This window comes from Geotrypetes seraphini, chromosome 2 (genome assembly GCF_902459505.1).
Source record: "Geotrypetes seraphini chromosome 2, aGeoSer1.1, whole genome shotgun sequence".
NCBI classification, from domain to species: domain Eukaryota; kingdom Metazoa; phylum Chordata; class Amphibia; order Gymnophiona; family Dermophiidae; genus Geotrypetes; species Geotrypetes seraphini.
The window spans coordinates 88,835,706-88,957,601 of record NC_047085.1 but is presented as its reverse complement, the minus strand read 5'-3'; the positions used below and the strand labels follow the sequence as shown (position 1 = coordinate 88,957,601).

Genomic DNA, 121,896 nt, shown 5'->3' with positions numbered 1-121,896 from the left:
CCCCGCAGGAACCCCGCGACCCTAGGGGGGCATCCCCACGGGATCCCCGTGACCCAAAGGGGGAACCCGCGGGATTCCCCTCATCCCCGTTCCCGTGCAGCTCTCTAATTCAAGACAAAGTTAGACAAAGTTCTCGCTGAACCAGAAAGTATGCAGGTAAGGCTAGTCTCAGTTAGGGCACTGGTCTTTGACCTAAGGGCCACCGTGTGAGCGGACTGCTGGGCACAATGGACCACTGGTCTGACCCAGCAGTAGCAATTCTTATGTTTGTACTCCCCCCCCCCACCCTTTCCTCTTTAGATGATCAATTGTTATGTTGGTTTTTCTGCCCTGAACTGTGGAAAGAAGTTTTATCTGCTGAAAGCTGGTCAGGAAATGTATTAGTAAGTCCAATAAAAACTTATCACCTTATTTGGTTTTTTTGTGAAGTTTTATTCTGTATATTCAGGTGGACTAACAGAGCAACCATAAATCTTTAATGACAGAATACCGGTAACAGTGGGATCTGGATAGTCCCTGCTGTCACCCATACATACACCCACTCTTTCACTGACTCGACCTACTAATAAAACAACACACAGTATTATGGAACGTAGCCGCAGCTCTTTATTAATCCACAATAACAAATAAATTAACTTTGTATATATTAACATAATTAACACATTGAACCTCAATTGAACCACATCAGCAAGCTCCTCCCGAGCTACCCCAGTGTAAACATCAACATATTGCCCCCGACCCCGCCACAAACAGCAAGAGTCTGAGGGGTGACATGACCTCATGCCCCTTTAACCCGAGTCACCTGACCCCAAGGCATCCAACCACCCAAGGGTGGGTGGGTGGGAGAAAAAACTGCTTTGGAGGACCCTAGAAAAAACGAGTCCTCCAAAGTCCCTTTTATATAAACCAACCTGTCAATCATCCCGCCAGCCCAATCCTTTACACGCCTTTTGACACAAACCACTCCCTCTCTATTTATTCCCTAACTCTCCCCTCCAACTGTCCCGCCCCCCCCCCCCCCCCACATGTCTCGCGGGCGACACAGGGGCCTCCCAGCCCCATGTTACAATACGCCTGTCGAGACAAGCTCGGGCTACTCTTAACTAGAATGTTAATGTATATTTGCCAAGCTACCACTAGATGGTGATGTGGACATATATCAAACATCAGTTCCAGTGACAGTTGTATTAATAATTTCCCTTATTACCAGACACACAGTTCTATGCAATAGGATCTTAGTAGCATGCAGTGACAATTGCAATGGGATTCAGTAAATATGTCAAACAACAAGAGGAGCTCAATGCAGGGCTGGAATTAGATACATTGGGGCTCTGGCCAGAAATTTGGAAAGGGGCCCCCAAAGCCTGCCAGTGGTTATCATCTTCAGCTTTGAACAGGCTTAGAGCCCCCTATGGCATGGGAGCCCAGGGCAATTGTCCAGTTTGCACCTCTCTAACATTGTCCCTGGCTCAATAGCATCAGCTAAGCATGTCCCACCTCTACAAAAGCAACAACTGGGACTAAACAGACCCTACACAGTATAATAGTGGTTTGAAAAGTATGGTCAAAAAGCAAGTTAAACAACATAGTCTCCATCGAGATGTGTAAAAACCCCTAGTGGTGCAATTATATTACAATTTAATTATTGTGATGGGGATCAATAATGTATTTACCTCAGTAGGAAAAGAAAAGTTTTCAAAAAAATGTTGTTTTAATTTTTGGGATAGAGAGGGAAGCTTCTAAGTGCCTCGATACAATGTAATTTACGTAAACTATAATCCACTTAGGTTTAAACAGAATAGAAATGTTAAAAATTAAATAAATATATTCCCCTGATAGCTCTAAACATTTCATCCACTTTTCCTGTACTGACTTTAACCCCTTTGAAAATAATTCTTCTGTTTGACGTTATCTTAGGCTTCCATGGCTGGCGCCTGATTGTAGCAGGTGTTCTGGGTCTTGCCGTGTTTGTGTAGAAAGAACCAACGTTTCAGCCATCAAGCTGTGGCTTTTTTCAGGGTATGCTGGTCTGACCCAGCAGCGGCATATCTTATGTTCTTATACTGTATAATAAAATGGCAATTAGTATAGATAAAAGTATTGTGCTGCTAGATTCAGTTGTTCCTCCATAAACAAATAACCTTCAAACAACTTCCTCTAAGCTATATTAACAATGAACTTAGCTGTTCGGTTGTTGAATTAAAGGAGCCAGCCCTTCTATTGGTTATAATTCAGTAGCAGACTCTAAAAAACTAGCAGTCTTATTGGTCACTGAGTACAAAATTCAGCTTATCCCATTCCTTATCATATTGCCATTGTTGAAAGGCAAGTTGATTCTAATTGGCTATCACCTAAAGACTCTAGATCAAGGAACCGTCTTGGCTTCTATTTTTTGCCTCCTAGCAACATACTGTTTGTGTTTGTTTCTGTATCTTAAGCAGGAAACATTGTTCAAGGCAGATTGTGAACTCATTTTATTCATGAGGTATGTTCTTAACTATTTAAACTGTTAAAATACATCTTACATACTAATGTGTTTAACTGTAACAGATGTATAACTGTATTTAAACTGTTTTCCCCTCTTTCTATTATATATTTTACTGAAGCATGGTTTATAATAACAACAAGGCCTCCACCCCCAACCCCTATACCTTTGCCATCCCCATTAGCAGTTCCTCTCTTTCATTTTCTATTCCGCTCTTTATTGTCTTTTTATCTTTCCAAAGATGCCAAGGAGGATATTTCAAGCTAGCTTTTATGTGACCTTGACTTTGGAAGGAATGGGATTTATTAGTCTGAAGTGATTTTAATTGACATTTTGAAGACACTAGTCACAAACATGCTACTAACTTGTTGGGTGCCTTATCTTCACTTTAGCTCCACAAATTAACTCTCCCAGGTTATACTTTAGACTTACTGAGTGTATCTTTCCCATGTAACTGAGGTTGTGCCATTAGGGCATGTCAATTGTAGGGGTAGATTTTGAAAAATATAAAACTTTACAATTTAATAGTTACCAAATTAAGCAGTTTTGCATGTTGAATCTAAAGCTATCTTCAGAAACTGCTTAAAGCATGTCTTACCTACATCAAATCACATAGAAACATAATGGCAGATAAAGGCCAAATTGCCCATCCACAGTAACCATTATCTCTTTCTCTCTCCGATAAAAATATAGAAACATGATGGCAGATAAAGGCAGTTGAAGTATGTAGAAATTATGTAATATTTATTTGAATGCACAAATAGTCTGAAGTACACCTGTAGCTACATAATTATCTTTAAAATGTCATTTATGTAGTTAATTTAATAGAAACATAAAAACATGATGGCAGATAAATGCCAAATGGCCTAGTCTGTCCATCCACAATAATCATTATCTCTTCCTCTCTCTAAGAGATTCCATTTTCTTATTCCACATGTTCTTGGATTCAGACACAGTCTCTGTCTCCACCACCACATCTGGGAGACCATTCCATGCATCCACCACCCTTTCTATAAAAAAAGTATTTCTTTAGGTTACTCATTCCAGAGCTTCGTTTCAAATGAAAGAGACTTGACTCATGCGCATTTACGCCTTATAGATATTTAAATGTCTCTATCATATCTCCCCTTTCCCACCTTTCCTCTAAAGCAATATCTCTCAAACTGTTTGCCACGGCACAATGGTGTGCCCTGAAGAGATTCTGGGTGTCCCACGAGAGATTTCAGAATTTTACTTTATTTTTAAAAATTCCCTTCATAAGTTTACACTAGAATAGATGACATGTATGTCACCTACTCAAGAGTCTGTCAATGTTATGAGCATCTGTGTGCATAAGGATACAACCATCCAGGCAAGCATCATTCTTTGATGTGATTGGTCCTTGAAAACAAAGGTCAAATAATTTTATTTTTATTTTATATAAAATAGTTATCCTAATTTGAGCAACAAAGCAATCAAGGCTTTGTTACCATTTGGATCTTCTTATCTTTGCAAACTTTGATTTTCAACTCTGACCGAAATTAAATAAAAAAAAAAAAAGATGGTAGATGATGAAATGCATGTTTGCTTGTTTACTATTGAGCCATGTTTTGAGTTAATTTCCACTCAAAACAAGCTTATCTATCGCATTGATTAGCAATTCTATTCTATCTACTTTACACTGTTGTTACAAATACCCATACATAGTTAACTTTAAATAACTCTCAGATTTTTTTTTTGTTGAACATCTCTTATAATAAAACCCTAAGTGGCGCATGCGCACTCTTATTGGCGTGCTTCCATGAGCCGTAGGTGCGTGGCCGGCAAGAGTGCACTTACTACGGCCCCACGCGTGGCAGAGAAATTTTAAAACGCGGCACTCCCTGCTCTCCAGCAATGGCATTTTCTGCACGGCGGTTTCCCAAGATTAAAAAAGAGACTATGGTGGTGGAGATAATAGGGGAAGCTGAAGAACCCAGCTGTTTGCAACGGCCCCGCACTCACGATCTGGCTGGCTCCCTTGCTGGAGTTTTTTGTGGTGGCAGCTCCTCTTGCGTCCGGCCCTGTGTCCGGGCTTGAGGCTGCCGCAGCGGCTTTGGACAGAGGGGCAGCATTTTCGTGAGAGCCGGCCTTCGGAGAGGCTTGCGACGGGACAGATGCGGGAGGGGCTGCTGCCGTGAAGGGTTTTGGTGGAGGAGCCAGCCAGACCGCGCACTCACAGTCTGGCTGTCGGTAGCGGCTCCTCAATATCGGCTCTGCAGTCGGGAGGCGGGGAAGGCAGCTGCTGCTCCTGGAATCCACTGTTGTTACCGTTGCCGCCACCACCTCCTCCCCGGCCTGGGTACGCAGCGTGGGGAGCGGGGCCCGGCGACGGATGCAGCAGTAATGGCGGCTCAGGGGGGTGGTGATGGCGGCGATTTCCCCCCCCCCCCCGCACGGGGAGTCTCCGGGTAGGTTCAGGGTTGCGCGGGTATGCTCGCTAATCACCCATACCCCTAAACTCACACGCAGCCGACCAGCACGGAAGCCCCGCCCCGCTCCTCCAGGCCGACAATGCTCACAGGCCTAAGTCGGCCGGCTAAAGCAACGGATCCGATGCAGCAAAAATGGCCAATCCCCTAGCAAGTAGCCTGCATGCCGCTCCCGAAGCTGTAACTCAGGTTATTTCGGTGAAAGTGTGAAGGAGAAAAGGTGGAGAGAGGAAGGGAGAGATAGAAAACAGAGAAGCTACAGAAATCTCTCTCTATCAATTTCTCTATCATTAAACAACTTTCAAGATAGAAAGCAGGAAAGCTGCATAATTTTATGACTTTTAGTATGATTTAAAAATCCTGAACTTTACTTAAGTCCTTTCTTTGCAGTTTCCAAGTATCTGATCATTTTAACTGGATTATTTTAAAGTTTCCTTTTCAGTAGCGAAAGGGGGCCAGGGAGTGAACTTGCTTTGCTTTGGGGGGAGGGGTGTGCTGGGGGCAGGGAGCAATCTTTATTTGCTTTGGATGAGATTTTTGTTACCGACATGCATCACTTTACACTTTTGTTCTGCTCTGACATATGCTGGGAGGGTAAATAATTAAGATAAATTGACAAAACTGTTAAAAACTTAAGTTTTGAGATATTGTGGACTGCCTCCTCATTTGTCTGATTTAATGTTCATATTTCTTTTTAATCAATAATCCTTTTATTTATATAGCTATTTAAAACACTTTCGTACTCGTCTTAATAGATTGCTCGGGACTCTAACATGAATTCACGTTTCTCTAGTCGCTGTGTCAAGGAGCTTCCCCTACAAAGTTAATAAGATAAATTCCTATGTAATTATCTTTCTCAGCTTCAATATAGAATAATTTACATATCACATAATAAAAGGGTTATTGATTGAAAAGAAATATGAATATTGAGGTCTCCTTTTACGAAGGTGCGCTAGCATTTTTAGCGCATGCACCAGATTAGCGGCAATGCTAGCTGAAAAACTACTGCCTGCTCAAGAGGAGGCGGTAGCGGCTATTCCGCGCATTAAGGCCCTAACGCACCTTCGTAAAAGGAGCCCTGAATCAGACCAATGAGGAGGCAGTCTACAATATCTCAAATCTTAAGTTTTAACAGTTTTTGAGTGTAACCAGTGAGGTCTTACTAAATAACCTTCATGCTTAAGTGGTATAAGATTCATTGTAAGATTTTTTTTTAATTACAGTCATTTGGTATTCAATAAACATGTCCCTTCTATGAATAACTGGCTTTAATTTTTCATTATAAAGTCATTAGTATTCGCTTAGATTAAGAAAGAGTCTCTGAAGGGTGATTGAGATTCAGAAGTACAATTTAAACCTTAAAATAGAAGGTCTGTTATAGGTTAAACAACACAGGAAAACAGATATATGTTCTGAAAATCAGAAGCTATGAACACACAAAAATACTTGTGTCTCTCCTGTTTTTCTTTTGTCCAGTATGAAGAGCATCACTGTCCGCTCAGTGATTGACAACCATTGGTCATGCACTGCATATTTTCTTTTAGTGTAATAATTCCATGATTACCTCAGCCAAAGAGTATTTAGAAATATGCATTTGGTGGGCAAATAGAGAAGAATCAGCACAAATCAATGTAAATTCTTACCTATTGTCCATTTGGCACAGAGTTTCTCTCTTCTAAGCAGGAGTGAAACCCTTGGAAAAAAACTGATTAGATTGCTTTGCTCAAATTCCATGCAGACAGCAGCAGTGGATGGCAAAATCTGAATGCAACTTTATGGTGGTTTAATTTGTCTATTGGTTCTGCCTGATAGGCCATTCTTTCTACAGTTCCTACTCTTTGATCAACATCTGCTGGGAAATTCCTTGAAGGTAATTTAACTGTAGATCTGCCACAATGATTGATCAGTTCCTAGGGTCCTGGAAATTGGTCGACAGTGAAAATTTTGATGAGTTCATGAAGAGCTTAGGTAAGCCATCAATGTGGGTTTTTTCCTTTCTTACCATAGCAATTCATAGTAACATAATAGCAGAGCAGACAGCAGCCGAAATAGACCATTTGGTCTGTCCAATTAGCCAGTTGTTCCTGTCCACATTACAAGGGTATATTCCAGCTGCTAGCCATGGAGCATGACCCCCTTCTAAGATGTCACTCTTTATTCAGTACAGAGTTCACCATCTTCCTTCTTTCTGCTCCTCCATTTTGGACAGATAAGCATATCATAATTCTATAGGCAATTCTATAAGTAGGCACTCCAGGTTACCAGATGTGTGGGAAAACCTGGTCATGTCCTCATTTTCAAGTATTGTCCGGGTGCTCAGACGGTATTTTTTTTAAATGGGGGAGTCTGTCCAGGTTTAGCCGGCTCTCCCGACTCCCCCACCTACCTTGTCCCTGGGCCCAGCTGCTTACCAGATGTGTGGGAAAACCTGGTCATGTCCTCATTTTCAAGTATTGTCCAGGTGCTCAGACGGTATTTTTTTTAAATGGGGGAGTCTGTCCAGGTTTAGCCGGCTCTCCCGACTCCTCCACCTACCTTGTCCCTGGGCCCAGCTGCTGTAATTGAATCTTCAGGCAACTGGCAGCAGCAATGAGTTAAGCCTGCTACCGCTGGCCTGCCCCGGAAGTCACCTCTCTACAGCGACTTCCTATTCCCATGTAAGCAAGGTTTACAGAGAGGCAGCTTCCATGGAAGGCTGACAGCAGCAGGCTTAGCTCAGTGCTTCTGCTGGCTGCCTGAAGATTCAGTTACAGCGGCCGGCCCCAGAGAAGAGGTGGGTGGATGAGTCGGGAGCTAGAGAGGTCGTGAGAGGAAGCAGCATCAGAAGAGAGGGGCTGGAGAAATAGCATGGAGGGGTTTGGAGAAACAACAAGAAGGAAGGGAGAGAGGGAGGGCTGGAAAAACAGCATAGAGGAAGGGAGATGGGCTAGAGAAGCATTATGGAAAGGAGAGAGTGCTGGAGAAAAGAGCATGGAGTAGGGTAGTGCTGAATGGGAGGGGAGAGACAGAAAGAGCAGGAGAGGAGGTTGGAAGGAGAGAAAGGGGCATCTGTGGTGGTGGGGGGGAGGGTTGGGGGTAAGAAAGGAAGAAGCACCTACAGCAGGAGAGAAGGGTTGGAAGGAGAGAGAGAAATAAACACCCATGGTGGAGGAATGGAGAGAGAGAGAAAAACTAAAAGGGTACAGAGGATGGGAAAGGGGACTGAGGAAATGGGAGTGTGGGTGGGGCTGTGGGTAGAGTATGGGTGGGGCTATGGGTGGCGTGTGAATGGAGTGTGGGTATGGTCATGTGTCCCTCTTTTTTGTTTTCACAAATATGGTAACCCTACTTTTTAGGTACCATGGTGTTATATAGGGAGAACCTATTCTATAACAGCTTCTGAGCATCTGGATTCCTTTTCAGAATATTGTCATAACCTGGCATTGGTGTGCCTACATACAGATCTATACACATACATTTCAGGCACTATAATTCTCATACAATTTTCTTAAGGTCTATATCAACACACTGTTTAAATCACAGTACCTTAAGTGAAACACTCTTAGACCTTGGCGGTGGTGCTATGCATATTTCATTTTCATACACAGATTACATGCAACAAAATCGTCATCGGTCTTACAGTTATCAATATATTTTTAAATTTTTAACAATAAATTATTTAAATTAATACTCATCTTAGTATCAATGCAGCTAGGGGATCATATTCTGACATTGGATAGGACTATGTTTTGCCAAAGCAGTTTCAAGGAAATTCTCCTTAATCTGCTGGTTCCATTATTCCCGTGTCTCAGTATCAAATCAGGAGAGAGTGATGCCAGACCAATGGAAAGGAGGGAGGGAGGGAAATGAAGGAGAGGAAATGTCAGAGTATGAAGGGGGAGGGAGAGGGAGAGATGGAACGGAAGGGGAGGAGAGGAGAAAGATGCCAAGGCATGAGGGGAGGGGAGGGATGGGAAGGAGACAAATAACAGACCATGGGGTGAGGGTAGGCAGGAGGAAAGGGAAGAGAGACAGGGTGCGACGGAAGGAAGAGAGACACTGAACTGGGAATTGGAGCTGGAGGAGGAGGAGAATCATTAGGAGGGTGCTGCACCTGCAGACAGAAGGAGAGAGAAGGGAAGGAAAGGTACAGAGATGGAAGATGAATGGTGAGCATCGAGAAAGAAGAAAATGTCAAATGGGCAGTAGACCCTGGTGAACAAGTTAACAGAAGACAAACAGAAATCAGAGCCAAGGACCAACATGATTTGAATAATAAAATGACCAGACAACAAAAGATGGAAAAAAATAATTTTATTTTCTATTTTATGATTACAATATATCAGATTTGAAATGTGTACCCTACCAGAGCTTGTGTGAGCATGAGCTAGGACCTAACCGTGTTTGTTTTGTTTACACATGGCAGCACTGGTGTGGGGCTGGAAAGGGCAGAGGGGTAGGTGTGGGTGAAGAGGCTGCAAAATAAACCCGCCAGTTAATTCTAAAGCTATGTCATAGAAATCATATCGAATCAAAAAATTGATTCAATTGGCAAAATCAAATTGAATAAAAAAATTTTTTTTTTCCTGAATCGGACAGCTCTACCTTGAGCTCATGAAAAGAAATGTAACTTGAGTAATTTATGCAACCTCTTCAAGGTGCCTGTCCTTTGTTTCCTGTGTTTGTGTTTTTTGTGTATTGAGGTGATCCCTCAGCTTACCACCATCTTGCTTCTGACACTGGGATGGCTGGGTCTTCCAAACAGACCCAATTCTGAGCATTAAAGTGTCAAAAAGGGTTGTTTTTAGGGTTCTCTGAAAATAACAGGAAGTGTTCAGTAATCTCAGGGATTAATAATTTTAAGGGATAATAATTTTAAGAGAAATTCCTTATGTTCTCTCTGACCATATTCTTCTGTATTGATCCAGGATGCTTGTTTCTTAAGGACTCTAGCACCCAGCCTCTATATGCAAATTGCTCTAGGTTGTTATTTGGCAGAGGAGAAAGAGTTCTAAGTACTTGCAAGGAGATGCAGTGAAATAGTTGTTCAATACTCCTCTTTACAAACTGGTATGGGTGAGTGAGAGAGCCAAATTTATAAAAGTGCAAGGCTAGACGCATAAGCTTATCAAAATCTGAATTTTTTCTCTTATACTTTCCTAAACCCCAGTGCATCAGGATATCAGTCTACTAGCAGTGGCATTCCCAGGGTCAGATTTATTTAATATCCAAGAACCCTTTACTCTAGATATGCCAGCACACTAATACCAACAAGCACATTCAACCAGAATCACATACACTTTATAAGCAAAATCAAATTATCTAAAAACCCTGGGAATTCAATCTAAACCCATTGGGGAGGGAACCCTCAAGCTGCTGTAGAAAAGGTAGCCATTTTCTTAATGGATGTAGTCTACTACGGACAAAAAAGAGCAGTTCCATAAATCGGCATCTTGGTGCCAAGATTCTGTTATAGAATACTTGTGTACGGTTGGCATTGGCATGCTCTGGTATAATTGCATCCTATTATACCATCTCAATGGCAGGTGTAAGTTGGAACTCCCAGGTGTACCAAGTGATGGACATAGTTTATAGTATTAGTATAGTAAATTATACACGTAACTGGGAGACATGCCCATGTGCACATCCCCCTTACAGTTTAGTGCAATGGCTACCGTATAGAATAACACCTAGTGCACATAAGTGCCTGTCAATTTGATGGTGCCTTTGATGCATGTGAGTGGCGCCTACTTCTAGGCTCCATTTTATAGAATTGCTCCCAAACTGTCTGTGAAAGTTTATCAATCTGGCAATCACCATTAATTTGAGACATATGAAAAAACAGCTGATAGTCAGCTTATACTTCTGCCATCCTTAAAGTCTTACTTGATTACCATGTTTTTCCCATAATATGTAATATAGACAGATTTTTTTTTGGTGACTGAATGCAGGGGTCAGCTCGTCAGTAAGGATAGTGGGGAATGTGCTGAAACCCACTCTGATCCTAACAAAGAGAGGGGATTATTACACCATGAGGACAGAGACTACCTTCAAAACTACAGAAATCTTATTCAAGTTAGGAATAGAATTTGATGAAACGACAGCAGATGAAAGGAAAGCTAAGGTGAGGGCAATCAAGCACTTTTTATATTCTATGAACGTGTTGGCATTTAACGCATGCTAAATTGGCTAGTGCGCCTTAATAAAAGGACCCCTTAGATAATTAAGGTTAAATTTTGGCTTGAATTTTGCACATTATTTAGATAAACAAATGTAAAAATATTTCCAGTTGAAATATACCCACAAGAAGTCTGAGTTTTATCCCTCCTTTTGATTATTAAATCAAATCAAATATTTTGCCATTATTTCTTGCTTTTATTCGTATTTGTGTGCAATAGATTTCTCATGACCTGGGTACAATTTTATGCATTCTTGTGTATTATTGTCACTGAGATTTGATTTTCTTTCTCTATGTAGACACTAATAATTTTTGAGGATAATGCACTGATTCAGACACAGAAGTGGGATGACAAGGAAATAATTATAAAAAGAGAATTGGTAGATGAACAAATGGTGGTGGTAAGTATTCTATTCCAGACATGAAACTTCTGAATCTGTCCTGTTTAATTGGCCTCAAACATATATTTGCAGCAGTGGACCTCAACTTTACTCTGATCCATAGGGGATTACTTCTGTTCAAAGCACTCTTGCAGAAGAAGGAAAGATAGGTGACATCCTTTGCGTGCTTAGGTAAGTCCACCTTTGCTATAAATAGCATCGGTGGCCAAGAGGGGACTGTAGAAGGCCTGGATAGCGCAAATAGTGCAGAAGAAATAGCAGGGTGTGGCAGAGACCTTTCTAAGTTTTGATCAGAGGGTCTTACATGCAAGCAGACACATTTAAAACTTTGAAAAGTCAGGATAATTAACAAAAGACCAGGAAACCAATGTATAGCATAGGAAAATGGGAATTCAGTATTTATGGGAATTGCTAGGTAAAGCAAGACCATAAGGAAAATTAGGTATACAAAGAGGTATAAAACTGCATCCATTTTCTTTCTGTCTTTGTGTCTTTTTCTTTGTCTAAAATACTGAAGGTTTCTCCGCTTAAAAAAGGCCTGGGTTTCTAGTGTTCTTTGTGTGGACTACCATACCCAGGGAGATCGGAGAAACCTCAGGACTTGAGTGATAACACATATTCCTGGCATTCCATTGCTGAGTAGAAAAGAATACCTTTCTTAAATATGCTCTAAAGCAGTATTGAATATGACTGAAAAATGACGTGTTGCTGTGAGTGACTGCATGGGATCCCATATGTGTGTGAATTTTGGGTGTGTTCTTACATATAAAATGTGCATTTAAAATTATTATAAAATTTAAGGTTTTGGAAGTTCCAGAGGCGACATATTGAAATGGTTAAGTAAAGCCAGGGACACAGTTACCATGGAAACCCTCTAGAGGCCCAGTTACCTCTAGCATAGGAATCTTCATTAAGGGGGGTTGTCTCAGTTTTTCTTGTGTGTGTTCCAGTGAAACTTGAAGCTGTCAGTTTCTCCAAAACAGGAGTTTCCCGCGGACACAGAGGACTGGTTTGATTTAAACTTTTAAAGAATTACTGAAAGAGAAAGTGTTTACAAAAATATAATTTGTAAAACCTTTCTTTGAGCTTGGTAACTATGTGAAAAGGAATGTCTGTTCAAATACATAAGACCATCCTCTGTTGGCCTCTGGGTGAACCTTGCCAGGGGCAATGACAAATGCCTGTATCTTGGTGTTGTGTACAGACCTCCAAAACAACAAGACAACATAGACAAAGAACTAATCGAAGACATCGAGACCATCACTCTGCGTGGAGACACTGTGTTGTTGGGGGACTTCAATATGCCTGATGTGGACTGGAACAAACCTACCGCTATGACCAGTGGCAGCAGAAGGTTACTAGTCTCCATACAGGGAGCATGTCTCAAACAGATGATATTGGAGCCTACCAGAGATCAGGCGATTCTGGACCTGTTACTCACCAATGGAGACAGTGTCACAAAGGTTTCGGTAGGTGAGGCTTTGGCCTCCAGTGACCAGAACATGGTGTGGTTTCACCTCAGGAAGGGAGTCACAAGGACAAATACATCGAGAAAGGTCCTTAAATTTAAAGGAGCTAACTTCCAAAGCATGGAAAATAATCTTCAGACCAGTATATTAAATGTAATATTGAAGCTTGAACACTGGAATATTCTTTTTGGTCATTCGTAAATTCCCATTAGATTCTGGATGTTGATAGCAGTGTACTGTAGTCTTTTATATGCCTCTGCTTGCTGCTCTCAGAAGAGAGAATTCTCTTTGTGTCTATTCTTCCTTTTGTAATAAATATGAAAAATTATTGTTAAGGAAGGCTTTTTCACTAGCCATAACCAATGAGGATATCTCGTTGTACAACTCTGTTCTGTCTTCTGCTCTGGCATACCAAACTTCAACCTTGTCTCACTCCCAATATCTGTTACTTACATTCTTGAATCTGCTGTGTCGAGTGACTTTGGCTCAAATCTCGCCCACATGCTGACTTTCTTCATTTTAAATTTATGCTGACCTCCTTTAATTCTGCACTTACATGGGTCAAGCAAGACTACTACATCCAACTAATTTCCTTTCTTCCAACCCCCCTCAACTCTTTGCCATGCTGAACTCCTTCCTAAAAGCATCCCCACTTCTAACCCCTCCTTCTGTCTCTCTCCAGACTATGGATGATTACTTCCATGACAAGGTCCACAAGATTGCCCTTGAATTCACTACAAAGTCACATCCTTCTCCCCTACCCACCATCCACTCTCCTGAACTTCAAACTCACACCACTCCTGCATCCTTCACCCAAACAACTCAGAAAGCTCCTCATACCTGGTCCCACCCTCTCATCCCTCCGTCAGCTACCGCTGACTTTTCTTCCTTTTCTGAAATCACAGAGGAAGAAACTGCACAACTTCTGTCTTCAGCTAAGCCTACTACATGCCCCTCTGACCCTATTCCCACACCTCTACTAAACTCTATCTCACATACTATTATCCCTCCCATCTGCCATATTCTCAACCTATCCATTTCCATTGGAACTGTTGCCATTGCCTTCAAACATGCAGTAGTTAAGCCGCTTCTCAAAAACCCTTGCTGGACCGCCACCTGCCCGTCCAACTATTGTCCTGTTTCCGTTCTTTCATTCCTATCCAAGCTACTTGAGTGTGCTGTTTTCCATTGCTGCCTGGATTTCCTTTCAACTCGACAGATTCTTGATCCTCTACAATCTGGCTTTCTCCCCCACCATTCCAAAGAGACTGTCCTCACCAAAGTCTGCAGTGACTTGTTCATAGCCAGATCTAAGGGCCTTTACTTGATCCTCATCCTTCTTGACCTATCTGCTGCCTTTGATACTGTTAATCACAGCTTACTCCTTGGTACACTGTCCTCGCTTGGATTCCGCAAATCTGTCCTCTCCTGGTTTGCCTCCTACCTCTCCTGTCGCACCTTTAGTGTATGTGTTTGTGGGTTCTTTTCTGATGCTACCCCGCTAGCAGTTGGTGTACCCCAGGATTCTGTTTTAGGACCTCTTCTTTCTCTACACCTCTTCTCTCAGTGCCATGATCTCTTCCCTTGGCTTCCAATATCACCTATATGCTGATGACTCCTAGATCTACCTCTCTACACCCAAAATTTCACCTAAAGTCCAAGAAAAAGTCTCTGCCTGTTTGACTGACATTGCTGCCTGGATGTCCTGCTGTCATCTGAAACTAAACCTTGTCCAAGACTGAGCTGCTCCTTTTTCCTCCTAAACCTCCTCCTCCTCCTCCTCCGTTCTCCATCTCGGTAAATAATATTGTCATAGTTCCAGTCTCCTCTGCTCGCAACCTTTGAGTCGTCTTCGATTCCAACCTCTCATTTTCTATGCACATCCAACAAGCTGCTAAGGCCTGTTTCTTCTATCTCTACAACATCACCATAATTTATCCCTTCCTCTCTGAGCACACTATCTGAACCATTATCCACATTCTCATAACCTCACACTTAGATTACTGCAATCTACTTCTAACTGGTCTCCCGCAGTGCTGCCTTTCTCACCTGCAATCTGTGCAAAATTCTGCTGCATGACTCATCTTCTACCAACCTCACTATACTCATGTCATCCCCCTCTCCTTAAATCACTTCACTGGCTCCCTATCCACCTTCGCATATAGTTCAAGCTCCTATTGCTGACCTACTTGTGTGTTCATTCTGCTGCCCCTCAATATCTCTCCTCTCTTCTCTCTCTTTATACATCTCCCAGAGAACTCCATTCCTCAGCTAAACTGCTCTTAGCAGTACCCTTCTCCACTGCCAATTCCAGACTTTGTTTCTTTCTTCTAGCTGTCCCCTATGCCTGGAATAAATTACCCGAGTTTGCCCGCCAAACCCCTTCCCTTGTTTAAAAGCAGACTGAAAACCCACCTTTTTGATATAGCCTTCAATCCATAACCCTACTTCCCACTAACCACCAACCTAGCCAGAATATTAACCATTCCCCTTAACTGTATCCATGACATCCCATTTGTCTGTCTGTTTAGATTGTAAGCTCTTTCAAACAGGGACTGTCTTCTTTGTGACTCTGTACAGTGCTGTGTACATATGGTAGTGCTATAGAAATAATTAATAGTAATAGTAGTAGTTTTTTACAATTCGGAGATCAACAGATCCTCCACTGACTATGCAATGATGAATTTCTTTGCATAATCTAATTGATTTAGTTTCACTCATTTTTATTATTATCATAGATTCAAAAACAGCCAACAATGCCTGAGAGATACCAAGATCAAGTATAGTAAATCATACAAATAATAGTTGTAACAGAACAAGCCTTCAATATACCCTCACCCAAGAGCAGCCCCACAATCCCCCGTTCCTATCCATGCCCCCCTCACCAACCCCACCCACCCAACCAAATCTATATAGCTCAAACTAAGGGCAGAGAAGATTATACCGAATTCTCCATGAATAAGTAAAACAAAAGTGCTTCCATATGACACTCAAACTTCTTTGGGAAGCGCATGTGGTGTGCGGTTGTTTACAGAAGTTCTCAACAGGGAATATTTTTCCTGGCCAATGGAAATTATCTTTTAATGTGTGTTATGCAAATCTCCTGCCACATAGAATTAGAGGTATAGCAATAAATTCTTGGAATATTCTTACTGTAATTCATGATTTGCATTAATTGACATAGGATCCTGTACCCCAGGGATGAATCACAGGCTACTACAAAAAAGGGGGGTGACAGATAAGGAAAGAGGGGTGGGAGAATGAGGATAGGATTAAGAGCATACACAATGGATAGTTGAGATTCCTGTTATAGGGTAGGGTATGAAACAGAAAACTCTACATACTGTGCTCTGTTTATGAATGTTTGTTCAAAAGTGTTATACATAAATGTAAATTAAATACATAGTTTGGTTACAGTTCACTCATTTATTTTAATATATCTAAATTTCCTTGCAAACATAGATACTTACAGTTTTCAAATATTATAAGATTGTGATCTATTGTAAATCAAAATAATGCTGTAGGCAAACAGCAGCACCTAAAATGTTTAAAATTGGCTGCTGTATACATATAAATGTTCCAGATGGTGGTATCTGAAAAAAATCTTGATCTGATTCTAGGGTAATAAATTCATTTTTCCAGATGGGGCATTAAAAACTGCTAGGAATCCCATTTCGTCTTCCCAATTGGCTTTTTTTGCTCAATATGTACAATTTGGAAAAGAAAAAATAGCAAACAATGCTACTCTTTGGAACAGCCTCCCACAAGAGATCCATGGAGAACTTAATTACAGAAAATGTAGATGTTTGCTGAAATCTTATCTGTTTAAAGAGTTTTTAGTCTTGGTTTGCGAGTGACGGTATAAGAATGTTTACCCTGTCTTTTTGGGGATTCCTCTGGATTGGAAGTTGTGTGAGAAAGTGAATGTGACTTTGAGACTGAATGCCTAGGTGTGAATAAGGAAAGCGGTATATCAAGCCATTTAAATAAACATAATACCTGGAATACTATTGGCACAATTAACCTGAAGGTGTAAGTCATAACGGCTCTAATTTAGGGCCAGATTCAGTAAAACGGTGCCCAAATTTAGGTGCCGGAAAGATCTCCACTAAACTCATATTCTTATAAAGGGCATTCCATGCCAAGCACCTCGTAGTGCTTAGTATTGATTCTCAAGCCCAACTTTGGGTGCGAGGACTTATGCCTACTGAAACCTGGTGTAGATCCCGACAAGCAAGTTGGGTGCACAAGCCTGCAGTTCTATAACACTGCACCTACATATTTGGAACACTCTTGCCTCAACTGTGCCCTCTTTTGGGTTGCACGTGAGACACTTTATAGAATAACTTGTAGGGAGATGTGCAGGTAAGTCCAAATTAGTGGCACTGATTAGTCAGCTGATTGTGTGGTGTAGTGGTTTGGGCGAGGTGGTGCAGTGCCAAGGTTTGGGGGGGTTCAATACCCACTGCTGGTGTTTGTGGTGACTGTATTTATTTGCCTGGGATAATCACGTGGGATCTCTTATAGAGAGGAAGAGATAATGGTTACCGCAGATAGGCAAACTAGATGGGTCATTTGGCCTTTATCTGCCATCTATGTTAATGCCAATAATTGGTATTAATTGTCTTGTTAACTAACTAATTTCTGCATAGATCTGCCCTGTGAGCCCAAATTTGTGTGTCTTATATCAGTGTTCTTCAACCACCGGTCCATGGACCAGTGTCGGTCCACAGAAATTTCCTGCCGGTCCACAGGGCCAGCAAGTGCATCAGGCCTAAAAGAGTGTTCTTCAACCGCCGGTCCACGGTGCATTCGATGCGGCGTTATCTTAGAGCCAGTTCCCTCTTCCTAACTGATTCAGTGCACAAAGCCACGGGCAGCGGCTCCTACGGGCGTCCTGCGCCTGAACCGGAAGCCTTCTCTCTGACATTGCAACGTCAGAGGGAAGGCTTCCAGATGAGGCACTGGACGTGCAAGGTGCAATTAGTACTATTATGGGGGCGGAGTCTGGGGGTGGAGATTGGGTAGAGATGGGCGGGGTCTGGCCCACGACTTAGCCCAGTGTTCTTCAACCGCTGATCCACGGACCGATGCCGGTCCACAGAATAATTCTTTTATTTCTGCCGGTCCATAGGTGTAAAAAGGTTGAAAAACACTGTCTTATATAATCTTGGATTTCTGCCTTCTTGCTGAAAATTTAAATGGATAGTCATCCAGAGAGAGGACTGAACATTAATCTGGTAGGGATGAGCATTCATAGGAAATGACATGGGAAATGTAGGCAACATTTTCCCATGTTTCATGTTGCTTTAAACTCAAAGATGTATTTTTCTCTACTTTTCCAAAAGTAACTATGAACCAGCCAATTAGTATTGATTCATGCCCCATCCAGCTTGATAATAAAATCAAAGTTCTAGGAGTTATTATTGACGAAGATCTCAATTTTCATAATCAAATCAGTAATGTTACTCAGAAGTGTTTTTACAAACTAAGACTCATCCGTTCTATTCTTTCTCTATTAGACTCCCCCACATCAAAATTCTGATTCACTCCTTTGTTATCTCCAACATTGACTACTGCAATGCCTTATATCAAGGCATTACACAAAAGGAAATTTGTCAGCTTCAACTATTGCATAACACTGTAGTCAAACTCATTTACAAAGCAAAAAAATTTGATCATGTCACCCCCCTCTTGTTCAAAGCACACTGGCTACCCGTTCTTCACCACATCATCTATAAAACACTTCTACTAACATTTAAAACCAAGCAGTCCAATTCACCAGCATTCATTGATAAACTTCTTATTCCATATGCTCCTACCCGGAATCTGCATTCCATTACTCAAAATCTGCTTTCAATCCCATCTATATGTGAATTATTTCTTGACACAACCTGCAAAAATATCCTCTCAGTCACTATCCCCACTCTATGTAACGCCCTTCCGTCTGACCTTAGACTAGAAACATCTCTCGAAAAGTTGACATCTAAACTAAAAACATTCTTCTTTAAAGATGTCTACACATTCTTACTTTTTTCATTTCAATAAGAGCCAATAAAGCTTCTATGCAGCCGGTAATACCGAATTGAAATGCTTCTTTTGAAGTGACCCCTACCCTAGTGTGTTAAGCTCCTCCCTCTTATGATTTTATTTTCTCATTGTATTTAATTTCTCACCATTTCCCATTTATTCCCGTTAGTACCAGTAAGTCAACATGTCTTGTCGCCCCCCCTCTACTTTTATTTTTAACTTTTATTTTAATATTTCATAATTGTAAACCATTTAGGTATGTTTTTGATAAACGGTATATCAAAGATTAAATAAACTTGGAAAAATGACAGGAACCCCCATCCCCATTTTTTTTCTGTTGTCAATAGTTCACACTATAGCTCAACAGAGCATACTGCTACTCAATAGTATGCCTAGCGACTCATAATCAAAAATAAATGTCTAAAAACCTGCCTAAATTGGTACTTGGATGATCTAAAAGACAAGTCGTCCAAGTGCCGATAATCAAAATGGGTTTTAGACATACCTAAAAACGACTTAGACCTTGTCAGTGCTGCTGTATGACCAGAGCTAAAAGGGGCGGTTTAGGAGGAGTGGTGAGGGCGGGATTTGGGCGGAACGTGGGCTGATCTAAACTTAGTCGTACTGCAAGTATAACCGAAACTTTAACGAGGCTGCCTGGGTGTAAAAACAGGTCTAAGCAGGGCAGGATTAATTCGTCGAAGGCTCCTAGGCACCCAAGTACACTGGGCCCCCCTGCCCCCCCTACACCACCATACGCCCAGGTGGAAACAGGAAGCTGCGTCAGAGGGAAGCTTTGGGCAAGCAGCACCACTTACACAATTACTGTTCCCGTTACCTTTCTTACCCGCTTTGCTTGCTTGTCTTACCTTTTGTCGATGGGGGGGGGGGGGGCGTTGGTGATCAATGCTGGAGGGCCCATCGCTGTTTGAAAAAAACAATGTTGATGCTCTCCTTCATCTGACCTCCCTGACCATTTCAGGCCCTAGGCACATGCCTACTTGGCCTATTGGTTAATCCTGCCCTGGGTCTAAGTGGCAAAAAGGTATCCAAAGTGATCAGATAAGCACTGCAGACACAAAGTACAGACCCCCACACAATGCCCCAGTGATCATTGCCCCCCCAACACCATAAAAATTGTAATAAAAACAAACATCTGCCTCCAGAACATCAGCACCTGGCAGCCTGGCATAGGAAAGCCTAGTAGAGCTGCATAGAGGTGGCTTAAGTGGGCTTGGGGGTGGGTTAGTGAACCATGGAGAGGAGGACCCAGGCCAGTCTAACCACTGCATTCATGGTGAAACGTGCACCCCTCAAACTCACCCTCCCCAAACCCTTTTATACTGCCATATAAGTGGCACCTGCAGCCATAAGGGCTATTGGGGTGGTAGACAGGTGGGTCTAGTAGGTTCTGGGGGTGTTTTGGGGGGCTCACCATGACCTATAAGGAAGTTGTGGTGAGATGTTTATGTGGCACCCTTATGTGAAGTTCATATCAGTGCCCTATAAGGTACCCCACTACTCTGGTGCAATGTTTGGTTGGCCAGTACATCACTTTACTGACCCCCACCCATGTCTAAAAGGTCTTGTTCTGGGCATTTTTGACTTGAATGAATTTTTGGACAAGAATGGGGTATAACAATAGATGACTTAGCGGTCTGGACGATCAAATGGCTGGTCATCTAACTAGACAATTTTTTTTTTTTTTTTGGGGGGGGGAAAATATTTTGGACGTATTATTCAGGAATGGACATTTTACTTAGCCGACTTTGGGCGACTAGCAACTTAGGCCAAAAACGGACTTAGACGTTTCTTTTGATTATGCCTAGTGTTCAATAGGATGCATTATTTGTAATAGTGCACACCACTGATGACATTGTCCTCAAAACACAAAAAAGAAAGAAAGAAATATATATAACGCTGACTAAAATGAAAAATATGAATGACACAGAAAACTGAACAAAATGACAGATTTTGGCCTACACACACTTCTATCTGGATAACTTTTGGGAACACTGACACTTCAGCTCTCACTATATTCCAATATGATCTGCATAGTGCCTCGACAGTCTGTGATGATTTCCAGTGGTACTATAAGGATAGTGTCACTGAAAATTAATGGATAGGTCCAGCCAGCAGCACATATCCCAATAACAAGCCCTGCTAGTGTTTTTAAACATCAGGGCCTTTGACTTTTGTAAAAGTAGGTTGTGTTTGGATTTAACAGATTAAGAATTTGAGTCCACCACTTGACAATGGGTATTCTCTCCTGCCTCAATATGTTGCATTGCATTAATAACTTTAGAAATATACAGTAATTTACATCCTTTTTTCCCCTTCTAGACATGCAGATTTGGTGATGTGAAATGTATCAGAACCTATGCAAGATTGTGAAGAATTCAGTCTGTTCTCCAGAATGGAATTTAGCTCACATTTGCTTAGAATGGAAAGGAGTATTTTAATGCACTGTTCTGGATTCTTCTTGTCAAATTTCTGAAGCCGAAAATTTGCTTGTGATGCTTTTTCAGGGAAAGGGAAATTTGTTCATTGCATGTGTACAAAATCAGGTGGATATAAAATCTTGCCATTTATTGATTTATTTTTATTTATTTATTTGGTTAGTTAGTTTTATATCCTCTCCTCCCCAACAAGCTCTGAACGGTTAACAAGTTTGACAAGCATAATGCATAGACAAGCAAATTATGAATTTACATGTGTACAGTAACCCTAAATATAGAGATTTATTACAAATCAAAAGGGTATATGTGATCTTAACTTTTTGGAGTAGAGAAAGAGAAGTGGGCTGAGAACTGGGGAAGTCAGGAAAGTGAGGTATAGTGGTTAGAGCTACAGCCTTAGCACCCCAAGGTTGTGGTTTCAAACCCCTTGCTGCTCCCTGTGACCCTGGGCAAGTCACTTAATCCTCTACTGCCCCAGGTACATTAGATAGATGGTGAGTCCACCGGGACAGAAAGGGAAAATGCTTGACGTACCTCTATGTAAACCGCTTTGAGTATGGTTGTATAACTACAAAAAGTCCCAGTCCCTTTCCTTAAATTCCACTGAAACTTAATATAATCTTAGGCAAGTCACTTAATCCTCCCTGACCTCAGGTTCAATCTTATTCAAAAATAAATATCCAGATAATGGCAGCTGTTATTTAGATGTTTACACGAGTGATTCCTGCCTGTGGATTTTCAGCAGGATTATCCAGATTGTGATGTTGGATATGCTGTCAGACCACCTCAGCACCATACATAGAGTGCTAGGGCAGAGTGTGGATAAAATACTGTGCTATTTGGAGAGCAAAATCTGGATAGTTGTCAAGACAATGAATTGAATACATTTAGGCCACAGAAAAGGTTATCCTTAATTTATCTCCAGAGCTATCCAGATAGTAGTCTCAGTATCGCTGCAATCATGCTAGCAGCAGTACTCACTGCTCTGTCTGGATATTTGATGCCTTTCCAGGCCAGATACTGGCAGTGAATATTATTCAGATTATCTATAAATGCTGTGTCTGGTGTTTAAAAAAAAGTGAATCTTGACCCATTAGATTGTAAACCAGGGTGGAATATCTGTCCCAGAGCTCAGCACAGGTATAAAGTTCTGAGCATGCCCCATTCTTTCAGTGTGCCATAGTCTCCCCATTTTTTCACATTGGATACAGAATGGATGTAGAGGCCGACCAAATTTCGGTTTCAGTTACAGTGCCCAAACTGGCCTAAAATCCTTTTTCTACCTGGTTTCAGTTTTAGCCAAAAAGCTAAGGCCATGGTTTCAGTTTTAGACAAAATTTACCTTTTTAATTTTTGGGGTGGAAGCTGAAAATTTGTCCTTTGTCTTATTTGTCTCTCACCTCCGAACAGGAGTTGCCTCTCCCCTTCCACAAATGCCATTATTTACTGAGCCTCTTCTCCCTCGAACAGAGGAGATTGAGAGGGGACATGATCGAAACATTCAAGGTACTGAAGGGGATAGACTTAGTAGATAAGGACAGGTTGTTCACCCTCTCCAAGGTAGGGAGAACGAGAGGGCACTCTTTAAAGTTGAAAGGGGATAGATTCCGTACGAACATAAGGAAGTTCTTCTTCACCCAGAGAGTGGTAGAAAACTGGAACGCTCTTCCAGAGGCTGTTATAGGGGAAAACACCCTCCAGGGATTCAAGACAAAGTTAGACAAGTTCCTGCTGAACAAGAAAGTATGCTGGTAGGGCTAGTCTCAGTTAGGGCGCTGGTCTTTAACCAAAAGGGCCGCCGCGTGAGCAGACTGCTGGGCACGATGGACCACTGCTCTGACCTAGCAGCGGCATCTCTTATGTTCTTACTGAAAAAGTTTGTGCAGAGCCCAGATGCAACATACATCAAAACTGATATAATCACTTATGTAGAATGGCATTTAGATGAAAAAATGGTGGTCTAGGGGTATAGTGAGGGAATGAGTAATCCCCAGTTGCTCTTGCCCATGCTGTCTCTGCTCTCAAAATAGCTGCTATGACCTCTAGTGGCAGTCTCACAGGACTGCTGCAAGAGGTCATGATAGCCATTTTGAGAGTAGAGCTGACATTGGCAAAATAAACCGGGGATCACCCCTGCCTTGAATATATCGCTTATAGCTAGGGATTGTAAGGTAGTTTGGGGAGGGAGGGAACTACTCTTTGCATTCTTCTTTTTTGTGTAATGTGATTGCAAGTAATGCGGTCATTGGGGTGGGCAGACTAGATGGGCCGTGGCCCTTATCTGCCGTCTATTTCTAGATTACATTACATTACATTTTGCTTAGAAATTTATATGGTAAATAGAGTGCTCCAAATAAATGCTTTTGATACAAAAGTTTAGTGATGTAAAATCTGGTAACCCTATGTATGTTGAGGAGGATACATACTTACATACTATATGTGTGATTCTAAAAAAATTTCCTGGTTCTGTTGGATATGATGAAAATGCAACATTTTAATTAATCTTGTGGTGTACAGAAGAAAGATTATGTGCAGTGATAGTTTTTAAGCACAAATACTGGTCAGCTTATAGTGTTAGTAGAAAGATATATTAAAATGAAATGAATTTTATCTAAAATAATTTGTGAAATACATTGCTCTTGATTGTAACTTTTCAGAGCATATAGTCCTTGCCTTCATTGACATCAATGTGCGTTTTAATTCTGGATTGTGCATCATGCTGATAAAATGTGATAAAAGTGTAGACCAGTATCTGGAATCCTTTACCCTGTTTTAGTAAAAATCTATATCATACTTGTTCTTAATCAGTTTTATAATGAAATACAAAATATAAAACATACTAATGCTACGTTCTCTTGTTATCTGTGCAGAGTTTGGGTATGCATAAAGACTCTGCTTCCATAAATGGCATTTAACTTGAAGGCACCGTTCAGCACAGTTGTCAATCATTAGCTAGATGCTAGTTATACAATTGTGCCTAACGTTACCTAAGCAGTTTTAAGCACCAGTAGGCATTGAATCCTTAGACACATTGCCATTTAGGTCAGGGCTTTCTTTGCCTAAATGAGTGTACCTAAGATAGGCGCCTAAGTCAAGTCACACCCAAAATGCACTTCAATCCTAACCACATCTACTTTCTGGTAGGTGCCTTGGTAAAACATCAAAAAGAATCCAACTGAGCTGCAGTAGATGTAGGACAACAAAGAAAGCAAAAAAAAAAAAAAAAAAAATACTACAGAACAGATGTATTTGATGCCAAATCTTTATTTGCAACAAAAATGTTGTATTAATGTGGTACACTTTTGTGAAGTGGAAGAGTCCCTGTTCAAGGTACCCAGGTACATTTCAAGGTACCTGAGTGAAGACATTTATCAAGAAGTTGTAGGTGAGTTATGCACCTAATTAATTTCTTTTTAATTGGTTTTTAATGATGCTGTTCTACTATCAGCGCTGATTAGGCCAATTAAAAAATTAAGTTAGGTACCTAGAGGACAGGCTACTAGGAACAGTAGCATGGAATGTTGCCACTTTTGGGGTTTTTGCCAGGTACTAGTGACCTGGATTGGCCTCTGTGAGGACGGAGCAAAATTTATTAGCAATTCCAACTCTGAATCATATCAACACTAGAAGAAACACTATCTTTTCAGTAGTTGCCCCAACACTCTGGAATTCAGCACCAGTTGCTTTAAGAGAGAAAACTAATCTTGAGAAATTTAAATCTTTTCTTAAGACATTCCTTTTTAAAGATGCCTTTCAAGTATAAATGTCCTTTTAAGGATTTTTTTTTAAATGTCTTTATTTTTTATGAGTCTTCTTGTATTGGACTTATTTGTTTTTAACCCCTTCCTTATGTTTATACCTTTATATCTTACTTTTCTTTAACCATTATAGTTCTACCCTTTTTTCCACACGTACCCTTTTGTCTACTATGTTATTGTTTTGTTGAGTATGTTTTTTTTTGTTAAAGTTATGTTAATTCGTATTATTTGTTTTTACCCTATTTTAAAATGTATAACCACCTTGAAATAAATAAGGTGGTATATCAAATTTTTAATAAACTTGAAACTTATTGGCTAGGCATGCCAATCTAGGCGCCTAACTTTAGGGCCAAAAGATGGTAATAATTTTTTTAAAATACATTCTGACAAAGTTCCCGTTTCATTGATTTGGGAACCTAAACTTGTTGAAGTCCTTGTTAAAAAAGCTCTCCTAGTTTGTCAGTCTATGCTTGCAGTTCCTGGGACTGGATGATAATAATCTCCTATGGCTTTAGCAGAGGGCTGCCAACTGCAAACTTTGATAATCCCTAGTGGGCCTCATTGGTTCACGTTCACACAACCAAACTTTAGTTTTTGTTTTTGGTTTCGGCTGAAACTAAGCAATAAGTTTCAGCTGCAGTTTCAGTTTTGGCTGAAAGCGTTGAGACAGTCCTGATAGCGGTTCCAGTTTCAGTTGAAAGTGGGAAAAACCAAACAATTTTGATTACCTCTAAGTGGAATAAGTGACTTCAGAGGGGGGTGGATTGGCAGACACAGAGAGTTGCTGTAAGGTCTCGTGATGACTGTGTCTGTTGGCTCTGCTCAAGGAAGAAGTAAGTGATGTCAGAGGGGGTGGACCGACAGATTCAGTCATCACGGGACCTTGCAGCAACTCCCCACATCTGCCGGTCCACACCCTCTGACGTCACTTACTTCTTTCCTGAGCAGAGCCGGCCCTTGCTTCATGGCATTGGTTAGTTTGGAGGGAGAGAGAGAAGAGCATAGAAGGGTGGTGGAGGGAGAGAAAGGGGGCGATGCTGATGGAAGTGGAGGGGGGAAGGGAGAAGAGAGAGTGAAATGCCAGACCATGGGGGTGTGGGAGAGGGATATAAAGGAGAGGAGAAAGATGCCAGACTATTGGAGGAGAGAAGGGAAGAAGATGGATGCCACACCAATGGGGGGGGGGGGGGGAGGGAGAGATGGAAGGGAGAGGCAGACAATTTCTGGAAAAGGCATAGAAAGAGAGAAGATGTCATATGGAAAAAGCAAAGAGAGAGAGAGAGCAGACAGTGGATAGAAGGAAAAGAATGATGAGGAAAGCAGAAACCAGACAACAAAGGTAGAAAAAAAAATATATTTGTTTTATTTATTTCTTTTTGCTTTAGGATAAAGTATTATTGTAGCTTTGTTGATAATTGTTTGTTAATAGAAAATGGAAATAAGGTGATCCTATTTATTGGACTAATTTTAATAGATTTTTGTACTAATTCAGAGACCATAACTCGTTTCCTCAGGTCAGGACAGGGATATTATAACAGTAGTATAGTTTACTGACCTGAAGAGGTTTTAACCTCTGAAAGCTAAGTGAGGAATGATAGGCACTAAATTTTCTTGCCCCATGCCTCCTACCCATATGCAAAATATAAATTGGTGGACTTCCAAAGCCCTGCAAGCTGAAGATCTCTTCTTCTAGGAAGGAAGGGGAAATTTGGTCAGAGATGTTTGGAAGCTGCATAGAAGAAAAACTGTACACTGGCACTGGTATAATAATCTTTGTTGTTTGTTTTGAATTTTAAAATAAAAGAAAAAAAAGAAATAAAGTGGAAATAAAGAAGTAAATAAGAAAATGGGTAAATAAATGGGGGCGGGGAGGGGGCAGTATACTTATTGGCTAGGGGCCCTTGACGAATTAATCCTGCCCTGATTGTGACAGGTAATATAGCAAGAATGAAATAAGCACAAAAAAATGTGATAAGCGAGTGGTCAAAACTAAAACAAAGCTGTTGCAAAGAAAGGCATAACCAGCAGAAGGAAGGAGGTTTTAATGCAGGCATTCTTAAGGCCTCACTTGGAGTACTATGTCTTGTTTTGGAGGCCATATCTAAAAACATGAGAATAGCATTACTGGGTCAGACTGTGGGGACGCTGAGGACACCATTCTGAAGCAGGGTGAGGTCAGCACACTGATTTCCTGGTCCCTGTGAAAGAAATGCTGAATCATTCCCTCTCTCCCTCTCACCTGTCACAAATTAACCCTTATCTTAATTTAATTAGTCCTTATTTGGAAAGGACATCAGCTGAAATTGCCTATGTGCAGAGTTGAGGGTGATACGATGTAAATGCATGTGACTTTGTTTCCAACAATCATTAGACATGTAATTGAGGGAGTTACTATGATGTCAATAGCATAGAAGCATAATAAAAGGGGTTCGGAGCGAGCCTCTGGCAACGCCTCCTTCCCGATTCGTATCCTGTGTGTGTGTTCCATCCTTACATCAGACCAATGGTCCATCAAGCCCAGTAGCTTGTATGCATGGTGGCCAATCCAGGTTACTAGTACCTGACCAAAACCGAAGGAGTAGCAATATCCAGGGCATATCTTTCTCAATAACAGACTATGGACTTTTCCTCCAGGAAATTGTCCAAATATTTCTTAAAACCAGCTATGCTATTTGCTCTTACTACAACCTCTGCCAATGCGTTACACAGCTTAACTATTCTCTGGGTGAAAACAAATTTCCTTCTATTGGTTTTTAAAGTATTTCCCTGTAACTTCATCAAGTATCCCCTAGTCTTTGTAATTTTTGATGACGTGAAAAATTGATCCACTTGTATCTGTTCTACTACACTCAGGATTTTGTAGACTTCAATCATATCTCCCTTCAGCCATCTCTTTTCTAAGCTGAAGAGCCCTAACCTTTTTAGTCTTTCCTCATGAGAGGAGTTCCATCCCCTTTATCATCTTGTTCGCTCTTTTTTGAACGTTTTCTAGAGCCACTATATCTTTCTTGAGATAAGGAGACCAGAATTGAACAAAGTACTCCAGGTGAGGTCACACCATGGAGCGATACAGGGGCATTATAACATTGTTAGTCTTGTTAACCATCCTTTTTTAAAATAATTCCTAGCATCCTGTTTGCTTTTTTGGCAGCAGTCACACATTGGACGGAAAGTTTCATAATATTGTCTACGATGACACCCAGATCCTTTTCTCGGGAGTTAATCCCCAAGGTGGACCTTAGCATCCAGTAACTGTGATTTGGGTTATTCTTCATAATATGCATCATTGCATTTGTCCACATTAAATTTCATCTGCCACTTGGATGCTTAGTCTTCCAATTTCCTAAGGTCTGCCTGCAATGTTTCACAATCCGCATGCGTTTTAACAACTGCAGTTTGTGGGTGCGGCCACGGCTGGTTCTCCAAGGCGTTCTTAAACCCTGCAGACGCCATGTTGCCTTTTTATTCGCAGCGTTGTTTGATTTGTACACGCTATTTATTTTCTTTGATTTCTAACTTTTGAACGACTAACTGAGAATCTTGTTGTCGGTGTTTCCCACTGGGCCATTAATTTATTTGGCATCCTGCTCCTGACGAAGATACGAAATGGAGCTCTGTCGAGTGGTGATGAGTGGTGATATGTTTATGGTTTGAGTGGTGTTTTGTGTGTATGTGTTTGGGGTTGGTAATGGTCTGGGACCCTGGTTATATGTTATAGGTATATGTTATAGTGCCGACGTTCTATCAGCCATTATAGTTGGGTTACATGAGTGATATATATATTTTTTGTATCTGAGTGTTTTATTTTAGCATTGGCACTTTAGCTATTGCACTTTATCCCAAAAAGTTAGATTTTGCTGCTATTATAGATAGGAACCTTTGAATTGGCACTGGCACTGGCACTTTTTCACGAGTATACAATTTGTCATTGTATCTCAGTTATTTGTTTCTCAGGGTCCGGGCAGATTTGCACATTTTGCACAATTTGCACAATTTTCTTATATAAAGTAATTATAAAAATTTTTTTTAATGTAGTTTCATATTTATTTAGGAGGAATTGTCTATTAGAATATGTATCAATTTTATTAGATGTTACACATTAATTTATTAATCTTAATGTTTCTGTATTTATTAAAATTTAAAATTTAGAACTATGCATGTGTAAATCTTCAACTACCATTCACATATTTTCTTTATTCATTATAATTTACTGTATTTATTGTGTTGGTTTAGTCTTTGAAGGGGTATTTGTTTGTCATGTCTTTATATTCCCCTTTTTCCTGAATTATAAGCCTGTATTTTTTCACTTGGAATCAAATTATTTTGTCCACGGGAGATGATCATAGACTTTATGATGTATGAGGCAATTCTCATTTAGACGTATGTCTGGTGCCAGTCACCTTTGAGACTTAGCCTGAGCCAAAGGTTTCCACGATTTATGGCGGGCTCATACTGATGTCTTTGATCTCAATTCCGTTGTTTTCCTAGTATTATTCATATTTACAGACTCTTAGCTCAGGCATAAGGGGATCTAGCCAATTCCAGGAGTATTTTGATTAAAGTTTCTATTGGCTATAATATTTAAGAGGGTTTTCTTTTTTTACAATATAACAAACATAATAATTAAACAAAATACAGACAGGGCAATATAGACAATTAACGTACAATACATAGTAATTAAACAGATGGGATATAGACAAATTGTATGTTACAGAATACATGGCAGGAGGAGGAGGAGCGGATCCCGTGGGGACGCCCCCTAGGGTCGTGGGGATCCTGTGGAGTTCAATGCATTCGAGCCACGAGGCTCGTCTTCTTTTTCCTACCTGCCCTGCCGTAGCACACAGCCGACCGGAAGTCTTCCACGATGTCAGTGCTGATGTCGGAAGGAAGGCTTAAGCAAAGCCCTCCCTCCCGCCAACGTCAGCACTGACATCAGGGAAGACTTCCGGTCGGCTATGGGTGCTGGGGCAGTGCAGGCAGGAAATAGAAGACGAACTTCGCGGCTTGAGCTCCTTTTTGCTAGCAGATGAGGGCTGGGAGGTGGAACACAAAAGAGGGGAGGGAGTGCGTTTTTGGCACAAGGCATGAACTTGGGAGAGAGGATGGAGGAAGGGAGAGAAAGGTGGGGAAGGAGTGCGTTTTGGACACAAGGCATGAACTTGGGAAAGAGGGTGGAGGAAGGGAAGGAGATGCTGAGGTGGGGGAGGGAGTGCGTTTTTGGACACAAGGCATGAACTTGGGAAAGAGGATGGAGGAAGGGAGGGAAAGATGCTGAGGTGGGGGAGTGTGTGTGTTTTTGGACACAAGGCATGAACTTGGGAAAGAGGATGGAGGAAGGGAGGAAAAGAGATGCTGAGGTTGGGGAGGGAGTGCATTTTGGACACAAGACATGAACTTGGGAAAGAGGATGAAAGAAGGGAGTGAAAGAGATGTTGAGGTGGAGGAGGGAGTGCGTTTTTGGACACATGGCATGGACTTGAGAGAGAGGAAGGGAGGGAAAGAGATGGTTGTGTACACGGGAATGGAAGAAAGGAAAATTTTTTGTCATAGGGAGGGAGTGAGGTACAAATGAGAGGGAGAAATATTGTGGTGGAAAGGGAACAGTGAGACAGATTGAAATGGATGCAAGAGGGAGGAATGTTGGACATAGTGGTGAAGGGAATGGAGGGAGAGATGTGGCATGGTGCTGGAGAGGGGTGATAGAAGGAGAAATGTTGGGCATGGGGCTGGTGGGCAGGCACGAAAGATGAGATAGGGATAAATGCTGGACCATGGTAGGAGGAACCAATGGACAGCAACAGAAGAATTTACAGAAGATGGGAAAGCAGTAAAAAGAAACTGGGATCAACTTTATGGAAAAATAAGTCTCCAGACAACAAAGGTAAAAAACGGAATTTATTGACTAAAATATGTTAGCTTTGGGTAATGTATATAGCAGATGTCTTTGTATTGTGTTCAAAAGAAAAGGAAATGCATTTCTGGTTTTATTTCTACAGTGTTGAAGTACTTGCTGACCCTTACTGTGACTGGTGGAGATCCCCAAGCACTGCCAGCAGAGGACCTCCTCTAGAGACGGCCAGAACTCCCCTCCACTAAGCACAGCAGTCGCTGGCAACATCCATGAGCCACTGAGGTGCCAGCATCTGTGACTCAGGGACGCTACTGCTGCCTGCCAAGCTTGGCAAAAGGGACCCCGGCCAACTGCAAAGGAAGTCCTCAGCTGACAGCTTGGGGGTTCTCATCAGCTGAGTACTTATATTTTATATTTACATTAGAGGCTCTGGTAGAAATCCATTTACAAAGTATGTATTCTTCCCAATTAATATTTCCAAATTAATAAAGTCTTTTTGCTTATTTGTAAATGGGTCTCTACCAGAGCCTTTAATTCAGTAGCATAATTAAATGAAATAACTATTTCTGAAGTTTATAGGGATGGGTGAGGACGGAAGGATTCCTCGCGGGGAAGGGTGGGGACAGGTGGGATTTTGGCAGGGACGGGTGGGATTTCTGTCCCTGCGCAACTCTCTAGTCTAGGCGCTATACCATACAGATACTTGGCTAGGGGAATTAGGAGTAGAGAGCTGCATGGGAACGGGGACGACAGGAATCCCGCGGGACCCACGGGGATCCCGTGGGGATGCCCCCTAGGGTCGCGGGGATCCCATGGGGACACCTCCGAGGGTCGAGGGGCTGGGTGTATTCAGCCGCGAGGCTCGTCTCCCTACCTGCCCTGCCACACACAGCCGAACGGAAGTCTTCCTGATGTCAGCACCGACTTTGGAGGGAGGGCTTAAGCAAAGCCCTCCCTCCCTCTGACGTCAGCGCTGACATCGTGAAGACTTCCGTTCGGCTTTGTGCTGCGGCAGGGCAGGCAGGGAAAAGGCAGTGGTACAAGGCGGGGGGCGGTCCGCCCCGGGTGCAGCGCAGCCAGCCAGGTCCCCCGACCGACCGACAACAGGCCCGGTCCGTCAAACCTCCCTGCCCTGTAGCCGCAAATTTAAATTACTTTCTTACAGCAGCTTCAATACTCCAGCTGCTGTAAGAAGGTAATTTAGATTCGCAGCTACAGGACAGGGAGGTTTGTTGGACCGGGCCTGTTCTGTTGTCAGTCGGGCGGGTAAGCGCCACAAAGGTAAGGGGCAGGGAGGGAAAAAGGGAGGAAAGGTGGAGTGGAGAGGAAAAGGCGCTTAAGGTAAAACTGAGGGGGGAGAAGGACGGTGAAAGCACTTGGGAAGACAAAGGAGTGGAGAAGGATGCTGAAAGGACATGGGGAAGACAGAGGGGGGAGAAGGACACTGACAGGACATGGGGAAGATGGGGGGAGAAGGACGCTGAAAGGAAATGGGGAAGAGAGTGTGGAGAAGACGCTGGCAGGAAAGAAGACAGAGATGCCAGACTATGGGGGGGAGCGGAGGGAAGAAGATGGGTGCCAGACGAATTTGGAAGGGGGGAGAAAGGGAGGCACAGTAATAGAGCAATGGAAGACAAAGAGAGAAGAGAGACAGTGGATGGAAGGAATTGAATGAGAAAATGAGGAAAGCAGAAACCAGGCAACAAAGATAGGAAAAAAAATTATATTTCTTTTTTTTTTTTTGCTTTAGGATAAAGTACTATATTAGTTGTGTTGATAAAAATTTATAAACATTAGAGGTTCTGGTAGAAACCCGTTTACAAAGTATGTATTCTTCCCAATTAATATTTCCAAATTAATAGTCTTTTTGCTTATTTGTAAATGAGTTTCTACCAGAGCCTTCAATTCAGTAGCATAATTAAATGAAATAACTATTTCTGTAGTTTATAGGGACGGGTGGGGACGGAGGGGATTCCTCGCGGGGACGGGTGGGGATGGAGGGGATTCCTCGTGGGGACAGAGGGATTCCTCACGGGGACGGGTGGGGACAGGTGGGATTTCTGTCCTCGCGCAACTCTCTAATTAGGAGAAGAGGTAGGTTTTTATTGTTTCCTAAAGCTCAAAAGTCCTTCGAGGGATTTGATGCGTGGAGGCAGTTGATTCTAGTATTTTTGTAAAAAGTGGTAGTAATATCTGCAATACTGTCAACCATGTTTATTCCTGTATCGCAGAAGCTGTACTATCATCTATGTTATGCTGCTTTATCAATTATGTTATGTCTGTCAAACTGTATTATCACTTATGTTGTCTGTCATGTCCTGACCTATACTGTGAATTTACTCTTGTAACCCATTCTGGACTCCTTGGGGAGGATGGGCTAAATGAATAAATCAATCTGCGTCTGGCACTTTCTAGTCAGAGGCTCCGACCAGGGGGTAATTGTAGATATATTTCCTCCTGGGAGCAGAGGGGTCTGTTCGGGACGTATGCCAGGAGTTTGGCTGATATGTAGCTGGGTGCCATGTTGTGTAAGGACTTAAATGCAAGCACTAAGCCTTTGAAGACACAGCATTTGGCTATGGTTTTGGTGTAGAAATGACAGGGAGACCTATGTATACCAGCACCTTGGCAAGTGTTTTATAATCCATTGAATGACACAAGGAGCATTTTTGAATGCAAAACACATTATGCTTCTCTGCCCCTGCACAAAATGCATGTGTTTTGATAGGCCTCGGATGTGTGTCTGCCTCAGAGGAGTGAACATCTCACCATTCCAGACTTGTAGGCATGGCTCAGGATAGCGTTGGTGATGCAGCAGAAGCAGAGTTCTGTGATGCCTCAAGCACAATACTTACATAGTAACATAGTAAATGACGGCAGATAAATTTTTATTTATTCAATTTTCTATACCGTTCTCCCAGCGGAGCTCAGAATGGTTTACATTAATTTATTCAGGTACTCAAGCATTTTTCCCTGAGTGGTCCATTCAGTCTGCCCATCCATACATGCTCCATAAATTAATTATTTAGTTTAAATAGTTATTTTTCATAGGTATTTCTGGGCCAGAAACCCAGATCCCTACCCAGTAGTGTGTTTAGGTTCCATCTACTGGAGAACATAAGAATAGCCTTACTGGGTCAGATCAATGGTCCATCAAGCCCAGTAGCCCGTTCTCACGGTGGCCAATTCAGGTCACTAGCACCTGGCCAAAACCCAAAGAGTAGCAATATTCCATGCTACCGATCTTTCTCAATAACAGACTATGGACTCCATCAAAGCTCACTCCAACACATCTTAACCATCCCAGCCATCGAAACCCTCCCCAACCCATCTTCAACTGAATGTTCATATATGGGACATAGGCCGTGTAAGCCTGCCCAGTACTGGCCTTAGTTCCTTGGAAAGATAATCATAAACTCACCTTTCCAATTTACATCAAAGGTGTCACCCTAAAGCTAATAAATAAAATTAGAATTTTAGGGGTTATTTTTGATGAAAAACTAACTTACCATGACCATGTTAGTCATGTTGTTAAAGCTACCTTTTTCAGACTTCGCCAAATTCGCTCAATATCTAAATTTTTATGTCCAAAATCATTGAATATACTAATTCATTCAATGGTTATCTCAAAAATTGACTATTGCAATGCCTTATTTAAGGGAATGGCGCAAAAGGAAATTAGGCGGCTGCAGATCTTCCAGAATGCTTCCATTAAACTTATTATGAAAGCAAAGAAGTTTGATCATGTAACCCCTTTACTTCATAAAGCTCATTGGCTTCCAGTGGCTCATCGTATTCTATATAAGTTATGTTTGCTTACTTTCAAATCTCTTACATTTAAAACCCCAGCTTTTATTTATAAAGCATTGATACCGTATAATCCTTCCAGATTATTGAGATCAAATGACCACATTTATTGGTCATTCCCTCTCTCAAAATTATCAACACACGACGGCAATCTGTCTTTACTATTACGGCTCCTCAGACATGGAATTCACTCCCAATTTACTTAAGAGAGGAAAAGAATTTGGAAAAATTTAAGAGCAAACTCAAGAGTTTTCTTTATAAAGATGCATTCAATATTTAATTGAATTGCCTATTGCTCTTTTGTTTACTTTTAAACCTTTTAATCAGTTTTGTCCTTCCCTTCCCGCTGTTCTTAACCCTTAATTGTTTATGCCTATATTAATTAGATTGTATTTCTTTCCTTGCCTTTCCTAGTGTCTCATTATGCTTGAATAAGTGGTTTTTATCATGTTTAGTAGACTTAGTCCCTTTGTTAGTTATGTATGTTCCCTTTAACTGTGTATTTTTACTGACTTGTACATCGCTTAGAATTTGGAATAGGCGATTAATCAAATTACATAATAAACTTGAAACTTAAAACTTGAATGTATACCCATTATTTTCTTATTAGAGATCCTCTGTGTTCATCCCACGCTTGTTTGAAGTCTGTCACCGTGTTCTTCTCCACCACCTCCCTCGGGAGCCCATTCCTTGCATCACCCATCCTCTCTGTAAAGAAAAATTTCCTTACATTACTCTTGAGTCTACCACCCCTCAATCTCAAATTAAGCCCTCTATTTTCCTTTCTCTGGAACAGATTTTGTTCTACATTAATATCAAGTATTTGAATGTCTGAATCATAACTCACCTGTCCCTCCTTTCTTCTAGGGCAAGGGTGTGAAAGTCCCACCTCGAGTGCCGCAATCCTGTTGGGTTTTCAGGATTTCCTCCAATGAATATGCATGAGATCTATTTGCATACACTGCTTTCATTGTATGCTAATATATCTCATGCATATTCATTGGGGAAATCCTGAAAACTCGAGTGGATTGCGGCTCTTGAGGAGGGACTTTGATACCCCTGCTCTAGGGTATAAATATTCATGGCTTCCAGTCTCTCCTCATACATCTTCTGGGGGTGGGGATTAGGAAGTTAAAGACTATAAAAAATATTTTGATCCATTATCTTTTAGATTATTGGTGTAGGCATTAGTTTTATCCATATTAGATTACTGCAATATTATTTATTTAGGTGCCTCTAAGAAACTATTAAGAAAATTGAGGATAATTCATTATACAACTGTCAGATTGATTTTTGGTTTAAAAAAGAATGATCATATTAGTCCTTATTATCAATTGTTGCACTGGCTGCCGGTGGAGGCACGAGTCTTGTTTAAGTTTTCTTGTATTTGTTTCAAGTTGATTTTGGGACTGTCTCCAACTTTTCTTTTATCACATTTTATATGGTATAGTCCGATGAGGAAAACTAGAAGTCAACAGTTATTTGCTTACCTGAAAATTATTGGTTGTAAATACAAGACTTTTCTGGATAGGACCTTTGCCTGGTTCTGAGACTGGCAGTAGTGGGACATGCCAGAACCATGAAGCCCCTGGGAGCAAAAGGCTGTGCGTGGTTACCCCTGTTGCCCTGCCTGTTAAATTTTGACCACCTGCATGGCAAACATGTTTTAGATTGAATTTTTTGTTTAGGCTGCTTAGTGAGTCAGTCTCATTATAGCCTGTGCTTATATTGGAGGCAGCATGATATATCCTTTGTTGCAAAAGGCAAAACAAAGCCTCCAAAGACAACACAGATGAAAGACTAGAAATATATCCTGCTGCACTAGGCAAAAAAAAAAAATCATTGCTAACAGATGGTTTCAGTTTCACATGCTATTTTGCAGGGACTGTTGCATTGCTTTGCATTTTAAGAAGTGCTAGTTATCCTGTAGATAAAGTGAAAAAGGAATTTCACACTGACACAGATGTAGGCTAAGAGAGTTCAAACCAACAGTGACAAAAGCTCCTTCCCCATATTATGCAACACCCGTTTGTGGTATTACTTAATTTGTTTCACTCAAAACAAAAATTGCTATCTGGCAACAGACATAGCAGGGAATGAGGAAATTTCAACTGTTAGCCTAGATATTTGTCCTTCTATTAAAAATATACTTTTGGAAATGAATATATGCACGGTCTAAGATTATTTATTTCATTTGGGGCCTGTTTTACAAAGTTGCGCTAGCGGCTGCGCTGCGGTAACGGCCCCGAAGCCCATAGAGATTTAAAGGGCTTCAGGGCCGTTTCTGCGCGGCTTCATAAAACAGGGGTTTGATATACCCACCTTATCAGTCAAGGTCAAAGCATTTCATACATTTTCTTTGTCAGGAACTTTAAGCCAGTAGTCTCAAACTCGTGGCCCGAGGTACTATTTTGAGGCCCTCGGTATGTTTATCATAATCACAAAAGTAAAATAAACCAGTTTCTTGATCATATGTCTCTTTAGCTATAAATTACAATATTATTATTAAGACTTAGCCAAAAGGAAAGATTTATAAACTATAAAGAGTTTTACCTCATGCAAAATTGTCTTTTCTTTCATAAGACATTAACTATTTTTTCTGAGGCCCTCCAAGTACCTACAAATCCAAAATGTGGCCCTACAAAGGGTTTGAGTTGGAGACCACTGCTTTAAGCAGTTTTCCCTATCTGTCCCTGTGGGCTCACAATCTGACTATGGTACCTAACATAGAAACATAGAAGATGACGGCAGAAAAGGGCTACAGCCCATCAAGTCTGCCCACTCTGCTTACCCACCCCCTGTCTATGCCCTAATGACCCAATTTCCTTATCTTGACCCTCGTAGGGATCCCATATGGGTATCCCATTTATTCTTAAAGTCTGGCACGCTGTCTGCCTCGATCACCTGCACTGGAAGCTTGTTCCAATGATCAACCACTCTCTGTGAAGAAATACTTTCTGGTGTCGCCATGAAATTTTCCGCCCCTGAGTTTGAGCGGGTGCCCTCTTGTGGCCGAGGGTCCCTTGAAAAAGAAAATATCATCTTCCACTTCGACATGTCCCGTGAGGTACTTAAATGTTTCGATCATGTCTCCCCTCTCCCTACGTTCCTTGAGAGTGTAGAGCTGCAATTTGTTCAGTCTCTCTTCGTACGAGAGACCCTTGAGCCCCGAGATCATCCTGGTGGCCGTCCGCTGAACCGATTCAATTCTGCGCACATCTTTACTGTAATGTGGCCTCCAGAATTGCACACAGTACTCCAGATGAGGTCTCACCATGACCCTGTACAACGGCATTATGACTTCAGGCTTTCGGCTGACGAAACTTCTATTGATACAACCCAATATCTGCCTTGCCTTAGGTGAAGCCTTCTCCACTTGATTGGCAGTTTTCATGTCTGCACTGATGATTACTCCTAAATCTCGTTCTGCTGAAGTCCTAGTTAAAGTTTCTCCGTTCAAGAAGTACGTCCTGCATGGATTTCTGCTTCCGAGGTGCATGACCTTACATTTCTTAGCATTGAAGCCTAGCTGCCAGGTTGAGGACCAACTTTCCAATGTAAGCAGGTCCTGCGCCATATAATTCTGTAAACTGCATTCACTTACTATATTACATAGTTTGGCGTCATCGGCGAATAGTGTTATTTTACCTTGAAGCCCTTGAGTCAGATCCCCTATGAATATGTTGAAAAGGAGTGGACCCAGGACCGAGCCCTGTGGCACTCCACTGGTCACCTCCGATGTTTTAGAGAGGGTACCATTAACCACCACCCTCTGAAGTCTGCCACTCAGCCAATCATTGACCCATGCAGTTAGTGTCTCTCCTAAACCCATCGATTCCATTTTGCTTAGCAGCCTGCGGTGTGGGACACTGTCAAAAGCTTTACTGAAGTCCAGGTACACGACGTCCAAAGACTCTCCCAAGTCCAACTTTCTTGTTATCCAGTCAAAGAAGCTGATGAGATTGGATTGGCAGGACCTACCCTTGGTGAATCCATGCTGACTGGGATCCCGAAGATTCCCTTCATTCAAGATCGTGTCCAATTTGCTTTTAATTAGTGTTTCCATGAGTTTGCACACTATTGATGTGAGACTCACCGGTCTATAATTCGCAGCCTCTGCCCTGCAACCCTTTTTATGCAGAGGAACGACATTAGCTAATTTCCAGTCCAGGGGAACTTTCCCCTTACTTAGGGAGAGATTGAATAGCTCAGCCAATGGTTTCGCCAGGACATCGCTCAATTCTCTGAGCACTCTTGGGTGCAAATTGTCTGGTCCCATGGCTTTGTCCACCTTGAGTCTTGCCAGTTCACTGTAAACTTCACCTGGTGTGAACTCAAAATTCTGAAATGGGTCTTCTGTGCTTTGTGTTGCCTTCAACTGCGGACCGTGTCCCGGTGCCTCACAGGTGAAGACTGAGCAGAAGTATTCATTCAGTAGTTCGGCTTTATCGGAATCTGCTTCCACGTAACTTCCGTCCGGTCTTCTAAGGCGTACTATCCCGCCTGTGTTCCTTTTTCTGTCACTAATATACCTGAAGAAGGATTTGTCCCCCTTTTTAATGTTTTTTGCCAGAATTTCTTCCACTCGAAGTTTTGCCTCCCTAACTGCCATTTTGACCGCTGTAGACCTGGTCCTATATTCTACTTTTGCCTCTCTTTTCTCCGTGCGCTTGTAGGAGAGAAACGCTTTTTTCTTCTCCTTAATGAAGTGCGAGATCTCCGCGGTGAACCATTGGGGTTTATTGTTTCTTTGTCGTTTATTTACTGATTTTATGAAGCGGCTAGTTGCTTCATGTATGATTGATTTCAGTGTTAACCACTTAGCTTCTACATCATCGGTCTCCGCTTGGTCCTGCAGCGTCTGATGGACGAAATCTCCCATGCGTGCGAAGTCTGTGCCCCGGAAATTGAGTACCTTTGTTTTCGTATTTGATCTAGGGAAGCCTTTCCTAAGGTTGAACCATACTATGTTGTGGTCGCAATGGAGGGTTAAGTGACTTGCCTCGGGTCACAGGGAGAAGAGCTGGACTCAAACCCACAACCGCAGGGTACCGAGGCAGCAGCTCTAACCACTGGGCCACTCCAATTCAGCAATTCTACTAATGCTTTTAATTCTGCCCAGAAGCTTGCATCTCAGAACTGTTTCACAGTATGTGTCGTTTGTACCTCTCCTGCACCAGTCATTTCAGGGTATATCTTGGCTTTAATTTTTGTTGGGGTCGGGGTCAGAAGGATGAATCCATGCCTTACTTGCTTTAAAGAACAGGTTAAAATTGTTTAGACACTACACCGCCTTGGGAGATTTTTTTTCAAAAAGGCGGTAAATAAATATCAATCAATCAAAAATAATTCTGCATATATACATACATTAAAAAAAACCAACAACCCCCACATTTATGTTTTAATTAGCATGCTCTAAAATTCTTTTGTTAACTATAGTTTCTATTGCAACCTGTTTTCTACTTTCACATGTGCGTGTCTTATTTCTTCAGGGTACTTCTTGTGGCAAGCAAGGGGCCACCTTTCGACACTGGAAAGTATGGCAAACTGGGATCCGGATTCCCCAATAAGGGGTTACCTAATCTGATCTGGAATTTATATTCCACTGAATCCCTTAAGTTACAAAGGGCTAGATTCACCAACCTGCCCGATTGTAACCGATCCGTGTCCAATCCGGGCAGGTCCGATGGATTCTTCAACCTCCAATATTCAAATGGGGGCAATCAGAGGAATGCCCCCATCTGCCGGCACGGATCGCTAGTGTGTGATCTTGACGCATGCGCAGACCATCTGTAGATGGTCTGCACATGTGTCTAAGACCTGTCTGAGCCTTTTTTTTTTTTTTAATACAGTGGAACCTTGGTTTACGAGCATAATTCGTTCCAGAAGCATGCTTGTAAACCAAAATACTCGTATATCAAAGCGAGTTTCCCCATAGGAAATAATGGAAACTCGCTTTGATATGTTCCCCCCTCTCCCCGAGGCCAGCGGCGCTGCTCCCCCCCCCCTCCCACTCGCAAAGACCTCCCTCCGCGCGAACCGGCACCCCCCACCCAAACAACTTAAATTTACCCCCCCCCTGTCTGGCACCAGCACGCAGCCCACAGGACGTGCCAGTGACGCTAGATCTTCCTGCTTTTGCCGGCCTTGAGATCTTCTAGCGGCACCGGCACGTCCTGTGGACTGCGTGCCTGTGCCAGATGGGGGGGGGTAAGTTTAAGTTGTTCGGGTGGGGGGTGCCGGTTCGAGCGGGGAGGCCTTTGCGAGTGGGGGGGAGCGATGCCGGTTATTGGGGGGGGTTGCTTGCAAATCGAGTCGACACTCAGTTTGCGAGACACGTTTTGCGAGAATGTTTTGCTCGTTCAAGTTCAAGTTTATTCGTATTTAATGAATCGCTTATTTAATATACTAAGCGATGTACAATATAATAAAAGAAATATACAAATAAATATCTGGTGCTGACGTACAAAGTGACAATGACAGTATGGGGTAAAACTAACGTGAGTCGTGAGGGAAAAAGGGGCAGAGTTACAATGCTAATTGAGTAAGAAAGAAAAACATTAATGGAATGAACAAAAGGGAGGGTAAATTTGGTGCCAAATTGGCTTCATATATTATTAGATGAAGAGAAAAAAGATTATTGAATAGAAGGTATAAGATCGAATGCGTCATTGAAAAGGTAAGTTTTTAAGGTTTTTTTATACGATGATAAGTCTTTTAGTTCTCTAATATATTGAGGTAAAAGGTTCCATTGTTGAGGGGCCATAACCGAGAACATGTCGTGCCTTCTGGTGCCTATGATTTTCAGAGAGGGAATGGAAAGAAGATTATGGGAAGTCGAACGGAGAGATCGTGGGGAATTATATGGTACTAACATCCTGGTTACGAATTGAGGCTCATTATAACTCAAAGTTTTAAAAACTGAGAATAGTATTTTGAAAGTGATGCGATGGCTGACAGGGAGCCAGTGGGATTTAATCAACAGGGGAGTAACATGATCGTATTTCTTCGCATCGTGGATCAATTTGACGGCCGTATTTTGAATTAGTTGGAGCCTTCTTTTTTCCTTTTGTGAAACATTGAGAAGAAGAGAGTTACACTAGTCGATTTTGGAAATTAGTGGATTTAGGCTCCAGGAATTTAGATACTGAACGAATTAAACATAATTTGAAAAAACACGATTTAACTATATTGCTGATGTGATCGTGGTATGTAAATTTATCATCGATTATGACGCCTAAAATCTTTAAAGTGGGGACCAATTCTAATTCGGAGTTATTAAGGGAAAAAGGAATACTTAGTGTTATATCCCTTTTCCACGTAAAAAGCATCGATTTGGTTTTCTTAATATTTAGTGGTAGTTTATTTATGTTAAGCCAATTTTTTATAATTTCGAGTTTATTGTTGATAGCTGTAATGTCTTCCTTGTTTGCAAAGCACTCGCAAACCGGGTTACTCGCAAATATTTCCTCCTATTGGTTTTAAACGTATTTCCCTGTAACTTCATTGAATGTCCCCTAGTCTTTGTAATTTTTGCACCTATTCTACTACACTCAGGATTTTGTAGAATTCAATCATATCTCCCCTCAGCCATCTCTTTTCCAAGCTGAATAGCCCTAACCTTTAGTCTTTCCTCATACAAGAGGAGTTCCATCCCCTTTATCATCTTTGTTGCTTTTCTTTGAACCTTTTCTAGTGCCGATATATCTTTCTTGAGATAAAGAGACCAGAATTGAACAAAGTACTCCATGTGAGGTGAGGAGTAGTAGCTCGTGGCCAGTGGGGGGTGATGTTTATGGGACGGTAATAGAATGGATGTCGGCGCATGATGGTGCAGTATTTTTTGTGGAGTTTTTCTACAAAAGCGCCTGTTTTTCGTATGATTCTGGGTAATTCTAGTTAGATACAAGCATATGTGTCAGTTAGGGCCACGCCCAAATAGAAGCGTACGAAAAACGGGTGAATAAAAAATCTGAATATGAATGTAGATAAAGCCAGAAAAATACACTACAGATTAATATAAGGGAAAGAATGGTGTTCTTTTTATGCACTTTGATGCTAGGCTAGATCATGGAGGAAATCATAAGGGTAAACAAACCAAAAACTGCAGACTTGTACACGATGCAGGCAGACTTTATTATGACAAGTAAATCTTTGATTAAAAACCTTTTACCAGGCAAGGGACCCAACACGGTCCGTGTTTCGTACAATCTTCATCAGGGGTCCATTTTGATAAAAGGGAAAGATATCAAAAGAATAACCTTGGACAAATAGCGGTAGGTGACACGTTAAAAAAAACTGAAACGCTGGTGACACGCTGATAAAGCTAATGGGAGATCGTTATAGTTGTCAAATGCTGGCCTTCTAATAACGAACTCATCTTAATATCTCCAGATTCTCTATTATATACTGTTGGCTCATTGACATCATCAGGTTTGACAACCAATAAAATTTGCTCTGGATTGTTTTTTACTGCAGACAGTTGGACCTTTGGAAATCATAAGGGTTACATGGAATCCATCTTGGTTCTCTGTCTTTGCTATATTTTCTGTCTTTTGGAATCCATTTTGTGTTTCCAGATTTTGTTCCCAGCAGCGTGGTGTTAATTAATACCACATGTGCTTGCTTTAGACTAGTTAGTAACATGTCCCAAACTAAGATATAACAGGAATTAAATATAGTTTTGAATGAATGTATGGAAAGCTTGGCCAAGCAAAGTATAAATCAAGCAAATATGACTGGAGTGGATGTGTGGCTGTGTGTTGGTCAAAGGAATGGGTTTTGAAAAACATAATATATATTTGCAACCTAAAGAAATCCTAAAGCAACATCTGGAAGTAATTAAGTCAGAGATTTCTGCTCTAACATAGGAAGGCTTGTGTGTGAGACTGTCAGCTCAGGCAGCCCCTCCTCCTCCTCCTGTGGGCTACAGCTATGTAATTTGAACCTGTCAATTTAGGGAGAGTTTTTTTTTCCTCTAAGGCTGAGAACTTTCAGCATCTTTTTAACAAATAATTTCTCTTAATATACTTTAGTGAAAATTATGATTTATATTCAGAAACGACTATAAGCAAACAAATGTACTTTTCTGAAACTTTTGTCTTTGTCTAATTTGAAATACCTCTTTTGTTATTTTATTGGTTGTCAAACCTGATGATGTCACTGAGCCAACAGTATATAATAGAGAATCTGGAGATATTAAGATGAGTTCGTTATTAGAAGGCCAGCATTTGACAACTATAACGATCTCCCATTAGCGCAACTGTTAAGCAATTATGCTTGATTCTTTTGATCTCATAATGGAAAAATAGAAACAATAACTCAATAAATCTTAATTATAATTTTTTAAACCTTGCGCTGGTTTCATTTTGCATATTTTAATATTTTTCAAACTGTGAGCTTTCATGAGGGCGTCCAAATTCCTATGCTCAGAGGTCGCACCATGGAGCATTACAGGGGCATTATAACATTCTTAGTCTTGTTAACCATCCCTTTTTTAATAATTCCTAGCATCCTGTTTGCTTTTTTTGGCTGCCGCCACACATTGGGCAGGTTTCATTGTATTGTTTACAATGAAACTCAAATCTTTTTCTTGGGCACTAACCCCCAAGGTGGACCCTAGCCAGGTGGTAATTGTGATTCGGGTAATTTTTCCCAGTGTGCATTTGTCCACATTAAATTTCATCTGCTATTTGGATGCCCAGTCTTCCAATTTCCTAAGGTCTGCCTGCAATTTTTCACAATCCGTATGCATTTTAGAACAGTTTAGTGCCATCTGCAAATTTAATCACCTCACTTGTCATTCCAATTTCTAGTTAAATAGCTCCGGTTCCAGTACAGAGGATAAGAACTGTAAAACTGCTAGAGCAAGCATGGTCCCTTTTTAAGGATACAGTCACCGAGGCGCAAAATCTATATATAACGCATATCAACAAGGGATCCAAGAGGAAAAAGAACAAAGAACTGGCGTGGCTTACTGTAGCGGTGAAGGAAGCGATCAGAGACAAGAAAACTTAATTTAAGGAATGGAAAAGGTTAAAAACGGACAAAAACTGGAATAAGCACAAATAACATCAATGCAGGTGGTAAAAGGGGCCAAAAGAGACTACGAAGAAAAAATAGCCAAGGAGGCAAAAAACTTAAAGCTGTTCTTTTGATATATTATGGAGAAACGATCCACGAAGGAAGTGGTGGGACCATTGGATGACCATGGAATAAAGAGAGTGCTAAAGGAGGACAAAGCAATCGCCAACAAACTGAACACATTTTTTGCGTTTGTATTTACCGAAGAGGATTTACACAACATACCGGAACCCATCAGGCTATATCCTGGAAATGAAGATGGGAAACTGACAGGGTTGATGGTCAGTCTAGAAGAGGTATGCAGGCAGATTGATAGGCTTAAGAGTGATAAATCCCCAGGTCCAGATGGCATTCATTCGAGGGTCATCAAGGACCTGAAAGGGACTATAGCTGAACTGCTTCAACTAAGTCAATCTGTTGATCAAACCGGGAAAGATTCTGGAAGACTGGAAGGTGGCGAATGTTATGCTGATCTTCAAAAAAGGTTGGAGGGGCGAACCGGGAAACTACAGACTGGTGAGTCTGACCTCGGTACCAGGAAAGATGGTAGAGGCGCTGATAAAGGACCGCATCATTGATCACCTTGACGAACATGATCTGATGAGGACCAGCCAGTACAGCTTCAACAAAGAGAGGTCCTGTTTGACGAACTTGCTGCAATTCTTTGAGGGAGTAAACAGGCATATAGACAAAGGTGATTTTCAGAAGGCGTTTGACAAGGTTCCGCATGAACGACTACTTTGGAAAATTGCGAGACATGGAATCAAGGGTGAAATACTCACGTGGATTAAAAACTGGCTGGAGAATAGGAAACAGAGAGTGGGGGGTAAATGGACAATACTCGGACTGGAAGAGCGTCACCAGTGGGGTGCCGCAGGGCTCAGTGCTTGGACCCGTGCTCTTTAACATCTTTATAACTGATCTGGACATTGGTACGACGAGTGATGTGATTAAATTTGCGGACGATACAAAGTTATTCAGAGTAGTGAAGACACAGAGGGATTGTGAAGATCAGCAACGTGACATAAGCTCGAGAAATGTGTATTGACATGGCAAATGAGGTTCAACGTGGATAAGTGTAAAGTGATGCATGTCGGTAACAAAAATCTCATACAGGAATACAGGATGTCTGAGGTGGTACTTGGAGAGACTTCCTAGGAAATAGACTTGGGATTTCTGATTGACAAGTCGATGAAGCCGTCTGCACAATGTGCGGTGGCAGCGAAAAGGGCAAATAGAATGCTAGGAATGATTAAGAAGGGGATCACGAACAGATCAGAGAAGGTTATCATGCCGCTGTACCAGGCCATGGTGCGCCCTCACCTGGAATACTGGAAGAAGGACACGGTACTACTCGAAAGGGTCCAGAAAAGATAATCTAAAATGGTTAAGGGGCTGGAGGAGTTGTCATACAGTGAGAGATTGGAGAAAATGGACCTCTTCTCCCTTGAAAAGAGGAGACTGAGAGGGGACATGATCGAAACATTCAAAATACTGAAGGGAATAGACTTAGTAGATAAAGACAGGTTGTTCACCCTCTCCAAGGTAGGGAGAATGAGAGGGCACTCTCTAAAGTGAAAAGGGGATAGATTCCATACAACCATAAGGAAGTTCTTCATCATCCAGAGAGTGGTGGAAAACTGGAACTCTCTTCCGGAGTCTGTTATAGGGGATTCAGGACAAAGTTGGACAAGTTCCTGCTAAACCGGAACGTACGCAGGTGAGACTGGACTCATTTAGAGCACTGGTCTTTTATCAAAGGGCCGCACAGACCACTAGTCTGACCCAGCAGCGGCAATTCTTATGGCACTCCACTGTTTACTCTCCTCCATTGAAAAAAATGACCATTTAACCGAAAACCAACTCCTAATCCACAACTGAACTTTGCCACCTACCCATGACTCTATAATTTTCTCAGGAACCTCTCATGAGGAACTTTTTCAAAAGCTTTCTCTGAAATCTAGATATACTACATCAACTAGTTCACCTTTATCCACATGTTTATTCACATCTTCAATGAAGTCAAGCAAATTGGTGAGGCAAGATCTCCCTCGGCTGAACCTGTGCTGACTCTGTTCATTAAATCATGTTTCTCTACATGTTCTATAATTTTATTTTTTATAATTGCTTCTACCATTTTGTCTGGCACTGAAGTCAGACCTACCGGTCTGTAATTTCCTGGATCTCCTCTGGATCCTTTCTAAAAATCAGTGCAATGTTGGCCACTCTCCAATCTTCAGGTACTACAGATGATTGTAGCGACAGGTTACAAATCACTAACAACAGGTCAGCAATTTCATGTTTGAGTTCTTTTAGTACCCTGGGATGTATACCATCTGGTCCAGGAGATTTATCACTTTTTAACTTGTTGATTTGGCTTAGTACATCTAGATTCACCGAGATTTCTTTCAGTTCCTCTGTATCATCACACTTGAAAACCATTTCTGTTTTAGGTAGATCTCTTACATTTTCTTCTGTAAAAACCGAAGCAAAGGATTCATTCAGTCTCTCCACTATGGTTTTATCCTCCCTGAGCACCCCTTTTGCTCTTTGATCATCCAACAGTCCCACAATTTCCCTCTCAGGTCTTCTGCTTCTGATGTACCTAAAAAAATTGTTTTGAATTTTTGCCTTTTTTGCAAGTTTCTCTTCATATTCTTTCTTTGCTTTCTTTATCAATGCTTTGCATCTAATTTTACAGTGCTTGTGTCTCTTCTTATTGTCTTCATTCAGATCCTTTTTACATTCTTTAAAGGATGTTATTTTAGCTCTAATAGCCTTTGTCACTTCACCTTTTAATCATGCCGGCTCTCATTTCCTCTTCTCTTTGCTGATACATGAAATATATTTTATTTTATTTATTTCATCTGGTCTGGGCTTTCACGATGGTATTTTTAAATAAAATCCATGCCTGGTTTACAGTCCTAACCTTTGCAACTGATCCTTATAGTTTCTTTTTTACCATTTTCCTCATTTTATCAGTCGTCCTTTCAAAAATTAAATGCCTCTACAGTAGATTTCTTTTGCGACGTCACTCCCGGTATCAACTCAAATTTGATGAAGTTATGATCACTGTTTCTCAGTGGACCCAACACTGTTAGCTCCTGTGCTATGCTTTGCATTCCACTACGGACCAAATCTAAAATAGCTCCCTCTCTTGATGGCTCCCATACCATCCATTTATGATGTCTAGGAATTTTACCTCCACAGCACTCCCTGATGTAACATTTAACCAGTTAATGTTGGAGTAATTGAAATCATTCAATATCAAACCATCATACTCCATCAGCACTGTTCAAAAGACCCTCCTGACTTGAGTGTATGGCTTAAAGTGACATCAACCCATTTCAAAAAATAACTACTAAAGAGCACAGAGAACAAAAAAGAAAAAGTGGAGAAAAAAAATCTCAGTTTATGTTCATTTGGTTCAACTTTGTCATATTTATCAGTCTCATAAGATTGTATCTTCCAAGTATATACAAAGAAAGCCACTACTCCAAATTCAAGAAAAAGAGTTCCAAATCTTCCCTCATTACATAATTTGCAGCACTTGTATGTATATGTTTTGTAAAATGGGGCAGCTTGTACCAATTCCACATGGGAGCTGCTGAGACCTTGTTCATTCTTTCAACATGTACTGTATATGTGTGTGTAAAATTCCTGCATATGTCAGCAAACACATGTGTGCCCACTGCTACAGGTATTTTAGAAAAGGCTCTGTGTTGGCAGATCATTTTCTAAAATATAATCAGAACATAAAAATAGCCTTAATGGGGCAGATCAATGGTCCTTCTAGCCCAGTATCCTGTTTCTACTGTGGCCAACCCAGGTAACAAATACCTGGCAAAAGCCCAAATAGTAGCAACATTCCGTGCTACCGATCTCAGGGCAAGCTGTGGCTTCCTCCATGTCTGTCTTAACAGCAGACTTTTCCTCAATGCATGATGGTTCAGGGAGGAGGGTTCTAGATTTGTCAAGAACTGGGCGACATACTGGGGAAGGGGGATCCTATTCCGCATAGATGGGCTCCACCTTAACCAGGGTGGCATCAACATTTAAAAAGGAGATAAAGCAGCTTTTAAACTAGAAACAGGGGAAAGGCCAACAGTTGCTCAAAAGAGCATGGTTCGGAACAAGGTATCTTTAAAAGCTATCATAAAAGGGAAGATGGAGTATCCTGATAGCAAGACTGAAATACAGGCCATGGTAGACCAGGTTTCCTTTAATACAGAGCAGGGTGATTTTAAAGAATGCAAATTATCCATGCCAATTGCAGAGGGTAAGGGCCAGGTCAGAGAAGCACGCATCCTGGAGATGAAAATGTGGCTATGTGGATGGTATCGTCGAGAGTGTTTTGGCTTTCTGGACCATAGGATGATTTTCCAAGGGCTGCTGAGCAGGGATGGTATACATCTATCAAAGAAGGGAAGAAGTGTCTTTGGCACAGGCTGGCTAATCTGCTGAAGAGGGCTTTAAACTAGAAGTGATGGGGCAGGGTGATCAAAGCCCCCAGGTGAGTGTATGCCCTTAGGTAAGTAAATCACTGAATACTTCTACATGGATGGGAAAAAGTGGCAATGTCTGGAAAGCAGTATATACTAATGCTCAAAGTATGGGAAACAAGATTCTGGATCTAGAAGCTGTGGTGGAAGAAGATGAGTTGGATATAGTGATGATCACAGAGACATGGTTCATAGAGAACAATGACTAGGATGTAGTTATATCAAGCTATAATCTGTTCAGGAAAGACAGGATAGGAAGAAAAGGAGGGGGAGTAGTGTTATATGTTAAAGATCATATTAAATCACCAAACACAAGTGTGGAAGGATCATATAATACACAAACTACCCCCTTCTAAAGCCACACAATTGCAGGATCTGCAGGGCAAGGAAGAGGCACTGTTGATCAATTTGGAAACAGGGAATAGTAAATATATTTACATTGGTATGATATATAGGCCTCCTTCACAGATTGAAGAAGTGGTCAGAGATTTAATAGTAGATATTCAGAACATATCTAAAAAAAGTGGAAGTTTTACTAATAGGTGATTTTAACATGCCAGATATTGATTGGGATATCCCTATTGTGGGGTCTTCTAGAAGTAGGGAGATCCTGGATTCTCTACAAGGAGAGCTGTTCCAGCAGTTAGTAATGGAACCTAAGCCGGATGGGGGGTCATACTGGACTTAGTGCTTACAAACGGGGAAAGTTTGCCAACTGGCAAACCACAGGATATCACCTATCACCCATCCCAATTCTGACAACAACCTACAGACAACCACAACCACCCAGAAAAATCCACACCACGAGAACCCTAACATCCTGCCCACTGACCAGCCAAGACCACATTCCCACCACCTGGGGAAAAAGACCTCCACCAAAGCACAAGACTACTACTCAAAAACAATTCACACCACCAAAAAATATCCTCTACCTTAATTGCAATCCTAATTCCAACACAAAATATACCTCGTTAACCTGTGCCTACATGAATATAAGATCAATTAGCCCAAAAGCAAACCTAATTAAAGACTGGCTGACTGAAGAACAACTAAGCTGTCTCTTCCTAGCCGAAACCTGGCTAACATCCAATTCGGACCCATGCATAACCGAATTCTGCCCCAAAGGGTACAAATTAGAGCTGGTTTGTCGAGAAAACAAACGAGGGGGAGGACTAGCTATTCTAGTACAAAACAACCTCAACCTAAAAGTTCTACACAAACACTCAACCCCTCACTTAGACCTTCTTGCATGCCAACTCTCCGACAATACACTCACAGACACCTTGAACTGTCTATTATGCTACATCACTCCAGGAAAATGGAACACTTCAAAACTTGAACTCGAAGAATTCATATTCCAGAACTCTCTAACCTCCACATACAATTTGCTCCTAGGAGACATCAATCTCCACCTCGAGGACCACACATCCAAACAAGTAGACGATATACTCTCATACCTCGACGCCCTATCCTACCAGATCCTCAATCCTGAACCCACGCACGAAAAAGGCCACCAACTTGATATAGCAGCATTCACGTCTCATAACCTCCACACCCCAAAAATTCATATCACCAATGGTACCTGGCATCCCTCTCTTTGGTCAGACCACCACAAATACACTTTCACCATCAACTGGCCTCAAAATAACACAAAACCCAAGCCACAAAAAACAACCTTCAAATCTAGACAGAAAATTGAGCCTGCCACATTCTGGGATAAAGTTGACCCTATAATCGCCCCCATCGACCCAACTGACTTCGTAAATCACTGGCGCATCCTAAGTGAAACAACCTTGAACGAGCTAGCCCCTGAAAAAAACCAAACATAGAACCTGCAGATCCTCAGACAAGTGGTTCGACTCCGAACTCCTCCTACAAAAAAGGCATTGCAGACAACTTGAAAGATCTTGGAGAAAAAAGAAAAATGATCAAACCAAATCCGCTTGGAGAACCCAAATCAAACTATACAATATCAAACTTAAAGAAAAGCGCAAAACATACTACTCTAAACTAATTGGCACAAACACCTCTGACACAAAAACACTCTTCAACTTAGTAAAAAAACTTACGGACACAAACCCATTCCTTGCCACTCAAGGCAATAAACCACCAACAGCTTCTCAACTAGCAGACCACTTCAAACACAAGATCACTACAATCAGAAATACCTTCAACAACTCAACCACCAAACTCTACGAGATAATAACCCCCACAACGGAAGAAGCCATATCTGCAGACAGAACATGGACCACATTCCCAACCCTACAATGGTCTGATTTGAACCGACTATACAAAAAATACAGCCACACCTCATGCGACTTGAACTACTGCCCATCGTATCTGCTTACAAATGCCTCCCTTAAATTCAAAACCAACTTCATGCAATGGATTCAAAGCACTCTCATAGAAGGTCAATTCCCACAAGATCTTGGAGAGATCATAATCACACCCCTACTGAAAGATCAAAAAGGCCCTATAGACGCTCCTACCAACTACAGACCTATCGCTTCGATCCCATTATATGTCAAACTGATTGAAGGACTTGTGGCTCAATACCTCACCAACTACCTATTTGACCATAATATACTTCACTCCTCTCAATCAGGATTTAGATCTCACCACAGCACGGAAACACTACTAGCTACACTACTAGACATAGCCCGACAACACCTCAGTAAAGGACACAGGATCCTAATTATCCAACTAGATCTTTCCGCCGCCTTCGATCTAGTCGATCACACCATATTACTCCAGATACTTGATGCAATCGGGATCTCAGGGGTGGTTTACAATTGGTTCCAAGGATTCCTCAAAACAAGAACGTACAGAGTTAAGACAAACAACACGAAATCTAACACATGGTCAAATCCATGCGGAGTCCCGCAGGGGTCACCACTATCGCCCATTCTATTCAATCTCTTCATCTCCTCCCTCGGCACCACTTTAGACAACCTAAATGTAACATCATTCAGCTACGCAGATGACATAACTATTCTCCTCCCCTTTGAAATCCAAGACCACACCTCAACAGGACACCTGGAAATAATTCTGGATGAAGTAGAAAAATGGATGACAAACCACAAACTGAAACTAAACTCGGACAAAACCAAATTCCTAATGCTTGAAACGGACAAAAACCCATCCATAACAGACCTAGAAATTAAAGCAACCAAATACCCAATCCAGACCTCACTCAGAATCTTGGGAGTGCAGATAGACAGATGCTGCACTATGCAGACCCAAATCAACAAAACTACCCAAAAAGCATTCTTCACAATGCGCAACTTAAGAAAAATAAGGAAATTCTTTGACAAAGAACACTACAGGATAATTGTACAATCCCTGGTACTAGGTCTCGTGGACTACTGCAATATCCTTTATCTACCATGCCCCACAAACATGATCAAAAAACTTCAAACTGTTCAGAACACAGCCCTTAGACTAATTTACTCACTCGGAAAATTTGACCACATCACCAATGCCTACCTAGACTCACACTGGCTACCGATTCGAGCCAGAATTCAATTCAAACTATACTGTCTACTCTTCAAAGTAATTAACGGTACTGCACCCACCTACCTAAATGACCGCCTAAACCGTAACCTTCCAACCAGAACAAGAAGAAAACTGACATCATTCACATACCCACCACTCAAGGGTACTCACCGCAAAAAGCTTTATGATAGCCTCCTGGCAACACATGCTGCAAAACTCGAACCTTCCATCACCAGATTGTTAACCACAACATCAGACCTCAAGACATTCCGTAAAGAAATCAAAACACTGCTGTTCAAAAAGCATATACAATCTACCTAACCTCCCTCACCCCATCCCCCAAGAAACCAAAACACTGCCGTCCAAAACATCTTCCGATGTTATTAAGTCTTTACTATCATTCTGTTATTAAGTCTCTATCCTCAAACTGTATTCTCTATTGTCATGTACCATCCTGGAAATGTCCAGTTCTCTTCTTATGTAATCCGCTTTGAACCGCAAGGTACAAGCGGAATAAAAATCACTAATGTAATGTAATGTAATGTAAAGTATTTTTGATCTTACAGTGGGTGATCATCTGGCATCCAGTGATCACTGCATGGTATGGTTTAATATTAAGATGGGTATAGAGACGGCTCATTCAAAAGTAAAGGTTCTAGACTTTAATAAAATGAACTTTGTTCGGATGGAGGATTACGTCAAGAAATTATTGTCTGGATGGGAATGTCTGGAAGGAGTAGAAATGTGGTGGGCAAAACTGAAAGGAGTGATTGTAAGGGCGACAAACCTTTTTATGAGGCAAGTAAGTAAAAGTAAGAGGAAAAGAATAATAATAACTTTATTTTTGTATACCGCCATACCCAGTGAGTTCTAGGCGGTTCACATTAATTAAACATAGTTACATACAGTTAAGAATTGAACAGAGGTTCACATTAATTAAACATAGTTGCATACAGTTAAGTATTAATTGAACAGAGTTGCAGGCAATGAAGTAGATGGAATTGGGGAGCAGGATAGATTGGATCATGGGGGGTAGGGGTGGGGGCTAATAAAGGGTGAGGGAGGAGGTTTAGGTTCTTTGAGGAGGGGGCAATTAAGTGTCCTGGCCTTGGAAGAGGTGTGTTTTGAGTAATTTTCTAAAACTGAGATAGGTGGGAGCCTCGAGGATTAATTGGGCTATCCATGGGTTTAGTTTGGCGGCCTGGAAGGTGAAGGTTTTGTCGAGGAATTTATTGGAGTGACAGAGTTTTAGGGAAGGGAAGGCGAATAGCTGGATTCTGCGGTCACTTTGGTTCTCAAAAGTAGTAGCTGAGAAGGTAAGGAATAGGAGATTAGCTTTCATATAGTGCAAAAGATTGCAGAAAGAGGAAGACAGGCAAAAATATCTGGAAAAGTAAGAGAGGCTGGTTGTGTAGTCAGGAAAGCAAAGATGCAAATGGAAGAACAAATGGCTGACATGGTAAAACTTATATATGTGTAATTTGTATGAGTATATGTGCTGATGAATATATTTAATGTTTATTTTCACATATTTAACGCTACTACTTTATTTTATTTATTTTCTTCAGGGTTGCTTTTATAGGAAGTCTGTGCATTCCTTTATATTTGAATGAGATTATTCTGGGAAGGAGCCACTCATTATAATTCTTTTACATATGCTTTTATCAAAACTTTATTTATGGATATTATCAGTATAATTTTTATTATTGTTTGTTAATGTGTTTTATAGATTTGGACTCCTGATGAAGGCTTGCTAGCCGAAACACAGCATATTGTCTCAACCTGGATATCTTGGTTCCGATCTCTATGTTCTAGGTAAAATGGGGCTCAAAATGTCATATCTAAGCTTCTTATCTCAAATAGTTTAGATAATTTTAATCATGACAGCCTGATAGCCTTTTGAATCCAGTTGGGATGTATTGTCATATTCCAGTATCAAAGAGGGGTATTTTCCAAAAAGCATCTAAATCCAAAAGAAAAAAAGCAAAACAAAACAAAAAAACATCCTGCTCATAACGTTTAAAAACCCAGCCATCTCACAGCCATAATCAAACAGGAAAATTGTTTAGATTTCTTGTTTAATTGTGACTGTGAGATGGATGTTTGGGGATAAAAATAGAGAATCTCTAATTAGAAAATGAAGTATGTAAATTAAAGGACTAAGACCGGTATTGGACAGATCTACACGGTCTGTGTCCCATATATGGTGATTTGGCGTAGGATGGCATCAATGTGAGCTCCACTAATATGAAACATGAGGATGTTACTGGCCAGACTTTACAGTAGATATCCTGTAAACAACGGGATGGTTGGATAGGCTGGAATGAGTTTGGATGGCAACTTCAGCATTTGGAACCTGGGACAATACCAAACTTTATAGTCTATGGCCCAGAAATATCACAGAAGAGATAAGTTAATTTAATCATGTATTTTTTTAAATGGGTATAACTTATGGGCAGACTGGATGGACTGTTCAGGTCCATCTGCTGTCATTTACTATGTTACTATGAAAAAGTCCATTTTCCACAGTTAAACACCCAACCTTTGAACAAGAAACCAAGGACACGAACATCTGTCTGTCATCATTTTCAAAAACATGGCCACACAGACATCCCTGCAGAACAGAAGAGTAGCCTTGTTGTTCGTGCAGGGGACGTAAACCCCACTATAACCCTTTTTTTGTAAGTGTGATCCCTCCAGACCCTGAAAAACACTTACTGCGTTTAAATGTACACCATGTCAATAGCCTTCAGGCTTGCAGATGTTGGTGCTGTTTCTCTGCTGCAGTCTGCCCCCGCTGATGCAAATTCTGGTTTCTGCTTTGGCAGACTGTGGCAGAGGAGGTTGCACACATTATGTCATAGGATCATTGCTGGGCTGGCAACCCCCTTGCACTAATAACCTTTAAAACAATGCAAACTAAATCACTCCAATTCATTGACAAATACCTGATCCCTTGTGAGCTGTCCCGTCTCCTTAGATCTTCTGACTGTAGATCACTGTTCCCTCTCTGCGAATAATTGGCACTAAATGACAAGACATTTTCTCAGTAGTTGCCCCACAACTTTGGAATACTCTTCCAGCTCCAGTAAGAGAGGAAAATAATCTAAACCACTTCAAAGGCCTTCTTAAGAGCCATTTATTTAAAGATGCATTTAACAGGGAAAAATGCTTGAGTACCTGAATAAATTCATGTAAACCGTTCTGAGCTCCCCTTGGAGAACGGTATAGAAAATTGAATAAATAAATAAATAAATAAACATTTAAGTCCTCTAATTTCCTCCAGTCAATCTTTCAAAAGAAGCATAATACAGCGTTCTCTCCTATATTACGTTGCTCCTTACGTTGCTATCCTATATTAATTGTATTTCCTCCCCATCTTCCTTTTGTTTCATGTTAGTCTAGTCCAATTTGTTCAATATTAGTTACACCATTTGCTTAAGTTGTTTTAGGCTCCTTTTTAATTGTATTGTTATTGTATTTAATTGTATTGTATTGTTTATAGTTTTAGTTTTGTTTTACGCATTATATTTTATCTGTATCTCGCTTAGAAGTTGGATAAGTGACAGTATCAAATTTTAATACAAACTTGAAACTTTTAAAAAGATGTGTGTGGTGGTGGTGGGGAGAAGAGAAAGATATCCCAGCCCATGGGGGACTCCTGGAGCTGTGGGGCCCAGGAAGCTGCCCTGTTTGCCCCCCCCCCCCCAAATGCGGGCCATGGAATTCTGCATATGATATCGTGAAAAGCCCACAGGCAATGAAACACCTCTTTCTGAAATGTTGGTACAAAATGTTCCTATTTTCTTAAAATGCACGGCAAGAAATGCAAGCAAGCTTGCTTTAGTAAATATAAACATTGCACACTCTCTGAAACTGTTCTGGTTTTTGCCGGATTGCAAACTGGAGTGTTAATAATGCCTTTCTTTATAAAAATACAACCTATGCCAAAGATAAATGGTGTCGGTTATGAACAGGAGCATTTCTGGTTGAACGCCAGTGCATACTCCCACTACATGTTCACAGCAATTCTTTTCATCATGGTTATTATTTTTTTTTTTTAATTAATATTAATCTTTTCTACTAAGCTGGCTTAGCATGCATTAATTGCTGCATTAACAACTACTGGCTAATGCAAGCGCTGCATTAATATAATGCTTTAGCAGTTTCATATGCTATGTGCTGTGTTAACAGCTAGCTAACAAAATAGGATAGAGAGGGTCTGCATTTTACAGTTAATGCAGAGGTATTTATAGGTTCACTGCTATTACCTATGGTGCAATTAATGTGGAACCTAAATAAACTGGCGTGCGCAGTCGATTCTGTGAGTGTAAGTAAAGCGCCGTCCGCTAAAAGAGCGGCCAGCGGACTGGAAGTGGAGTTGATGCCTGAGCACTGGCCCTGAAGCAGCGGACAAGAATAAATTCTGCGAAACACTGGCCGCGCCGGCATTTTTAGGAACAAGCATTGCTGAAGATAAGTAGTTTTTTGTCAATTTTTTTTCAACCAGTTGGATAAGTGCATGCTAGCAAATTGTTGAATTGTGGACTACTGGTGTAGAGATATGGTGAAGAAATATTGCTGAGAATAGACTTTTAAATCGGTTGTTGGAACATTTATGAAGTTTGAAAATATGAAAAACTACAAATTTATTAAAAAAGTAACGATAACATCAGGTCCCCTGGCCAATGATTGGAGCAGGAGCAAGAACACTACGCTGATCGTTTCAGTTAGTGATATCACAGCTGTGCGTAGGCTCCAACTCTGAGGCCTGTAACAAAGACCTGAGAGCTAAGCTAAGAGTTGTTAGTTGTACTTTCTAAAATGAGTGGTGTGTAATAGTTTTTGCAATTAATGTGCAGCAATGACATTTTCTTTGTATTAACTGAGAACATTCCCAACACAGAGGTTTTATACTTGCCACTGGTAATTTTTAACAATTAATATGCTATAGCTGCAACATTTTACTGTTAACATTTTAGCAAATAGGGGCCTAAGTGTATTCAATCAAAAATACCATTAAATTGCTTTAACATTTTGGATGAATTTGAGCCATAACTAAGAGGTTAATCTGTTACAAATTATCCCGGCGGTTATCAACCAGTGTGTCACGATACACTAGCACCTGGGAGGTGTGTCACAGGGAGCCAGCACACAAGCAAAGAAGCAGTCACTGCCTGGTTTTTTTTTGTTTTTTTTCCTAAAGGTGGCAGCATAATGTTTATAATGACGGGGTTTGCCATACAGCTTATTTTAAAGAATTGGAAAAATTGGGATAGATTAAATTATTCATTCTGGTGGGAATCCCTATGTTATGTTTTCAAAATGGAAAAGTTTATGGCCATTCAGAAGGGATATTATAAAAAAGTTATGGAAGTTTGGGAACTAAATATTGTAAGGATTTATTTATTTATATATATAACTGAGGAAAACATGCACATCTGGGGGGAGGGGGGATGTTTAGGCATTGGTTAAGAGGTATAGATAGGTTGTTTACAGGTATTTTAAGAGATGTTCGTTAATTGAAAAGTGGGTGGGGGAAAATAAGTCTTGTCTTTATTCTATTAAGTTTATTGTGCTGTAAGGATAATATTTTATGTAAATGCATCATCTTTTGTGCACAATTGAAGTTTTGAAAATGAATAAAGAATTAAAAAAAAAAAAAAAATAAAGGTGGTAGCATAGTTCTCATGTCTCCCCCCTCCCCCAATCCAGCAACTCTCTCTCCCCTCACCCCCCCCCCCCCCATACTTTGAATCTTACTACTCTTTCTGACTTGGCAATGGCAATACACTGACTGGCCTGACATAGAGTCTTTTCTTTTCCAGGTTCTGCCCATGTATAAACAGGAAATTGAATCAGAAGGGTGGTGGGACATGGTAGAGAAAAGGCTCAGAGTTAGTCCAGTCAGCATATAACCACTACCATTTCTTAAAGAACTAGTGAGGTATGAAGGGCTGGTGGGTGGGGGGGGGGGGGGGGGGGAGGAAGGCAGTGAAGGGAAAAATGGACTTGAGGGAGAATAATGGAGAGATGCTGGACTTGTGGTGAAGAGCTGAGGGAAAGGTGATGGACTGACAGGGCAGATGGAGTGCTGGACTCATGGAGGCTGAAGGAGAAGTACTGGACTTATGAGGAGATCTGAGCTAGAGGTGTTGGATTGACAGGCGGCTAAGATAAAGGCACTGGACTCATGGGGAGGGGGGCTGAAGGAGAGGTGCTGGACTCATAGGAAGCTAAGGGAGAGATGCTGGGCTCATATGAGAGCTGAGGAGAAGTGCTATACTTGTGTGTGGGGGGGGGGGGGGGGGGGGTGTGTGCAGTGAGGCAACTGGAACTGTGGGGAACAGTGGAGTAGGAGAGATGCCAGACAATAGGTAAAGGAATCGGAGAAAGAGAGGGAGAGATGCTGGACTATGGAGGGGTTGGAGAGGGGGAGATGCCAGATCAAATGGGGTGAGGGGAGAGAGTGAGAGATGCTAGACTGCAGAGGATACAGGGAAGAGAGGGGTTGGGATGCTGGCCCATAGAAGAAGCAGCCCATAAGAGTAGCCTTAGCATGTGGGAAACCCCACTGGCCATTTTTAGCACAGCTTAGTAAAAGGGGCATTTGCATTTTCTTCAGTATAAATGCATTTTTGTTTATATTTCTCCTCTGTTGTTCTGCCTAATTTGTCTTTTTGGTTCAATTTTTGTCTTTACATTTATATTTCTAATTTGTGATCCCTTGCCCTGTATTTGGTTTTGTGATCCTTTGCCCTGTATGTGTTTTGTGTGTAACCAAGGTGTAATATTCCATTTGCATGTAATTTCTGTATAGAACTCTGTAGCAGACAGCCTCACTTGTCCCGTTTTACCAATAGTAGGTGTATTGGTTTAGCATTCCTGCCAATTCTTAGGATAGGGCTCATGTTGTGTGATTCACAAGAATTAAACCTTAAGTTTATATACCGCATCCTCTCCATAAAGAGAGAGCTTGGCACGGTTTACAGGAACTTTAATAAAAGGAAGGAAAAACATAATAAGAATTAGTGATTACAAAGAGGGTAGCGAGATTTACATTTTTGAGAATAGCCAAGTTTTCAGATGCTTTCAGAATAATTGGAAGGAGCCCAGATTCCGCAGCAGGGCAGGAAGGTTATTCCAAAGCTCAGTGATTTTGAAGAAAAGAGATTTCCCTAATTTTCCCATATAGATAACGCCATTTAACGAGGGGAAAGATAGAATGGGGGGGGGGGGGGGAATGCCATGCAGGATCTTGAATGTTAGGCAGGCACATTTAAAGTGAACCCTAGAAATTACTGGAAGCCAGTGAAGTTTTGACAGAAGCGGGGAAACATGATCAAATTTACTTTTTGCGAAGATCAACCTAGCTGCAGTATTCTGGATCCGCTGAAATCTCTGAAGACTTTTCTTGGTTAGACTTAGATAAATGGAGTTACAAAAGTCCAGCCTAGAAAGAATGATTGTACAAGGACAGCAAAATGTTGGTGGTGGAAGCAGGATCTCACTTTTCTCAGCATGTGAAGACTAAAAAAATATTTTTTTTTACCAGAGTTGAGATGGTCATTAAATGAAAGTGTAGTGAATAATGATGCCCAAAACTTTGCTTGAGAAGTCAATCTGCAGTGTGGAACCAGAAGGTAATGAAATGAGCGTGGGTAGCAGATCTAATTTTGGGCCAAGCCAAAGTAGTTTTGTTTTGGACTCATTCAGCTTCATTTGTACAGTGAGGGCCCAGGATTGGAGTTTCGTTATGCATGCTATTATATTCTCAGTGAGGTTAGTAAGGTTCAAATCTATCTAAAGAAGAACAAGGATGTCATATGCATATGTATGCATCCCCTTATTCACCAAAATAGCAGAAGGGGCAGTAAAGGTAGAACTCTCCACATACCTAGAAAAATTCAACATCCTAAGCGACTATCAATCTGGCACCGAAACCATCTTAGCCACTCTTCTTGACCATCTCCACACGCTCTTTAGTCAGGGCTCTAGTGCATTGATTGTACAACTAGACCTAAGCAGTGCCTTCGACCTGGTCGACCACACCATACTCCTTGAATGTCTATCACACATTGGTATCTCCGATCAGGTCCTCAACTGGTTTCAGGGGTTCCTAAAAAATAGATCCTACAAAGTACACCAGAACAACGCTTTCTCATACTGCTGGGAAAACACCTGCGGTGTACCGCAGGGCTCCCCCCTATCCCCCACCCTGTTCAATATCTACCTAGCCTCCCTAGGTAACCTACTACACACCCTCAAACTCAAATTTTTCATCTATGCAGATGATATCACATTAGTCATCCCTTTCACTAGCTTTTCACCTGAAACACTTGATTACATTACAAATATCCTCAACCAGACTGAGCTCTGGATGCTAGCATTCAGGCTGAAACTAAATTCTGACAAAACAAAATTTTTTCTGGCCTCCCCCAACGACAAAATCAAGGACACCACCATCCAACTGAAAGGAAGGCCTTTCCCCCTTGAAAACACTGTAAAAATCCTGGGTGTTACGCTGGACAGACATTTATCCTTAGAATCTCACACCGACCTCAGCATCAGGAAATGTTTTGCGGTACTCTGGAAACTCCGAACCATAAAAAAATACTTCAATGATTCCTCGTTCCGCCTTCTAGTGCAATCTGCCATTCTCAGCATTCTAGACTACTGTAATATTATTTACCTGAACTCCACGAAGAAAACGACCAGGAGACTAAAAGTGATCCAAAACACAGCCGTCCGCCTCATCTATGGCCTAAAGAAATGGGGACATATCACCCCTTTCTACCACCAACTCCACTGGCTGCCTTTCGAATCCAGAGTACTCTTCAAATTTGCATGCTTCTGCTACAAATCGGTAAACGGCCTCTCGCCAAGATACATCAATCCCCTCTTTAACCTTTACTGCTCCAACAAGAAATCCCTTAGAATTCAACTGTTCGCCTACCCCTCGCTTAAGCTCTGTCATCTTAAAAGATTCCTAGACAAAACCTTCGCCTTCCAAGCAGCCAAGATGAACCCATGGATCGCCCAAATGATTCTCGAGGCCCCCACTTACCTCGACTTCAGAAAAACACTCAAAACTTACCTATTCAACAAACAAGCCCCCTAACACCCCCTCTCCGGAATTACCTGGCCACACGCCCGCCCCTTTCCCCCTTCATTGATCGCTGTCTTCCAGCTCACTTACCCTCCTCCTTCTTCATCAGCCAAGTTCGGCTAAAGTTGTTGTAAATCCAATAAACCATGGTAAATCGGCCCATTCGGCCCTTCCCCCCCCCTTTATTGACCGCTTTCCTCCTTCTCTACTTCCCACTCCCTCTTCTTCAGCCATGTTCGGCAGAAGGTGTTCTAAATCCAATACATTGTTTGTATACCCAATACATTGCCTGTAAACCCAAAACATTGTTTGTAAATCGGCATGTCAATGCGGATCCTAATGTAATTATTGTGAACCGCCTAGAACTCGATGGGCATGGTGGTATATAAGAATAAAATTATTATTATTATTATTATGTATATAATGTTTCAAAGGGAGATAGATGGAAGAGTTTCAAAGTAGACATATAGATGTTGAAAAGAATAGGGGACAGAGGTGATCCCTGCGGGACTCCACATAACGGTTTCCAAGGAGATGACATGGTGCCATTCATATTAACAGTGTAGGAGTGGGATCGCAAGAATTTCAAGAACCAGTCTAAGACTGTGGAATCAATGCCTATCTCAGAAAGTTGGTAAATTAGAATATCGTGCTGGACAACATCAAAGACCGCAGATAGATCGAATTGTAATAGGATTGCAAACTTATTATAAGAGTGTAGTTGTTGAACCTTTGAAGTTAATGAGGCCAGTAGGGATTCGGTGCTGAAATTGGGTCTGAAGCCATATTGGCAAGGTAAGAGAATGGAGAATCTCTCTAAATAAGATGAGTGCTAAAATTAGTGCTAATTCAGCTTATTACATGTATTTTGTGTTAGGATTTTTTCAGGTTTTGTATTTCATAATGTCCCCGATGGAGGAGACATTCATGTTGCTATTACTCAGCTTGTTGTACCTGAATAAATTCATATAAACTGTTTTGAGCTCCCCTGGGAGAACGGTATAAAATTGAATTGAAAAAGTACATATTTTTTGAGTATGGTAACTTTCAAGGAGAAAATGTGCTAGTTCTGATCTGTTGGGGGGGATATAGGGTTTTGTGGATGCAGAGAATGTTTACATTTAATTCATAAGAACTGCCATGCTTTATCAGACCAAAGGTCAGTGAGGATCATGTATGCAGTGTGTCACGTATTCATGCATTATTATCAGGTGCATCCTGACTAAAAAGAGGTTGTGAACCCCTGGCCTATCCCAATCCTTTTCCCCAGTTAGGATTACAAAATAACCTTAAAATAGGAAGTGCCTTGATTTACAAAGTTAGTGTACTGCAGTTGTCTGAAAGGGTGTAATTCTTGGCATTCCTCAATATAAACAATGTAAGGAGGGAAAATAAATCCTGCCAGAATAAATCATGTCTTTCATCCCCTGTGGTTAAAGGCGAGTCCTGGTAGTCTTCAATTTAAAAGCTAGTCAAAATTATTTTATCTAATTAAAAGTTATCATTTTTTTTTTCTTGTCCTTTCAAATGATTTTCTTCCCCTTGTAATTATTTGATGTACTGCAGTCTGTTCAATATGTTTGTGAGTGACATTGCTGAAGGGTTAGAAGGAAAAGTGTGCCTTTTTGCAGATGATACCAAGATTTGTAACAGAGTAGACACCGAAGAGGGAGTGGAAAATATGAAAAAGGATCTGCAAAAGTTAGAGGAATGGTCTAATGCCTGGCAACTAAAATTCAATGCAAAGAAATGCAGAGTAATGCATTTGGGGATTAATAATAGGAAGGAACCGTATATGCTGGGAGGAGAGAAGCTGAGATGCACGGACGGGGAGAAGGACCTTGGGGTTATAGTGTCCGATGATCTAAAGGCGAAAAAGCAGTGTGACAAGGCAGTGGCTGCTGCCAGAAGGATGCTGGGCTGTATAAAGAGAGCATAGTCAGTAGAAGGAAGAAGGTGTTGATGCCCCTGTACAGGTCATTGGTGAGGCCCCACTTGGAGTATTGTGTTCAGTTTTGGAGACCGTATCTGGCGAAAGACGTAAGAAGACTTGAGGCGGTCCAGAGGAGGGCGACGAAAATGATAGGAGGCTTGCGCCAGAAGACGTATGAGGAGAGACTGGAAGCCCTGAATATGTATACCCTAGAGCACAGGTGTCAAAGTCGGTCCTCGAGGGCCGGAATCCAGTCGGGTTTTCAGGATTTCCCCAATGAATATGCATGAGATCTATGTGCATGCACTGCTTTCATTGCATATTCATTGGGGAAATCCTGAAAACCCGACTGGATTACGGCCCTCGAGGAGGGACTTTGACACCCCTGCCCTAGAGGAAAGGAGAGACAGGGGAGATATGATTCAGACGTTCAAATACTTGAAGGGTATTAACGTAGAACAAAATCTTTTCCAGAGAAAGGAAAATGGTAAAACCAGAGGACATAATTTGAGGTTGAGGGGTGGTAGATTCAGGGGCAATGTTAGGAAATTCTACTTTACGGAGAGGGTAGTGGATGCCTGGAATGCGCTCCCGAGAGAGGTGGTGGAGAGTAAAACTGTGACTGAGTTCAAAGAAGCGTGGGATGAACACAGAAGATTTAGAATCAGAAAATAATATTAAATATTGAACTAGGCCAGTTACTGGGCAGACTTGCACGGTCTGTGTCTGTATATGGCCGTTTGGTGGAGGATGGGCAGGGGAGGGCTTCAATGGCTGGGAGGGTGTAGATGGGCTGGAGTAAGTCTTAACAGAGATTTTGGCAGTTGGAACCCAAGCACAGTACCGGGTAAAGCTTTGGATTCTTGCCCAGAAATAGCAAAGAAGAAGAAGAAAAATTTTTTTTTTAAATTGAATCAGGTTGGGCAGACTGGATGGACCATTCGGGTCTTTATCTGCTGTCATCTACTATGTTACTATGTTATGTTCCTACAAGGAGAGAGAGAAAGAGTCAAAGATCACCCCGAGCAGTGGTCCTCAACCTTTTTGACACCAAGGACCGCTTTTATAGAAGCAAATTTTTCCAGGGACTGGTGGGGGGGGGGGGGGTGGGAGGGGAGGATTTGGGGCGGATTCATAGGGCAGTTTTATACACAATATACATTACATTTCTATTATTTCAATCTCCAATCTCTTAAAATTATTTGTATATTTTAATTTTATTCTTTTTATTTCTTTAATCTTTTTTTTTATCTATTTCTTTTTATTATTTGAATTGTACCAATCCCTCACAATTCTTGGAATTTTGTTATATCTTTTCTATTTTAATAATTGTTTACTCAGCTACTTTAGCTAGATTGTGAGCTTTTGGGACAGATAGGGAAGTTCTATGTACCTGCATTTTATTGTAAACCGCTTAGATCTGTAATATGCTTAAGCGGTATATCAAATGTTAATAAAACATATTATTAAGTTATAATATCGTAATAGAAATTATACAATTTACCAAAATGCAGAATCAGTGGGAGCCCTGAGCTTGTGGAACCCCGATAATCCCACCAACCCATACCCCTGCGCAGCATTTTTACATCTCTCCCTCCCATCCCCATGTGCAGAACCCCAAAGACCCCGTCAATCCATCCCCATGTGCAGCACCTTTCCATCTCTCCCTCCCATCCCCCATCTGCAGCAGAACCCCAATGACCCTACCAACCCATCTCCAAACCCCGGCCTGCCGTCTGACAGCCGGTCCGCAAGAGATCCCCTTGCGCAACATCTTTCCATCCCTCCTTCCCATCCCGCACAGCAGGGAAGGCAGCGAACCAGTCTGTTCAGTGCTGCCACCGCTGCTGTTTCAAACGGAGGCATGTCGGCCTCGCGGTGTGAGGATCGGCGGGGTTCTGCTGTATGGGATGGGAAGGAGGAATGGAAAGATGTTGCGCAAGGGGATCTCTTGCGGACCGGCTGTCAGACGGCAGGCCGCAGACCGGGGTTTGGAGACCCCTGACCCCGAGGGTTATCTCCACAGAAGCAACCAAAACACCAATTGGGAAGGATAGCCTTCCAGCCCAGGTGCTCATAACCCAGCAAGTTCCCTGCTAGTCCCCTCCCCTGACAACAGGAAGTACAGATGGGAGGGGGCAAGATTCAGGAAGGTCTTGCTTTGTGAACAGCTGGGGCTGGAAGGCTTTCATGTGCATATTAGTGATTTGCTTGCTGCTGCGAACAAATGATCCTGGAGACACAGAAGTGGCAACTGCAGATTGAAGGGAGGAAGGTAAGGAGGTTTGAGGGGAACAGCAGAATGAATGGGTGGAAGGCAGTGAAGAGTAGGGAAAAGATTGGACTGGTGGTAGAGAAGAGTGAGTGGGTGGGTGGGAGGGGGAGGAGAGAGAAGAGTCAGTGCTGGAGGGGGAGGGGAGAGAAATGGAAATTCTGCGGGGAGGAGGGCATTGGTTTAAAGGTTGCAGGGAGCTCAGAAACTAACGCTGCTTCTCAAGCATATTTTCACTTAGCAGAGTCAATGTGCCCTCCAGATCCAAGTCGTGACTTTAAAACAGCTCCTGGAGTAAAATTTGAAATCTCACCTATATCATGCATGCAGTGCCAGTTCCAAGATTTTTAGCGGAAAAAACGGTCCGCAACAAGCACAGGATAGAATTATTTTTTTCAGGTGGGGGGTCACAATATCACTTTTGTTTAGCAGATACACACAAATAGCATCTGCACTCTACCCCCTTATTGCATTAACAATCTGATCTTTTAAGATTCAGCAGTTACACTTATGGAAAGGGAGACATGCTTGTAGGCAGAGGACTGGGGGAAGGGGGTAAAACGCGGACCTCGCGGATCTAAACCCGCACGTCCTTAAAAATCCGAGGTCCGTGCCACTTTTAGTCTCTGACTCTGACAGAGCTCTATGAGAATTTAACTCTGACGGATCCTAGCATGGGGAGGGAAAAGCATTAGGATCCGTCAGAGTTAAATTGTCATAGAGCTCTGTCAGAGCCAGAGACTAAAAGTGGCATGGACCTCGGATTTTTAAGGATGTGACGTGCAGTTCAGATCCGTGAGGTCCTGTTGTGTAGGACCCCTGAACGATTTGTTGAAGGGGACGAATAGATTGTTCAGAGGATCCTCCCGACAGCCAGTTCTGATGGTAGAAACAAAGAAACACCTCTTTTAAAACCCCATCCTTAGTGTTTTTTCCCATCCTTTACAATTTTCTTCTCTTCCCATTGGGAATACAACAAATTTGTAACTTTCATCCCCTTATGTTCTTTCCCATTATTCCAGTCTTGTCTGTATTGTTAGTCTGTATCGACCCTGTCTTTTTTGTTTTTTTTTCTTTTAATTTTTTTTAATATTTTTATTTTTTAATTAAATGTTTTATCCCTATTAAACTGTTATGTTATTCGCTTAGAATTTATTAAGCGAACCATTAAATCTAAATAAACTTGAAACCCTCCCCCCTTTTTTGCCTGTCTTTAGCACATCTAACTGAATACACAGATGTTATTAGTTCTTTTAAAACTGATTACTAGTTTCTCCCATTAGCCGAGCGAGGGAAAAAAATTGAAGAGGATGAGCTTTTAGCTTTCTAAAAAAAGGACAGCTGTGTCCATTAACAACATAACATTAAGCCAATCCACCCAAACTGGGGCTTCTCTTTCCTCAACCCAAACTGCGGGAGGATCTGAAGTCCGCCTTCGCTTTCCCTGCAGCTCAGCTCAGGCCCCCGACTCCCTCACGGATCTGAACTGCACGTCGCCTCCTTAAAAATCCGAGGTCCGCGCCACTTTTAGTCTCTGGCTCTGACAGAGCTCTATGACAATTTAACTCTGACGGATCCTCGGATTTTTTAAGGACGTGCGGGTTTAGATCCGCGAGGTCCGGGCGCAAAACAAAACATATAGCAGAAACGTGAACTAGCAGCGCATGCAGGGCGGTTCGTAATCCTTGCTCAGCAGGTCTTCTCTAGGGAAGAGGAATTTCAGCAAGACAGTCAGCTGCAACGAAGCCAGCCCTTGAGCATCGGATTGCAACAGCAGATGCGGTCGGAGAAGGTGCGCTCCGCGCTTAGCTTCAGAGCTGGGCGGGGCTCCGTGAGTGACGTTCGGCTCCTTGATTGGCCCCGTCGCATAAAAGCGCCTTTAAAAAGAGGCCCGCTGCCGCCACTGCGTCTCCTTCAGCCTCAGCAGCAGGGGGTTTTCTGTAAGATCGCGCGCGCATCAACGCAGCCGCCACCATGACTGAGGCATTCGAGGGTACCTGGAAGCTGATCAACAGTGACAATTTTGATAAGTACATGGAGAGTATAGGTAAGGATTTTGTCGGAGCTCGGGTTTTCTATTCTGGGCTAATGCTGTTCTGTATTAAGCGTGCTAGAAAACGTTTTCACATTGAGTCGCGTATCTAGGTTGCTGGGGATTTGATCGTATATACGGCAGCTTTCTCTTTCCTTTAACACAAAATCTGTAAGTGGTTGCAGGATGGCGGTGGTGTGCCTATGACTAAGCATGCAGGGCTGGAGAATGACAAGCAGGAGCGTGCACCTGTATCGTGGCAATACAGAGGCAGAAAAGAGCCCAAAACTAAGCTATCCGTGTTCAACAGCACTAATAACTGACCTGATTAGCTTCGATCTTTCTTGCAGATATAGAAAGTTTTCAATTTTAGAACAATTGTCTATTATCAAGCTAAAGGTCGGTGAGGTTCTAGAAATACTGTTACACCATTATCCTGGACTCTTGTATTATAATCGAAATACGACTTCAACCAGAGAAGAGCATAATTGCAAATGAGCTCTTGATTTCTTGAAATGGTGAGGTGTTGCTCTAAATCAGTGGTCTCAAACTCAAACCCTTTGCAGGGCCACATGTTGGCTTTGTAGGTACTTGAAGGGCCGCAGAAAAAATAGTTAGCGTCTTATTAAATAAATGACAATTTTGCATGAGGTTAAACTCTTTATAGTTTATAAATCTTTCCTTTTGTCTAAGTCTTAATAATAATGTTGTAATTTATAGCTAAAGAGACACATGATCAAGAAACTGTTTTATTTTACTTTTGTGATTATGATAAACATACCGAGGGCCTCAAAATAGTACCTGGCGGGCCGCATGTAGCCCCCGTGCCGTGAGTTTGAGACCACTGTTCTAAATCGTGTTCATGCTTGGTAATGTGAATTTAAGATGAAGAGCTGTCTGTGTTGTTTTTGACCTGCAGGTGTCTCCTTTATCGTAAGAAAAGCAGTTGAAGCGCTCAAACCCAACGTGATTATATCCAGAAAGGGGGATGACATATGCCTGACGACGGAGAGCACATTTAAAACGACAAACTTAAATTTCTGTTTAGGAAAGGAGTTTTCCGAAAAGACAGCAGACGGCAGAGACGCCAAGGTGGGGGCAATACGAGAGACTGCACCGCGGGCACAGGCCTTGGCGGATCTGATAAATGGCTGTCGTTAAAACTTAAAAAAAACACAATTTAACTTCTACATAGATACAAATGGGCCACTCAGAGTTTAATTCAGTACATCAGTTGGATTAGTGAGCCAGCGGTTAATATTTGTTAGCTTACAGGCTAGTGGAGTTCTTCGGCCTCTGCTGTTGGTAGTGAGTGATTTACTGAGCACATCTGAGATCTCCTTTCTTGTCGTTGTAGACCATTATAACTCTGGACAACGATGTACTGTGTCAGGTGCAGAAGTGGGACGGTAAAGAGACTAGTATACTTCGAGAAGTGAAGGATGACAAAATGATAGTGGTAAGTGGCTACTCCAGACATTCTGCATATGAATGTTAAGTGTAGATTTTGTCCCAAGCTGATCAAATGAGGTATTTAGGTACACTTGTTTTCCCTTAAATCCTTAGTATTAATTAATTTATTGTAAATGTACAACCATGGCGTAGTGAGGGGGCAGGCAATCCACCCTGGGCATGGTCTTCCATGGGGTGCCAGCACCCCTCCCATTGCCGCACCCATTCCCCTTCCTCATACCTTAACTTCAGCACGGGCAGTTAAGAACTTGCTGCTCGTGCCGGCTTCGGAGTTCTCTCCGACATCACTTCCGGGAGGAATATTTCTGGGAACATTACGAGGAAGCTAGCTTTCCACAGAGGTAACCCCTCCTGTACTCCTAAATGCAGAATTAGCAAAACTTAGCATTAACTTTTCACTCTTGTAAGCTGTGGTACTTTTTTTAATAGCCTGTGCATGGTTTAGAAGTTGATCGTGGAACAAACTATTCAAATGATTGGGGAAGTACTCCAGGTTATGGAGCAGCATTTTTGAGGTTTGAAAATGGTTGTGATTATGAGGTGCTTGTTTGTTTTTTTTTTTTTGTGTGTTTTTTTTTTGGGGGGGGTTGGGTCAAACTTTACATTTAAGTCGCAATCCACTTAAGGCTAGATGCACAAAACACGATCACTATGGGCCAATTTTTGCCCATTCTGAAATGGCAACAATGTTCCAACAAGTTTGCATGCAATTGACTTTTGCGGAGGTTCACTGTAATCCGTCCGATCGGTTGCTTTGAGCAACTTTGATATATGTGCAGAGCCGTTTTGGGGAAGCCTTAACAGCTGAGCGGCAGGGGGAGCCCCAACAGCCTTCAGACACTCAACTGTTTGGGCTTTTTTAATGGCACAGATGTGCATGTGTCACACACACACACTGTCCCCATTATAAAGAAAAAACAAACCAAAAAATCCTGAGCTGGATCCCCTCCCTGCACATCAATAAAAATCAGCAGGAGGGATGCCCACTTGTTCTTGCTGCTGTGAACCACCTGCTGAACTGACCCCTCCCCTTCCTTACTTTACCAAAAATCAGCAGGAGGGATACCCACTCCCTCCTGCAATTAGATCCCCCCCCCCCCAAACCACACCACCAAATCTCTCCCATACTTCTAAATTGACAGCGGGAGGGATGCCCAGTCGCACCAAAATGGCAGGCCTTCTCCCTTCCCGGTGCATCCTGGGATGCATGAGGAGGGGCCTTAGGGCCCTGATTGGCTTAGATGCCTAAGACCCCTGCATCTTTTACGGTGTAGGGATGGGAAAGTCGTTAGATAGGTAGACTTGTTTTGGGGGGGGGGGTTTCGTTTTGGTGTTACTCATCCATTTCTGGCATGCAATGTTAGGCCATCGATTAGATGGCTGATTATTTTTTTTTTAATATTGACCTCATTTTAATAGTAATGAGGTTTGCATGCCAGAATCGACGAATGTACAACTGCACAGAAAACCATTTCAGTGAGCTGTTTTGAGAATCGGGCTGGCAAATTCCACCTGTCACCTAAACCAGTCAAACTTGTTTAGCGACCGTTGGTACACGATTGGTAGTTTTGTGCATCTAGTCCTTAACTCTTGAGTTGTATAAAGTGGGATGTAAATATATGTGTAACACTTAATGACTTTAAAGGAGGTTCTGTTCTGGTGCTGTATCTCAAAGGTAGTAGAATTAAAGGTTCCAAGAAGAGTGACAAAGGGATAGGCTCCCATATGGGGAAAGGCTAAAGAGATTAGGGCTCTTCACCTTGGAAAAGAGAAAGTTGGGGGGGGGGGGATATAATTGAGGTCTACAAATCCTGAGTAGTGTAGAATGGGAAAAAACCATAAATCTTACTTTTTCAAAAAGTACAAAGACTAGGGGGCACTCAATAAGAGGAAATTTCTCCCCCCCCCCCCCACACACTTAAATAGTTAAGGTTGTACTCATTGCCAGAGGGTGTGGTAACAGTTATATCTGGGCTTACAAAAGGCTTGGACATATCCCTGAAGGAAGTTCATAGTCTATTAGGATGCTGCTATTTTGAGGGTCTGCTAGATACTTGTGATGGATTGGCCACTGTTGGAAGCAGTACTAGGCTAGAGAGACCATTGGTCTGACCCAGTACAACTATGTCCTGTAAGGACTCAAAATGGGTCTCTTAGTTTAGAGTCTCAATTGTGCAGGAGACTAGCATACATTTCTGTAGTGAATATTGATGGCCATCAAGGCCTGTCTGAATGATTTTGAGGGTGGTGGGTTCTAAATGCAACTAACAATTTTTTCCCTCTTCCTAGACCTGCATCATGAATGATACAAAATGTGTCAGGACCTACGAGAGAGTATGAACTTGTCAGCACACTGTACTGGAAACTGCTGTTCACTTCAATGAGCCAAGCTTGAACTATTTTTGTCCTAGGATGTATTAGTTCAAAATAACAAATGTTATCTACTATTGCTTTTTTTAAATAAAAACAATTTCAAGAAATGGATTGGTCTAAATTGGTTATTTTGCTAGAGCTATTGGTTTAATCTTGGTACTAGGACTGAACTTTTTTCAAAAGTCACTGGAGAAAAGGCTCCCCCCCCCCCCCCAACCCCCTGAGTGCTCTGTTTTACTAGCTCGGACTCTAAATATCAGCATATACAGGACCTCTCTATACCCAACACATTGGATGAAAGTAATAGTCTTCATATTTCACTTGTGCCTTGTCCTTAAGCTACATAAAGCCAACAGAGCACAAATACGATTACTCCTTTTCTAAGATGAATCATATTGTTCTGTCACAAACGGCCTAGAACCTCACTATGGGTCTTCAAAGTAGGTCTAAAGTCCTGACGGGCAGGGAGACTAGCACCAAAAGTAATATTACTCACTAAAAACAAAACAACCTGTGGAGCGTGCTCATACTATTAACAACCATGTGTACTTGGTGTTTGCTGTTACTTCACTTGCATCTACCTATAAGTAATAAAAGTATACTCTATACAGTACTTTGCTTCCAAAATATTTCCCTTTTTAACGTGACCCCTGAATAAAGGTTACCCACTGCTTGTTATGCTGGCCCTATTACATGGGACAGACAGCCTTTGCTGTATATGTGTAATGTTTCAAAATGTTATATGTATATGAGTTTTGTAGAATGGATCAGGTCCCTGTTTTCCAGTGGTCTCAAATGCGTGGCCCGCCAGGTACTATTCTGAGGCCCTCAGTATGTTTATCATAATCACAAAAGTGAAACAACAACAGTTTCTTGATCATGTGTCTCTTTACCTATAAATTACAATATTATTAAGACTTAGGCAAAAGAAGGAAAGATTTATAAACTATAAAGTTTTTTACCTCATGCAAAACTGTCATTTATTTAATAAGACATTAACTTTTTTTTTCTGAGGCCCTTCCAAGTAACTACAAATCCAAAATGTGGCTCTGCAAAGAGTTTGAGACCACTGCTGTATTTCTATCGTCCTTAGCAATTAGTTTTTATAAGCACCTGTGCTGTTCCCAGTACTTGGAGCTTGTTGTGCTGCCTGCCTATGGGCATGTTGGAAGGAGCAGGTTTCTGTGTTACTCCCCCTCCCCCTCTCCCGAATGATCCCTTGAGGAGAAAGCCAGGAGCTGTGTCCTTCTGCTTCTGTATGGGCTGACTCTTAAGCATTATTCCAATGTGTTGAGTGCTTGAACACTCCGCAATGAGGCAGCATACAGCTGCTTATATGCTGGTCAAAGAGTCATTGGGGGGGGGGGGGGGGGGGGGTCACCCGGTGACTGCTGTAGTCTGAAGTTTAAAAAAGAAAGAAGGCAGAAGAATCTTGCACCACTGGTTTCAAAAATTACACCTGGGGAACTAGTGAAGTGCTTGGCAAACAAAAGGACAGAACCCAGTGCGTTAAAACTATGAATTCAGCAATATGCAATAACTATTTGGAACTGTATGCCCAGAGACCTGAAGACCAGATGGGGACAAACCCCATTCAAAAGGTCTCGCCATCCAATCATAGCATACTGCTTTCAAAAGCCTAATATCTTTTCAAAAGGTGAATCTTTGCAGTTAAATATGTGGCACCCCAACATGTGCAATTGCTTATCTTTTAACTGTTGCTGGGTCCTGACATGGATCATGTTTTGTGGGCCGCTTCAGGGAATCTGATTCCGAAAACTCAGAACAACTTGTAACCTTCATAACCTTCTTTAAGCCCAAAAATCCTTAAGTTCTGTTTACTTGAAAAGTTTTCAAGCTCAATTAATTTCTTCTGCATTGTAATAATTTTTTTATGATCTTCTTCCCTGTATAAAATTTTAAGACATTAAGGGGGTGAGGGGGTGGGGATTTGTGATTATAATTGAAACAAATCATTTTCATAAATAAAGGGAGGGGGGTAATATTTTATATTATGATGATCAATTATAGGATTTCAAGTGTATTTGAAAGCTCAATTGATAAATGTCAATATTGTACTTTGATTTAATATTTGAAATGTATAAAGATTTAAAGAAAAAAAGAATAACTTGTAACTAGTTTGGGTCTTGCAAAGACTCTCTTCTCTTTGAGTCTACAAGACTCAAGTGGGTCAAGTGGTGGGGTCTTCTCTATATAGTCAAGAGCAGTGGGGGCCAAAGCTAAAGCAACTAATTGCTACTTTAGTACAATCTGAGCTATCCAGGGATTATAGAAACTTGTCCCTAGGTTATAGAATGCTACAAGACTCAAAGAGAAGAGAGTGTTTTTGCAAGACCCAAACTAGTTACAAGTTGTTCTGAGTTTTGGAATTGGGTCCCCTGAAGCAGCCTGCGAAACATGGTCCATGCTTGAATACATGAATAAATTTATGTAAACCGTGCTGAGCTCCCCCGAGGAAAATGGTATATAAAACTGAATAAATAAAGTCATACAAAATGAAGAAAAACAGTCATTTAAGGAACCTAGTTTTTAGCATAGAGGGCATGAGACTTTCCATTTAAACATGACAATTCTCAGACTATGGGCTCCTTTCACTAAGGTGCGGTAGCGTTTTTAGCGCACGCACCAGATCAGCGTGCACCAGCTGAAAAATTACCGCCTATAAGGAGGTGGTAGCGGCTAGCACGCGCGGCATTTTAGTGCACCTTTGTAAAAGGAGCCCTATATCGATGTTCCAGTTGCTTCTAAAGCAGCCTATAGGTATATTATTAGATTCAGCTCATGACAATAGTTTGGGCTGGTGAGTTGGCTACTGTACCTGAAGGTATTTTCCTGTCCCAGAGGGCTTACAATCTAACTCCCTCCCCCCCCCCCTTTTTATGAAAACACGCTAATGGCTGCTGCTTTGGTAACTGCCCTAAATCCCACAGAGATTTAAAGGGCTTTGGGGCTTTTGCCAAGTAGCTTTGTGTATGGGTGTGGGGGGGGGGGGAGCAGGTAAGTTTGTACCTGAGGCATTGGAGGGTTAAGAAACTTGTGCAAGATTACAAGGGGTAGCAGTGGCTTTTGGCCCACTGCTCTGATGATTAAGCTTTTTTGTTTCTCAAAATCTTTTTTTTGTAGTATGCAAAGGAATGCTTTACTATAGCCATCCTGCAGAATTACTTTAGTCTGAAACATTTATTTATTTAAACATAAGAACATAAGCAATGCCTTCGCTGGGTCAGACCCGAGGTCCATCGCGCCCAGCAGTCTGCTCATGTGGCGGCCCAACAGGTCCAGGACCTGCACAGTAATCTTCTATCTATACCCTTCTATCTCCTTTTCCAGCAGGAAAATGTCCAATCCTTTCTTGAACCCCAGTACCGTACTCTGCCCTATTACGTCCTCTGGAAGCGCATTCCAGGTGTCCACCATACGTTGGGTAAAGAAGAACTTCCTAGCATTTGTTTTGAATCTGTCCCCTTTCAACTTTTCCGAATGCCCTCTTGTTCTTTTATTTTTCGAAAGTTTGAAGAATCTGTCCCTCTCTCTATGCCCTTCAAGATCTTGTACGTCTCTATCATATCCCCTCTAAGTCTCCTCTTCTCCAGGGAAAAGAGTCCCAGTTTCTCCAATTTCTCAGCATATGAAAGATTTTCCATCCCTTTTATCAGACGTGTCGCTCTCCTCTGAACCCTCTCTAGTAAAATATTTATATCATGTATATCCAAAACTCTATGTGAGTTACAAAACAACATGCATAATTATAATTATATACCCACACACACAAAAAAGTAACACTAGCATTGGTTTACCTAGGGTATGTGGCACCTGGGGCCAATCATTGTTAACCCCCCCCCCCACCCAATATAAAAAAATATTTTTAGTAATGTTATTTATTTATTTGTTTATATAGCCTGACCTCCCCAAAGAGTTTAGAACAAGTTACAGTTTAACATTCACAGTGTTATAATATAACATTACAAAGGGTTACAACCTTTCCAACCCAATGCTGGCACTTTGGTGTAAACAAAAAAGACATTTCATCTCTCTGTTAGGTCCTAGCTTATGCTTGCGATCTAACATCAGCTCTGGGAGGATACACATTTCAAATCTGACATATTGTAATCACAAAATAGAAAATAAAATTATTTTTTCTTCCTTTTGTTGTCTGTTCACTTCATTATTCAGATCATGAGTTCTCGCTTTACAGTACTCCTCCAATAGTCGCGGGGTTCAGTTCCAGGAGCACCCATGAATATAGAAAAAATGTGAATACAGTTTTTTTGCCTGGTGAGGCAGGAGAGGGCAGCTGGAGCATCGGCGAGTGAATGAAATCACTCACGATATGCTCCGACCACCTCTTCCTGCACTAAAGTCAGGTTTCACCAATCAGGAGCTGCTTTGACACGCAGCTCCTGATTGGTGAAACCCGACTTTAGCACAGGAAGTCCTGGTTGGAGACCGGGGGAACACCGTATTGGTACCCTTAACTCGCTGCTCTGCCAGCGTTATTCATTCCTTTCTTCCGGTCCCAACTACTTCCTGTTTTCCTGAAGACAGAACCCAGTAGAGAGGAAGGTCCAACACTGGCAAAGCAGTGAAGTTCCTGGACCATGACGCCAAACTAGGAGCACCCCTTTATGGACTGCACCCGGGCCAGACCACCCCCCTTGGTACGCTACTGAACACTAGCATGCCATAAATTAAAATCTAAAATTAAACAAAACATTCTATGATAGTGATGTTTTCACATCAGAAGTTATAAGAACATAAGAATAGCCACTGCTGGTTCAGCAGTGCCCAGTGGTCCAACGTGCCCAGCAAAACGCTCACGTGGCGGCCCTTTGGTCAAAGACCAGTGCTCTAAATGAGTCCAGCCTCACCTGCGTACATTCCAGTTTAGCAGAAACTTATCCAATTTTGTCTTGAATCCCTGGAGGGTGTTTTCCCCTATAACAGACTCCGGAAGAGCATTCCAGTTTTCTACCACTCTGGGTGAAAAAGAACTTCCTTATGTTTGTACAGAATCTATCCTCTTTCAACTTTAGAGAGTGCCCTCTCATTCTCCCTACCTTGGAGAGGGTAAACAACCTGTCTTTATCTACTAAGTCTATTCCCTTCAGTATTTTGAATGTTTCAATCAAGTCCCCTCTCAGTCTCCTATTTTCAATGGAGAAGAGGTCCAGTTTCTCCAATCTCTCACTGTACGGCAACTCCGCCAGCCCCTTAACCATTTTAGTCGCACTTCTCTAGACCAGTGTTCTTCAACCAATGGTCCATGGACTGGTGCCGGTCCACAGAAATTTCCTGCCGGTCCACAGGGCCAGCATATGCATCAGGCCCAAACAGTGTTCTTCAACCACCGGTCCACGGTGCGATCGATGCGGCGTTATCTTTGAGCAATCTCCCTCTTCCTCACTGATTCAGTACACAAAGCCACAGGCAGTGGCTCCTACGCACGTCCTGCGCCTGAACCGGAAGCCTTCTCTCTGACGTGTTGTTAATAAGATTGTATTGTGTATCTGTGAAAACTGAATGGAAAAAATAGTGTTACAATTAGTACTATTATGGGGGCGGGGTCTGGGGTGGAGATTGAGTAGAGATGGGCAGGGTCTGGCCCACGACTTAGCCCAGTGTTCTTCAACCGCTGGTCCACAGACTGATGCTGGTCCACAGAATAATTCTTTTATTTCTGCCGGTCCATAGGTGTAAAATGGTTGAAAAACACTGCTCTAGACCCTTTCGAGTAGTACTGTGTCCTTCATGTATGGCGACCAGTGCTGGACGCAGTACTCCAGGTAAGGGTGCACTATGGCCCATTACAGTGGCATGATAACTTTCTCTGATCTGTTCGTGATGCCCTTCTTAATCATTCCTAGCATTCTGTTCGCCCTTTTTGCTGCCACTGCGCATTGTGCGGACGGCTTCATTGACTTGTCGATCATAACTCCCAAGTCTCTCCTGGGAGTTCTCTCCAAGTACCGCCCCGGACATCCTGTTTTCGTGCATAAGATTTTTGTTACCGACATGCATCACTTTTACACTTATCCACGTTGATCCTCATTTGCCATGTCGATGCACATTTCTCAAGCTTGATTATGCCATGTTGCAGATCTTCGCAATCCCCCTGTGTCTTCACTACTCTGAATAACTTTGTATCATCCGCAAATTTAATCACCTCATTTGTCGTACCAATGTCCAGATCATTTGTAAAGATGTTGAAGAGCACAGGTCCAAGCACCAAGCCCTACGGCACCCCACTGGTAACGCTCTTCCAGTCTGAGTATTGTCCATTTACCCCCCCCCCCACTCTCTGTTTCCTATGGTCTAGCCAGTTTTTAATCCACGTGGGTATTTAACCCTCGATTCCATGGCTCGCAATTTTCTGAAGTAGTCGTTCATCTAGAACCTTGTCAAACGCCTTCTGAAAATCCAGATATACAATGTTGACCTGGTCGCCCTTGTTTATCAGCCTGTTTACTCCCTCGAAGAAGTGCAGCAAGTTCGTCAAACAAGATCTGCCTTTGCTGAAACTGTGCTGGCTGGTCCTCATCAGACCATGTCCATCAAGGTGATCAATGATGTGGTCCTTTATCAGCGCCTCTACCATCTTTCCCAGTACCGAGGTCAGACTCACCGGTCTGTAGTTTTCCGGATCTCCCTTCGAACCTTTTTTGAAGATCAGCGTAACATTCGCCACCTTCGACAGATTGGCTATTAGTTGAAGCAATTCCGCTATAGTACCTTTCAGTTCCTTGATGACCCTTGGATGGATGCCATCCAGTCCCGGGGATTTATCGCTTTTAAGCCTGCATACCTCTTCTAGACTGACTGTCAGCCCTGTCAGTTTCCCATCTTTATTTCCAGCATATAGCCTGATAGGTTCCGGTATGCTATGTATATCCTCTTCAGTAAATACAGACACAAAAAATGTGTTCAGTTTGTCGACAATTGCTTTGTTCTTCTTTAGCACTCCCTTTATTCCATGGTCGTCCAATGGTCCCACTGCTTCCTTCGCGGGTCGTTTCCCTTTAATATATCGAAAGAACGGCTTGAAGTTTTTCACCTCCTTGGCTATTTTTTCCTTGTAGTTTCTTTTGGCTCCTTTGGCACCTGCATTGATGGTGTTTGTACTTATTCTGTTTTCATCCATTCTTGACCTTTTCCATTCCTTAAACAAAGTTTTCTTGTCTCTGATCGCTTCGTTCACCTCTATAGTGAGCCACACCGGTTCCTTGTTCTTTTTCCTCTTGGATCCCTTGTTGATACACGGTATATACAGATTTTGTGCCTCGGTGACTGTGTCCTTAAAAAGGGACCAAGCTTGCTCTAGCATTTTTTACAGTGCTTGAAAAAAAATGAGCCTTCAAACAATTCTGAAAACCCAGCGCAATTGTTTGGTGTAAGTCATCGAAGATGCCATCCTTATTGCAAAGCATGGTGATAAGGTGTGGAATTGTGTCCTAGGGATATATCTCTTTAATAGGGTCTGAGGCCATACTTCAGGATCAAAGGAATACAGAAAGGAGGAAAAAATATGGGAAAATTGCTGCCTTCTAAAATGGCATCAAAGTAACAGTTTGCCTTTCAGCACATAATCAGCTACAGTGGAGATGGGCTAAGGAACCAAAATGTAACTCTCTTTTGAGCACCTCAGTCAGAGCCCTGAGTGCAGTTTGAAAGTCATTTTGAAGATTGCTAAATACTCAGCGAGAGCAAAAATGAATGACTTAATATTGACAAATCTAGGCTTGCAAAGGTTGAGCAAATACCCAACAGTCTTGCAGGCATTACTGCTGCCAAATGTGCTTTCACCGAGTGCATCTACATTGTCTTTTTGTCTCTATGCTTTATCTCCATTAAAATATTTTCTCCTGAAAGATGCGGAGTATGGCATGTTAAAATAATACCTTCCCCCCCTACTTAAGTGCTTACAAGTCTGATACACTGGTGCAACCTAATCTGTAGACTGCCAATAGCCACTATCTATTGGAGCAAGGAATATCAACTGCATCACTGTCCTGCAGATATAAATGTTACCTATTTACATGTGTGAAAGACTATTCCATAATGTTATAGTACAGACCACAGAAATAGCCATATGGCCAATTTTGATTAGGCCTGATCTCAAAGTGTGAACATGAAAATCTGCTCTTTGACCCATCTTTACACCCCCCCCCCCAGCTCAAAATAGAACTACCTTGACTGGTGGGGATCTCCAAACCCTGCTAGCTGAAGACCACCTTCTCTGGCGGCTGGAACTCCTATAAAGATTGGCAATTGACAGCTCTGTACCTGAGCCATCGCTAGCATCTTGTGCATGCTCAATTTTTGTATATGTGTGTGGTGCTAGCAGCTCTGTCATGCTGTTTTTGAATGCTGAGCTTGGTAGAATTCTGGTCACTGGAAGAGCAGGTCTTCAGCTAGCAGAGCCTTGGTATCCCTGCCAGCCACAGCAAGGGTATGCTGCTTTGAGTCCAAAATAACCCACACAACAGCTAAAGGCCTTATTTCTTTGAGGTTACAAATGTTTAGATTGCCCTTCAGCAATAGGATGAAACTAGTTCTACAGTTTGGAAACAAAGCTAATGTTGAAATGCTCTCATGAGTTTGAAAGCAAAGCTAATGTTGAAATGCTCTCATGAGTTTGAAAGCAAAGCTAATGTTGAAATGCTCTCATGAGTTTGAAAGCAAAGCTAATGTTGAAATGCTCTCATGAGTTTGAAAGCAAAGCTAATGTTGAAATGCTCCTATCCCTTCTCTTCACATGGAATGACAATGCAGGATCTTATGCTTCTTCAAAGCTTCCACCAATCCTAAAAGCATTCCACTTTTCTATACTTAGCAGAAAAGGTGAACAGGGTGGGATTGCTAATTCTACTATGCGTACTTGAAAGGGGGCCAAAGAAGGAGCAGAATGAGACAATGGCAACTAAAATGGCAACTAAAATAGCATCTACAGAATATCATCTAAGCCTGCAATGGACTCGACACAGACCGTGTTTCGGCAAACAAACCTGCATCTGGAGTCCAAGGTGTTAGTCAATGCTATTGTGGTAAGTCAGTACTTCTGAAGTTAGTCAATGCGCACGGATACAATTCCACTCGAAGTGCTTTCTGCAGCGCTTCTCCATTTCTTTTTAGTATGTTTTATGATTGGAATTTTGTCCATGCGGATTGATGCCCACTAACATTCCTGTCAGGAGGCATGCTCAATCCCTCCTGCCGCCACCCCTACAACACACCTGGCAGGAGAGATGCCCAATCCTTCCTGCTGGCACCCCGCTAACTCTCCCCCCAAAACCCACCTGTACCTTTTTCTTGAAGGCTGGCCAGATGGATGCCCACTCCCACTAGTCGGCACCCCCCTTTAACATCCCCAGTAGAAGAGATGCCCAACCCTCCAGCCAGTACCCCCAAACACTCCCTATGGGAGTGGTCTAAGGGATATGGCCAATCAGAATGCACTGGAAGGGAGGCCTAAGATTCCAGTTGGTCAAGGTGCCTAGTTCCTCTCATATGGGAGGGGCTTTAGGCACCTGGGCCAATCAGAGCCTTAAGCCCCTCCCCGGTGCATCCCACCATTCTGTGGAGGTGGCCCTGCCGGCTGAAGGGTGTAAGCATCCATTCAGCTGGCCTACAATAAAAAGGTACAGAGGATACGGGTGGGCTTGGGGGGGTGTCCAGGCGGGAACAAGTTTTTAGGGGGTTCCAGCAGGTGATCTTTGGGGGGAAGGTAGGGGGTGTGGCAGAGAACTTAATGAGATGGCAACACGAGGAATTGGGCACTTCTCCTGCCACTGATATTCTGCAGGGGGCTTCAGGGGTTCTGGCAGGAGTGACTGGGCATCCCTCCTGCCGGTGATCTTTGGGGGGGAGGGGAGTTTCCAGCAGGGGGTATCACATGATCTCTGTGGACTTACTACTCTGCAACCTGCTATATGGGGTGGATTTGAATAGTGCATTTTGGAGTGTTTTTTTCTGACCTATGACTCTGTAAACCTGTTGTATTAGCTTGTACCTTGTCATTCTTACGCTAACAGCATGGTTATAGCTCCTTTTGGGGGCATTAATGAGGTCTTTTTCTCCACTTGCTATTTTGAGCTGGCTTTTGTGATTCTTTGTGTTCCCCCCACCTTTAGCAGCAGAAGAACAGCTTTTTTGTTTTGTCTTGGTTAGTCTCCTTATAAAATGGGGGGGGGGAGGAGGGGGGAGGGAATCCTCTTTTAATTTGCCACACCAGTGACCTGCCCAATATATGCCCAGCCTCAAAAGAACTTAATTGTGGATGGTCTTCATTTTCTATAGATATGAAACATTTATAACAATGGGTAAGAAAGACTTGAAGAATATTTAGCTGGAGCAAATGTGTTTGGATGAAAGAATAAAGGCAATAGCCATTCCCTTGTTTTTGGAAATCTTTCTCAAAGGCTCCATCAATGCTTTGCATGCCAGCAAAGAACTATCTTAAAACCTGGCAAACTATACCCCACTGCAGTCCAAGTGCTACAGAGTGGGAAATTTCCAAGGCTTTACACCATCTCTTCAGAATGAAAACCAGATGTCATGATCAACTACCACCTCATTCCAGAGATTTTTTTTTCTTCAGTCATGTTGCTTTAATAGACATTGAGAAAGTTAAATTTATCAGTTTTGGGTGACAGATGAATTCTTCCACCTTCTCCCCTGCTCTCCACACCCCCATGACAATATAATAGGAATTAAAATCAGAAGGCTTCATTGGCCAGGTGAATCAAACTGTAGTTCTGGAGAGCTGCAAACCCTCGCTAAGAATTTCCTTTTTTGGTTTATTTATACAAACATTTCCAACATTATTGACTGAAACAACAATTAGGAAATATCATGACCTCTTAACAGAAGTAACTAAAAAGACAAAATAATTCCCAAATGGACAAATATAGAAAAGCCCATCTAGGTAAACATAGGAAATAATGAGGTCACTGATGTTAGTCCACTAAAGAATGGGGAGAATGGAAAAAAAGCCTACAGTAAATCCTGGAGAAAAAAATTCAGGAAAAATTATAAACAGAGAACATTCCTCTTGAAGTGAAGCCTAAAACATCTGGTATAATATATACCATACTCAGCTTCTCATAAGAAGATATTTGGACATTTAAAAAAGCTTTCAATGAAACTGGGCCATAGAAAATACAACAAACTGACTGGTATTTCAATAAACATATACAAGGAAATCATTCATAATATGTAAGATGCCCCTAAAGACAAGGCCTCAGGAACAATTGAAGAATATTTTTTTCCTTCCTGGGTAACCTGTGAAAGGTCCTGAAAAATCCAAATTCACTGACCCATAAATAAAGTTGAAGCTTTGAGAGAGTCTTAGAACCATATTTAGGTTTTGTTCAAACACAAAACGAGCTGAGAGTAGATCTAACATCAACTTCAGTATTGGAGGTTTCCAACAGACCGGATACATCTAGAGTCTAGGCTTGTGCATGTGCCCGGTGCTGGAGGAAGTGAGAGCTGAAGGCAGTTGCAGACACGACCGCCGGACACTTAAGGCACAAGTTTTCCATAAATAATCATTCACTTTAGATGTATGATGAAATTAAGAGGTGATAGGCTCAGGAGTAATCTAAGGAAATACTTTTATACAGAAAGGGTGGTAGATGCATGGAATAGTCTCCCGGTAGAGGTAGTGGAAACAAAGACTGTGTCTGAATTCAAGAAAGGGGGAGGAAGAGAGAATGGATGCTGCAGATGGGCAGATTGGATGGGCCATTTGGCCTTTATCTGCTGTCATGTTTCTACGAGTATCAGAATTTTAAGTTTGAGTCTGAAAGTGACTGATAATCAGTGTTGTTCCTTGCCAAGAAGTATAACGTGATGAAAGCTTTGTTTCGTAGAGAAATTTTATAACATAATTTGAACGAATTGAAGATACTTAAGTGAAGAATTCTTAACTCCCCCTCCTGTACAAAGCCGCGCTAGCATTTTTAGCGCTGGTCATGGCAGTAAGACCTACAACGCCTATAGGAATTCTATGAGCATCAGAGTTCATATCATCATGGCTGATGCTAAAAATGCTAGCACAGCTTTGTAACAGAGGGGATAAGCTAGAACATAAATAATTGCAAGGTGATTAATAACCAATGCATGTATTAGGACCGCTAGATCTCTGATGTTAAAAAATGATTTAATGAACTGAACTTTTCTTACGGTCAGAAATTTTTATTATTATTATTTTTACTAATCAAATGATAATAGGGAATCTAAATGAACTCCAAGGTTACAGGCAGACACCCTGAGAGAAACTTAAGTGCCTGAGATTGTAGGTGAAAAAAGAAATACAAGGGCTGATTGAACAGTAATGAGACTGTTTTGTTTTTTTCATTCAGAATTCATTATTTCGTAAATTACTGAAAACTATTGTTCTCACAATTTTTTAATGGTTTAACTACAGCCTCAACGAAATGATAATATAGTTATTTTTCTTATGTTTTTCTTATGTACTCCTATGAGCGTCGGGAGCAGCGCAGGCCATTTAGCACAGTTCTCTGCGCTAAAAATTGCTAGCGCAGTTTAATAGAAGAGGGGGTAAGTTTTAACTGGGAATTTACAAGACTGGGAATTGTTAAGATGAGGTATTAGTTTGTCTTGATACATTTTCTGAATAGCAGGGTTTTTATTTCCCTTCGGAGTGTTTTGTAATCAGTTGTTGTTATCAGTATGTTGGAGAGGTGGTGGTCTAGTTTCGCTGCTTGAGTTGTTAGTAGGCAATCATGTATCTTCATGCACTATGTGCCATTGAGCGCTGCGGCTGTGGCGTTTTTCACGTTATCATCTGAAGAGAATTTTTTTTCTGCTCAGTTCCGTGTGCTTGCTGTAACATTTCAAGGGTTTCATTACCACTATTTCCATGTTTGACACAAAATTCAATCACCCACCTCTGGCATACTCTCACAGCCATACTCTCATCTGCCATGACAAAATATACGAAGTTCTTCCTCTCGCTGTGATCCAACAATGAAGACTATTGCAGTCCAACTGCAGGTTCAGAAAAATCAATAAATGAGCTTCACCAGAACAAGCACAGCGTTGCCATGTTTACTTCTTGGAAAGAAAGAGGCAGTCTCATTACTTTTCAATTAGCCCTCGTAGGTTAAGGTGGCAATTCTATAAATTAACTGCTCTTTTGTAGCAATTGGAGCCATGTTGCTTCAAGTGGAGGCTTAGTTTAGTGCTAACAATGTCCAAACCCCCCCCCCCCCCCCCCCCCACATTTTCAAATATATTGTAGGGGTCATCAACTTCCCATCTCACCGACTCTTATTTTTGGAGCTACGACTCTTCAGGCTAGCAATACAATCAAGATTTTAGGGGTAAAACTGGACTCTAACTTTTCTTTTAAAGCTCATCTGCTGTTAAGGCTTGTTTTCTTTCAACTAAGATGGATCAGGTCTGCTTAACACTCGTTTGACCAGACAGCATTGCATTTTATCATTGTGTATTTCGTTATCATGCAACTAGATTATTGTAATGCACTTCTCAAGGGCATTGAGATCAGGTGACCAATTTATACAAAATGTTGCCATGAAATAGCTTTTTAATGCTAGAAAATATGACCATGAACATTAGCTCCTGGTGGAACACCACACCGTGTACAAAATTGTGTTGCTGATATTTAAGATTTTGCATACAAGTTCTTCATGATTTTTGTCCCATTTTACATCCCATCAATGGTCCTGCTTGCTAGCCAACATCGTTTAATGACTGTCCATTCAATATGGAATGTAGCTCTTTGTACATTTTGGAAATCGATGTTCACTGTGGTAGGACCTATATTATGGAACATTTTCCCTCTTTCATTAAGCATGGAGACCTCCCTTCTTTCATTTAAAGTTCTGTTAAAGACACACCTATTTCAGTAAGCTTTTTAATACATAAAACAGTCTTAGGTCTGGGGACAGATATCAGTCTTGGGGGTCCTGTGGAGCACAACAAGTCTGATATACGCACCCTTGCTTTTCTCTGAGACTAGAGGAAGAAAAAGAAAAAAAAAAGTGAGGGTCAGCAGGAGTGAGTGGGAGCTGAATGAGTGGGTGTCTTGCAACTTAGCTAATGGTGAAAAGTTAAAGATATTTTTGGATCATCTTTGATTATAGATTGTCTTCTTCTGTACAGATTTCTTCTTTATCTGAAAGATGTTTTTCTACATTACAGCAATTACATTCTATCAAACATTATTTCAATGAAGATGTTTTACATACTTTAATAAATGCATTTTGGGTATCTAAGCTGTACTATGGGAATTCAGTCTATATTGGTGATTCACATTCCAGTCATAAGCACTTACAGACCATTCAAAACACCACTTAAGAGTCTCGGGCAATGTAAGAAAATTTGATCACGTTACGAGTACACTCTTCTTTCTACATTTTGATTGGCGCAGTGGTTAAAGCTACAGTCTCAGCACCCTGAGGTTGTGGGCTCAAACCCACGCTGCTCCTTGTGACCCTGGGCAAGTCACCTAATCCCCCCATTGTCCCGCTGGGACAGACAGGGAAAACTGCTTGAGTACCTGAATAAATGCATGTAAACCGTTATGAGCTCCCCTTAGAGAATGGTATAGAAAATTGAATAAATAAATAAATATACTACAGAATTCATTTTAAAATCTTAACTCTTACTGGTGGGGTTTATTATGAACAAATACAAAAAGATCCCACAACAGGATATAGTAAAGTGAGAATGGAGGATAAAGGGTCTTAGAAACCTGCTTGGATCTAATATAATAAAACGTTAGGCCACGCATGTGCATTGCGTGGGTCCGTTTTCCGTGAGATGTACAGCATCTCAGATAGGAGTGGCATGCGCCCGAAACACTCTCTATCCTCCCCCGAGACGGATGTCAGACACGGCGGCTGTCGGCCCGTGCTGTTTTTTTGATCTGCCCTGCTCCTTGCCTGAAGTCCTCTCTCCTCCTCCGAAGCTGATGTCAGACGCGACGTTTGTCTCCCCTGAGGCGGATGATCTTATGGGAATCAATGTTCTTCACTCTGCCCTGCTCCTTGCCTTACTATATTTTTAAGTTGAAAGACCAGGCAGCGGCTCCTCTCAGGATCCCCACCTGCGTCAGAAGTCCAATGCAGTCGGGGATCTTGAGAGGAGCCGCCGCCGCTGTGTCTTTCAACTTAAAAATATACTAAGGCAAGGAGCAGGGCAGAACAATCTTCAAAATGGCGGCAAATCGATCTCCGTTCCTCTGGGGGGGGGGGTCTGGAAGGAGAGGGATCGCGGCCACACTTTCCGCTGTCCGGGACCCGACTCATTTGCCGCCCCCCCCCCCCTCTTCCCTTACCGCGGGCCCGACTGGCGATTCAAGCAGCGTGTCAGCACTCTTCACACGCTGCTTCGGGCTCTTCTACTGCCCTGATTTACTCTGGCACATCCGGAGCAAATCAGGGCAGTAGAAGGGCCCGAAGCAGCGTGTGAAGAGTGCTGACACGCTGCTTGAATCGCCATGTGTAGTCGGGCCCGCGGGAAGGGACGCAGGCGGGGATCATGAGAGGAGCCACCGCAGCGTCTTTCAACTAAAAAAAAACAAAAAACAAGGCGGATGTCGGCCCGATGGCTGGAGTTCACCGCTGAGTCCGGTGAAAAGTGCTTCCCTCAATAGGAACCGTCGGGTCTAATTCAAATACTCCCGGCAGGTCGGGAGGGGGCGGAGCAGGCTCGCACGCCTGACGGGGACCGGACAGGAACTAGACTCCCTGCAGGAACCAGCCTGATGGCTGGAGATCACTGGACTGGACAGGGGGAGCAGGTAAGGGGGTGCTGCAGTACAGGAGGAGCAGGGAAGAGGTGATTCTGGACAGGGGGGGAGGTAACAGGAAGGGAGGCCTACTGCTGGATAGGGGAAGCAGGGAAGAGGTGCTGCTAGATGAGGGGGAGGTAAAAGGAAGGGAGAAGGGCTCCTGCAAAGGAGAAGAGCTACTGCTGGATATGTGGAGCTGGAAATGGGGTGATGCTGAACAGGGGGAGATAAAAGGAGAAGGGCTACTGCTATATAGGGGGAGCAGGGAATGGGTGGGGGTGCTGCTGGACAGGGAGGAGGTAAAAGTAAGGGAGAAGGGCTGCTAGCACCCGTTAATGTAACGGGCTAAACAACTAGTAAGAGTATAATACCCAATACCAAAGCTCAGAGTTTCAATCATTGACCCTTATGATCTTCTCCTCCTCGTGCTCATCTGTGCCTCATATTCTTTTTATATTTATCTATTATTTTGTATTCACAGCAAGAAGTGCTACTTATCTTTAATCTACAGAGTTTCTAACAAGCCTTACGGGACCTGTTTCGCCACAGAATGGCTTTCTCAAGAGTTCGTAGGACGCTCTGCAACTATTTTTTGTACACATCCTTCCCTTAAGTCCCTGCTTCTGACCTGCACAGGGCATCAATGTCTGCTGAGGGCCATTCCTCTTTTCTAGGCTCTCCCCAGGTACTGCAGCCAACAGTAACTCCCAGGGAGGATTCCTTCACTGGAGGTGTCCCTGCTATGTTCTATTCTGGGGCATCTCTGCCTGAGTTTTGCCCCTTCCTTGACCCACAGGTTAGCTTCACTTACTCTAAGGTGGCTCACTCTCAGCCTCAGTGAGAGATGGATCTTATGAGAACCCAATTATACAAAGTAGGGTAAGTATAGTCAATTACTAAATTCAATTCATTAAAATGCTATACCAAGAATACCATAACATAAAATTAATTAAATATTTAATTTATTGATTTCTTTAATTCAATTCATATCCTAAAAACTAACAAAATTTATTTCATCTACATTTAAAATCTACAATAATATGTAATACAAAGTGCAAAATGCTACTAATAACAAAATCATAGGCTGTGAAAAGCTACAGGTACAATCTGAAGCTTTAAAGTACAGTCCATCAATCAATCTTCAAGGTTCTTAATAATGTTAAGTTTTGAAACCATCCAGGCCCAATGAAGCTCACTTAACTTGATGATGAGTCAATTAAAGTCCCAATTAGAGAATGACACAGTGGCAGTTGCCCACGGTGAGCTGTGGATAACCCGCCGAAAAGGTGGGGGGGGGGAGGAAGTGCTCACTGTGGACACGGCGACAAGGCCATCCACTGCCCCGTAGAGCGGTGAATGGCCTTGTTCCCACAGTTAAGGGCGGGAAGGCGTGTGGTCACTGATCGTGCGCGGCCCCCCTCTCCATACCTACCTACGGCCAAATATATCTCCCTCCCTCTCCCTTACCTTTGCGGTGCTTTAGTAAAAAAAACTTACTGAAGCCAGCGAAGTCGGTTCACGGAAGTTTCGCCCCCCACATTTCGCCCCAGCAATTCGCCCCTCACATTTCGCCCCCGCACATTTCGCCCCCCGGATGTTTCGCCCCCACACATTTCGCCCCCACACATTTCGCCCCCCGGATGTTTCGCCCCCACACATTTCGCCCCCACACATTTCGCCCCCACATTTCGCCCCCCCACATTTCGCCCCCACATTTCGCCCCCACACATTTCGCCCCCGTCTCGGAGCGCAAATCCTTACCTCGGAGCGCAAATCAGTCCAGCTACTGTTGTGAGCGCGAGAGAAGCCAAGGGGGATCGAGGCTTCTGGAGAGATGCAATCAACTGCAGCATTAGACAGCTGTATTAGAGAAGGGTGGGATGTGTGTGCTGAACACGGCTACTTTCCCCTCCCCCCATACACGCCAGTGATTATCCAAGCAGGAGCACCTGGCCAAAGCGAGACAGCGTCCCGCGAGAGCTGTGCGCGAGCGAAGCCTAGGGGGGGTAGGTCAGTCCAGCTACTGTTGTGAGCGCGAGAGAAGCCAAGGGGGGGGTAGGGAGACGAAGTCTGGGGATGAAGGGGGATCGGGGCTTGGGCCGAAAGGGAACATGAGCTGTGCGCGAGCGAAGCCAAGGGGGGGTAGGTCAGTCCAGCTACTGTTGTGAGCGCGAGAGAAGCCAAGGGGGGGTAGGGAGTCGAAGTTTGGGGATGAAGGGGGATCGGGGCTTGGGCCAGAGCTCCGTGCTATGTGTGTCATGCACACATGGAACGTTAAACATTGTGTGGCAAGCATGGCATGAGGGATTGTAGCAAGGCAGGAAACTAACTGCAACAACTCCAAATCTAGCCTCAAAACCTTTCTCTTTAAAGATCTATACCTAGGTTTAATTGCTCATGAGACTCAGGCAATGGCCACATATCAGACATTCCATTTCTCCCTTTTCTTTTCCCCATGCCCCTTTCTTTTTATGCAATGTGTCCCAACCATTTTCCCCTTTTAGCGTGTTTTGTCTTTAATACCATGCAGTCTGTCTTTTTACTACCCCATTTTTACTTATATTTTAAATTTTGTACAATGTAAACCTCTTTGGTAATTAACGCAGTATATCAAAGCTAAATAAACTTGAAATTTGTATACATTTTGGCTTCTTTTATGCACCATGAAGAATATGCGCTCCCTGTGAAGAGTGCACACCATTTGCAGAGAGCATATATTGGGCATGACCTGGATTGGGATCTTCCAGCAGCTCTTCAAATGATTGCACAACAATGGCCGGAGGCAGAAAAGCAAGAGCTGGTATCATGCGGATCCACTGTGCAAATTCGTGGTCATTTTGGTAGCGCACTTTCAATCCTTCATTCTGAACTCTTCGCCATATTGACTGCGACAAGTGGAAGAAGCAGCCTGTTTTCTCCATGTTAGGAAACTCGATTTCAAACGCTTGAATTGCAGCTTGTTCAAAATCGGTCATCAACTGCTTCGGTTGGAGACCTGGCTGCATATTCTTAAGCTGCTGCAGCATCTGTCGATAGGTTGTTCGGGTCTTGTTCGGCAACAGCGCGTACAATGCTGGAATGATGACACCACCGTGAACTGCATGAATCGTATAAAGCTGCTCGAACAAAGCTGGTGCAGTAGAAAACGTGCCATCAGCGAACCATTCACTGCTCTGTGCCAACGAGTGGAGATTATCCCTCGTTCCAAATATCAATATTCGGCTGGTTCCAGTCCCTGAATAAAAATAAAAATAATTTAGGCATAAATTTAGGCGGTGGATGGAGGAAACCCCTCAGTTGGGACGGGACATACATGGGCTTTTCAAAGTCCAAAAAAGGGTCAGAAATAGTCAGGGGTGCAGAAAAAACACCATTTTTCGACGAGCTCTATTCGCTGGCATCAAAAAATTCCGAAAGACAAAAAAAAAAATTTTTTCTTCATTTTTTTGAGCTATTACGTTAATGGAATGTTTCACAAATTCTACTAAAATTGTACCAAGTAATTTAGTAAAATTAAATGTGGAAGATTATATAGCAACAATAATTCAAGATAACGCTTAAAACGGCTTAGAAAACTAAGACATACTTGTTTGACCAATTCTAATAAATTAAGAAATTTTGGGCCATTTTATGTGCCACAAAGTGATATAAAATGCGAGCAAATAACGCCTACATGTACGAGTACATAATGCTAATAGCTTGAAAAGAAAAGTTTACCCGAGTCCCACAAAAGAAATTGCTGTTGGACGCCATTGATAATGATCTCCTGAAATTCTGGCGGGATGACGAGTTGATCAATGGTTTGAGGCAGCCGCGGCATACCCTCGACTTGTCTTGACGATCGAATTGATCTCTTTAGCGAATCTTTTCTAGGCAGAAGCGCTCCAACGTTTGCATGGCTGCCTGAAATGACCTCACTAAGAATCTGCTGTGGCGTCTCCTGTGTCGACCTTGCCCTGGAAGTAACTTCATTGATTAATCGAACTACTTCAGGCCTTGCTGCCTGTGCTGCATGATTATGTATATTTACGATTTTCACAACTTCGCCATCAATTCCTTCAGTCCAAACGCGTCCTTTACACCTTGACCGCTTTTCGCATACCCAAATAGCATGTCTGTCATCTGCTGTTCGTTTAGAGAATACATAAATATGATTTTCGTAAACTAGCTTCTTCTTGCCACGCTTTGAAAGAACTGATTCCATAACTAAATAAATCACTACACAGATCAGTTAATCAGGAAATCGAAAGGACTAAATGACCAAGAGGCAAGAACATGTCATATTTATAGAAGCTCTGGTGAATTTTGCAAAGTCATTGGCGCCAGATTGGCCGAATTTAGCACTGGCGACTATACATACATTTCGCCCACGCACCTTTCGCCCCTGAGCGTTTTCCCCTACTTCAGGCCTTGCTGCACTTATCAGCGCGCTCCAGCGGGATAAGCTCATGTTCCCTTTCGGCGGACCTGCGGCTCGTCGGAGGCGCGCGGCGTACGCTTGCGGGACGCTGTCTCGCTCTGGCCTTGGGCCCGATCCCCCTTCATCCCCAGGCTTCGACTCCCTACCCCCCCTTGGCTTCGCTCGCGCACAGCTCATGTTCCCTTTTGGCCCAAGCCCCGATCCCCCTTCATCCCTTTCCGCTGTCTCGCTCTGGCCTTGGGCCCGATCCCCCTTCATCCCCAGACTTCGACTCCCTACCCCCCCTTGGCTTCGCTCGCGCACAGCTCATGTTCCCTTTCGGCCCAAGCCCCGATCCCCCTTCATCCCTTTCCGCTGTCTCGCTCTGGCCTTGGGCCCGATCCCCCTTTATCCCCAGACTTCGACTCCCTACCCCCCCCTTGGCTTCGCTCGCGCACAGCTCATGTTCCCTTTCGGCCCAAGCCCCGATCCCCCTTCATCCCTTTCCGCTGTCTCGCTCTGGCCTTGGGCCCGATCCCCCTTCATCCCCAGGCTTCGACTCCCTACCCCCCCTTGGCTTCGCTCGCGCACAGCTCATGTTCCCTTTCGGCCCAAGCCCCGATCCCCCTTCATCCCTTTCCGCTGTCTCGCCCAAGCCCCGATCCCCCTTCATCCCTTTCCGCTGTCTCGCTCTGGCCTTGGGCCCGATCCCCCTTCATCCCCAGGCTTCGACTCCCTACCCCCCCTTGGCTTCGCTCGCGCACAGCTCATGTTCCCTTTTGGCCCAAGCCCCGATCCCCCTTCATCCCTTTCCGCTGTCTCGCTCTGGCCTTGGGCCCGATCCCCCTTCATCCCCAGACTTCGACTCCCTACCCCCCCTTGGCTTCGCTCGCGCACAGCTCATGTTCCCTTTCGGCCCAAGCCCCGATCCCCCTTCATCCCTTTCCGCTGTCTCGCTCTGGCCTTGGGCCCGATCCCCCTTTATCCCCAGACTTCGACTCCCTACCCCCCCTTGGCTTCGCTCGCGCACAGCTCATGTTCCCTTTCGGCCCAAGCCCCGATCCCCCTTCATCCCTTTCCGCTGTCTCGCTCTGGCCTTGGGCCCGATCCCCCTTCATCCCCAGGCTTCGACTCCCTACCCCCCCTTGGCTTCGCTCGCGCACAGCTCATGTTCCCTTTCGGCCCAAGCCCCGATCCCCCTTCATCCCTTTCCGCTGTCTCGCCCAAGCCCCGATCCCCCTTCATCCCTTTCCGCTGTCTCGCTCTGGCCTTGGGCCCGATCCCCCTTCATCCCCAGGCTTCGACTCCCTACCCCCCCTTGGCTTCGCTCGCGCACAGCTCATGTTCCCTTTCGGCCCAAGCCCCGATCCCCCTTCATCCCTTTCCGCTGTCTCGCTCTAGCCTTGGGCCCGATCCCCCTTCATCCCCAGGCTTCGATCCCCCTTGGCTTCTCTCGCGCTCACAACTCCCTCCCCCCCCTTGGCTTCGCTCGCGCACAGCTCTCGCGGGACGCGGGACGCTGTCTCGCTTTGGCCAAGCCTCGATCCCCCTTGGCTTCTCTCGCGCTCACAACAGTAGCTGGACTGATTTGCGCTCCGAGGTAAGGATTTGCGCTCCGAGACGGGGGCGAAATGTGTGGGGGCGAAATGTGGGGGCGAAATGTGTGGGGGCGAAATGTGTGGGGGCGAAATGTGTGGGGGCGAAATGTGTCTGGGGGCGAAATGTGGGGGGCGAAATGTGGGGGGCGAATTGCTGGGGGCGAAATGTGGGGGGCGAACCTTCCGGATCCCAGCGAAGTCTGCCTGCCTGCAGTCGCATGTGTGTGGGTGGAAGCTTCTCCTCTGACGCAACTTCCGGTTGCGTCAGAGGAGAAGCTATCCCACACACACATGCGACTGCAGGCACAGGCAGGCAGTCTCTGCCGGTTTTAATAAGTTTCTTTACTAATGCACCGCGAAGGTAAGGGGGAGGGAGGGAGATTCTCGGGCCACTGAAGGGCGGTAAAGTGGTGAGAGGGAAGGGTGGATGCAACGGGGACGGGGCAGTGAAGGGGACGATGGGGACAGGGCGGTGAAGGGGACGGTGGTACGGTGACGGGGCAGTGACGGGGACAGATTTTTTTCTCCGGATCATTCTCTAGTCCCAATATCTCCTTGAGTAGTAATTTGTAGGCTTGACCAGGCCAGTTGTTCCTTATATTAATGATACAATTAGAAACTCTTAATCAGTTCTGAGGTTCTATCTTCTTAATCCTTAAAGTTTTCCAGTTTTAATTACTTATATTGTTCAATCAGCATTAGCCACCAACTCCAGCTGAGTTTCAGTTGAGTCCATCATCAGGGAGGTTGAAGATATAAGTACTAAGAGTTTTCTAAATACTAAATACTACTACTAACCAGTCATATACAACTCATTCACTCGCTCAGAAAAAACAAACACATCTTTATCTCAGAAGGAAACAGTATATTTCTGCTACTGTTGCCTGAGGCATTTCTGTTTACTTATGCAGAAGAGATGAACACATCTCAGAAATAACCTCTAACTATTGTTCAGGCCTGGGCCCTCCCATGCTAACAGACATTTTTCAGGGCTTTGTGGATCACTGTCACTCATAACCTCTGAAATAGGAATTCTCCATAAATTTGTAAAAGTCAATTGTGCAAAAGACAAGCACCTACGCTGTTTTGCATTCGCTGCAGGGTCTAACTGCAGAACAATACTATATTTATAACTTTTTTCACCACAAGCCAACTAGTAGCCTGCTCAGTGCTTTACTGTTGAAATCTGCATTCCATCCTAAATTAGCTCCTCCCACACACTGGCAGTAACATCTAGCTGTAAAGGGGAACTGTAGTGCCATGGCATCTTATTCTATGATTTTATCATAGGCCTTCTTTACTAGCTTGAATGATTCCTTGTCACCATGAGAAAAAGGTAGCCCCCTCTCATGACCCCCCCCCCCCAACTATTAACACCTTTCCTCAGTTACCTGCAAAATGAAGACTCAAAAGAGTATGAATCATCCCTGCCCAGGGACTGAAATCACCATCTCATCAGGATTCTGACCCTGGTGGGTAAGAGGCTGATACTTGCATATCTCCCATGTTTCAGGAGAAGCAGTGGGATCTTTACCCGAGTTGACATGGATATGAGTAGGGCCAGATAAATGGTCTTCCAAAAAAAAAAAAAAAGGGAAAGATGCCTGACAAGGTTTAAATAACAATTTTATTAAATAATGCATTAAAAGAACTCTCAGGGCCTGATTCTGGAAACAGTGCCTGCCGCAGTAGGCACCTGCAAAACAAGTGCCTACTGCATATCAATCACCGGTAGGTGCCACATCCAGAATTCCGTCTGTTTTTTTGTTCAGATGTCTTAAATTTAGGCCAGCATTTCGCAAGCCTACATTTAAGGCATCTGACTCAAGCTTACAGAAGCGCGTAGGCATGCCTATGGACGCCTAAGGCCACTTCCGGCTTAAGCCACACTTACACTGGCCTTAGGCATCCATAGGCATGCCTAAGCGCTTCTGTAAGCTTGAGTCAGATGCCTACATTGTAGGCATCATTTGTCACATCAATTTTAAAAAAAAAAAAAGTATCTCAATTGGTCCATTAGACAGTGGTAGGTCGCCTACCGCCACCTACAATCAAGATGCTATTTTAAGAATCAGACTCTCAGGGCCTGATTCTGTATAGGACGCCCGATCTCAGCAGCTGCCTAAGCAGCTTTTGAGAATCGCACATAGGCATCCTATATAGAATTGCAGACAGACGCCTAACCACTCCGAACCTCTAACCGGCATCCATATCACAGGTGCTGGTTAGAGAATTGCATTGCTGCTGAGCTAATCACGGCAAGGGAATCTCCCTACCACGATGAGTTTAGCGGCTGCAGCAGGGAACCCGTCCCCCTCCCTGTGAAGTCGGCCTGCAGGAGGGATGCCCACTCCCTCCTGCTGGAACCGCCGAAGTCCCACTGAATGTCTGCGGCAGTAGGAGTGCCCAATTCCTCCTGCTGCCATTCCCCGAGGCATCCCTCTCTGACTCCACCTGGACAACTCCATGACACTCCCAAGATCCCCACCACCACTCCCCATCTCCATCCCCACACACACAAAATCCCCCTAACACACTCTGATTCCACCTGGACAACTTCTCAACACTCCCAAGATCCCCCTTTCACCCCTCCCCCCGTATTTTTATCTGATGACTGGCAAGAGAGATGCCCACACTCTCTTGCTGGTAGGCCCGCCACTGCATAATGGCAGGCATTCCCTTTCTTGGTGCATTCTGGGCTGCACCGGGGAAGGGCCTAAGGCCCTGTTTGGCTCAGATGCCTAAGGCCCCTTAGGCCTGGGCCAACCGGAGTCTTAGGCCTCCTTCTCAGTGCATCCTGGGATGCAATCCCTGACACACACACGTCCCTTCCCTTCCTCTATACCTCTTTTGCTTCTCTGGCATGAGCAGGAGCAGCATCTCTAACTTGCTGTTCGTGCAGATGTTAGTGCTCCCTCTGACATCACTTCCTAGTCGCAGGACCCAAAAATAACTTCAGAGGGAGCACCGATGCTGGCATGGACAGCAAGTTGGAGATGCTGCTCATGCCGGCGAAGAGCTAAAAGTAGGATGAGGTAGAAGTGAAGGTGCTTGCATGGCAAGGAAAGAGGTTGGAAGGACTAGGGGGGTGGAGATTAGGAGAGTAGGAGTGTCCCACCAAGATGGCACTCGGGGCGGTCTGCCCCCCACCGCACCCCTTACTTTGCCACTGTAGTGTGTACATTTACCATAGGCCTACGACTCTTAATACAGGCTTTGGAGTGTCCAAACACCACCTTGTGTTGAGTTGTAGCTTTGTGGTGGATATTGAGAGCTCTTTTAACCTATTATTTAATAAAATTGTTGTTCGTGGATTTGGAGGGAGAAGTGTACTGGAATTAGTGAGGGTTGCTCTAACCCACCTGTTATCCAACATACAGTAGTTTTTGAATGATTAAGACCAAGTTGATGGTTTCAAAGTCAGCCAGACACCGAATTCAAACATCATTGCAACAAAGAGAGATTGGGGTTTTCGGGTGAGGTATAAAAGAATAGCAAAATATCACTTGCAAAAAAAAAAAGAAAAGTGATACCAAAATCTTGTATAATAGTCACTGGTCAACTGATAAATATATTACATACAACGAAGAAGAGAATGGATCCTTACGGCAGTGGTTCCCAACCCTGTCCTGGAGGAACACCAGGCCAATTGGGTTTTCAGGCTAGCCCTAATGAATATGCATGAAGCAAATTTGCATGCCTATCACTTCCATCATATGCAAATCTCTCTCATGCATATTCATTAGGGCTAGCCTGAAAACCCGATTGGCCTGGTGTTCCTCCAGGACAGGGTTGGGAATCACTGCCTTACGGTACCCCCACAAAATAAATAACAATAATAACAATTTATATACCGCAGGACCGTGAAGTTCTATGTGGTTTACAATGATTAGAGATGTTACAAATTGAGTGGAATAAACAAAGTAGAATAAACAAAGTACAGACTTAGTGATTAACAGTTCTAGAGATCATTTGTTGAGGACTAAGAATGCATAGGTTGGTTTCCTAAGTATTTCAGGAACAGGTGTGTTTTTAGGCATTTCCTGAATTCCCTATAAGTAGTAGGCACAAGTAATTGTTCTAGATCTTTACCCCATAGTGCTGCTTGATGTGAGAGAAGATGTTGGTGATGACTTTTAAATTTACAACCTCTAACCGATGGAGAAACAAATTTCTGGTGTGAGCTTCGCCTATGTCTGTTGGTTGTGAAAGAGAAAAGGTCTGTAATATATTTAGGGGCTAAGCCATAAAGTACCTTGAAGCAAAAACAACCAACCTTGAATTTCACATGTGCCTCCATCGGCAGCCAGTGTAGAAGTCGATAGGAAGGTGTTACGTGATCAAACTTCTTCAGTTCACAAGGTAGTCTAACCCAGTGATTCCCAACCCTGTCCTGGAGGAACACCAGGCCAATTGGGTTTTCAGGCTAGCCCTAATGAATATGCATGAAGCAAATTTGCATGCCTATCACTTCCATCATATGCAAATCTCTCTCATGCATATTCATTAGGGCTAGCCTGAAAACCCGATTGGCCTGGTGTTCCTCCAGGACAGGGTTGGGAATCACTGGTCTAACCACTGCATTTTGTACCAGTTGCAATCGTCGCATATTCTTCTGGGGGAGTGCCAAGTAGGCGATGCTACAATAATCAAGTTGACTCAGTATAAGGGATTGTACCAGAATTCGAAATGATGAGGCATCGAAGTAAGCTCTGATGGACCGAAGCTTCCAGAGGGTGAGAAAGATTTTTGTAATCAAGGAGTCTACCTGGTCTTTCATGTTCAAGGTCTGGTCCAGTGTTACTCCCAATATCTTCATAGTGGGCTGAATGGGATAACTAAGGTTATTGATGCACATTGAAGCTTTAGTGTCAAGTGGGTGTGGCGAAGCTATGAAAAATTTTGTTTTGTCTGAGTTTAGTTTTAGTCTGAATTCCGTCATCCATTGCTCCATCCGATTTAGTACTTCTGTTGCTTTGGGGGTGACTTCTGAGACAGAGTTAGTGAATGGGATAATTATCGTGAAGTTGTCAGGTCAAACAGAAGTGGAAATTGACTTTCTTACATAAAATTTTCAATAAAAATTTTCTGAACTTAAAAAAAAAAAAAAAAAGTCCCTTTAAGAAGGATTTAAAGAAATTATAAACAGTACCACTAATATCTCTCTCAGATAGTCATGAAAGAAATACAGAGTGGTCTAGGAAATAAAAAACAGACTGAAGATCAAGAGCCACAAATTACCCCTTTCCAGAATGTGGGGAGGTGGAACAGCCAGATACTGAGATGGATATATAACCCGCAGCAGGGAAGGAGTCAGCCTATTACAACCAGCAGAATCTGGGAGTAAAAAGTGAACTTTTCCACAAGCATTTCTGGTGATCTAGTGTGAAAACCTTTCATAATTACATCTTCTTTCCTCTTCCCTGTTCCCTTCTCCTATTCTCCTGCACTCCCTCTATCCTGCTGCTATAATATATAGGATGAAATGCCACTGGTCTCAGAAGTAGCCAGTGATTCCTCATTCAGCATCCATGCATACTGTGCAGCACATACAAATCAGGAAAAATCTTGGGGGCCCTTTGCCTCCTTGAGCCAAGCGGGCACTTGTTATGTTGCTGGAATTATCAGAGTACATTGTGGTTATTGTAGGTAGTGTTGATGAGGAAGGTGGTAACCTGACAGGGACCCATGGTAGAGAGGCTGCAGATGCCAGTGGTATTAGCACTAGTGATTTCAGAGGTGCCGATGTAGTGGGATTGTTGATAGATAGTTAACCAAGACCACTCCATAGCTCCCTCACTTTCTGCAGCAAGGATGCTACTTCCTATCACAGGAAATCCATCTGAGTAATCTGTCTGTCTGTCAGCTCCATATGCCATTCTTGCCACTCTTCTTTCATATGCCATTCTTCTGTCACTCTTGGCAAGAAGCCTCTCATTATGTGCCAGACATGGGTACCTATTAGGTCTTGGTGCAGTTGCTTGGGGACACATGATTTCTGCTTCTCTTGCCAGGTTCATCTGGATTGATTCCCAGACCTTCCTTGCTGCAAAATAATCTAGTTTCTATCCACCAGGAGGTTGTTCTCTGCCTCAGATAAGTTTTTCTTTCCCTCATGATTTGCATATTGGGACTAGAAAAAGGAAATTGACTCTCTTTCCTGTCACCTTAGTTTACATGGCTCCTTAGAAAATTACCTTCCATGTGCACTTTTTTTTTTTTTTCAAAATTGTCTTAAGTCATTAATTGTAAAGTAGGTCAAAGATTTTTAAGGCAGAAGCTAACCTTGTGTTGCAGGAAATTGCTCACTGGAATGCAAGAGTACACTATTTTTATGATTTAAAAAAAACACCATATTTTGAAACTTTGGGGGAAGAGGTTAAAGGACATAAGGGATGAAAGTTTTTGTAACGTCAAAGATTGCTATAATTGTTTTCAGGAGAAATGGGCATTGCGCCTTCTCTTAACATTCTCCAGACACTGATGCAAATGGCTCCTCAGGGACACGAGCTGGAATTGAATCCTGTGAACAGCAAAGAACAATTGTGACTGAAATCTTGAGAGAACTAGGCGAGGCTCCTTCTCCTAGCTTTATGCCAACCATGGCAATATCAGGAAATTGACTTGAGCACAACTGTGGCAAATTTCAATCCAAATACCGAGGATGGCACCAAGACATTCAACAGTATGACCTGCAGAAACAGAGATCTTACAAGTACCACTGTGCCTAGTGACCTAATAAGAAAACTTGTGACTTTGCAAACTGAGGTAGAAGCAAACAATGTGACTCTCATATATCCTTCCATAAATAAACTTCTACTAGAGATTCTATATAGGATGCCCATATTTGGCTGTGGAGCTAAGATGCACATGCAAGCTAATAGGTCACTCAGGTGCTAACAACCAACTATTGACTTTAATTTGAGTTGATTGCTATTTAATTGGCAATAATTTGAATTTCCATGCATATCTGCTTATGCATTATTCTATAATGCTGTGCGCCCAAAATATCTCAGATGCAACCCAAAAGGGGTCATGACCGTGAGAGGGGCATTCCCAATATTTAGGCAAATTGTTATAAAATCCTGAGATTATATGCCCAGCTTGGGCACCAGGACTTACAACAGGTTTTAGTTAGCGTAAGTCCTTGCAACCAAAGTTGGGTGTGGGAATCTGCTTTAACCCCGCTTTTTATTAAGTTGTGTTAGGCTTTTTTATTGCCAGCCACAACGCTCATAGGAATGCTCATAGGAATTCACTAGTTGGTCAATTACGAAAATGTCATGACAAGAGTAATTTCAGAAAACTATTAAAAATGCAGTTGTTAATGCATTTTTCTATGAACTGATCTTTGCGGTTGTTCTTTTGATGGGCACTTCACGTGATTTTCTGATGATTATATGCTTGATTTTATTTGTTTTATTGAATTATGTATGTAACGATATGTAAATTGTTTAGGTTTAAATGCTATATAAATTTTTAAAATAAATAAAATAATATTGCCGTAGCTGGTGATAAAAAAGCCTAATGCAGCTTCATAAAAGGAGCCCTAAGTGTTCTAGTCCCCAACCCTGTTTGGTGACTTTTTAGTTCCTATAATTGTCTGAAATAAAGTATTAGCTAAATAAGCAATCAACACCAACCAATCAACGTATCTTCAGATGATGTGCTCAGTAAACCTTTTTCATTACCAGCAAATCACCAAATTGTTCTCTCAGGGTTTCTACATCTGATATTGTGCTTGTTGCAGGTTTCCGGGTCTTGCTGCATCTTGTCAGGTAGAAATTGACGTATCAGCCTTCATGTTGTGGCTTTCTTCAGGTTATGCTCTGAAGTCTGCAGTTTGACTTTGTAAATAGTGGGTTCACTGACCCGACTGGGAACAAGGCAGTCCACCAATTTGAATTTTGGAATGGAGAGCATCTTTAAACCTGCCAGAGACTTTTCCACTCTATGGACTTTCACAACAAAATTCAAATTTCTCACCAACAGACTTTCCCACCAAAATTAAAAGTGCACCAGAAAAATTGTCATGTTTTACAGTGTGCCACAAACCCAAAACGTTTGAGAACCACTGCTCTATTGTATACTAGTTTCCCAAGGCTCCTAAGTTTAGGATCCCAAGAAGTTGGAGGCCACAGTAGCGAATATACATAACATAAGAACATAAGAACATAAGCAATGCCTCTGCTGGGTCAGACCTGAGGTCCATCGTGCCCAGCAGTCTGCTCACGTGGCAGCCCAACAGGTCCAGGACCTGTGCAGTAATCCTATATCTAAACCCCTCTATTCCCTTTTCCAGCTGGAAATTGTCCAATCCTTTCTTGAAACCCAGTACCGTACTCTGCCCTATTATGCTCTCTGGAAGCGCATTCCAGGTGTCCACCACACGTTGGGGAAAGAAGAACTTCCTAGCATTCGTTTTGAATCTGTCCCCTTTCAACTTTTCTGAATGCCCTCTTGTTCTTTTATTATTTGAAAGTTTGAAGAATCTATCCCTCTCTATTCTCTCTATGCCCTTCATGATCTTGTAAGTCTCTATCATATCCTCTCTAAGTCTCCTCTTCTCCAGGGAAAAGAGACCCAGTTTCTCCGATCTCTCAGCAGAAGAAAAAGTTGAAAGGCCCTGATTCTGTAAAACACACCTACAGTTAGTTGCCTAGATCAGCATACCTAGCCAAGCTAGGCGTCTAATGATTTTTTAATTGGTTCAGTCAGTGCTTATAGCACCATCAAAAACCAATTTAAAAGGCGCCATCAAAAACCAATTTTAAAAAATTGCCGTACAGTGAGAGATTAGAGAAACTGGGCCTCTTCTCTCTTGAAAACAGGAGACTGAGGGGGGACATGATCATAACATTGAAGATAATGAAGGCAATAGACTTAGTAGATAAAGACAGGCTGTTCACCCTCTCCAAGGTAGAGAAAACGAAAGGGCACTCTCTAAAGTTAAAAGGGGATAGATTCCGTACAAACGTAAGGAAGTTCTTCTTCACCCAGAGAGTGGTAGAAAACTGGAACGCTCTTCTGGAGGCTGTTATAGGGGAAAACACCCTCCAGGGATTCAAGACAAAGTTAGACAAGTTCCTACTGAAACAGAACGTACGCAGGTAAGGCTAGATTCAGTTAGGGCACTTGTCTTTGACCTAAGGGCCGCCCCGTGAGTGGACTGCTGGGCACAATGGACCACTGGTCTGACCAAGCAGCGGCAATTCTTATGTTCTTAATATTCAGGTAGGCGCGTAACTCGGTAGGCGTGATGTAGGCATCTATACTGAGGTGCCTATGGCACCAATCCAAAGAGTAGACATGGATAGGGGCGGAGTTTGGGCATGGATTGAGTTAGGCACCATTTTAGGCCAAAAAATCCTTGCTTAATATAGCAGCACCTAATGCGAGTTAGGCACCATTGGGCATGATTCTATAAATGTCACCTAACTTTGAATGATATGTGGTAGGTGCTGTTTCCCTAGGTGTCCTACTGATTAAGGCGCTATTTATAGAATCAGGCCCTAAGGGCCCGGTTCTCTATAGTGTGCCTTAGTGTACCTACATTGTAGGCATGCAGGTGCATGGTTATCAATCAACCGTTAAGCGTGCGTTGTAGAATTGTGTCTACAGTTTTGTATACCAACTCCACTTCACTGGGCTAATATAAATAAAAGTTTCCTCCTTATATGATTTATATTCACTATAGAAAAATAGAAGCTTTGCCTAAATAAATATTTATTATATCAAACATCATTATCAACACTTCACATACAATCTAATTAAATGGATCCACACTGCACATTAGTGCTGCCCGATTTGCGATTCGAATCGATTCTCTTTAGGTGAATTAATTCGAATTGATTGGTTTTTGTAAAAAAATCAGCCTTGCTGATTTGGTGGGGTCAGTCAGGAAGTGCATGAGGTTATGCCAGTCATGTTCAATGAAAGACCCGCGCACCTATCCGGATCTCTATTCCACCCTCCCCCCCCCCTCCCGGGGGATCTGGTACTTATTTACCCTGCTCGGTCCCCAACAGCACTGCACGTGTTCACCGTCGGGGATACGGGCAGCGTTACAAACACGCTGCCTTCACGAGCCCCAGAAGCTTTTCCTCTGTTACAGTGTCAGACCATAGAGAAGGCTGCCTTTCGAGTGTTAGGGCGGGGTTTGGTTTCCTCGCTGTGGAAGTTGGAATTTGTGTGCTGTGCAGAGCAAGGAACAGGTTCGGGTAGGGTGGAACAGTGGCTAATGGAGAGATCAATGTTCCACCGACAATTGTCATGGGGTCGAAATGGATGAAAGATTTCCCATGTTGTGCATCTTTGGGAGAATTCTCGCCTATGCAGGGACAGGAAACTGTAGATGAGTGATAGGCTTCTGGGGCCGCTGAAGGCATCGTGTTTGCTTCACTCACGCTGCCCATGCGATCCCAAGAGTTAAAGTGCAGCGAGCAAGTAAAGGATCCCGCGGGGGATGGGAGAATAGAGTTCTGGACGTCTGAGTGGGACAGGCTGGAGGGAGAGAGATTTATCTATGGGGACTAGAGCTAGTCAGAGAAACTGCTGGGCCCAGATGAGTGGGACAGGCTGGAGGGAGAGAGATTGATCTATGGGGACTAGAGCTAGTCAGAGAAACTGCTGGGCCCAGATGAGTGGGACAGGCTGGAGGGAGAGAGATTGATCTGCGGGGAGCTAGTCAGAGAAACTGCTGGAGTTTGTTTTAGGGAAGAGGAAATGTTAAAAAGAGACAGCAAGAGAAACTAGTGAGAACAGGATGGGAACAAAGAGCAGAGTACTGGGTAAAAATCTGGATCTCATGCGTCCTTGAAAATGATGAAGGATACAACTAGGAGAGAGATGATGGACAATGGGATTTAGAGAGGGAAGGAGCAGAAATGGAGAGACGTTGGACACAAGGGATGGTGTGGAGAGGGGATGGGAGATAGAGATACTGGATAGGAGGGTAGTTGGGAAGAGAAAGGGAGAGCTAGTGGACCTTGGGGTAGTGGGGAAGGAGGGAGAGATGCTGGATGAAAGGGTAATTGAGGAAAGGAGAGATGGTGGATCTGGGGATGGGGGGGGGTCCATCGCTGCAGCATGGGTTCGCAAGCTGCCACACCATCTTGAAAGGAACCAACATCATAATACTCCCTCCGTATTCGCTGTGATAGGGGATTAACAGACCCTTGAATACAGAAAAACCGTGAATAACTTTTTCATATGTTATTTGCTGTTTTCTATTAAAAACCATCGTGAATATGATGAAACCGTAAATAACATGGTGGGAGACCTGGCCTGTTCCTGAAGGAGATGCAAAACACTGTGAAGAACGTACTGGGAATCAGCGATTTTCTCTGTAAAACACTTGGAATCAGCTGACGTAATTTGTTGGGGATGAGCCAGCAAGCTAAAAACCGTGAATAATCGAAACTGCAATTGCTCAAACTGCGAATACGGAGGGAGAAATGTACAACGCCATGATGTTGGTTCCTTTCAAGATGGTGTGGCAGCTTGTGAACCCGTGCTGCTGTTGATATATGATGATAAAGGATTTTAGATGGTTGATATTTGAAAACCTGATGCAGAATCAGCTCCTGAAGGTGCTTGAATAGTGAAACGTGGTGCTGTGTTGGGCTGACTGGTTGCAGCTTGGATATAAACAGAGAAGGCATTTTACCAATTTTGTCTTGCTATACCCGTGACAGGAGTTTTCATTTAAGAAGAGCAACAAGTAACCAAAAAAAAAAAAGAAAATCTTCATGAAACTTTGTCTGTTGAGAAGGACTTTAAAGACTCCAGGTTTTCTACTATGGCTATGAAAGCTTTAGTGATTTAATAGTTTTATGCTTATATGTGCAGTGTGGGTCTATTTAATTAGATTTTATGTCAAGTGTTTTGATATAATAAATATTTATTCAGACATTTTGCAGGCCTACATTTCACACGCCTACCTCGCGCATCCAGAGGTGCATAGTGACGCCTAAGGCAACTTCTGGCACAAATCACACCTCTGCCTGCCTTACGTGTGCTTAGGCACTATATTGCGCCTTCGTACATCCAAGGTGGGTGTGAGGTAGACGCGTTAGTACAATGCACCTAATTTTTTTTTTTTAAAGTGCACTACTACCATTGGCTAGTTAGGTGGTGGTAGCGCACCTTCCACCGCCTAACTTTAGCACGTGCTGTAGAGAATCAGGCCCTAAGTGAGTAGCACTGACTTTCAGCTCCTAAATCTAGGTTAATGAATGGCAGGTTTAAATGTAAGAGCACAACAGGGGACAAATTTAGGAACCTAACTTAGGTACTGAAGGGCTCCTTTCTCTAAGATGGGTTAGTTTTCCACGTCCTCTGTCAGAGTTACAGATGGCAATAGCAGAATATGTACAGTAAGCCTTCCAAAGATACTCTTAAAGGGAAAGGTTGGGGGGGAGGTTGAGATGGATGGGTAATCAGAAGATGACAAATCATCACAAAATAAACAGAATCAGTAAGAGTAAGCAAAGGAGGTTGGGAGTGAACAAGAAGAACAGGTGAGTCAAGATATATAGGAAAGAACAGGAGGCGTAAGAAGGCAGAAAATCTAGTTATAAGCATTTTTTTTTTTTTTTTTAGTTGTGTTGGAAGGGAAGGGCCTTTATAGCTACCTAACAATGCCCCTGGCTAGGCTTCCTCTCTCATGGCAGCTGCAGTCATAGTGACTGCATCTAAAACTTGATCCACCCTGATCATTGCAGTCACAACCTCTTCTTCATTTCTCACACTGCTATGGGTAAGTGGTTCATACTTAAAGCCATGGTAAGCCTTCAGCATTATATCAGATAAAGATGAACATGACCATATACATTGATGTTACAAAAAATAGCATTAAACAGCTTCCAAACTATTCCCACTGTATCCAGTGTTACAAGTACTCAGTATTAACATCAAAAAAAGGAGGAACAACCTCAGAAAATTGGGGAGTCCTATACCTTTCATTATAATTTACTCCTCTCTTCAGTCATCAGCAGAAAAATCTCCTTCCTCCCTTTCTAACTTTTATTTTACATGTTATGTAGATGGGCTGGAGTGAGTTTTGACAGAGATTTCAGCAGTTGGAACCCAAACACAGTACCGGGTAGAGGTTTGGATTCTTGCCCAGAAATAGCTAAGAAGAAAAAATTTAAAAAATTTAAATTGAATCAGGAAGGGCAGACTGGATGGACCATTTGGGTCTTTATCTGCCGTCATCTATTATGTTACTATGGGTAAAATATTTATTTATATTATTGATCCTTATTTTTATAAATTCTTGTTTTAATTTTTATGCAAAAAATTTATTTTATATTTCTAATTCTTTAGTACTCCAGTAACATCCTAAATTCAAAAATTTCTGCAAACTTCAATATGTATTCCCTTTAAAGCACATTTAAAACTGCATAGAAAACACATCTTATTTCTGAGTGTGCTGCGTTTGTATTTGCAATTCTCAATTCATTGCACTCTCCTTCTCTCATACAGAGTTTCTCCAGAGGCAACTGCTCTCTTCTTATTTCCCTAATCTGTTTCCCCTCTCATCTGGGGTCCTTCCAATTACAACTTCAAATTTGCCATGCATGCAATTGTCGGGGCGCATTTGTCGGGGCGCAATTGTAGTGTGCGCATTTGATGAGTCACTGTGGCGAGATATCCAAGAGAGAGAAATCTATCTAACAGGTCCTTAGGACTCCTTTTACTAAGCTGCGCTAGCGGTTTTAGCACATGCTGTATTGCCCTGCGCGCTGGACATTAACGCCTCCACTGAGCTGGCGTTAGTTTTTCCGCGTAGCGTGGGGGTTAGCATGCGCTAATCTGCAGTGCACACTAAAAACGCTACTGTAGCTTAGTAAAATGAGCCCTTAGATTGTTTCTTAAAATCATTTTCAGATGAACAAAATGGTGAAAAATGTAGACTTATCTTCAAAGCTACAGAATGAAAGCTAGAGTAGTGCAGCAAGGTGTTCCTATCAGATGATTTTTGAAAGACATTTGTAGAAAAATCTGTCTTCCAATCTAACCTTTACATATAAAAAAGATATTTCTACAGAATTATACTTATAGTGAAGTCAAGTTTATCATGGCGAGAGTTCAGTCAATCTTTAAAGGATAACAACGATTCTTCTGAGCTTCTTCATAACAAAAAACAACCCCATCATCAATGAAATGCACAAAATAATCTCATCTCTATAATATGAGGATAAATAAATTCATTGTGCTTTAAATGTGGCCATAATAAAATTTACTATTGATGGTGCTATTGTAATGCCTATGGCCTCTCCAGAAACATAGCAATAAGGTAAATTTTCAAACAAAAAACTCTTTCCTAGCCAGTTTTGCTAAGTTCAGAATGAACTCAGTGGATACTTCATGTGGTCATGGTCTTCCATCTAAAAAGTCCTGAAGGATAGCCAATGCTTTGTCCTGAGGGATCACTGTATATAGAGAACGTACATTGAATGTAACCATTCAAACCTCTTCAGAATCAATCCTACATGTTGATAATTTATTCATGAAATCAGTGATGCCCTTAATATGCCTTCCCCTTTTGCAAAGTCACACTAGTGGCTGCCCTGCGACAGCCCCGAAGCCCTTTAAATTTCTATGGGCTTTGGGGCAGTTACCACAATGGCGGTTGCTAACATGGCGTTGTAAAAGGGGGGATAAACAGGTGTTTGCTGCACCCTACGAGGGGCTGATGAAAAATTCTCGGCCTAACCAAGAAGAGAATGTTGTGGAGCCATGAAACTTCAAGTTATTCCACTTTTCTTGACACTTTAATATCATTGAAATGAAAAGAGTCAAGAAAAGTGTGGAATAACTTGTAGGTTTCATGGCTCCACATCATTCTTTTGGTTGGGCTGAAAACATTTCAGTAGCCTGTCACAGGATTCAAAAATACATTAAAAGGGACTTTAAAAGAGAACCTTTACTTAAAATGATAGGTCATCCAGGTGGGTTCTCTGTTTTGTACTTTAGAAGGATATAAAAAACTGATGTGTTAGGGTGCTGGACATTTAGGAACCTAAATTCCCTCTTAGTCAGATATCCATTGTCCAAGGCCTGCTAAGTTAGATCCAACACCATCTTCTGTAACCTCATTTTAGGGTCCACCTCTAATATCCTGTACTCCTCTGGCTTTGACAGCTGGCACATCACCTCCTTCTTGAACTGACTCTTTTCTAACAGGACTAAGGCTCCTCCTTTATCTGCTCTCCTGATGATCAAATCCTTATCCCTTTGAAGAGATTTATAAGCTGATTTCTCTGCCCTAGTCAGATTCCTTCCACATTTAAACATCCCTTGTTCTGCAACAAGCAATTTAGAATAGATAATACTCATTCTACACAACAATAATAAGAAAAACAATAACCCCCCCAAAAAAAAACCAGACAGAAAATACAGAGCACTTAAAAATCACAGCTTTAAAAGTTGCCCTAAATAAATAAACTAATAAAAAAGCCAAGTCTTTATTTGCTTTATAAATACAGCAGTAGCTAGCTTCTTTAAGTTTAATCTTGTAATATTTTCCGTGGTCCCTTTCATTGCATTCTTCTCCTGCAGAATATAAACAGAGCCTCAAAATGCAGAATAAGAAACCACAAACTAGAACTAGGAACTCCTAAAAGTCTGAATGCAATGCAGTATCGGAAAAATAGAACAGCACTAACTCCTAGGACTCAAAGAGCAACAAACTTATTCAAAACCAAACATTGAGACAAAGAAGGGAAAAGAGAAAGGAGTGCAGGTCTCAGAAGGATGGGAGAAGAAGAGAGAAAGGACTTATGACAGGGATGTCAAATAGAGAATGACCTGGGGAAAAAATCTGTCCCTGTCACTGTTCCATCACCGGACCACCATCCCCTTCATCGCCCAGTCCCCGCCCCCGCTGTCCCCTTCATCGCCCTGTTCCCGTAGCATCCACCCTTCCCTCTCTCCACTTCCCTGCCCTTCGGCACCCCTCGCGCAGTTCGTGCATCTCACTCCCTCCCCCTTATCTTCACGGCATGTTTTAAGGTTTGAGTAGCTTGTTGAAAGTGTTTGTGCAATTGCGTGCACGTGTGCGTGGAAACTTCTCCTCTGATGCAACCGGAAGTTGCGTCAGAGGAGAAGCTTCTGCCCACACATGCACGCAATTGCACGTATGCTCTGGCGGCTTTCAACAAGTCTCAAACCTTACAACGCACTGCGAAGGTAAGGGGGAGGGATGGAGATAGATAGATTTGGGTAGGTAGGAAGGAGGGAGGGGGGCCACGTGTGATCGATGACCGCGCACTTTTCCTCCCTTAACTGCGGGGCCAAGGCCATTCACTGCTCCACAGGGCGGTGGATGGCCTTGTCCCCGTACCTGTGGTGAGCACCTTTCCCCCCTCCACCGTTTTGGCGGGCTACCCATGGCTACTCGTGGCTAGCCGTGGGTAACATCCACCGTGTCATTCTCTAGTGTCAAACTCAGGCCCACGGGCCAAATTTGACCCACAGGATAATTAAATTTGGCCCGACATTTGGCCTACTATTCCTTCCCTCCCTCCATCCCAGCTTCCCGGTCTTACATTAAAGCAGCCTGCAGAGGATCGCCGGTCAGCTGTAGCGATCCTAGCAGGCTGCCGTTGGCCTCCGCAGCATGTTCCCTCTGCTGCGGTCCAGCACCTCCTCTGACGTATGGGACCGAGGCAGAGGGAATGTGCTGCTGAGGCTACGGCAGCCTGCTAGGATTGCTATAGCTGACCGGCGATCCTCTGAAGGCTGCTTTAATGTGAGACCGGGAAGCCAGTATGGAAGGATGGAATCAATGGCGGGTCAAATCTCAGGCCAAATTTAATTACCCTTGGGCCTGAGTTTGACACCCCCTGCCATAAGTCCTTTCTCTCTTCTTCTCCCATCCTTCGGAGACCTGCACTCCTTTCTCTTTTCCCTTCTTTGTCTCAATGTTTGGTTTCTCTTTTATTTTTATTTCATTCCTTTATTTTTCTTTCTTTGATTTCATTATTCATTTAGGGCCATATTCTAAATATTGAAGAACTAAGGCCAGTACTGGGAAAACTTGCACGGTCTGTGTCCGTATATGGCCGTTTGGTTGAGGATGGGATGGTTTAGATGGGTTGGAGTGAGCTTTGATGGAGACTTCAGTAGATGGAACCTAAATTTGGGGTTCTTGTCCAGAAATAGCTAAGAAGAAGAAAAATTTAAATTGAATCAATAATTTAAAGAGTAGGTGAGGTTGGGCAGACTGGATGGACCATTCGGGTCTTTATCTGCCATTGTAACAAGATACTATATGTTACTACACTCCATACATAGAGTGGTCTCTCTTTGTGCTGCCTGACACACTCCGTACACCATGTGGTCTCTCTTTATCCCCTTCTCCCTCTTTTTTTCCTTTCTCTTCCTTTCAAGGTTTAAGTATTTTGTATATAGTAATTTTATCCTAAGTAGACTGTGTGCTTTTAGTCACAATTAGTATATTTAAGTTTGCTTGAAAAATGATGGACTTAAAGTAAAAATGATTTCTAACTGGGATTCTGAAAAGTCCAGCCCTGCCCCCCTAGCCATCTTATCCAAGTGCTGTGCTAGAAGGCACATATTGCAGGGGCATGGCTGGGTGTGACAGTAAAAGGACAAAAGACATGGCCAGACAGATGCAGCTAAGGTGAATACACACAAGCATGGCTGGAGAAAATCTCATCATGACCGCACCAAGATAAAGACTGCCCTGCTCTGTGATGCACTGCTATATGATTGGATGTGAGAAAGAGACTGCCTCTGAGTTTTGATGCATCCTGGGAAATCCCCCCACATTTATAAAGCTCTTTTCATTTTCCTTCGGACCAGTGCTAGACCAAGCTGCAACCTCTTCAAACATATCCTATGGCCTTCTAAGGACTTTTCAACCACCGGTGTGAGTAACTTTGAACCTTTAATTCTAGAGAAAGTTTGTCTGTGTATGTCTATTAATTCTTTGCTCAAAAAGATCTCATTTGTAACTGCCTACCTGCTTGGTTTTTAATACTTTTAAAATAAACTTTCAATTTGCTTATAAATGTTCTGGGTCTTGGTCCTTAAATATATATATATTTAATTGTTATTACAGAGCTGAATTTAATCAAGCGAGCTAACTCCCCGCCCCCCCAAAAAAATTATTTCTTTATTAAATATATTCCTCTCTATGAGAGTGATATATTTTATTGGTGGAGATTAATAATAATAATTTTTATAACATATTTTAATGGTGTGGAGAAAGTGGATAGTATTAGGACACCATCATCTACTATGTTACCTAAAAAGATGGCGCCATCTGGAACAGTGTTTAGTGTGATTTTACAAGTTGTGCGTACTTCTTATAGAATCATGTTAAGCACCGGTGAGCAATGCATAACAGGCACAGGCATTTAGATCAGCTAAAACAAGGCCTAAATGCCTGCGCCTAAGCTGTGCACTGATCGAGCAACTGGCGCATATTTTTTTTTATAGAATCAAACTCTCCAAGTTCTGCATGTAATTTTGAATTAGTTCCAATTAGCGTCAATTACAAGGTGTTACTTGCCAAATATCGGGGCCAATTAATACAATTAATCAGCTAAGTTGAATGCACAGATCAGCTATGCGCACCAATGTATGTGTACAACTTTAGACGCTGTTTACAGAATTTGGGGGTTATTGTTAATCCACTTAGCAGCACCATTGTGCGATGGACAACATATTAAATTGTAGTAAATAAATACATTAAACAAAACACTACGTGTTTTTCTGATGGCATAATGCTGTTCTGGGTGTAACTCATCTCAAAAAGTTTGGCTGTTTTATATTGTACAGCAAACATTCTTTTAGTATTAAAATTAGAGTTTTGAGGGGAGGGTTTCCCTTTTTTGTGGGATTCTGGATTCTAAAGAAAAGTTTGACTCTATATAAGCCTTGAACTTTCCTAAGATCTTCCCACGATGTCTTATTGACATTACTTTCTCTTGGGGATATTAATCATGTTGAAACTTGGACCGAAGCATTTTCTTGTTATACACACCCAAGCTTTGGAAATGATTTCTAATGAGATCAGATGCACCAAGTATGCAAGTTTCAGAAATCTTTGTGAAGCCTGCTTTTTAATGAGGCTTCTAAATGATTGCATTTGGATTATATTTATGTTTATTCTATTGTTATTCTGATATTGCCTTTACATTGTTTAGAAACTGATTTATTTATTTCATTGGTTTTTTTGTCTTTGTGATTTTGTTATTTCTCCTTGTAAGACATATTTCTATTTAGGTGATCCAGGACCATCAATCAAATAAGTCACACATCTTTTATTTTATCTGTCCTTTTAGCTGAGAAAGACAAGAGCTAGGGAGTTAGGGAAGGCTTTTTGATTCTCCCCTGTCCCCATGTACCTCCTCCGGCACTGCAATTTTAAAACTTCAAGCAGCCGGCTGCATTTACGAGTAATTCTGCTGCCATCAGCCTGCCCCAGAAGCTAGAGAATGACATGGTGACAAAATTCATCACCGTTCCCGTCCCCGCGGATAACCATGGGAAATAATCCCATGTCATTTTTTAGTGTCTATTTCAACCTCAGTCCTTCTATTCCAGCATTCTTCAAAGCAAAGCTTGTGGGTCAGTAGTTGTGCCCAATTATACTCTGATTCTTCCCTCTATCCTTAAAGAATGACATGAAGATGGTTTCCCGCAGTTATCCACAGGGACGGGAACGGTGATGAATTTTGTCACCGTGTCATTCTCTACCGGAAGCCTTCACTCTGCAGCACTTCCTGTTCCTGCGTAGGCAGGCGCTGCAGAGTGAAGGCTTCCAAGGCAGGCCAACAGCAACAGGATCACTCACTAACACTGTTGGCTGCTTGATGTTTTGAAATTGCAGCACAAGAGGAGGTACATGGGGACAGGGGGAACTCATGAGAGCCATCCCCTATTCCAAGATGGGGGCTGGACTGGAGAGACTGAGTCCAAAACCTAAACAAACTCCCTCCAGTCCAGGAAACCATCTGGACACCCAGACATTCCTCTAAAAAGAGGACATATCCGGGTAATTCTGGATATTTGGTAACCCTAACTGTGGATATCCTGAAAATCTGACCAGATAGGTGTGTCCTGAAAACTAGGTTAAGAACCCCTGCCCTAGCTGAACCATATAATGCAGCTGGAGATGTTTATTAAGCCCAATCTTGCATTCATTTCCTATCTTAGGAGGAGTTAGGCAACCAGTTTCCAGAAAAATAAGTAAAATAGAGTCCTATCTAACTCAGACACCTCTGATTATTATTTTATTTATTTTTTATTTTACTAGTAGCTGTGTGCCAATCCAACTCTTAACAGGAAACAGAAGGAGCAATGTATTCTAATGGATCCAAATTCTGCTACAGGGACCAAATTCTGCTACATGGATCCAAATTCTGCTACAGGGACCACGTAGATGCTAGCACAAAAATTGAAAAATGCTACAAGTTTTTCTTTGCTGTGGAATGCAACAGCCTGTGTGAACTTTACTTGAAATAAAACCTGGTCAGTTTGAGTCCACATCCTGCTGAGCACATCTGCACTTACTCGAAGTCAAGGGTTAGGAGAGGCATCTGTAATCACAGAGAGAGTGTGTATTCAAAGTGAGTTGATTTTCTCACAATCCACTATTTCAACTGATGGATCACATATATTTCTTTCCTTTTTTTTTTTTTTAGTCAGCTTGCTGCATGGTTAAGGTGACCATACGTCCCGTTATTGGACAAACTGTCCCGTTGTCCTGACCCACCGCTTTGGGACGCCGAAATGTCCCATTTTCAGGGACATCATCCCGAAGCTGTGTGCGGGGACAACGGAACGGCGATTGCTTCCCCTCCCTGCCGCGCTAAAGCCTACCTCCCTCCCTCCAATGCTGATTCAACCCCCCCCCCAGGTCCGCTTCAGCTTCTGCTTCATGACGCCCAGAAGCCTTCTTCCCGACGTCAATTGGCTGGCCCGGAACTTCCTCTCCGACATCAGAATTGACGTCGGGAAGAAGGCTTCTGGGCGGCAAGAAGCAGCAGCTGTGGCGGACCCCGGGGTGGGGGTTTGAATTGGCACGGCAGGGAGGGAGGCAGGCTTTAGCGCGGCAGGGAGGGAGGGAGGTAGGCAGGCAGGTTTTGGTATGGCAGGCAGGTAGGCTTAGGGAGAGGGGGTGGGACAAAGGCTGGAAGGCAGTGAGGGAGACATAGGAAGGAGGCACTGAGGGCACTTAGGACATGGGAAGGAAGCACTAAGGGCACTAAGGACATGGGAAGGGAAATTAAGGACATAGGAAGGGGCACTAAGGACATAGGAAGGAGGCACTGGGGACACTAAGGACTTAGGAAGGAAGGAGGGAGGGAATAGAAAGGGGCAATTGTTGGGCCTGAGTGCAGAAAGAAAGAAATAAATGAAAGAAAGGATGCACAGTCAGAAGGAAACGCAACCAGAGACTCATGATATCGCCAGGCAGCAAAGGTAGGAAAAATGATTTTATTTTCAATTTAGTGATCAAAATGTGTCAATTTTGAGAATTTATATCTGCTGTCTATATTTTGCACTATATTTGTCTATTTTTCAATAGTTACTGAGGTGACATTGCATATTTTAAAGTCATCTGCTTTGACATCTTTGGAAAAACCCCTAAATATAAATGATAATTAACATTTGCTCTGCATATAGTGTGCTTTGTTTGGGGGGGGGGGTTAATTTTATGGTTTCCATTATGAATTAATAAGATATGTGTACATGAAAAATGAATGGAAGAAATTGGGGCGGGGCTAGGATGGGATTGGGGTAGGGCTAGGGCAGGATTGGTGGCGGGACTGACAATTAATAGATGTCCTGTTTTGATGAAAAATGGTCCCATTTTGATAAAAAATAAATGGTCACATTATGCATGGTAAATGACAATGAAACAAGAATTCATTATAAGAAAATGAGAGATTCCATGTTTTGAATAGTGGTTGTAAAGCTATGGAATGTGTTCCCTGAAGTCATGAGATTATGTACAGATCATATAAACTTCAGAACACATACATATGTAACTTGCGTAGAGGGAGCATTGACCTATTTTGGGGGCCACACTCTGACCCTATGGGTTGCAGTGGGTACAGTAAGATGATGTAAGAATACCAGCCTTGATAATTGTGAAATGTAAATGTTAATTTTGTCTATTATATAGATACTTGGTATGTTTTAATAATATGTACCGGTACGTTTGATTTTAAGCGGTTTATAAATTTTTTAAAATAAATAAATACAATTAATATGTTTCATTTATTTGTTCTCTTCTAGCTGACTTGGCCCTAGCTGATTTTTGTTTCTTAAGGTATATTTTTCTTATTTTTTTTTTCTTTTACAAATGTAGAATCTGTGTTATATTTCAAGTGATTTCGCTTGTTAAAAATGTGTTCAATGACAATAAAAACAACATTTTAAAATAAATCACACATGTTAATAACCCTAAACTGCTCAGGACACTGCCCTAAACTACTAGTGACACATACCACCCCAAATACTTGCACATCTCTCCCATACAGCTTTCTATAGAATACAGTTTTTGAAAAGTCTAAAACAGTGAACTTTGTGAACCTGTGGTACACTAAATGTGGTGGCCACGGATCAAAGACATCTGGAAGTGAATGGACATCACCACGAAGATGTTACATGCATGTGTGATATCATCACGTCAATGGCTGCGCAGGCGCAAAGGTTCTCTAGATGGGGTCCTCAGCTGCAGTGGGGGAAGAGGCGGGGTGCTGGCAGGGAAGAGGCATGGAGAGGAGAAGCGCTGGCGCCAGCTGACTACCTGCAGGACGTGCCTCTTGCTGTGAGAGGCACATCCTGTAGGCAGTCAGCCAGCACTTCTCCTCTTCCCCGGCGTCTCATACCACACCTGGAATCTCGGGCAGCACACTAGTATGCCGCAGCACACAGTTTGCAATACAGTGTTCAAAAAGGTTGCTTTTTCTCCAGCGGCCTGATTCAACAAGCCAAAACAATGTCACACATGGCTATTTATCTGGTAAATCTCTCTTATCTGTACCCTTCTCCACTACCAACTCCCGACTCCGTCCCTTCTTTCTTGCTGCGCCATATGCCTGGAACAGGGTGCCAGAGTCAATACATCATGCTCCATTTCTAGCAGTCTTCAAATCCATGCTAAAAGCCCCCTTTTTGAAGCTTCTTTCAACTCTTAGCTTTCACTCACTGTCAGATCCTATACCCTTCGCATCATTCCTTCTGCAAGCAATGCCCCAATCCTGAGATGTCCTGTCTGTCCAAATTAGATTGTAAGTTCTTCTGAGTAGGGTCTATGCAGTGGCATAGTAAGGGGTGGGTGGGATGTGTGGTCCGCTAGGGGCGTGGTCTTCTTAAGGGCATGGTGGCACTCCTCCTCCTCTCAATCCCCCCACTCATCTGCCCGCCCACTCCCTCGCTCCCCCACCTGCCCGCTCGTTCGCTCGCCCACCCACCCACTTGTTCACTCCCTGCTCTTCTCCTTGCCGCATGCACCCCTTGCCCTCCCCGTCATTTTTTTAGTGCTCTGTCTGTCACTTCCGTGAGCCACATCTAGGAAGTGACATCAAAGGGGGGATAGGGAAAGGGAAGGGGGCACACAAACGGCAGGGGAGGGGAGCCACCGCCCCGGGCTCCTCTCACCTTTACTATATCACTGGGTCTGTCTATTGAATGTTAAATGTACAGCACTGCATACACCTTTCAGCGCTATAGAAATGATAGGAAAATAGTTACCAGGGCTTTTTTCCACAGGTGCAGCCATGTAACCCTGAGTAGTGCTGCCTAGAAGGCAACAGCCTCTGACTTGGAGGTTCATTTATTTATTTAAGCATTTATATACAGTACTCCCCCCAAATTTACAGGGGTTCCATTCCAGTTTTCGCATGTCAAAAGGCAGAGGAGGCAGGAGAGGGCAGCTGGAGCGCTGGCGGGTGAAGAAAATCACTCATGGTCTGCTCTGACCGCCTCTTCCTATAGTAAGGTCGGGTGTAGCCCTACTTTACTACAGGAAGAGGTGGTGAAGCAGACCGCGAATGAACGAGTCCGTGATTTGCGGTGAACAATGTACCACGTATAGCCTATGTGGTTTACATTCAGGTACTCAAGCATTTTCCCTATCTGTCCTAGCGGGCTCACACTCTATCTAATGTTCAAGGCTTAGCTGATGCAGCAATGGAAAAAAACAACAAGCTGGGATTTCTGAGTGAGAATTGCTAATATGTAGAAATAAAACAAAAACCTAAAGGAAAAAAAATAATACATTTTTTTATTGGACTAAAATGTAGTTTATGATTATCTTTCAAAGGCAACCCCTTCTTCCTCAGATCAGAATTGGTTACTTAAGAAAGCTAACCATAAACTACATTAACACTCCCCCCTTTTACAAAACCATAGCATGGTTTTTAGCACCGGCCGTGTCAATAACAGCTCTAATGCTCATAGAATTCCTATGAGCGTCGGAGTTGTTACCACCGTAGCCAACGCTAAAAACCGCACTATGCTTTTGTAAAATGGGGATAAGTTAGCCCAATAAAAAAATGCATTATTTTTTTCTTTTATGGGGGGGGGGGGCGTGGCTTGGAAGCGCTGCTGAATGGACGGGTAATTGAGAGGCTCCTTGTACCCAGGCATATTGTCAGGAAATTTTAGCTTTTTTCCTTACAAATAAGCGTTTTAATACTGATTCATGGCTTCCACTAAACAAACTAAGCTAGAGACTGCTTATACTAAACTAAACTAAACTAAACCGTTTATATACCGCATCCTCTCCATAATTATAGAGCTTGGCACGGTTTACAAGAGTTTAATAAAGGAAGGAGTAGCATAGAGAGGTTGGATGTTGAGTCCAGGGAGGAAGAGAACATTACAATTTTGTGAAGAGCCTAGTTTTCAGGTGCTTACGGAATAGTTGGAAGGAGTCCAGAATCCGTAGTGGGGCAGTAAGATTATTCCAGAGCTCTGTGATTCTGAAAAAGAGAGATTTTCTCAATTTTCCCGCATAGAGGATACCTTTTAGCGAGGGGAAGGATAATTTAAGTTTAAGTATACAGCTGGAGGGAAAGCAAAAAGACTGAAAGCAGATCCCCTGATGCCATCTAAAGTTCCCCTGCCTGCCAACACTTCTGAATCTATGGATCTGTTGGATGAATTTCGATCCATCAAGTTACTGTTAAAGGAAAATGCAGAGGAAGTATCTAACCTGGCAAAACAGATGGAGGTGGCAAACAATCACATGGAGCAGCTGGAGACTCAGGTTGAAAAAGTGGAAATGGGGCAGTTGCAGTTCAGGAAGGACCATATAGCGTTTCAGGAAATGGAAAAACAAATGGAGGAGTATGAAAACCTGTGTTGAAGAAACAACGTGAGAGTCTTGGGCTTAGCAGAAGGGAAAGATAGTGTTTCTTTTTTGGAGGATTTACTTCCTAAATTGCTTCCCCTTTCTTCTAAATTCCCATTAGAAATCAAATGGGCACATAGGATTCCAACTAGAAGGCCCAACAGTCAGTTGAGACCCAGACTGTTAATCTTTCAGATTTTGCACTTCCAACAAGCCTTAGAAATTTTACAACTTGCAAAAGAAAGTAGACATTTGAAATATAAGGAGTCAAACATAATTTTTGTGCCAGACTTTGCCAGGAAAACTGCGAATACATGAAAGCAATTTTTGATGTTGAGGCCGCAGTTGCAGCAGATCGGAGCAAAGTACAGCCTTTTTTATCTGGCGATCATGCGGGTTACGAATGAAAATCATACCACTCATTTGAAGATCCAATCAAGCTGCGGGAATATATTTCCCAACAAACAGAACCAATGTCTTAATGGTATGGGCTGTGTATAGCTTTGAGTGGATTACTAGGAACTGCACCGGTTCTGTTTTATGGGTGTAAATTGTAGTCACACTGTAGCCCAAGACTGGGACTCTATAGCACACCCAGTGGCTAAGCAAAAGAAGAACACCAGCGTGTGACCTGGCCTAGAGTCACCCTGCAGGATTGAACTGACACCAAAATAGGAACAAAAGTCAAAACCTCACCATTGTTGTTTGAATGAAAATATTTCAATTTTACTTTTTCAAAAACATCAAGGTCAGGATAACTCAGACAAAGAAAATAGTATCCAAAGCAAAAATTCAATCAAAGCAAAACTCAAAAGAAATAAAAATAAACAGTTCAGAAAAAGTTCCAATTTTCTCTTTCTTTCAGACTCAGTCAGAGTCTTCTCCTCAGAGCTTCCTGACCTTAGTGCCTGCACAGCCTGCTGCCACGCTGGTTGTAAGGAAAAGAAAAATATAGTTCTCTGCTCTGGTCTATACAATTCACAGTTTCCAAACTGAAGCCTCCAGCAGCTTTTATAGTACTGCTGGGAACCGAGAGTGCCCTAGGGTTGCCTTGGCAAAGATTTTCAAACAGCCTTCAAAATTCCCTCCCTGGGTGATAACAAACCTCTCCCCAATACAGAAAGGCACTTTCAGCTTCTTAAATGTCAAATAAAAGCAGAGTCCAAAAACAGTTCACAAATCCAACTCACAGTTTCCAGCCTAATGCTTGCAGCTGGTGGTTAAGCCTACTTCCATCGGTTCAGGTAAGTTTCCCAACTCCTCTGGCAATTGTGCTTGAAATTCCATAGGTATTTCCTCATCAGACAAGGACAGATCCAGCGCTTCACCAACCTCTTCCACCTCCATAGGTGTACATCTATCGCTCCTGCTTGGTCCAGGGAGGTCCTCAGGGAAGAAAGACCTTAACTTTCTCCCTAACCTGCCTGTCTGCCTGTTCCCAACTGTAGGCTTTTCTAATGCAGGGACACGCCCTAATCTGTCTGAGTCAGCAGGGAACTGGACAGCTCTAGAGCTCCCCTGGTGGTGACCTGAATACTGACATCCTAGAGATTTCTTAGTTATTTCTGGCTCCCCCTGGTGGACAGCCGATAAATCACCGTGATCATGGCCAGGTTTGATCCTGGACGTTCCCTTCCTGGGTTTCTTATTCACTTTCCCATCTGTCTTTACTGGGACCTTGGCAGGCACTGTGCCTGACTGGTCACAAAATATTTAATATATAATTGTTCTATTTTTATATATAATATATTTATTTGGTTTTAATCCAGCAGTTTTGAAATTATATATTCAGATGGTGTATAATCTGAACAGAATGTAAGCACAGTGTTTGAATGAAAACCACCCGGCACGAGACTGTTTTTGATTCTGTAAAGAGATGCGGCCGTCAGCTGATTGAGTTTATTAAACAAAATTGATGGAATGTGATAAGTGCCAAGGATTGTGATGACCTGGAGGACTAATGAGATGGGATAATTGGTTTTTCAGTTGCGGAATTTGAAAAGGGGGAAGCAGCAAAGTGGGAGCAGGAGGGTCAAAGTCAGTGGATTTGCAAGGCTTTACTGTACTGTGCGGTCTTATGTCTTGTATTTCCAGTGAATTAAACCCCAAGGCACTCAACTTATATATATATTAAAGGACGAAGCAATAATAACACATAAGCTTCGAATATATAAGGTAGTAAACTATATATATATACACCTCCTTCACTTCCAAATTTTCAAACTCACACGATCCTCAGCGAGGCCACCTCCCCACTCAGCATACACTCATGATGGGCGGCTTTATGCCTCAACTCGTCATTGGATCCTTTATATAGGTTTACTTTTTGACTTTTATTTCATATTATTTAAAAGACTTTACTTTCTTTTTTAGAATATCTACTAAGGATAATTCACTTAGCTTTATTAGCTGAACTTCTGGTCATTATTCACTGAACGGGGGACAACCCAGTGTATTTCCAGTGACATATATGGCCTTATAGAATTAATATGGCTATTGTATTCAGAAAGACACTCACACTATGAAGAAATCTGAGATGAAATGATCAGTAAAGTTCTGATAGATTTACAATATCGAAGTTTTATAATGTCTACTTGTTTCCCCTTG

The 121,896-nt window shown here is 42.5% G+C and overlaps 2 protein-coding genes across 5 annotated transcripts; both read left to right on the top strand.

The window, feature by feature from the left end:
• The first annotated feature begins 2,419 nt into the window (after nt 1–2,419).
• On the top strand, nt 2,420–55,268 carry LOC117355362 (myelin P2 protein-like). 4 transcript variants are annotated; one of them, XM_033933803.1, is made up of 5 exons: nt 2,420–2,485; nt 6,748–6,903; nt 10,866–11,038; nt 11,392–11,493; nt 54,680–55,268. In XM_033933803.1, exons 2-5 carry the CDS (start codon nt 6,831–6,833, stop codon nt 54,767–54,769), a joined length of 438 nt encoding a protein of 145 aa, XP_033789694.1. In that variant the 5' UTR covers nt 2,420–2,485; nt 6,748–6,830; the 3' UTR covers nt 54,770–55,268. The 4 variants fall into 4 exon arrangements, with proteins under 4 accessions (XP_033789694.1, XP_033789695.1, XP_033789692.1 ...); XM_033933804.1 differs by lacking the exon at nt 54,680–55,268 and adding an exon at nt 21,336–23,005; XM_033933801.1 differs by lacking the exon at nt 54,680–55,268 and adding an exon at nt 12,698–14,630.
• A 12,887-nt stretch (nt 55,269–68,155) lies between these two features.
• Nucleotides 68,156–72,253, top strand: LOC117355363 (myelin P2 protein-like). Its single transcript, XM_033933805.1, has 4 exons — nt 68,156–68,311; nt 69,216–69,388; nt 69,654–69,755; nt 72,059–72,253. Exons 1-4 carry the CDS (start codon nt 68,239–68,241, stop codon nt 72,107–72,109), a joined length of 399 nt encoding a protein of 132 aa, XP_033789696.1. The 5' UTR covers nt 68,156–68,238; the 3' UTR covers nt 72,110–72,253.
• Nucleotides 72,254–121,896: the final 49,643 nt, after the last annotated feature.

Coding starts and splice junctions, on each gene's coding strand:
- LOC117355363 (XM_033933805.1), top strand. CDS start 68,239: ATGACTGAGGCATTCGAGGGTACCTGGAAGCTGATCAACAGTGACAAT. Junction 69,389..69,653: donor CAGACGGCAGAGACGCCAAG/GTGGGGGCAATA, acceptor TTGTCGTTGTAG/ACCATTATAACTCTGGACAA. Junction 69,756..72,058: donor AGGATGACAAAATGATAGTG/GTAAGTGGCTAC, acceptor CCCTCTTCCTAG/ACCTGCATCATGAATGATAC.
- LOC117355362 (XM_033933801.1), top strand. CDS start 6,831: ATGATTGATCAGTTCCTAGGGTCCTGGAAATTGGTCGACAGTGAAAAT. Junction 6,904..10,865: donor TGAGTTCATGAAGAGCTTAG/GTAAGCCATCAA, acceptor GACTGAATGCAG/GGGTCAGCTCGTCAGTAAGG. Junction 11,494..12,697: donor TAGATGAACAAATGGTGGTG/GTAAGTATTCTA, acceptor TGTTGTGTACAG/ACCTCCAAAACAACAAGACA.